This window comes from Oreochromis niloticus, linkage group LG15 (assembly GCF_001858045.2).
Source record: "Oreochromis niloticus isolate F11D_XX linkage group LG15, O_niloticus_UMD_NMBU, whole genome shotgun sequence".
Lineage (NCBI taxonomy): Eukaryota > Metazoa > Chordata > Actinopteri > Cichliformes > Cichlidae > Oreochromis > Oreochromis niloticus.
This window is the reverse complement of record NC_031980.2, coordinates 6,164,627-6,289,946: the sequence shown is the minus strand read 5'-3', so window position 1 is coordinate 6,289,946 and position 125,320 is coordinate 6,164,627. Positions and strand designations below refer to the sequence as shown.

Genomic DNA, 125,320 nt, shown 5'->3' with positions numbered 1-125,320 from the left:
TGCTGAATGATAAGTTTGAAATTCTTTGGAAATGACCTTATAACCCTTCCCAGATTGATGAACACTTGCTCTTGTAAGATCATTGCTGATGTCTATCATCCTTGGCATTGACTTAACACACGCCTGAATGCTTCAGTTCAGCAAACTGTCAAAACTTCTGCTTTAATCGACGTGCTCACACTTGCTGATGATCCATTTTTGAGCAGCACCTGGGTGCTCTTATCCTTTTCTAAAGCATTAAGGGGGTCAGTATTTGTTGAATAAATAATATGGTCTGATAAATAAAACCTTTAAGAGGGTTTGCTTTCTTTTTCACATACATTTTTCTAGAAACTTGAAAGGCTGATCTATGAAATGCATTCAAGGAATTCTATGAATGTACAAAAAGCATGTTTTTTAAGCCCCCAGCCAATGAAAAATAGGGTGGAAGAAACTGTACAGTATGGAAACTGTCTTTCTTTTCTCCAGGGGCTTGTTCTTATCTCAGATTCAGTTCAGGGAGGTTTTCCCTTCTATGTAACACTAAATTCTTAAAACATTTTTGTGCGGCACATGAGGGCTCATTTCCAGATTGCTTCGCGAGTGTATCTGACGTGGACCACAGCGTGAGACGAGCTCCAAGTGACAGGAAACCAAGCATGGGACCACAGACATTACTCTATTATCTAGAGACTTCCATATGTATGTATGTATGCGGTTTTATGTTTGACAGGAAGCCAAAACATCCCTCTGTATTATGACTTAAATTTCTCCTAAAAGATACCACACACACACACACACACACACACACACACACACACACACACACACACATGCACGCGCGCGCACACACGCATGCACATATACATATACCACATAAAGTGAAGATGCAGCTCTCTTTTCTTGCACACAGGAAGTTCTGTTTTTATCCCCCATTTCCTGTCTGTTGCACCTTGACCTCCATCACTCTCTCCCTCTCTTTCTCATGCACTCACACACACACACACACATGCACACACACACACGCACACACACACGTGGTTCCTTCACCGTAATATGTTTTCATATTAACATTATGTGTGTAGCTTAGTCTTGTAAGCGTTAACCTTTTACATTTTATCACCTTTAAGAACCCACAGGGATGTTACATGTTTAATAATGCAAATCAAACAGCATGTGCTCTTTTTAGTGAATATTTTTAGTGTGTGAGAAGCACCCCTAGATCATGAAAAACACGTAACATATGATAGGCAAAGATTTGAGATCAGAAACATAAATAACTCAAGTCCTCTATTTTTCTCTTTCCTGCAAATTGTGGACTACTACGACTGGCTGATGGATGTAAACCAGAAATAGACATAAACAGGCAGGAAGAAGTAATCCAGTATTCCAAGAATGGCAAAAACATGCTGAAATGTGTTTGTCTTTTTAGCAGGAAAGAACAGTGTATTCTCAGCTGGTTCCCCTGTTCTACTAAACATGGCGCATCTGTCAGCGGTGATGTATGAACATGTGCCTGTGTTTGAGTACAGTGGATGCGCGTGATTGATGCGTATTTTTGTCTGGTGGAGAAGCACGCACGAGGAAGCCGTACATCAGGATTCATTTCATCCACTCGAGGGAACTGGAAGAGCGCTGGGTGGGGGTGATGCTCTTTATCTCATATGTTACAGAGGGTGGTGATGTGAGAATTGCAGCCTTAATGTAATCTGTACTAACCAACATCTAATGGTCTTTAAAAGAATTTGACTCATGAAGACAAGAATAAAAAGTTATTCATCAATACTGAGGACTAAATGCATCATGTACAGTATGCACATACAGTCTGAATACAACCAAAGCATATCAAATAAATATAAAAATGATACAATATTAAATAAAGCAAAAGGAAAATATATTATAAACACAGTTATCAAGCAACCATATTTGCCCTTTATAAGCTTTTTGGTGAATTATGCTGACAGTCATGTATAATTAGATAAATTATATATATTTGCAAAATACCAAGTGAATGTTGGTAAAATGGGTAACATCCTGGCATACTCACTCACACACTCATGTTGTTACAACTTAGTACTTAGTATAGACAGACTGCTTCAAGCTGATAGAAAGGCAACATGTGTTACCACCAAGTATGCAGAAGAGCGTCTCATCTGCTTCAGCAGCAGAAGACTACACCAGGTGCCACTCCTGTCAGCTAAGAACAGGAAACTGATGCTACAGTGCGCATAGGCTCACCAAAACAGGGACAACATAAGTCAGGAAAATATACACTGCTGTGTATCAATGGTTCAGGCCATTGGTAGTGGTGTAATGGTGTTACGTAATGATATTTTCATGGCTCAATTTGGGCTCCTTAGTAACGACTGAGCGTTGTTAACACCACAGCCTAACGGCACTACAGGGTACCCGTCTTCTGATGGCTGCTTCCAGCAGGATAGCGCACCATGTCACAAAGATCACATCATCTCAAACTGGTTTCTTGAACATGACACCTTTGGGATGAAGTGGAACGGGAGATTTACATCATGGATGTGCAGCTGACAAATCTTTAGCAATTGTGTGATGCTATCAAGTCAGTATGTGAATAATTAAGACAGCTCTGAATGCAAAAGGAGGTCCAACCTAGTGCTGGTAAGGTGTACCTAATAAAATGGCCAGTGAGTGTTAGTTACTTGCATGTTTCCTGTGTTCTCCATGTTCATCTCTGAATGATCTTATTTTAAAACGCTACCTGCGACTCTTGAGGTCAGAGGCCAAGCGCTCATCGTTTCTGAAGGTTCGTATATCCTCTCACTCCTGATCTGAGCTGGCCTGGAAACAGCCATGTCCTGTCTGTATGACACATACTCATGGTAGCTGCTTCTTTTCATCTGCCAAGCGTGAGATTCACCATGAGGACGCAACTTGTGGAAAGTTCACACTGCTATATCCATCATCTCTTTGACCAGCCAATAGGAGTCACTATAGTGCTGTGACAGGGACATGATGTGTCACTGTTTCCACTGGCAAACAATGCTAATTTACAAACTAAAGTGTCTCAGGAAGCGTCGGTGCTGCTTAACAATGAGTCTCTGAGACTCTGTTGGAGGGAAGCGCTCTCTAACACATCGGTCATTGTTTCCCATATGGTCAGATGGAGGCCTTGGAAGAGACTTGTACCAAAACAGAAATCTTTTATCACCTTTCCCTGTAAGTGAACCAAACCAACAAATCACCAGATCCCTTCACTGTAGGGTTCAGGGCTTCGGGTTTTTCCTTCAATTCTTTGATAGGTCACCTTTCTATAAAAAGGACCCCACCAGGGATGTCCTACTGTACCTCTCTAACCCTTTTTAGTTGGCACATCTACTTGTGAGTCATGCAGTGTGAGTGTGGCAAGGGTGTAGCAGTCACCGGGTTGGCCGGGTGGTGACACCCGGCTGCTAATTGCCTTCAGTGTCCATGGACACAAAGTGTGAGAAGCAAAGGACGACAGCAAAACAGAACACAACCGTTCAACTTTGTTTTTGTTATTGCTGAGAGTATTTTATTTAAATTAATTTAATTAGTACAGGAAATCTTGTCTTTAAGCTGTGTGTCTGTCAGGTCCCAGCCAAATTCAGTCAATCTTAGTGAATCTAAAGTAGTGATCACAGAGTTAGACGTGTACTGCCTGCATTCAGTGCCTATCTCTAACATAAAGATAAGGATGCACCAAATTCTCTGAATGGCTTTAAGTGAAGTATCAAAAATACAGACAATGCTCAACACTTTAAATCAGCGGTCCCCAACCTTTTTTGCGCCACGGACCGGTTTATGCCCGACAATATTTTCACGGACCGGCCTTTAAAGTGTCGCGGATAAATACAACAAAATAAAACTAGTACTGGTACCGTAAAAAAGAAGATTTATTCATAACACACGTGAAAAGACCCAGGAAAACCGAGTTAATGATAAAAACGATAACAAAATAACGCTGAAAACCGATAAAAACCCTGAAAACCATACATTTCACACCTGAGCCTCAACTCTCGCAGCCCGGTACCAAACGACTCACGGACCGGTACCGGTCCGAGGCCCGGGGTTGGGGACCGCTGCTTTAAATGATTTGATGTCATGTTTGTCCGTCACATGACAGTTGGTGTGTGAGTGTCCACACTAATACATTTTCGTTTGAAAACGCATCTTTTTCTCTCCGTTTTGACGGCAGTTTTGGGTCAAGGAAAACGCAGCGTTTTGAAAACGCTCTCCAAAGCGGATACATTTAAAAACGCAGTTTTCGCGTCGTAGTGTGGACAGTGAACCCGGAGCCTTTTCGAAAACGATGACACATTTTAGTCATGTGATGCAGTCATGTGACCAATTAAACTAAGATAGCTGAGGGCATTACACAGCAGTTGTTTTGTTTGCTCTCAGTTTTGACAGCCCTATTAAAGATTAATATCAGTTTGTACATGCTTCAGATAGCTTTTCTTCAAGTTCTTTAATTCTCACTCGCTTTTGCAACTTTGTACTTTTGTGTTACTCACAGCAACAACTCCACCTCGTGGTTATTCCATTTAAAAACCTCGATGCTTTTCCTCGACATTTTGCCGCGGCGTTTCAAAGAGCCTGAAAGTAAATAAACGACAGACAGAAATGAGGCAGGTTGAATTGTCTTGCGTTTCACGCATGCGCAGGACTGGAACGCAAGCGTTTTCGGCCATTTCAATGTGGACGCGCAACTCTGTGAAAACGACTGAAAACGCTAGTGTGGACGCGAAGCGTTTTCAGACGAAAACGCAGTTTTCAAATTTATCTGGGGTAGTGTAGACCTAGCCTTAGTGTGTGTATGCATGCATGTATGCATATATGACTGTATGTGTGTGAGCATGTGTAGAGTATAATCCCAAATCCTGGTGACCATTCCTTGAACTCCCCCCTGGCTTAAAACTGAAGCCAAGGACAGGGTGGACATCCTGTAAAAACAACTACACGCATCCCTTTTTTTCAAAAAAATCTCTTCACGAACAAGTCTGACCTTTGACCTCAGAATCTTTTGGCCCTTGTGTTCCGGTGGACAAACAGCGGTTCAATGCCCGGCTCCTCTGGTCTGCGTGTTGAAGTGTCCTTGGGGACAGGTATCAGTTAATTATCAGTTTCACATTCTTTAACTTTCCCAGGATTTCCAGCTCCGAACAAATCACTTCCAGGAAGTTTCTCTGTGAGAATCTTAGATAGAAATGCCAAGGTGGGACTAGAGTCTTCTTGATCTGACGCGAAGCAGAACAAACCATTTTTAGCTTTGACATTAAAAATCATAATGCCTGTGGCAATCAAATATGAGATAAATATGATGGCAAGTATGTAATAAATTCACTGATGTGGCTAAATCTGTCTCTCCGTATGGAGATCTCGTTTCAGATGTGTGTCCACGTGTGAGGCGTACACACAAACTGTCTGTGGAAACAAAGGTTTGGTCAGAGTTACATAACAGATGTCAGAATGAGAAATCCTCTGATATGATATCAGGGAACGTTATGTTTTTAGAGACAGCAGGCACCAGACTGACTCAACTGCTGACAGCAGGTCTTATTTATTCAGGCTTGGACAGCAGCTAATCACCAGTATTGCAGTCACTTCTCACGTTCAGACAAGATTTAATGCATTGTGCCACAATAATGTTTCAGTATTCCCACAAACATACCATCTAAAGGCAGATATACACAGCTCCCTACAGATGTTTCTGATTCAGTTACTTTTACAGGCAGTTATTCTAATCATAATTTACTGTGTGAGAAGTCGTATTGGCCGACTTTTTTTACATGTTGAGTGATGCGACAAAAATACAATTCTTGCTGTCTTTAGACCCACAGAGGTGTCTCCTGGCACTGCTTAGGCCTAAATTTACCTCAGAGTCACTTCCCACCAGCCGTCCCCGCCGCTCCACTGTACTTCTGATTTATCCTTTGTCTCATGGTGGGTTTGATGTCTGAGTGTAAAGCAGTGTGGGATTTCATTTTCTTCCTGTGGGCAGACTCGTTGTCGTGGAGCACCACTACGCTGAGGGAACGCCGTATCCTTTGATGAATGAGCATCCGTTATCTGAAGCGGCCAAAGATCACCGTGACGAGAGGAGAGGATGTGCAGAGAGGAGAGGGTGTATGCTGATTGTTAAATGTTTTCTTCCTTAACAGAGAGACAGGATGTGCGCTGGGCAATCAGACAGTAGTTTGTAATAAAATTACAGCATTTATTTTGAATGGCTGAACTTTAAGTACTGACAGAAGCTCCATCGTACCTGTTAGATCTGCTTCTTCTAAATACAATAAAAATACAAAGTATTGCAATACTGTGCACACGTCTTGAGCCAGCCCTCATGAAATCCATCTAAGATTTTATCTTCTTGATTGGGCTCATGTGTGTCATTCTTTCTGTTTGTAAACATGATAGCTCACAAAAAAGCTTGAATTAATTCTTATAAAACTTTTGTAGAGGTGTAGAAGGAGGTCATGTTAACATCCATTAAAATATGGATTACATCCACTGAGGTCATTAAAGCCAGCCTATTGACTTATTGGTTGAAAATCAACAAAAATCCATATAACTTATATAGAAACTACGGCATAAAGATTTAAAATATCCTTGATATATTACTTTGCACCTCTGACCTCTTCTTCAGGGTCAAATAAGTTCTAATTATCATTAAATTTACATTATTTTATTTTTCAAACTTTTATTTGTATTACATTATTGTATTGCATTACAGTAACAGGTTATAACTGTTTATAGACATAACAATTTGAATAAATGTACAACTTTTCTGAATACATTTATTTTCTGTTTAAAAAAACACTTTTTTATTTTTAATTGTCATAGTTTGTTTTACTAAACACCTAATGAATTCTACAAATGTACTAGATCCACATAGAAAAAATATATTGTACTAAAAATAATAACATTATGTCAAATTATGACAAGTATATTAAAATGAGTTTCAATAATGTAAATAACAGAACTTTTTTTTTTACTGTACTAAACATTTCTTAAAATACCTTTTAAAAAAGAAAAGAAATGAAATTATACAAAATACCCTTAAAAGCAAATACGGTCTTGTATTTATTTTTAAGATAAATACCATTGTTAGTCAGTAGTGCTAGTTTCAGTCATTGTGCCTTTTATAAGGTTGGGGAAACCTGGAGTCAGCTAACAGTGAAGAAGTCGCGTGAGTGCCAAAATGTTTCTCCCACTGAAAACACGACATCCAGATGAACAAAATCAAATTCCTGGGATTTCCTTACCTGCCTGATAATTATTTATCAAGACTTGTTTCTTTATATTTTGCTATTACTAACAGATACAATGTAAAATTGGTTCTTTGATAAGTTATCTGTTATGTGCAGACACAACATCGGTTGATCCCTTCAGTTTGTTGCCGTTTTGATGTTTGAATGATTTACAGATCAGTCTTTAGTGGATTAACAAACAAAGAAAAAAAAATCTTCAGGTGGAAGGACTGGACTGGAAATGAGTGAAAAATTAGCCAATGTCCAAAGACAAACTTTGACAGGCCTTCAGAAAACCTGACGAACTGTTGGCCAAGAGCACTTGAGCAATAGAAAGTTTGGCTTCTTGGAAGGAAAGTATAAAGAAATGAGGGGTCGCTCTGGACTTTTGGACAGCACTGTAAACTGCGTAAAAATGTAAAAGAGCAAAGAAAAAACACCTCTCTACATATCCCCACAGCCACCTAATGGTCAGCATTACATCTTATTTTTAAGATAGGCGTTTATATATTTAATTCAATCCAGTTTTATTTATATAACGTTAAATCACAACAGCAGAAGCCAAGTTATTGTAAGGTAAAAGCCCTACAGTAATAAAGGGAAAACCCCAACAATGAAACTATACATACATCTGTTTTGGGTTTTTTTTGTTACTGTTCTTTAATACAGATCATTTTTTTAAGGAATCGCTTTCGTTTGGATAAAAAAATAAATTCTTGTTCCAGTTTGAATGAAGCCAAAGGAGTCCTGGATTGTTTTTAAGTCCTGGTGTGTCGCTGGTGTTTGACTGTGTTGGTGTATAATACAGCAATGTAGTGGTAAAGACTGGATTTGGTGTGTGTCGGTTGGTGGTTTGCTTCTCTGAAAATAATTTGTATCTCAGGCCAAATGAGAACCCACAGATATTCAGAGCAGGATGTTAGACAGCGCTGTCAAAATGCTGAAATATGGCGACTCAGCACCTTACTCATGTTGTGATTTCCTGCATCTGTCCCTGTGTTTGTCCTTTACTATATTCTTCTTTCTCAGCAGAAAACCACTGGCTTTGCTTCACTCTGCTTTTACCCATTTAGCATCTTTTTTCATGTCTGGGTTGTAATCAGTCATTCCTCTTCTTTTCCTATAAGTATCCACGCATTATTCTTTGTGACGCTTCCATTAAACCTCTTCTTTTCTTTGTTTATCCCCTAGAGAGTGGATTCATCTTGCAAGACTGACACCTTATTTTTCAGTTTTAAAATAAAAGCAATCTAGCACTCTATCAAAATTCATAAAATCTATTTTTTATACTGTACCATCCATCACGTTTCATGAAATATGGTAGTTTTTAGGTAATTTTGCTGAAATTTCAATGCTAGATACAGAAAAAAGGTGACTTTTACAAATGTCAGAATAAGACACAACCTGAGTTTTCCTTAAATTTGTCATACAGAACTTAAAAGATGCCTAACGAGGTAATAAGTTAATGACGCTACGTTACATCATGTCAGACACTTTAACTTTGAATCGGCTCCATCACTTAAATCTGTTCTCAGGTGAACTTTGAACAGGAAGACTTTTCCTGTCACCAAATCATAGGGGAAAACTCCGAGGTTAAGGTACAACCTGTGGTGTTCATTTTCTTACCTGTGGTGCTGGCAAGTCCCGCCTCTTCAGTCCAATCTGCAAGCGGGCTTTCCGCTTCAGACTTTCCGTTAAAACCTCGCTGGTCTCGAATGTCATGTCATGTCATATCTCGTGCATGTTTTCGGTTCTTTCCTGAGGCACAAAAGCCTTTCTGCACCGTCACCAAAAAGTAGAAACTAGACTTTGAACCGTTCCTGAGTCGTCAAAGACTGAAATTAAAAGTCTGAGATGTTTTTGACTGTACTTCGTCTACAACAGCATGACATCATCTAAAGCCGTTTTATATTTAAGTCTTATGTTTTTACTGGTCACAAGCTTTATATGTACATCTACAATAAACCCGCTTGAGGCCTTCTGACTTTGATCCAGTGACTATAGATTTATGTCAGTAAAATTTCCCCCGTGTTGGTTACAAATAAGTGAAATTCTACTGTCGAAGCAGATGTGTTACTCTACTGGTTTTGACACATGCACATGTATGCATTTATATTAAAATGCACTCCTGCCTGTTTCAAACCACAGGTTTCAGTTCGAGCTAGCGTAGGGTGCAATTCTGCTGAAGTCAGCCTCATGGGGGTTTTTCTTTTTCTTTTTTCTTTTTTTAAAATTTGTTTCCATACCCAACTCATTAAAATTAAACTAAATATATTCAGATTTTCCCTCTCAATATTTTATCTTTACCTATACATACTGAAAGAAACACAGTATCTAAACATATTGTACAAGTACTAACCCCAAACCACATTTTTATTGTGCAAACAGCTCAGACACACCGATAACATCAGCATGTGATCACCAAATACTGAGATAAAATCAGAGATAAAAATCAAACAATTAGTAATATGACTTGGCAGAGATTTGATATTGATATTAAAATTTCCTTCACACATTAAAACCACCTCCATTATGATCTTGTCTCATGTGTCATAGCAGCTGTTTGATATTGACCTACTTTGGAGTTTCGGTGGCTATTTATTGCCTAAACTGTGCTGCTATCTAAGTAGAGAGCAGTGGACTTCCTGTGGTTTACAGGTTAGTATAATGGGGACCAGGAACTACAACATATGTATCCCATTGTTTCCTGTTATCTCTGAAAAACCTTTAAAACACATCAACAACTTCTAAGAACAGGATACGAGTACAAAAACCTTTTAGAATCACAAACCCATTCTTGTGCGTTCCTTTCAATCCCACAGCACTCATCTCCACCCTAACAGTGTTTATATCAGGTGGCGCTTTATAATAATGTCAGGCTATTAAGTATTAGTAAGATATTAGTAAGGTGTTAGTAAGTGCTTAATTACTTCTCCTTAGTGCGCCAGTTATGAATACAGATATGTTTATCCATTTGTAAGGGTTACACCATGTACAGCTATCACTATTACTACATCACTGCTAGTAATAATCACAATCTTAGTCATAATCATAGTCATAATAATATATCTATATTTATAAATCGCATGCTAAAGTGGAGTAATGCTTTATAAATGATGAATTAACCACTTACTAATACTGTAGTGATGCTCAATAGTGTGGCATTATTATAAAGTGCTGCCGGTGTTTGGATTTCAAAGCAACACTTCGCATTAGCATCAGTTTAGTCATAAATGCTGTGAATGAAAATGGCTTTCTAATAGATGTAACTACGGTCAGAAAAGCTACAAAGCCGCCGGCAGACAGGTTGTGGTTGCAAAACCTGATTTTTTTTTTTAGTTTGAAAGAGAGCCACTCTTAAAAAATACACTATAAATTTGATCAGGCTGGGAAACAGCTTATTTAAGACATTTTTTCTGACACATTTATACCCAAATATGTGTAATTTTATCTTATTTTATCTTAACTCATCTTATCTTATCACATATTATCTTATCTTGTAACAATGAGACAAGCTTAAAACCGCAATGCATCTGCAGAATGCACAATTATGCATATGCTCAAGTACAGATACGCTCACACATACAGCAACATTAGGTGACTCAGGTAGAGAAGATGTGTTTTCAATTTCAGAGAAACGGGTTTCAACCGCAGCATCATTTGCCCTCCTCCCCCGATTCTTCTTTCCCCTGCTGACCACAGAACCGCACTTTGTTTGCATGTTGGGGAGTTGCAGCTCATATATTTTTGTAATGGAACTTGTTCTGCTACCTTGTACATGTTCTGCACAGAGACGCATGCACGTATGTGCACACGCGCACACATGCATATGATATCAGCTTAATAAAAGGGAGAGGAGCTGTGTGAAAGAAGACAGACACCCAGCTGTGCAGGCGAGCAAGCAGGCCGAAGAGACAAACAGAAACAAGCAGGACAACAACAACGAAGAAGAAGATGATGATGATGAAGAACCCCGTCATTCTGATGGCCTGCATCGTTCTTTTGTCGTCTCTCGTTACGTCTGACAGTAAGCTGACTGCATGCTACTTATTTTTCTCGGAAAGGGCAAATTGCTCCTCTTTTTCTGTCTTTCAAAAGTCAAAATTTGGTCATTTGAACTTTTTAATTAAGCGTGATCGTGTTTGCTGAAAGGCCAAAAAAGGAGGATGATTTAAAAAAGAAGTCTTAGATGAGCAAAAGCTAAAATGAAAGACATCATTATTCATCAAAATATGGACAAAATGAACTGAGGCCTTTTAACACAACATTACTGCAACAGTCAAAGTCCTGTGATTTATTTTGAAAAGTTCACAGACACAAAACAGCCAACTGTAAAAGACAATTTTACGGTGATATAGTGACGTAATTTTCCACTTGGATTTCTTTTAATAGTTCTTTATATCTCTATAATGTTTTCAGACACCTTCGGTCCAGACAAATGCTGCTTTCAGTTCCTCCACAAACGTCTGCCGGCCAACAGAGTGGCGAGCATTGAATACACAGACAAGCGGTGTGCAATGGAAGGCGTGCTGTAAGTAACTCCAGCGTTCAAAATAAGAAGACTAGTATATATCTAGTATGCTTACAGATATATTTAAAAATATACAAGTTGTCAGTATAATTAATTTTTGTCTCTGTTTTAGCTTAAAGACGGTGGCTGGTAGACAAGTCTGTGCTGATCCAACCATGCAGTGGGTAAAAAAGATCCTTGAATCATTCCAACCAAAGAATGCCACCACCCCTGGGCACGAAGGATCAGAATAACCCAGTGTGCAATGAACATTTTAATAACAGTATAACCAAGCAGATCTCTTGGTGTATGAATCTATTTTCAAACCGTCAAATCTTCAGATTGATTTTCTTTTCTTTGTCTGTGTATAAGCTATTGTAGAGCAAAACATATACTGAAAATGCAAAATAAAAAAAATAAAAAAATAAAATGAAAGTTATTTTTCAGCTTGTTTTTGTTTGCTTTTACTGTGCAATCCAAAGTTTGATCTAAAAGAATGAAATCCTGCATTCACTGGGTTAATACAGACTGCATTGCCTCCAGTAAAAGCGAAGCATCAAAGTGTGATGTGGTTTCTGGTTGATGAAGCCACAGGAAATTTTAAAAAGGAAAAGAAAAGAAAAAAGAACCACAAAGAATAAAACTAAATGCACACAGCAAAAAATAGTCAATCAGATTAGATTAGATTACTTCAGGATTATTATTGTCATTGTTATGTTTTAGAAACTTTCTTTTAACCCTGTGTAAATAAGATATTATTTCTGGCTGTGATGTATCTCTGTGGCCAGCAGATGTCGCTCTATTCACTATTTTATTTCTCTGGCAAGGCTAAAAACCTTTCATAACTCCCTCCGCTACTGAATTTCTCCTGCTCTAAATGAACTGTGGCAAACAAAGAGTTGTTTAATCTCTTCTGGGTTATGAGTACTGCGTCAGCTAAAAGCTTCTGCAGAGGTTCTTATCGTTAATCAACACTGAAATGAAAGACGATTCAATAAGTAGATATTTAAACAACAACAACAACAACAACACTGGGCAGCTAACTAACAAACTAAAGCAAAACGGTCTCACTTTTCTGTCAAATCTCTGTAATTTTTCAAAACAAGATGACCTGAAATTCTCCCTTTGCCCCAGAATGACGCCTCAGATCAGCGCAGTGACATCACCGGCCAGATTTTCCTTAAATAGTTTCAGACCCAGATTTTTATTTTCATGCCCTAATGTTTCTTCACATGAGTGCGCGCAGTCTTCGGAGCGTACAATCTGATTGCTCCATAAAAGCTCACGACGCGTGCCTTATTGACGCCACAGGTGACCCGTCAGGAGAGATGGCGTGATTAGATTTTGAAGGACCCTGCTGAATAATTTTACATATTAATAAGAGAAAAACAGAAGGGACGCGGGCCAGCTCGAGTGCCCCTTCTTTGCAATTGCGTTGATGGTTTTCAAAACACCAAACTAATGAATCGGCAGCACAAGAGCTCAGCGTATTAGGGGATAAATGGCTGAACAGCTTTGTTAATCAGTGCTATATTTAAACCACGCCTCACATGGCTTTTGTCATGGTAATAAAATCTTCATTCAAGGGGCCAAGGAGGGAGTTATGGAGATGCTCTATCAAATTTGCATGAAGCAGGTCTGTCAGCTTGACCTACCTGTAGAAAGTAGGGCAAGAAGCAGACAGCCTCAAGTTCTGCAATCACCAGTGGCGAATTTTACATAAGTGAAATTAGAGTTAAAGTACCAGACATTAGGAAAATGCAAAGTTACAGCAAAGAAAAATGTCTGATATTTATCTGTATGGCGCACTTGAATTATGTACCTGTTCGTTAGCCCAAACTGCAAATGTATAACCTCCAATTGCAAAAATTTGGAGGCTCTCTAAAGTTTAAATCAAAACCCTGAAAAGGATAAGCGGCAGAGAATGAATGGATGGATAATAATTATAATCATATTATTATAAACTGAGAAAGTGGTTCATTTTGTAGCTTGATGGCAACAACACATGTCAAAAAGTTGGGCCTGGATCATGTCTGTGAAGCATCCCCTTCTTTCCACAACAACCTGTAACATCAGTGGGACTGGCAGGTGGCTCCCCTTGTACTAATGAGAAGGGAATGCATTAAAAGGAGGAGGTGTGCCTGGGGGATGAAAATGAGAAGGATGGGTTGTAGTGCAGGAAGCATATATAGACAGAGAACTGGAAGAGGAGTGTACGAGGTGTGGTCTCGCTCCTGAAATTCAGATAAATAACCTCCACTTGTGGATGGCACAGTGAACTGTGTTCACAGACAGTGAGCCTATGCACTGATTTCCATGACAGAATCATGTCTGTGTTTAATGCAGCGCCACATGAAGTTCACGGCCATCCACTATTGATTTTTGATCTTGTCCTTTGCACACGGAGATTTCACCAGATCCTCCAAATCTTTGAAGATATTTATTCTTTGCAATTTTATCTTGAGAAAAATTTAAAAAGTTTAGACAGTTTTTTGAAGATTGGTGAATTTCATCCCATCTTTACTTCTCAGAAACTCTGCCTCTCTAAGATGCTCTTTTTATACCCAGTCGTGTTACTGACCTGTTTCCAGTTGCCCTACGTAGTTAAATAATGCTCCTCCCACTGTTTGTTTTTAATATGACTTAATATGACTAATATTATATTCTGTTTTCACTTGCATTTCAGTGTCCCAACTGTTCCAATTGGTTTTGCAATCAGCCAGTCACATGGCAGAATGTCAATGCATTTAGGCATGTAGACATGATCAAGGCAACTTGCTGAAATTCAGAATAGGGAAGAAAGGTGATTTAAGTAAACTTTGAATGCAACATTGCTGTTGCTCAGCTGGTGTATTTCAGAAGCTTCTGATCTACTGGGATTTCCCACACAACCATTTCTATGATTTATGGATAATAATCCAAAAACTAACCAGTGAGCAGCAGAGGAAAGTCGCCGGACTCCAGCTGATAGGAAAGCAGCAATAACTCAAACAACCAATCAATCATTACAACAGTGTATCTGTGAACACTAAAATAAAGTATTTAAAGTTATAACTTCAAGAAGGTTTGAGTTTGCGCTGAGTGAGACACTTGTGAAGTGTCTTAAACCTGCATTATTTCTGAAGGCCAGCAGGAGGCGACTCCTCAGTGTTCATGGTAAAATGAGCCTGCTGTTCACTTGATTTGTTACCCCAGTAAATGCTTTCCAGATGTGTTTACGGTCATAGCTGCTAGTTTCAAGTTCCTAAATAAAACACATGTTCGTTTGTAAATTATGGCTCCATTTAGTTTGAAATAAACCATGAATCAAGAAGGATATGTTTTACTGCAGGTCTACCTGAGTGCCCAGTGTCCCTGTGCTATCCCTCCCTCCCCCCGCCCAGTCACCAATGGGTGATGTCACTGATGTCCACATTTATATGTAATCTGTGTGTTTTTTGTTGAATGACATGTTGTTGAGGTCAAAGGTCACTTGCTATTTTGTCTCCAAGACTTCATCAGAATGTTTCCCGACCTTCTTTGCACAAAATAGTGCAGTCTAACTCGCACTGAGGTATGAGAGTCATAAAATGGTAACCTTGGGCTGAACACAGTGTGCCTATCTTTGCAGCACGTTCCTGCTGTTTTATCCAACAATAAAAAATGTTTGTTTATTAAAAGCTGAGTGAAAACTCAATCCACTGTGATACACTTGAATGGGGAATTCGTGCGGCGTTATGGGCGACTAAGAGGCGCAAACAGAAGGAAAACATGGAGACATAAAAGCCAGCGAGTCAGCCGAAGGATGGAGATGAAAGGTGGGAGAAAAGAGTGTGTGAATGGTACAGTCACCGTGGTGATCCGGTCCGAGGTGAGGAACACAATGGATACCATCAGCGGCAGCAGCACACACACATGCATGGAACACACATGAAGACAGAGGCGTGTATAAATAGCTGGTGTGTCATGTCAGCTTTTCCTGACAGATGGGATCAACATAAATTAAGCCCTGAGAGAACAAAACTCTGTGTGTGTGTGTGTGTGTGTGTGTGTGTGTGTGTGTGCAGCAAAAACAGACAGGATATACAAAGAAGTCAAGGTCCACACAGCTGAATGTGCAAGCAGTATTTGTTCATGACAAAGGTGTGACTGCATGTGGCAAGCCTATGCACCCCCCACCCCCACCCCACACACCCACCCACCCACCAGGGTGTGCTGCAGGTACATGAAAATGAAAAAAAAAAAGAGACCAGTGATAGCAAACAAAGAAACAACTGACATCCTCCAGAACAGATTTAATACACACACTGTTAAGTATTACTTGCAGACACCCTCAATTAGAAGGTTATTAACGTGCTCAGCAGGGAAATTAGACTGTAAATCACCCGTCTGAGGTTGGTCATTTATCACTTCTCAAACAGCTACATTTCTTTCTGAGCTCTTGGTGTAACTTTTAAAAGCACAATGGCATTTTAAGATGGCTACTGAACACCTACTTTAGCTATAAAATAAAGAGCACTTGTAAATAATGTCCTTTTGGTTGCGAGGAAAATGCTATTTACTGCAAACTACTTTACATTTTGAATGCAATATACTAATGGGAATGTAAATGTTCAAAAACAGTTTTTGTGTGGCTGATGCAGTGTTATGATTTAGCTAGCGACAGGCCAACATGACCACGAGTCCTGTAGCGATTAATGACCCGTGACCGGCTTTCACCATCTCCCTGTTTTGTTTTGTTTTTCCCCAATCTCAACTATGACAGGAGTCATGCAGCTGTGTGATGTAAAAAACAAGACAACTGTAAGGAGGCTAATTTATCGTTATAATTAAAGAAAGATAACAAACCAAACTACATCAGTAGTGTGTGTGTAAGTCACTGACTGCTTTATTAGATACCACAACTGCTTGTTAATGTAAATATCTAATCAGCCACTCACATACCAGCAATTCAATGCATTTAGGCACGCAGACATGGTCATGGTGACCTGCTAGAATTTAAACTGAACATAAGAATGGGGAAGAACGGTGATTTATTTGATGTGGCATTGTTGTTGGTGCCAGATGGACTGGTGAGTATTTGCTGGGATTTCCAACACAACCGTCTGGAGGGTTTACAGAGGATGGCCTCACAAAGAGACAATATCCAATGAGCAGCAGCTCTCTGGGTGAAAATGACTTGTTTATGTCAGATGTCAGAAGAATCACAATAGAAAACTGGAAAAACATTGTCTGGTTTGATGACTCATTATTCTTTCAGTGACATTTGGGTGGTAAGTGTCAGGATTTGGTTTAAACAACATAAAAGCACAAAGTTCAGGCTGGTGGTGGTTGAGGACATTTTCTTGGCAACCTTTGGGCCCTACTGCACTGCCCTAAGCCTACTTGGTTAGTATTGCTGACCACGTCCATCCTTTTATGACCACAGCGGACACAACTTCTGATGGCTGCCTCCAGCAGGATAACACATCATGTCGCAAATCTGAAATTATCCAACAGTGGTTTCTTTAACATGAGAATGAGTTTACTGCACTCAAATGCCCTCCCTGGTAATTGGATCTCAATCCAATAGAGCACCTTTGGGATGCGGTGGAACCAGAAATTCATATCATGGATGTGCAAACAAATCTGCATCAAACTATTTATGGAGACTGGAGTATAACTGCCAGAATAACATTATAACCTGAATCCAAACAGTAGAATTAAACTGTTGTAGCTCAAATGTACATTTTTTTTACAGTGGGAAACTGTTTTAGATTACAATTGGCTCACTGTAAATACATTGTGAAATGTGTTTTGTTTTTTTAAAACACTGTATTACTTTTCCTGTCATGTTGTCATGGTAATAAGCATACACCACATGCCTTTGGCTCAACAATCCAATGATGACTGAGTTCATCGGTCCAGATTTCTGAGAGTCCTGGACTGTCAGACACATAATAATGCCACTTTGCATAACCAAAACAAAAGAGAAGACTACAACCGAGTCGGCAGTTACAGCACCGCCCGTGATTCAGAGGAAATTAAAAGTAGGGATTGAACTGAAATTAGTGGGAGAGATGGGAAAAATAGGAGGGGGGTAGAGAGGGACCACAAAGAAGAGATCAATATCTTTTGTATAATTACCTTCAGCTTCCTGGGTTGCTAGGAAACCAAACAGAAATGAGAGAGAGAGATGTAGAGGGAGAGATGAACACTGAGACCGAGATTAATTTCAGGCTTTCACAGATTTGCAACTGTGTTTAAATAAAGCTTGCGCGAGCAGACTGGAGAAGTGGTGAAGAAGATGAGGAAGAGAAGTTGAAAAGTGCGATATGGGGGATTAAGTGGAAGTCAGGGGAGGAGTGGGGGGGTGGTATGTCAGTATTTCAGCTATTACATGAATAATGGCTGAAATACTGACAGTGATTGTCTCTTCGTCTGATCTCGCTCTCCACTGTTTCCTCTCACCTCAACCTCCCTGCCCTTGAGTTTTCTTCTTTTTTTCATCCCTCATCTGCTTTGTCTCAGCTTCCCGTCCTTCTCCTTTCTTCCTCGGTTTTGTAAACCTGCTGTAAACCTAGCTGTGTATTCACAGGAAAGAACAGCAGATAGCTTTGAAAATGAGCGCTGCAATTACACAATCATTACACAATCCATCAGTTGTAATTATCTATATTACAGACTGGGGACATTTGTAAATGTGTCTCTTCTCTCAACCATTATCTCACGCTCGGAAAAAGCGCTCGTGGAGATGTGTGAACACATTAAATAAATGTAAACAAAAAGCACTGGGCTGTAATCAGTTGGATTGGAATTACGCTGCAGGAAAATCGTGCAAAGGTCTTCTTTAGGGTCATCATGCATGCTAATTTAAGCAACAGTGAGTAATTTTTGCATTAGCTTTATGGATCGGCTTCATTCAGAGGCAGCAAATGATGGCACTGTTCCTTTAAATGGAGGGGGGCAGAGGGAGAGAAAACAGGGAGAGGGAGAGAGAGACGTAGTAGAAAAACGGGGGTCGGTGTGTGCGCTGTCTGCTCTCTGTCTCGGAGAGGTGTGTAGGATTAGCTGGATTTTACTGAAGAAAGAAAGAAAAAGAAAGAAAGAAAGAAAATAAGAACTTGCAGCACATAGTTTGAGGATTTTACTGAAGATGTTGAAAGTATTTTAAGGAGGCTTCCTTAAGGACATGCTGGACATGTATGGAAACAAACAGACGATGTCACTGACTGCTGATGGTGGACACAGTGCTTTTTAAGGACTCACAGTTACAGGATTTTGAAACTTCTGCTTTGTTTGAGACTTTTTTTCCCTGATTTAAAGTGACTTTTTCAGACGAATCTGTGCATCTCCCACATATGTTCCTGAAGACAATTGCTCTCCTGAGACGTGGATATGTGTGAACATTTGTTAAGCTGACTTTAAAAATATATCTCATCTCAAATAAAATTAAATATGCATTGCTTTTCTATAAAGAGTTTAACCGTTTTTGCCACAAATTCACATTTCTAGCTTGTTGATGCTCCTGTTTATTTGCCAGTGAATGTGTCATAACTGTGAGTGGAGAGCCAGCTGATGACATGAACTGATGAATATTTAGCTAATCCTCTGTGGATACAACTATTTTTCACATTTATTTTGCCCTCATCTAAATCATAATCCAGGGGAAACAAATCTCACCTGCTTACCTGAAGCTGCTTTTAATCAAAAGAGAAAAGAGAGATGGCACAGAAAGACGGAGGAACGGAGCAGGGGCGTGTCAAAACAGATGATAATCTGGGGGCTAAAGCCATGTCCGGGGGCCCTACAGCAGGTGGAGGAGTGGTGGTGGAGGTCAGGGAGAAGAAAGGCCCCCTGAGAGCTGCAATTCCCACAATGCCTTTCCCTTTGGCGGTCATCTGTCTCTTTCTGAATACCTTCATACCTGGACTTGGTAAGATAAAAATCACACTTTCTTCTTCTTTTCTTTTCTAATTCCCTCTAATTTCACCTGGTTTTTGGTTTGGTTTGGGGCTCAGGTGCAAACAGTCAGCAAACTCACAAGACGAGGTGTACAAATGTAAAGGCAAAAAAAAAAAGAAAAAAAAAGAGAAGAAGAAATACTATATGAATTAGATCAGAAAACTCAGAGGAGTGAAAAAAATAGTCTCCCTCCTTGTATTTTCCTGGGTTCTTTCATAAATGTGTGAGAAAAGTGTTAAGAATGAGACAACCAATCAGGAGCCTGGTGACGTGATGCTCTGACCTACTTCAAAGGGCAGGTCCAGCCAAAGCCATTTATTCTTCATTCAATATGGAGGAAAGGCTCATCAACACAGTAGCCAACCACCCGGAGCTTTATGACACTAGCTGCTTTCTCTACCAAGAATTTTAATATTATTTCAAATACATTTTTGCAATGACTAATGTCTCAGTTCTACTACACAGCAAATATTGGCACAACTTGAAATTTATTTCATTTTATACTAATGAAAAAATATACTACTATATAGGAACATAGTGAAGACCAATTATTTAAGAGAATAAAGAGAGGTTAGTTTATTTTGGAGGCAAGCACCATTTATTAAGAAAATTTAAAAAAGATAGAACGCTCTTTAGAGGTTTGTGGGTGGCTCTTACAAGAGCTGTTGTGGGGAAGTCACTGGGACTTCAAATGAGCATATATTAGCACAGGTATCAATAAAGGCCTACAGTATTCAACACTTTTACTAACCGCAGGCAGACAGACAGGCGCTCTGCAGGTGGGATTGAGCGCCTGTAGTTGGTGTCTAGGCAGGCGATGCTTGGACCAACGCGGGACAGCAGCTCCTCAAACTGGGCAAGGGAAAGACGGTGGTACCGCTGAAAGCGGCCGTCATCCAGGCACAGCTCCTGGAGCAAGTGGTGAAACTCACCAAACTGCTCACGCTTGTGGAGGACCTGATGGACCAAGGTATGGCGAGGACGTCCTTTACGCCGCTGCTCTGCTCTCCACAGCAAATAGAGAAGGGAGACTCTCCCTTCAAACGCTAGATCGACAGCTGCCATCTTGCAAACATACCGTCTGGCACTACTTCCTCCCACATTTCCGCTTCACGTGCGTGAAAATTGCATATTTTGAAGCGCGACCAATTCGCGTTAGTCGCACGTCGAGGTGCAAATGTTCACGCGACCAGCTAGGGGCGTCTGGCGCTTTTTGGTCGCACCTATCGCGTTCGGTGTGAACGCACCTTAAGGACATCTCCTGGCTTCATCTTCATGTTTCCCTCTCACCACATAAACTCCATGTCATGCTGTGGCTCCAGCAAACATCAGCTGCTATTAGAAAGTAATATAAAATAAATTCTAACAGCAGATGATCAAACTTAAAGGTGCTGTTGTTGTTCAACCACTAGTTTTCTCTTTCTGGCGCAATGTGGATATAAACAAACAAGAGAGACGGGACTTGCGACAGAAAAGCCAATCAGCTGATCATTGATCAGTTTCATGATTGAAGTAGCAACAGGAGAGGGGGGGAAGGCAGCTGCGCAGCGTAAAGACACAGAATAACTCCAGCTTTGCGTCTGAAGCTGACACTCCGGTGCCTATGTCAAAAAAAATCAACACACTGCTTCAGAAGCACTGTGTCGAGGCTTGATTCGGTTGGCCAGAGTCACGTGATCAGTGACCTCCGAAGCTTCATTTAGAACGTAACTGATTCAGCGGTTTATAAGGAAGTGAATAATTCGCGGGATTTGTGGAGTGTTTTGATGGTGAGAGATAGCAAACCACTGATCATTCTATTAAGAGATATGGAACCAGCGAGGAAGAGAGGAGGTTCTGTAGTGTGGGAGTATTTTGAGTTGATTTTGGTCAGTTTTGGTTGTTTGCCAGCTTTGTGTTCTTGTTGTTTGTTTTTGTTTTGTGCGTGTTTATTTTTTCTGAAAACGTGGAAAACTTAAAATGTCAAAAATCTGCTTTTCATAATATAAATATAATTAAATAACTTTAGAAAGACTTCCATTTGACTCTTTACATTTAATGTAATAAACAAATATGTTTTATTTTTAAAATAATCTTAATCTTATTCTACAAAATGTGCAGTCATTTAATTTGCTTATTCCTGCTTCTCCACCAGTTTCTGTGCACTCCAGCCTCTTCTGTTCCATGTGAGAGGATTTTCTTTAAAGCAGGGGAAACATCTCCAAGAAAACAAACAGACTCGGCCATTGCACAGAGGAACAAATTCTCTTTTTAAATAAAAATGAAAAAGCGTTACCTTAAATCCATCATGTTTTTAATTTACAAGTACATAAGCATTTTCCCTTTCCAGTTCACAATCAATTTTACCCCCAGGTCAAAAATATGTATAAGAAAATTGGCCTAATATAATATTATTTATAAACATAGCTGTTCAGCTGTCCAGTGATTAACTGCACAAGTACATGGAGGCAGGACCTCACAGCAGAAGGATACTCCATAATGTGTTGTACATTATTATATGTATATTATATGTATTTATAAATTATTGTATTTATCAGCATCAAGACGTCACAAGTAAAGAAAGACCACACCATGGTGCATGTTTAAACAAGGAAAGTTTATTTATCAAAATTATTTACTAAATAAATAAACAACAATTTTTTCACCCCAAAAAATACATGTTCAAAGCAACACAACGGTGGCCCAATATCAAACAGAATTCCACTCTGTAGAGTACGCAATCATAATGAAGCAGTTCGTTTTATTTTTTAGATTCAAGCTGCTCTTCATATTTTTAGCTACCAGATGTAACCACAGAGGACTGTATTAAATAAGCTTCGAGTAATGAACCGTTTTTCAATTCAAGCTTCAGTGCTCCAGAAAACTTCATTTGGCCATCACTACTGTAACAGTTATACAGAGTAAGTAATTGCCAGGGGAAATAAATCTGGTCTTCAATACTCAATACTTTGATCTTTGCCACCTTCAACAGGAATGAGTGCAAGTTGCCAAAGCTGAAGAGTCTTCTCCTGTCATTTTTAACGGCAGCTTTCATCCAAAGATGTTGCACTATTGCTATCTCCTGGCTTTTACTCTCACTTCACTTCCAAATCCTTAGATCCTCTTGATGAGACCAGTATTTCTCAAAAAACGAAAAACAACTCCTTTCCGTTCATCATAACTTAACTGATTAACCACCTTTTCAAACATAAGTTCCATTACACCACCCATTTCTACCCTCAACACTCTCCTTTGACTTACTTCCTGATACTAATAAGCACATGTTCAACCATCTCAATAGCATTACACCAATTACATAACCCAGTCGGATGTTTCCCAATCCTAAAAAAAGAGTACCATTCAGAAAACAATGACCTGTTCGTATTCTACTTATAATTATCTCCTCCTGCCTATTTAATCCACTATGGCTCTTAAATTCTATTGTGTTTTGTACCCTATATAAATGTCTCCCTTTACTTCATTATCCCATGCCATTTTCCAGAAATTCTTACATTCTATCCAAACTATGCTTTTCCCTTCAGATTTTGACAATGGTATCTGCACAGCAATATCTACTTTTTTAACAGCTTTAGCCAACCTATGTGCTCTTTCATTACCCACAATACCTATATGAGCCGGAGTCCACATTATTGCTATATTTTTATTTTTTTCAGACAATCTATGATGAGCAAGAAGAACGTCATACAAAACTTTCTGATGGTTACTTGTATTTCCTTTTTCAATGCTTAATAATGCTGACAATGAGTCACTACATATTATTACTTTTGAAATACTGCTGTCTTCCATTCATCCTAAAGTCAACAGTATGGCATATAACTCAACTACATATGTATTCACAAGATTTTATGTTCTTTTTGCAATCTTGATACTTAACTCTCGAATTACCACTGCCACACTAGTTGCTTCAGTTTTTGGATCTTTCGACCCATCTGTATACACCTGTAAATAGTCACTGTACTTGCTCTCTAATCCATTATAGAATTCTTGACAAATATCCGTTGTAAATTTCCTCTTCTTAGTATCCATTAATACTTTAATGTATTTCCATCTTCATGTGGGCCGTAAAGGCCACAACCGAAGGCTTTGTCATATACTTAAAATGCTCTCCCTCTATCATCCCCAACCCACCCAAAACTAATTTTAAAATCCTTTCCTCTTTCCCAACAATTCTCTAACACTTTCTTAACAGGACAGTTTTTATCATGACCTTTCAAATTTATCCAATAGTTGACCATCAGCTGTTGCCTTCTAATATATAGTAGCATTTCTCTTGATTCCACTAGTAGAGCACATATTGCCGTTGTTTTAACTGCCCCTAAGCAAAGTCTCATTGCTCGAGCTTGGATAACGTCCAGTTTCTTTAAGCAACTTTTAGCCGCTGACCCATATACCACACACCCATAATCTAACCTTGATCGAATTAACGTGACATAAATACTTTAAAGTGCATCAAACTTGGCACCCCATGTCAGCCCTGCTAAACACTTCATAATATTAAGAACCTTTTCACTTTTCCCCATAACGTGGTCTATGTGATTTTTCCAAGTTAATTTCTTATCAAAAACTACACCCAAAAAACGAAAACAATCAACCCTTTCTAGCTCTTTCCCATACAAGTATAACAGTTTGTTTCCCCCTATTTTTTATTTGTGAAAAACATTAATTTAGTTGTCTCAACAGAAAATTTAAAACCCGATGATACACCCCACTTTTCTACTTTATCTATTCCCCCTTGAAGTTTCTTAATGAGATGGTCAACATTCTTCCCCCTTACCCATAATGTTCCATCGTCAGCAAAAAGTGACTATCAGATATATCTTTAAAAATATCATTGATCATAACTGAAAAAAACGTTGGGCTTACTACACTTCCCTGAGGGGTTCTATGTTCTGTTTTACATGGCTCTGAAACATGCGATCCTATTTTAACTTGAATTTTCCTGTCACATAAAAAATCTAATATCCAATTAACCATACTTCCTCCTATCCCTGCTTCCCTACTTAATCATTAGACCCTCTCCCCAAAGCATATCATATGCCTTTTCTACATCAAAGAATACAGCAACTAGCACCTCTTTATTAACCTTTGAGCATTACTACCAATTGTACTACAGAAATCTCTCCAACATGTCCTCTTTGTTCTTCTTACTGTACTTCTGACTTTTGCCTGTACTTTTTTGTAGTCAATTACATGTTGAAAATTATGAAATTATGTTTGACCAAGTTAAATGCTCTATTTCTTTCTCTTACTACCAACTTACATTCATCATTCCACCATGGAACTGATCTCTTCCTAACCTTTCCTGATGTCTTTGGAATAGCCTCCTCTGCAGAGCTTAAAATACTTTGACTAATTTCTTGATTCATTCTTTCAATACTCAAATGATTTCAAACCTATAAAAGCTTCCTCTCACACAACCTATTAAATTCCCCCCCAATTTGCCTTTCCAAACACCCACTTCCCTCCTAACGTTTCAGGTACCTGTACTTGACCCATCCTTATTTTACTGACTACAAGATAATGATCACTACCAAATGACTTACCCCTTACTTGCCACTCACATAATGGGGCCAAAGAACGAGAAGCAAATGTTAAATCTAATACGGATTCCTTACCAGAACTAATGTCAATTCTTGTCTTCTTCTCATCATTCAAACATACAAGATTTTTATTGTCCAGAAATTCCTCTAACACTTTACTGTTATAGTCTACTTTCTCACTCCCCAAAAGCGAATGATGTGCATTAAAATCTCCACACCATATTATATTTCCTTTCATGCCTATTTCCTCCAGCTTATTGGGGTGGGGTGGCTGTAGCTCAGGTGGCACTAATCAGAAGGTCGGTGGTTTGATCCCAGGCTGCCTCCTTGGGCAAGATACTAACCCCATGTTTGCCCACTGGTGGTGGTCAGAGCCCCGGTGGCGCCAGTGTCTGGCAGCCTCGCCTCTGTCAGTGCGCCCCAGGGCAGCTGTGGCTATAATGTAACTTGCCATCACCAGTGTGTGAATGGGTGAATGACTGAATGTAGTGTAAAGCGCTTTGGGGTCCTTAGGAACTAAGTAAAGCGCTATACAAATGTAGGCCATTTACCATTTTTATTTAACTCAAGCTTTTTACAAGGATTGTAAAAGTTAATAACCATAATTAACTTCCCTCCTATCCAAACCTCAATTACTACATACTCCAGATCCCCTTCCCTTTAAATTATTTTATATGGAATACCTTCCTTAATCAATGTAAGACACCCACCCCAATTTTCTTTCTTTCCTATCATATCTAACAGCAATGTTTCCATACACTCTAAAATCCAGAGAAGGCTTCAACCATGTTTCCTGAATACAAATTGTGTCAGGTGTTTTGTCTGATTGTATATAAACTGCTTAAAATCTTGACCATTTGACAAAAGACTACTTGCATTCCACTGTAAGAGTAATATGGTTATAAGAATTACCGACCACATTATCCCTCTTGACTTGCCTGACTACCTAGTTCACCTCTTATATCCTCCCACCTGATATTCTTCATGTCTAAACTATGACATGCTGCCTTCACAATAATCTGAATCCTCTCCGTCTTGGACTTCACATCTGAGGTTGCATTTATTACTCCTGCAATGAATATCACCATCTTCTTCTTCTCTTCCTCTATTTTCCTTTCAAACATTTCCATAACCTTTTCCATTACTTTCCATTACTTCTCCTCTAACCTGGGTTTCCCAATCTGTCTCTCTTGCTCCACCATTTTACACACCTCTGCATAGGTCACTTTCTGCAGTACCCGTTTTTTGAACAACTGTCTGCTGCCTCAGCACTTCACATCCCCAAAAAGCAACACTGTGTTTTCCTCCACAATTACAACATTTTGGTTTTACTCCCACGCCACACTTCTCATAATCATGATCTCAAGAAAATCGAGCACATCTCCCCATTCTTTTACACACCTTGGTAATATGTCCAAATTCTTGGCAATTGAAACACCTCATTGGTTTGGGTACAACCTTCCTCATACTGAATCTTATTAAATCCAAAGAAGCCCTCCTTTGGTACCTCTTTTGTTTCAAATTCCACCACCACAGTTTCTGTTTTTACTTTCTCTGGACCTCTAGTCATTCTCCTTGCTCCTTTAATTTCTACATTCCTTAGTTTTAAATTCTCCACCAGTACTTTCATAGTTAAATTTAACGGTACTCCCACAATAACTCCTTTACTTCCATTAGTTCTCCTTTCCCCTACTCTTACAGTATTCTTCACTTTGACTTTGCACATCCCCACAAGTTTCCTTGCTTTTTCCACCTGCACTTCTGTGTTACAACCAACCAGTAAATTTCCATCTCTGAGTATCTTAGCATATTTGATTTCCCCAACTTGTGCTTTAAGTGCTCTTGTTAGCTTAAGTGGATCCATGTTCTTCACGTCCTCTTCCTCAAACCTTACAACAACATTCATACTTGGACTTGTTCCCTCTTCATTACCTTCACTATCAGTTCCTTCTGTGCTACCCTCACTTCTCTTTTTCTTCTTCCTTTCACTAGCCCTTCACCTCTTACCCCCCTTTCCAACTTATTCTCTTCACCCTGACCACCAATCTCTTCCTCTTCACTACCATCCATGTATTCCACTCACTCCTTCCGCCCTCCATCGGTGCCAACCTTGGTCTATGAGAAGAAGTCTGCAGAAGACCGTTACTGGACCTGTACAGGCCTTTGGCCAACTCTCCTACTTACCTCACTCACACACCAAAACCACCAACCAAGCACACCTTAAACCCAAACCCACACTAACCACAACAGCTATGCTGCACACTTTGAAACTGTCTGACCTCCCGTCACGCCACTCCTCTGTTCGTGTCTCTGAGTTTCTGTGTCCTCTCTCCACCAAACTTTCAAATTCCACCCACTCTCACCTTCACCGCCCCGCCCGACCAGAGCTCAAGAGTGGACCACAGCTGTTCCTCTGATTAACAGCTAAGGGAGGGGTGAATGTTCACACTGCATTCACAGACATCATGCATGAACCAACATCCACCAAATCTAAACAACAGCAATTGTTTTGTAAATTATGGCTCCATTTAGTTTTAAATAAATCATCCATCAGGAAGGGTATGTTTTACTGCAGATCTACCTAATGACAAGTTGCTTCCATATGAGTGCCCAGTGTCCCTCTGTTGTGTCACCCCTTTGGAGTCTTCACACATGCTAATTTAAGGGGCAGAGGGAGAGAAACCAGGGAGAGAAACCAGGGAGAGGGAGAGAGAGACGTAGTAGAAAAACAGGGGTCGGTGTGTGCGCTGTCTGCTCTCTGTGTTGGAGAGGTGTGTAAGCTTAGCAGGATTTTACTGAAAGAAAGAAAGAAAGAAAGAAAGAAAGAAAGAAATAAAGAAAGAAAGAAACAAATATGATGATTAATTGAGAAAGGCGAACAAAACTCCCATTATTTCTTCAACCTAGAAAAACATCACTCTACCATTAACAGTATTGTTAAGCTAAACATCAATGGGGTTATTACTGAAGACCATACCGAAATAGCTCATTTTTGTTCCAACTTCTATAAACAATTTTACAGATCCGATTTCTCACAGGCCTCAACAGACTCCTTCCTGAGCTCCATTTCTACTAAGACCTTAACTCAAAATGATATGGAGTTATGTGATTGACCTATCTTGCAGCAAGAGGTGTTGAGCGCTACAATCTTCTCAAATAGAAAAATTCACTAGGAACAGATGGTCTAACTGCAGATTTTTACAAGGTTTTTGCTACTGAGCTGGCTCTGTTTTTGCATAAAGTTTTCATGGAAAGTCTTAATGAGGGAAGTCTTCCACCCACTATGACTCAGGGACTAAACACACACTGATTCCCAAACCCAATAAAGACCGTTTACTTTAGATAATCGGCGCCTTATTTGACTGCTTAATAAGACTCTCGCTCCAATTCTAGCAAAGAGGCTCAAAATGGTCCTGAGTTCCCTCATAGATGAAACACAATCAGGTTTTATGGCTAAAAGACACATAACCAACAATATAAGACTAGTGCTTAGACATTCTAAATTACTTTGAACTTTTTAATGGCAATGTATTAATATTATTTTAAGATTTTTTTAAAGCCTTTGACACTGTGGAACACCAGTTCATTTTCAACCATTGAGACTCTATACAGAAATGGTAATAGCTCAGTGAAACTAATTGGTGGAACTTGTCCTAGATTTGATCTGTCAAGAGCAGTGTTGGGACTAACGCGTTATTAAGTAACGCGTTACAGTAACTACGTTATTATTGTGGTAACGAGCACGGTAACTAGTTATTATGCCAAAACCAGGAACGCGTTACTCGTTACTGGGATTTAGATAGGCTCGTTACTCGTTACTTCGTGTGGTGGATATCGCGGCGCTTCCACAGATTCAATAACATTAGCAAGTGGTGGAAGCCAGCAGGTGGATGAAGGAAAAGGGAGGCAAGAGGAGAGACCCGAAGCGGCCGCCGGTCCGCGTGTCAGGTGAACTGAACTTCAGGTAAGAAGTTATGACCTGCAGTCTATCTGGGTCAGATATAAACCAAGTTTAGGTGGAGTTTATTTTCGGTATGCTGACATTTTAGTACTGCGTGCTAGCTAGCATGACGGAGTTTCTATACAGCTGGGTGGGTGCTATGTTACTGATGTTGAACTTTATTTTGTTCATACGGTTAATTATTAGAGTTGCCAACCATCCCGTAAAAAACAGAATTGTCTGGTATTCAGAGAAAATATTTCGCGTTTCGTACTGAGGTGAAAAGGAACACAGTTTGTCCCGGACTTCAGCTACAATGAAAAAGACACAAAGCTGAAGCTGCACAGCTGCCTCTTCTTCTCTCATTCTCTCCCGTTTCTACTTCAGTCACGAAACTGATCAATGATCAGCTGATCGGCTTTTCTCTCTTGTTTATTTATCGCCCACTTTGCGCCAGAAAGAGGAAACCAGCGGATGTCGCGCTAAACAACAGCAGCACGTTTAAGCTTGATCAGCTGTTGTTAGAATTTATTTAATATTAATTTCTAGTATCAGCTGATGTTTGCTGGAGCCACAGCTGTAAAAGCTGCTGGTATGATGTCGGTTTGGTTATCTGGTGAGAGGGAAACATGCAGATGAAACCAGGAGATGTCCTTACTGAATCATCAGAGCTGAACAGGTGATGGACAAACAGGTTTACCTTTTAGGTGACATGGATGAGTTGAAGGGAAGTTATGAACTCTTTCTGAGAGACAAATAACACCAGGATCCTTTTCTACGTAGCTGACAGCTGGTAACTGTGCAGGGGCGGATCTAGCAAAGTGTTGCCAGGGGGTCAGGTAGGGCATTAACAGGGAAAGTGGGGCACAAGGAAATACTTTTCTTTATTATTCTCATTTAAAATGTCTCGCTTTTAAAAAAATAATTATCTGAGTCTTACAACAAACAATTGATAGATTGATACATATATACCATCAGAACAGTGTACATCACTGTCACAACAGTGTTTATTTTCATTCAAAGGCTTTATGATTTTTCCTATAATGGCGGGCCGGTCTCTAGTCAAAATGCCCGGGACAATTTTTTTGTCCCAGTCCAGCCCTGTATGCAGCTCATCTGCAGTCTGGTGTTGCCTACATCTTCCTATTCAGAAGGCAGAATTTCCAAGTTCTGAGTACAATCAAAAGCACCACGACTGCAGTTTTTGTGTTGGATGTAAAAAGCAGGCTAGAATCATGGCGGCGGTCAACGACGGTCCAGGCGTGGGATTTCTCTCGTGGAAATGTGCACATTATTTTTTCCTTTCTGTTGGTAGGTGGCACAGTGCACTTGTGGCAAGTAAGCAAGCTAGAAGACTGGCAGTCTGGCTGGTATCCAGTTACGGAAGCAACACATTAACAAGAGAATTCTGAGTAAAACCAAAGTTACTTTCCCTAGTAACTAGTTACTCTGAAAGTAACGAGTAACTTGAAGTAACTGAGTTACTTTTTTAGAGAAGTAACTAGTAATGTAACTAAGTTACTAATTTAAAGTAACTTACCCAACACTGGTCAAGAGGCATTAGACAAGGATGCCCTGCCTCTCTGTACCTCTTTTTACTAGCTGCCCAACTCTTAGCATTATGCATATGCTCAAGTACAGATACGCTCACACATACGGCAACATTAGGTGACTCAGGTAGAGAAGATGTGTTTTCAATTTCAGAGAAACGGGTTTCAACCGTAGCATCATTTGCCCTCCTCCTCCGATTCTTCTTTCCCCTGCTGACCACAGAACCGCACTTTGTTTGCATGTTGGGGAGTTGCAGCTCATATATTTTTGTAATGGAACTTGTTCTGCTACCTTGTACATGTTCTGCACAGAGACGCATGCACGTATGTGCACACGCGCACACATGCATATGATATCAGCTTAATAAAAGGGAGAGGAGCTGTGTGAAAGAAGACAGACACCCAGCTGTGCAGGCGAGCAAGCAGGCCGAAGAGACAAACAGAAACAAGCAGGACAACAACAACGAAGAAGAAGAAGATGATGATGAAGAACCGCGTCATTCTGATGGCCTGCATCGTTCTTTTGTCGTCTCTCATTACGTCTGACAGTAAGCTGACTGCATGCTACTTATTTTTCTCGTAAAGGGCAAATTGCTCCTCTTTTTCTGTCTTTCAAAAGTCAAAATTTGGTCGTCTGAACTTTTTAATTAAGCGTGATCGTGTTTGCTGAAAGGCCAAAAAAGGAGCACGATTTAAAAAAGAAGTCTTAGATGAGCAAAAGCTAAAATGAAAGACATCATTATTCATCAAAATACAGACAAACTGAACTGAGGCCTTTTAACACAACATTACTGCAACAGTCAAAGTCCTGTGATTTATTTTGAAAAGTTCACAGACACAAAACAGCCAACTGTAAAAGACAATTTTACGGTGATATAGTGACGTAATTTTCCACTTGGATTTCTTTTAATAGTTCTTTATATCTCTATAATGTTTTCAGACACCTTCGGTCCAGACAAATGCTGCTTTCAGTTCCTCCACAGACGTCTGCCGGCCAACAGAGTGGCGAGCATTGAATACACAGACAAGCGGTGTGCAATGGAAGGCGTGCTGTAAGTGACTCCAGCGTTCAAAATAAGAAGACTAGTATATATCTAGTATGCTTACAGATATATTTAAAAATATACAAGTTGTCAGTATAATTAATTTTTGTCTCTGTTTTAGCTTAAAGACGGTGACTGGTAGACAAGTCTGTGCTGATCCAACCATGCAGTGGGTAAAGAAGATCCTTGAATCATTCCAACCGAAGAATGCCACCACCCCTGGGCACGAAGGATCAGAATAACCGAGTGTGCAATGAACATTTTAATAACAGTATAACCAAGCAGATCTCTTGGTGTATGAATCTATTTTCAAACCGTCAAATCTTCAGATTGATTTTCTTTTCTTTGTCTGTGTATAAGCTATTGTAGAGCAAAACATATACTGAAAATGCAAAATAAAAAAATAAAATGAAAGTTATTTTTCAGCTTGTTTTTGTTTGCTTTTACTGTGCAATCCAAAGTTTGATCTAAAAGAATGAAATCCTGCATTCACTGGGTTAATACACACTGCATTACCTCCAGTAAAAGCGAAGCATCAAAGTGTGATGTGGTTTCTGGTTGATGAAGCCACAGGAAATTTTAAAAAGGAAAAGAAAAGAAAAAAGAACCACAAAGAATAAAACTAAATGCACACAGCAAAAAAATAGTCAATCAGATTAGATTAGATTACTTCAGGATTATTATTGTCATTGTTATGTTTTAGAAACTTTCTTTTAACCCTGTGTAAATAAGATATTATTTCTGGCTGTGATGTATCTCTGTGGCCAGCAGATGTCGCTCTATTCACTATTTTATTTCTCTGGCAAGGCTAAAAACCTTTCATAACTCCCTCCGCTACTGAATTTCTCCTGCTCTAAATGAACTGTGGCAAACAAAGAGTTGTTTAATCTCTTCTGGGTTATGAGTACTGCGTCAGCTAAAAGCTTCTGCAGAGGTTCTTATCGTTAATCAACACTGAAATGAAACACGATTCAATAAGTAGATATTTAAACAACAACAACAACAACAACACTGGGCAGCTAACTAACAAACTAAAGCAAAACGGTCTCACTTTTCTGTCAAATCTCTGTAATTTTTCAAAACAAGATGACCTGAAATTCTCCCTTTGCCCCAGAATGATGCCTCAGATGACATCAGCGCAGTGACATCACCGGCCAGATTTTCCTTAAATAGTTTCAGACCCAGATTGTTATTTTCATGCCCTAATGTTTCTTCACATGAGTGCGCGCAGTCTTCGGAGCGTACAATCTGATTGCTCCATAAAAGCTCACGACGCGTGCCTTATTGACGCCACAGGTGACCCGTCAGGAGAGATGGCGTGATTAGATTTTGAAGGACCCTGCTGAATAATTTTACATATTAATAAGAGAAAAACAGAAGGGACGCGGGCCAGCTCGAGTGCCCCTTCTTTGCAATTGCGTTGATGGTTTTCAAAACACCAAACTAATGAATCGGCAGCACAAGAGCTCAGCGTATTAGGGGATAAATGGCTGAACAGCTTTGTTAATCAGTGCTATATTTAAACCACGCCTCACATGGCTTTTGTCATGGTAATAAAATCTTCATTCAAGGGGCCAAGGAGGGAGTTATGGAGATGCTCTATCAAATTTGCATGAAGCAGGTCTGTCAGCTTGACCTACCTGTAGAAAGTAGGGCAAGAAGCAGACAGCCTCAAGTTCTGCAATCACCAGTGGCGAATTTTACATAAGTGAAATTAGAGTTAAAGTACCAGACATTAGGAAAATGCAAAGTTACAGCAAAGAAAAATGTCTGATATCTATCTGTATGGCGCACTTGAATTATGTACCTGTTCGTTAGCCCAAACTGCAAATGTATAACCTCCAATTGCAAAAAACTTTGGAGGCTCTCTAAAGTTTAAATCAAAACCCTGAAAAGGATAAGCGGCAGAGAATGAATGGATGGATAATAATTATAATCATATTATTATAAACTGAGAAAGTGGTTCATTTTGTAGCTTGATGGCAACAACACATGTCAAAAAGTTGGGCCTGGATCATGTCTGTGAAGCATCCCCTTCTTTCCACAACAACCTGTAACATCAGTGGGACTGGCAGGTGGCTCCCCTTGTACTAATGAGAAGGGAATGCATTAAAAGGAGGAGGTGTGCCTGGGGGATGAAAATGAGAAGGATGGGTTGTAGTGCAGGAAGCATATATAGACAGAGAACTGGAAGAGGAGTGTACGAGGTGTGGTCTCGCTCCTGAAATTCAGATAAATAACCTCCACTTGTGGATGGCACAGTGAACTGTGTTCACAGACAGTGAGCCTATGCACTGATTTCCATGACAGAATCATGTCTGTGTTTAATGCAGTGCCACATGAAGTTCACGGCCATCCACTATTGATTTTTGATCTTGTCCTTTGCACACGGAGATTTCACCAGATCCTCCAAATCTTTGAAGATATTTATTCTTTGCAATTTTATCTTGAGAAAAATTTAAAAAGTTTAGACAGTTTTTTGAAGATTGGTGAATTTCATCCCATCTTTACTTCTCAGAAACTCTGCCTCTCTAAGATGCTCTTTTTATACCCAGTCGTGTTACTGACCTGTTTCCAGTTGCCCTACGTAGTTAAATAATGCTCCTCCCACTGTTTGTTTTTAATATGACTTAATATGACTAATATTATATTCTGTTTTCACTTGCATTTCAGTGTCCCAACTGTTCCAATTGGTTTTGCAATCAGCCAGTCACATGGCAGAATGTCAATGCATTTAGGCATGTAGACATGATCAAGGCAACTTGCTGAAATTCAGAATAGGGAAGAAAGGTGATTTAAGTAAACTTTGAATGCAACATTGCTGTTGCTCAGCTGGTGTATTTCAGAAGCTTCTGATCTACTGGGATTTCCCACACAACCATTTCTATGATTTATGGATAATAATCCAAAAACTAACCAGTGAGCAGCAGAGGAAAGTCGCCGGACTCCAGCTGATAGGAAAGCAGCAATAACTCAAACAACCAATCAATCATTACAACAGTGTATCTGTGAACACTAAAATAAAGTATTTAAAGTTATAACTTCAAGAAGGTTTGAGTTTGCGCTGAGTGAGACACTTGTGAAGTGTCTTAAACCTGCATTATTTCTGAAGGCCAGCAGGAGGCGACTCCTCAGTGTTCATGGTAAAATGAGCCTGCTGTTCACTTGATTTGTTACCCCAGTAAATGCTTTCCAGATGTGTTTACGGTCATAGCTGCTAGTTTCAAGTTCCTAAATAAAACACATGTTCGTTTTGTAAATTATGGCTCCATTTAGTTTGAAATAAACCATGAATCAAGAAGGATATGTTTTACTGCAGGTCTACCTGAGTGCCCAGTGTCCCTGTGCTATCCCTCCCCTTCCCCCCGCCCAGTCACCAATGGGTGATGTCACTGATGTCCACATTTTATATGTAATCTGTGTGTTTTTTGTTGAATGACATGTTGTTTGAGGTCAAAGGTCACTTGCTATTTTGTCTCCAAGACTTCATCAGAATGTTTCCCGACCTTCTTTGCACAAAATAGTGCAGTCTAACTCGCACTGAGGTATGAGAGTCATAAAATGGTAACCTTGGGCTGAACACAGTGTGCCTATCTTTGCAGCACGTTCCTGCTGTTTTATCCAAACAATAAAAAAATGTTTGTTTATTAAAAGCTGAGTGAAAACTCAATCCACTGTGATACACTTGAATGGGGAATTCGTGCGGCGTTATGGGCGACTAAGAGGCGCAAACAGAAGGAAAACATGGAGACATAAAAGCCAGCGAGTCAGCCGAAGGATGGAGATGAAAGGTGGGAGAAAAGAGTGTGTGAATGGTACAGTCACCGTGGTGATCCGGTCCGAGGTGAGGAACACAATGGGATACCATCAGCGGCAGCAGCACACACACATGCATGGAACACACATGAAGACAGAGGCGTGCATAAATAGCTGGTGTGTCATGTCAGCTTTTCCTGACAGATGGGATCAACATAAATTAAGCCCTGAGAGAACAAAACTGTGTGTGTGTGTGTGTGTGTGTGTGTGTGTGTGTGTGTGTGTGTGCAGCAAAAACAGACAGGATATACAAAGAAGTCAAGGTCCACACAGCTGAATGTGCAAGCAGTATTTGTTCATGACAAAGGTGTGACTGCATGTGGCAAGCCTATGCACCCCCCACCCCCCACCCCACACACCCACCCACCCACCAGGGTGTGCTGCAGGTACATGAAAATGAAAAAAAAAAGAGACCAGTGATAGCAAACAAAGAAACAACTGACATCCTCCAGAACAGATTTAATACACACACTGTTAAGTATTACTTGCAGACACCCTCAATTAGAAGGTTATTAACGTGCTCAGCAGGGAAATTAGACTGTAAATCACCCGTCTGAGGTTGGTCATTTATCACTTCTCAAACAGCTACATTTCTTTCTGAGCTCTTGGTGTAACTTTTAAAAGCACAATGGCATTTTAAGATGGCTACTGAACACCTACTTTAGCTATAAAAATAAAGAGCACTTGTAAAATAATGTCCTTTTGGTTGCGAGGAAAATGCTATTTACTGCAAACTACTTTACATTTTGAATGCAATATACTAATGGGAATGTAAATGTTCAAAAACAGTTTTTGTGTGGCTGATGCAGTGTTATGATTTAGCTAGCGACAGGCCAACATGACCACGAGTCCTGTAGCGATTAATGACCCGTGACCGGCTTTCACCATCTCCCTGTTTTGTTTTGTTTTTCCCCAATCTCAACTATGACAGGAGTCATGCAGCTGTGTGATGTAAAAAACAAGACAACTGTAAGGAGGCTAATTTATCGTTATAATTAAAGAAAGATAACAAACCAAACTACATCAGTAGTGTGTGTGTAAGTCACTGACTGCTTTATTAGATACCACAACTGCTTGTTAATGTAAATATCTAATCAGCCACTCACATACCAGCAATTCAATGCATTTAGGCACGCAGACATGGTCATGGTGACCTGCTAGAATTTAAACTGAACATAAGAATGGGGAAGAACGGTGATTTATTTGATGTGGCATTGTTGTTGGTGCCAGATGGACTGGTGAGTATTTGCTGGGATTTCCAACACAACCGTCTGGAGGGTTTACAGAGGATGGCCTCACAAAGAGACAATATCCAATGAGCAGCAGCTCTCTGGGTGAAAATGACTTGTTTATGTCAGATGTCAGAAGAATCACAATAGAAAACTGGAAAAACATTGTCTGGTTTGATGACTCATTATTCTTTCAGTGACATTTGGGTGGTAAGTGTCAGGATTTGGTTTAAACAACATAAAAGCACAAAGTTCAGGCTGGTGGTGGTTGAGGACATTTTCTTGGCAACCTTTGGGCCCTACTGCACTGCCCTAAGCCTACTTGGTTAGTATTGCTGACCACGTCCATCCTTTTATGACCACAGCGGACACAACTTCTGATGGCTGCCTCCAGCAGGATAACACATCATGTCGCAAATCTGAAATTATCCAACAGTGGTTTCTTTAACATGAGAATGAGTTTACTGCACTCAAATGCCCTCCCTGGTAATTGGATCTCAATCCAATAGAGCACCTTTGGGATGCGGTGGAACCAGAAATTCATATCATGGATGTGCAAACAAATCTGCATCAAACTATTTATGGAGACTGGAGTATAACTGCCAGAATAACATTATAACCTGAATCCAAACAGTAGTATTAAACTGTTGTAGCTCAAATGTACATTTTTTTTTTTTACAGTGGGAAACTGTTTTAGATTACAATTGGCTCACTGTAAATAGATTGTGAAATGTGTTTTGTTTTTTTAAAACACTGTATTACTTTTCCTGTCATGTTGTCATGGTAATAAGCATACACCACATGCCTTTGGCTCAACAATCCAATGATGACTGAGTTCATCGGTCCAGATTTCTGAGAGTCCTGGACTGTCAGACACATAATAATGCCACTTTGCATAACCAAAACAAAAGAGAAGACTACAACCGAGTCGGCAGTTACAGCACCGCCTGTGATTCAGAGGAAATTAAAAGTAGGGATTGAACTGAAATTAGTGGGAGAGATGGGAAAAATAGGAGGGGGGTAGAGAGGGACCACAAAGAAGAGATCAATATCTTTTGTATAATTACCTTCAGCTTCCTGGGTTGCTAGGAAACCAAACAGAAATGAGAGAGAGAGACGTAGAGGGAGAGATGAACACTGAGACCGAGATTAATTTCAGGCTTTCACAGATTTGCAACTGTGTTTAAATAAAGCTCGCGCGAGCAGACTGGAGAAGTGGTGAAGAAGATGAGGAAGAGAAGTTGAAAAGTGCGATATGGGGGATTAAGTGGAAGTCAGGGGAGGAGTGGGGGGGTGGTATGTCAGTATTTCAGCTATTACATGAATAATGGCTGAAATACTGACAGTGATTGTCTCTTCGTCTGATCTCGCTCTCCACTGTTTCCTCTCACCTCAACCTCCCTGCCCTTGAGTTTTCTTCTTTTTTTCATCCCTCATCTGCTTTGTCTCAGCTTCCCGTCCTTCTCCTTTCTTCCTCGGTTTTGTAAACCTGCTGTAAACCTAGCTGTGTATTCACAGGAAAGAACAGCAGATAGCTTTGAAAATGAGCGCTGCAATTACACAATCATTACACAATCCATCAGTTGTAATTATCTATATTACAGACTGGGGACATTTGTAAATGTGTCTCTTCTCTCAACCATTATCTCACGCTCGGAAAAAGCGCTCGTGGAGATGTGTGAACACATTAAATAAATGTAAACAAAAAGCACTGGGCTGTAATCAGTTGGATTGGAATTACGCTGCAGGAAAATCGTGCAAAGGTCTTCTTTAGGGTCATCATGCATGCTAATTTAAGCAACAGTGAGTAATTTTTGCATTAGCTTTATGGATCGGCTTCATTCAGAGGCAGCAAATGATGGCACTGTTCCTTTAAATGGAGGGGGGCAGAGGGAGAGAAAACAGGGAGAGGGAGAGAGAGACGTAGTAGAAAAACGGGGGTCGGTGTGTGCGCTGTCTGCTCTCTGTCTCGGAGAGGTGTGTAGGATTAGCTGGATTTTACTGAAGAAAGAAAGAAAAAGAAAGAAAGAAAGAAAATAAGAACTTGCAGCACATAGTTTGAGGATTTTACTGAAGATGTTGAAAGTATTTTAAGGAGGCTTCCTTAAGGACATGCTGGACATGTATGGAAACAAACAGACGATGTCACTGACTGCTGATGGTGGACACAGTGCTTTTTAAGGACTCACAGTTACAGGATTTTGAAACTTCTGCTTTGTTTGAGACTTTTTTTCCCTGATTTAAAGTGACTTTTTCAGACGAATCTGTGCATCTCCCACATATGTTCCTGAAGACAATTGCTCTCCTGAGACGTGGATATGTGTGAACATTTGTTAAGCTGACTTTAAAAATATATCTCATCTCAAATAAAATTAAATATGCATTGCTTTTCTATAAAGAGTTTAACCGTTTTTGCCACAAATTCACATTTCTAGCTTGTTGATGCTCCTGTTTATTTGCCAGTGAATGTGTCATAACTGTGAGTGGAGAGCCAGCTGATGACATGAACTGATGAATATTTAGCTAATCCTCTGTGGATACAACTATTTTTCATATTTATTTTTGCCCTCATCTAAATCATAATCCAGGGGAAACAAATCTCACCTGCTTACCTGAAGCTGCTTTTAATCAAAAGAGAAAAGAGAGATGGCACAGAAAGACGGAGGAACGGAGCAGGGGCGTGTCAAAACAGATGATAATCTGGGGGCTAAAGCCATGTCCGGGGGCCCTACAGCAGGTGGAGGAGTGGTGGTGGAGGTCAGGGAGAAGAAAGGCCCCCTGAGAGCTGCAATTCCCACAATGCCTTTCCCTTTGGCGGTCATCTGTCTCTTTCTGAATACCTTCATACCTGGACTTGGTAAGATAAAAATCACACTTTCTTCTTCTTTTCTTTTCTAATTCCCTGTAATTTCACCTGGTTTTTGGTTTGGTTTGGGGCTCAGGTGCAAACAGTCAGCAAACTCACAAGACGAGGTGTACAAATGTAAAGGCAAAAAAAAAGAAAAAAAAGAGAAGAAGAAATACTATATGAATTAGATCAGAAAACTCAGAGGAGTGAAAAAAATAGTCTCCCTCCTTGTATTTTCTTGGGTTCTTTTATAAATGTGTGAGAAAAGTGTTAAGAATGAGACCCCACTCACACATTGTGTTACAGTAAGAAGCACACGGGCTCAGTCTGCCAGGTGTTAATGCACAAAGTCCATGTGGTGTCACTGCAGGTCATTCTGGGTACAAAGAAAACGCCATCATTTCTGTACATGCAGCTACATCATCACAGCAGGTAGACACATCATCACTGAGGACACACTCAACATGTGTCATTTTCATACAAAGCTCATGTGACTGGGAATCAGATGATGCACAAATCCACATCTAATCATCATATTTGTAAAGTGCACACACATTGCATTTTTCTCAATTTTCTTTTATCATTTTATTTAGAAATGTATTTTTTTTTCTTTACTAAAAAAGTGTATGCAAGAGCTGAATTAAGCTCCTGGAGCTGACAACATAGGCAGCCAAATGCTTGTAGATTTATCCAAATTGAAACTTTAAAAAATTATACATTTAAAGGCATTTCACATTTAGTTGAATCTGCAGCAAAAAAACAAAACAAAACCCCCCTAAAATATGAATTTAAATGACAACAAAGCAGCAGAGCTGAGTCTGACTCACTTTAAAGTGTGCACAATTCACCCACACATTCTCAGGTGTGTGATGAAGCCGGTGGTCTCGCTGTGTGTGTATTTCTAAGCAGACATCGACCCGGTTTGCAGCTCATTAGCTAATGGAAGGGTGTTTCTGCCTTCTGTTCTGCCTTCTCCATCTAATTCCTCCACTTTGTCACATTATGTAACATCTGGTAGCTAATGACACACAGATACGCTCATCGCCACTACATAACAAAGCCCACCACCACCGCCAGACTGATACACGCGCACACACAAACACAGATATAATGAGCGGCTTACTTTATCTGCTGTCAACAAATTAATACTGCTACATTATGCTTTGAAAGACACAGATTTAGTCACACGCATCCGCACCCCGGCATTCACACACAGCTGTTTACTCATCAGTTCAGTGGTTTGATTCAAACGCAGCAGAGCGTAAAGAATGACACCATGGAGCTGATTTCAAGGAAAAGTAGAATATGTAGAAAGCAATAAAGTGAAAGTCACTATGAGGAAAAGATTTGGTGACATGCAGAAAACACCAGTTATAAGGAACATACCTGAGCTCAATTCACCAAATAACCAAGGGAGAGGCTTCCCCCTCCCCACATTTCCTCCCCCTCTGATCTAGCAGGCATATCTCATGGGATTCATACTCCTCCCTACTCTCGCCGTGTTTATTTGTTATACTTCCATCTAAAAATAGCCTTCAAATCCCAACTATTTTCTCACATTTATTCCTATTTTCCTCCCTTTCGACTCACATTCAGGAGTCTGTTTGCTGCCACCTTTCTCTAAGTGTTGAATTGTTGACTCCTCGAGACTGCCACAAACATTACAACAGGGTCAGCAAACCCCCGCTGACCTGTTTTCCCTTTTCTTGACAGGAGCACAAAATTGATCCCTAATATGTGCGGAAAGCAGCACTTCATCGAAGAGCGTGTGTTTACAGTGTGTGTGTGCGTGCATGTGTGTCAGTTTGCCTGAATGCGTTGACATTTCATTGAATAGCTGCGGCTAGTTGCCATGACAACCCTGACTAAAACGAACACAATGCATGCATGGCAGTGTGTGTGTGCGTGTAGTTTGGCTCTAACTGACTGGGACTGAAAAGAGCGTCTCGATCTATTCAACCTGCCGACAAAATAAAATTTAGAAATGTGTAATTGAATTTGGACCATGAGCCAAAGCTGAGCCCCCCCCACCCCCACCCCGGACATTCATGCAAAGGTACAAGAGGTCAGGATAACAGGTGAAACAGCACCTGGCACAGTAGTAACTATTATTGGTATGACATCTCTGGCACTATTAAAGTGAAAGCAGAGAAAAAAAGTACTACAGAAACCTAAAGATCGGCTCCAGGTTTGTTCAAAGACAAAAGATTCTCCTTTGTGTCTGATTGTTGGGGCACACTTGAGTCTAAAGCATTGAGATAAAGCAGCCGGCCTGCCTTCAGTTTTTCAAATGTGACAAAATATGTCTAATAGTACTTCTTAAGCTGAATATTTAACATGCTACAAATAGATTAAGTGTAAAAACTTTGCACGGAGCTGTGTGACGGTGGTGTCAAAGTCAAACCATTTCATGTATAGTAGGTAGTTCATATATCATGTGGATATTGACTAGTAGGCTCAAATCTATCCAGACGTGTTTCCTCAGCCTCTAACATCAACGACTACACCTCTGTGCCGACTTTCAGGATTTAAACAGCCTCTGTCTCATAAGCCTACGTAATTAAACTTTGCATTAACCCCGCCTCTGCCTGCTGACATGTTAAGAACAAGAATCTTCTACTATCCCAGCAATGTAACAAAGACTGAGTTAAAACTACAGGCGAGTACCACACAAGCTGTTAGCAGCTTCAGTGTAAACTGATACAAGAGCTGTAAATAATTACGCACACTTACTGTGGAAGAAACTGCGGCTCACTGGTTGCATTATGATATTTGCCATAAGAGGAGAGGAAAGTGTGAAGCTTTAAAACACTTAAGTGAATATATGACTTAGTCCTCTGTGTGTGTGTTCCTGTGAGATTGACTGCATGTAATATTAGAGACACTGCAGTGTGTCGTTACTGAGTTCTGTTGATATCTCGTGTCTGAATTTTTATGTGTTTACTTGCACTAAAATTAGCAGTGTTCCTCTCTTACTCCACTCAGTCTCACTTGTCTACAGCACTGGGCAAAAGCAATTTGCATGATTAATGCTCATAGTGCACACATTTTCATTAAAAATACTAATTTAAAACATAATCCAGTAGTGTATGGGTCCCAATTCTGCAACTGCATTACATTTTCTGATACTAGAAAAAAACAACAACCCTCGATTAGCATTTTTTGGCAGGCATCTGGCAGCTTTTCCTCATTCTTTATTCTGTATTCAGTGGTCACTCAAACTAAATTCTGTCAGGTTACGTACGGGCGAAATTCATTGAATTTGACATGTAAAACCAACAGAAACAGAGAATATTGCATCATATTTGCAGGAAATGATGAAGACAAAAGAAATGGAGTTTGTGATGAATGGTTTTTTTAAAAAAACTGGTACATGTTAATAATCGCTGTTTCACTCAGGTTGGCGTTCATTCTTGGTCTAATTTGGATACTAGATGTTGTTAGCTTGCCAGCTTGGGTCATTCAATTGGAGAGGGACTAACTGAGAGCTACACGCTCTCTCCTCACCAGAGCCGAGAACGCTGCTTGTTGTCATTAGCTTTCTCTAAACTGAGGACTTTATATTTGCTAAGACAGAATGTGTCATCCTCCAACAAATTCAGACGATGTATGACAAGGAAGAGAGCAGGGCGACAAAGCACAGGCTGACCTGGATATTTAACTTAGTTTCATGTTAAATATGTGTTCACAGGGCAAGCCAATTCAGCCAAAGACATGCTGTTTTGCTAACACTTTACTGGCTGCAAACACAACAACATGTAAAGCTGCTTGAAGTTCTTTAGTAGTAGGTGGCTAGCTACTCTCCCAGGGAGGGAGTGTTATCCATAGTTTTGTTATAACTATGTGACTTTTGAGTTTAAAAGCAACACTGGCAAAGGTGCGCTGAGTAACAAAAGCAATATGTCCAGTGAGGTGATACTCCTTAAAAGTCAGGGGCAAGTTCAGCCTAAAAATGCTTTGCAAATGGCTGCAGGCTGAAAAACATTTCACTGAAACACTCTGCAACTGTCCATGAGGTATGTTTGTTTTTCCTTTGGTGGTTTTGTCAGAAGTGTTACCCAATCAGCAGCAACTATTTTAAAAATCGTGTGGTATCTAAAAGTCAGTGCACAAACTGAATCAGCTGTCACTGGTCTAACACGTGGGTGACATAACAGTGTGTTCAGTGCACAACTGCTCTTATTTACAAAATAAATAAATAAATGGTACTTTTAGTTAGGGATTAAGTCAGCCTAGTTCACCAATTTTTGAGGTTATTTGACAGAAAAAAAGAATATTGTACTCAGAAATATACATTGATTCGTGTCTAATTACATCTTCCAACAAACTGACACATTCTCACAAACTTAGAATTAATCAATTAAACCCACTGCTCGTTAGCTGCGTTACATTACTTCCTCGTTACTTTGTAAAAGATCTGAAGAGTACCTGCCCCATAATTAACAGACAACAATGGGCTACACCTAATCCTAATGAGGATACACATACAATCTTTCTTTTAGTTTTTAGATCTTATTGCTACTCCTGAACAGTTGTAGACTGGTCTACTATTTTTCTCCTCCCGCACATGAATTGAAAAAGCTGCATCGCAAGTGTGAAGAAAGAAAAAAAAAACATGTTTTTTTAATATGTTTTCTTTCTATCCACCCATAAACTAACATTACAAGAGCTAATGTTAAGCTTGAGTGTCATAAAAAGCACACTTGCTCTCTGATAAACAGTTTAATTACACTGAATGAAAGTTTGCTAACTCTTCAGGTCTAGCAATGTTTTATCTACTTTAGAGAACTGCAGGTAAAAGAACAGCAGGTAAAAGAAGATAAGAGCAGCTAACGGAGGCTAACAACAGAAAAAAGAGACTAAGAGCAGCTAACATAAGCTAATAACAATTAACAGAGGCTAACAACAGGTAAAAGAGTATAAGAGCAGCAAACAGAGGCAATGAGCACCTAACAGGGCCTAACAACAGGTAAAACAGGCTATGAGCAGCTAATAGAGGCTAACAAGAGATAAAAGAGCCTAAGAGCACCTAACAGAGGCTCACAGCAGGTAAAAGAGGATACGAGCAGCAAACAGAGGCTAACAGTAGCTAACAGTGGCAAAACCTGTAGCACTTACTGACAGAGAGGTTCAGTATATCCTCAGCAGGTCACCTCAATATCACTGTGATGTGAGTCATTGACTTGTATCAAACTCCTTTAACAAAGTTTTACAACCTCCTTCAGAGTAAAGAAATACGGACACCAGCTGAGGTAAACAGTAAACTCATAGCTTATACTCACAGATAAACAGTGGCAACCCCCGATTACTTTATCTAAGACTTCCAAACTACAGGTCAATGGAAGGAGGAGTTTCACATCTATATAAAGGGGGAGCTTTTCCCTTTCCACCTGTCAGCCTTAAGGTGGACTGGCCTTAAAGGTGGAGCACCTCGATACTTAGGTGATGCACCTGATTACTGGTTACTTTGAGTTGGTATGCAAATACCATTTCATCTAACCAATACAGCTTTACAGTTCACATCCTCCTTTGTTTTCTGGTCCTTTCTCTTCCTTCCTGTTTTCTCTCTCCCTTTATGTCTGCTTCTCTTGCTGTCTTGACACTCTTACACTCCATCATTAACCTCCCACACTACCAGTGGGTGCTTTGTAGAGTTCTCTGTGTAATTATAGTAATTAGTCTGGGTAATATCTACTCACACACATAGACACAAACACGCATGTACGTACTCACAATACCCCACATGCGACATACAAAGAAGCCAAGAGCTTTTCACACCTAGAGGATTGTTAGATTTCTCTAGCAGAGAACTGAAAGATTTATTCTGACTTTATTATTGCATCAGCTCAACGTATATTGTTAAGCAAAGTATATTGTTAAGCACATATATTTGTTCAGGTTTTACCTAGCTGGAATTATTTAGTGAAGTATTTTCGTTATAGTTAGCTTTGTGCTCTTTGATTACATGCTGACTAAAATGCTCTCCACTGATCAATTTACTGTTTTGATGGTTTTAATATGATCTAAGAATTAATCCAACATATAATACTTTTGGAAATATATTTAAAGTTATATCATTTTTTCCCTCTGCAAAATCATCTTATTAGACAGATTCATGGTAATATTCACTTGGCAAGTGATCATTAATGCCAAAATAATAATTTGGCTTAATAATTTGACTTAATTTAAACTTTGTTAATCAATGTTGTTTTATTTGACAAAGTGACACACGATTCGAAATTCGAAGCGCCCAACTCTGCAGCTCTCATATCATTTTACTATCTTTCAGTTGACTGTTTTGGTTTTACATTCAGTTATCCTTCATCACCTCTGCTTTCTCAGATTCAAATATTTCTTCATTTCCAAGAAAGAACTTGTAGGTTTTGGTGTGTTGAGCCAAACAAATACTCCAAATTGTTTTGTTTTTTCAAAAACGGATCTAATATTTAGTTGCATTGCTATTTGATGAATTATATTAGAACAGACAGCAAAAAACTTCATTGGGAACACCTGTTCAACTGCTTGTTAAGACAAATATTTAATCAGCCAATCACATGACCAAGACAACCTGCTAAAGTTCAAAGTGAGCATGTTTGTTGGTGCTAGATCGGCTGAGTATTTAAGAAACTGCTAGAGTTCTCTAGAGTTTACAGAAAATGGTCTGAAAAAGAAAAATTATCCAGTGAGCAGTACTACTCTGTTGGGAGGTGAGCAATGACTCAAAAATGCCTTATTGATGCCAGAGGTCAGAGGAGGAGACTGCTTCAAGCTAGGAAGTAAACAGTAACTCAGTAACTCTTGTTACAACCAAGGTATGCAGAAGAGCACATCTGAATGCACAACATGTCGAACCAGGAAACGGATGGCTACTGCAGCAGAAGACCACACTACTCCTGTCAGAAAAGAACAGGAAACTGAGGCTACAATTGAACAATAGAAGGCTGCTTGGTCTGATGAGCCTTGATTTGTGCTGTGATGGTAGGTTAGCCCTGTGACAGACTGACAGCCTGTCAAAACGCCACAGCCTACCTAAGAATTGAAGAATTGGGGGGTTCTGAAGGTAAAAGAGGGTCCAAACTAGTACTAGTAAGATCGACCTAATAATGCATCCAGTTTATTCCAGCACTTCAGTGAAAACGACACATGTGAACAGTACCTGACAGAGACTGCTGAAGTTGGAAGTCATACAGAAAAAGTAAAAGTAAACAGACCATAGAAATCCTTCTGTGCATGCCAAAACTCTGATGGAAGTGATGCGTAACCATTCAGCTACCAGCTGGCTGTCAATCACAGCTCATGTCTGGAGGTGGGCAGCTCCTAAGGCAGCCAGAGCATCTGCTGGTGGGTGTGGCCTCTGTGACCTGAAAATGTCTGTGCCTGATCAGACCACGTCGGTCCTGGGTGGACTCTCATTTTAGCCTGCTGTTGCTCTTTCTGCTCGAGGCTTTGGAATGAGCAAAGAAAAGATGAGGGTTCATCTCTTCCTTTCCACCAATGTATATACTTACTTATCTTACTTTTCAGTGACAGTCGAGTATAAGCCTTGTGAGAGTAAATATTACATTTTATGTCACTCAGATTCATCAGATGTCCTGGGACAATCTGGACTCATAATATCGCAGCGCTTCTGTTGAAAGATTCATCACGGCACAACTGTCTCCAAACGCATAGTTAATGAAAGAGACTGATACTGGATGGAAATTTTGAAGCAGAGAGAGAGAGAAAATAAAGAAAATGAAACAGACAAAAAAGTGAGAAACTAACTTATACATGAGCTGGCCTTTCCTTTCTACTTAGAAAAAAAGCACACACAGCCGGCAGCCTGGCAGAGCCTGCTCCTCCCTCCCCCCACCTGTTCTGCTTGCTGTGTTATTTGAATTTCACCAATGTGACAAGAAATGGAGCTGGCAGAAAGGAAGGGCCAAGCCCATGATGCACACAACGCCCACCAGGCATTTCTTATGTCGCATTCAATATTCACAGTATTTAGAATTTACAAAAGGCCTGCGGAGAGCAAGCCCGAGCGTCAGCTGATTGTCTGAACAATTTAGGCTTTTGTAGGTTTTAAAAAGGTTCTTTGATGTTGTGACTTTGAGAAAATACTACACTATCACACATTCAGACACATAAAAGCTATTTTAAGCTCAACAAGAATTTGTGAGTAAATATGACCTAATTCAAATATGACATCTGCAGCATCTTTAAGTACGGTCAAAGGATTTTAGGTTTAGGGTCATGGTTTAAAAGATGACGGTACACTGAGGGCAATCACGCCTTTGAACACTGTGGCTCTCGAATCCATTAAGTCTGCATAAAGATTGAATCTGATCATTTTTATTCTGTAAATGTCACAAGAATGGAATTTGTCTTCTGTTTATAGGTTTGTTTTTTGATTTTAGTTTTTTGCACTCATTGAAAAACTGGACCCAGAAGGTTTCCAGAGTTGTATACGTGGATGCTCAAACTCGTGCATACAGTTTCACACAGAGCATTTACTGTACAGGGGATGGTCTCCAGGCTTTCAGATAGCAGGATAAGGAGTGCAGCTGGACTTAATTCAGACAGATAAGAGTTGAACATTGAGATAATCCTGTTTCAGCTCTATTACAAACAGTCAGTGTATGTGCTTTTTCTCCAGGGCATAGACACATTGCTGCCATGGCCAGGTACTTGCCACCGGGAAAACCTTAAGTACTGACTCACTCTCTTAGACACAGAAAAAAAAACCCCAAAACAAAACATGTAGAACAGCTTCTGCAGTCTAGCTTCAGTTATTTCTCTGTGGCAGAGAGAAATATTTTGCTCTCCAGGTGTGACTGGTTGTATCACTTTATCCAGCTGCTGTTATTTCCATGCACATCTTTACTGTATACAGAGATCTGATGAAGTACTGAGAGTAAACAAGTGAATAAAGCTGTATTGAGAAGTGTTTTACTGCTTTTACCCCATTCTATTAAGACTATTACTGCTTCTGACAATTTAGAAATTGGGCAGCTCTCAACTGCTCCAATAATAATAATAAAAAAATGAAACTGAATGCATAAAATGAAGTGCTGGTTTTTCTTAGCCCAGAATGGGCCTCTGAGGGGGTGACTGCACATTTAAGCTCAATCCTTCTGCACACAGTAGCAGTGAGTCTAATTTCTTTTGTTATTTTTAACAGTAATCTAGCAATTTTCATTTCTGAAAGTTTGAATAAATATTAAAACAACGACTATTGTTGTACAAACTGGCTTCACAAAATCATTGTTTACGGTGATTTTACTTTCTTAATGAGGATGGGACATGGGTCCTAAAACTAAAAAAAAAGATAATTTCTCACATTTTAAGTGTTTCTTATGACACTGATTTAAGTTCAAGGCTTATAAGTTTCTTCTTTTGTTCGTATTGGACCTGATGCAGTACAATGGGGTGTAATGTCATGACTGACAGCTGACTGACAGCTGCAGTCACAGAAAATCTTTCTTATCTCTCTTCAGGGATTAAGTACAGACGCAGTGCTGAGAGGAAATGCAGTATTTACTGTCCATGACCATGACTGTGTGTTTCAAACTGATAAAGAGAGTTGTTCTGGTTAACTACTGTAGCAGACTGTAATTCTTTGATGGATTACCATAAGAATAGAATAGAATAGAATAGAATTCAACTTTATTGTCATTGCACATGTCACAGGTACAGGGCAACGAAATGCAGTTTGCATCCATCCAGAAGTGCTTTAGTGATATAGATATATTACAATATATATTAGCAATAATATAGATATGCAAGTATATTACAGAAATGGGTCTATTATGGTATGTTATAATGTACACGGTATGAAGTATGTTGTGAATATTCTATAACTATAGGTATGTACAGGCTGTAGTGAGTACAAGCTATGTACAGGCTATGAACAGGATATAAATATGAAAAACTATACAGAATATGAAATAAATAACTTTACAGAAATATGAGATATACAGTTATACAGAAATGGGAACTATGCAAGTTGTAAACAGTTGTAAGGTTAAAAATTATTGTATGTACAGAATGATTATTTACACAGAACTATACAGTAGTGCAGTTAAGATAAGTGAGGGTGTGGATAATTTCTACAGAGGCTGTATAAAGTGCTAGTGGTTGTGAGTGGTGGTTCAGTCCATGTTATTATTGTGTGTTTGAGGGTACGGTTGTCCATTGTGGGTGTATGTATGTTCAGTCCATGTGTTAACGTGGGTCAGATGTCAGGAGGCAGAGTTCAGGAGTCTGACAGCTGTGGGGAAGAAGCTGTTCCGGTACCTGGTGGTCTTAGTCCGGAGGCTCCTGTAGCGCCTCCCAGAGGGCAGGAGGGTGAAGAGTCCATGTGATGGGTGACTGGGGTCTCTGATGATTTTCCCAGCCCTTTTCAGACACCGCTTCCTGTAGATGTCTTTTATGGCAGGAAGTGGTGCTCCGGCGATGCGCTGGGCAGTTTTCACGACCCTCTGCAACGCCTTCCGGTCTGAGGCAGAGCAGTTCCCGTACCAGACTGTTATACAGTTGGTCAGGATGCTCTCAATGGTGCAGCGATAGAAGTTCACCAGGATGTCTGAGGACAGGTGGTTCTTCCTCAGAGTCCTCAAGAAGAAGAGGCGCTGGTGAACCTTCTTGACCAGCTTGGAGCAGTTGGTCGTCCAGGTGAGATCCTCGGAGATGTGGACTCCCAGGAACTTGAAGCTGCTCACACGCTACACAGCCGTCCCCTTAATGTGGATGGGTGGATGTGGGTCAGCATTCCTCCTGTAGTCCACGATGAGCTCCTTGGTCTTCTCGGTGTTAAGCAGCAGGTTGTTTGTGTCGCACCACTCAGCCAGACGATCCACCTCCTCCCTGTAGGCGGCCTCATCGTTGTCACTGATGAGGCCAATCACCGTGGTGTCATCTGCAAACTTAATGATGGTGTTGGAACCATCAGCAGGTCTGCAGTCGTAAATATTATTTACGACTTACAATTATTTTGTAAATACAGTACCGCGCAAAAGTCTTGTATCACCCCTTGTTTGTATAGATCTAATGAGCTTTAACACAACCTGAAGTCTCTTAGACAAGCTTTCTTGTAATTTCTTTAAGAAGTCTTCAGGAATAGTTCTCCAGGCTTCTTGAAGGAAATTCAAAGCTCTTTTCCTGGATGATCACACACTGCTTCACTAATGTTGAGGTCCAGATTCTGGGGAGGCCAGTCCATGACTGATACTTCCAGTTTTCCTTCTTTAGGTTAGCTTCTTGAGAGCTACCCTTCCACTGAGAAAATTTCTGATTCTTTGGGAAACAGCTTGTTGGTACAGAATTAACTATTTTATATCTGTCCAATTGTGTCATGTTTTGGCATTCTAGTATAGATTGTTCAGGACTTTCCTGAAAATGAGCGGAAAAGCAGCCATGTCCAAAGAAAACTTTTGAAAGACCTTCAGAAAGTCTGGAGAACTATTGCTCAAGACCGCTTAAAAAGTAACAAAAAATTCTGGCTCTTTGGAACCAAAAGGTTAAAAAATGAGGGGTGACTCAAGACTTTTGCACATTCATGTACATTTAAGGTCCCTGAAGTGTACTCATGCCCTGAATAGCTGTCTACAAATTACTCCACGATTTTGTTGAAGGCTTATTGTATTCAATATATTAGCATTTGTCTCAAAGCACTAAGTTGTGTAAGTGCAAATTACCTGTGTGATGTTTCTATTTGAAACAATAAAAAAACCTTTCTGGTTCATTTCATCCGGAGATTAACCAGAATGGAAAACTCCTCAAAGGTTTTCATCATGCTGGACTATAAACATCACAGAGATATTTGATAGCAAAGTACATCAGAACTGTTAAAACAATAACTCCTTGGATTGTTTTTGGTAACAGTATGACTTGTGGTGTTTTTCCCACAGGCACCTTCATCTCAGCGTTCACAGTGCTGTGCGGCGCTCGCAGTGAGCTGATCTCAGAGCGAGGTGTTTGCTGTGTATTCTGGCTCAACGTAGCAGCAGCCCTGATCCAGATCCTCACAGCTGTTATCATGGTCGGATGGATCATGAGCATCTTCTGGGGAATGGACATGGTCATCCTGGCAAGTCAGTAGCAGCTACTAGTGTCTGTGTTTATCTTCCCCTTTGCTTTCTTTTGTCCACCTGTGTCACATGCACTTTTAAAGTTAGTTTCAGCAAGCAAAACATAAGGTCCGGGGACCAGAATTGGCCCAGTAAAGAGTCCAATCTGGCCCGCTGAATGGTTCAAATAAAAATATGAAAGACAGCATAAATTTTTAGCTGTTTTAACTGTATCTTAATAAGTGTTTTTTCTGTGGATAATCTGTGGATTAACAGAAACTGTTCAAAATTACAGGACAATCTGGGCAATGAGCCACTGGAACTTTTTTCTGTAATTTTACATATTTTTTCTTACCATTTAAGCACAGATTTCTTTCATTTAATACAGAAACATTTCTTTATCATGTCGAAAAAACCCAAACATAATGTTGAAATTGCACTTCTTTTCCTAATATTGAGTTATTTCATGGTTTAAATGTGTAGTTAAACTTATTTACACTGACAGAAAGGGGAGTTTCACCGGTCTGGCCCAAACCAGCCATCACTGACGGCAACCAAAGCCCTCCCATGTTCTCCAAAAATGACTCTGTTTGCACTAAATGCCCTCCAGTAAATTATCTTCAGTTACACAAATCTGCGCTCCCTGACCTGCTGCTGTTAAAACAGAGCTTATTTTATTTCACTTAGAAAATATCAAAGCTAAATATTGCATCCTCCAGACGTGGCAGAGCCAAAAAATGAAACAACATAATTACAACCCATTTTTAAAGAATTGTATGATCAGCTGGAAACCAGGGCGCTCGGTGTTGGAGATTTGTTGCTGGTTTGGGTCTTTTCAGTGGTTTTATTGGTGAAAAAAACAAACAAAACAAAAAATAAAGCAGGATAATAGCAGCATTATCCTTCAAGGCCTGTGTTGCAAAGGGATGCAATCAGTGGCTCTGGATTACAAAGTTGTTCAAAGGATTTTACATTAATCGTGCAGAAACATGAAAGAAAGAAAGATGCAGAGAACAGACATGAAAAGGTTGGGTAATTTCACCACCCTCTCTGTCAGGAACTCAGCCTCTCCTTAGGCACTGATGCATAAACAAGTGCACACACACACACACACACACACACACACACACACACACACACACACACGCACAAGAGTCACCATTGTCTCAGTGCAGCCTTTGAATTATCCACAGCCCTGTAAGTGTCCTTATGTGAGGTAACCTAATTGCTGCCTGCCTGCGCCACCAGAGTGTCTTGATTCGCACACGCCTGCGAGAATGTGCGTGTTTGCTGTGCGCGAGGTACAGTAATTGTGTGTGTGGGAGTGAGCGGCCCCCCCGGTGTGTTTTTGTTCACTGCTCCCCGCTGTTTTTCAGGCCTCTGGGCACACATCTTCTGCAACTGTTGCTGCAAAAATCATTCTCCGGTAGCATGTTGAATATTCGGGTTTGCATAAGATGACTGTTTCCCAGTCGGACTGAAATAATGCCGGCTGTTTATTTAGAAGATCAGTTGTTATTCAGTTATTCATTACCACAATACGCAGCAGGTTTGAGAGTTTATGCTCATATGGGCTAATTCAGCTTTCTTCCTCTATGCCTCTGAAAATGTGGTCTGTGTGTGAGCTTCCTCCCTCTCTCCCTCTAATGAGCCTGTGCTGTATATGATCAGTGTTTTCTCTCTCTTCATAACTCCAGCTCCACAAACATGGCTGCCGCCCTCTTCTTTTTTTCCCATCTATCTAATGATCGTGGTGTTATCTCCCTCCCACTGATCGCCTTCCATCTGCCTTTTTTCTCCATCCAGTGATTGTTCCTGTTTGATCTTCTCATATCCTTGATTCCTCTCTTCCTCTCCTTCCTGCTCACTCTCACATAATTCCTCCCACTCGCTGCCCGCTCCCCAGTCTTCCTCGCTGCCTCAGTTTCTTCTTCAGTTTTTGGTTTTCACTGGTTCCGGTCTCCATCTCTCATCCCATCGATCCAGTGGATGAGGGTTGTGTTACTGTAAATGTGTTCATTTGATCATGTAATGTACCCTGCCACTCAGACGTTTGAAGTCAATTCCAAATGTCCTTGCTTTTAAAGAAAAATAAGTTTTAAAAAAACAGACAAACTTTAAATTGTCTTTGAATTAATTTGAAATGTTGCAAGTGACAAATGATTTTATGGTTATTACTGGAATATCTACTTAAGCATACAGATGATCATTGTCAGCCACCACTGCTCCAGTGTTTCACGGGCTCAGAGTGCTCTCGAAAACAACTTTTTCGTGTTAAGGACCAAGGTTAAAACTGAAAAGCAGTTTTTTTGTTTTCTTGTAAGATACTAGCACAGCAGAAAACTGTTGCTCGTCCCAACAGATGAAAGCTGCTCCAGATAACGACTGCTAACAAACGCTGACCAGCTACATCTCGCTCTGCCTTCAGAAATGTTTTAATTCTTCGTGGCAGATTCAACAACAGGCTGGAAACATCCCTCGGAGAGTTTGGTCCATGTTGAAATGATAGCATCACACAGTTGATGCAGATTTATGGTATTGAGATCTGAGAAATTTCATGCGCAATTCTGACCCAACCATCTGAAACTGAAACTCATCACACCGGGCAATGTTTTTCAAATCTTCCGTTGTCCAATTTTGGCGAACCAGTGTGAACCATAATCTCAGTTTTCTGTACCTGACAGAAGTGACAGCCGATGTGGTCTTCTGCTGCACATTTCTGCACATTTGGTTATAATAAGGAGTTATAAAGGACTATAAAGTCCCCACCAGCACCACCCCTTTGATAACACAATGACCCTCTGGAACACAGGAGTGATGGTTGCTGACAATGTACAAAAAAATACTGATTATAATATTTAATAAATATGAGATGATAAATAACTGATTATTCTGTTAAACAATAACTTTTAAACTAAGATAAAAACTCATTTTGTTTCATCAGTGAGGATGTTTATGTTACCCCCAAAACTGCTGCGTTTATTTGTAGCTCAAAAGGGTTTCATAGTTCATACTGAACTGTTTTTCTTTGAACTACATCAGTGCTGTCAGATTCACACATCACCTTAAAAACAGTGAAACGTGTTCTCACTAACCGTCTCTTGTCTCTTTTCTCCCCCTCTACGCTGCTCCTTCACGAAAGTTTCCGATGGTAGGTGTCTCTTTTTTCCCTTCTTTTACAACCAACAGTCCCCCACTGAGTTAATAAAACTGCGGAGGATGTAGAAGCAAGTCAAAGAAATAGCGAACAGCGAGCTTTTTTTTCTAAATTTAACACAGTTATTGTAAGCCAGAAACAAACAGTTACCCTTAAAGGACTTCAACACAAATCGGAACGTTCTCACGATCTTGGCAGCAAGAGTTTGGCAACTCGCTGCTTTCTATTTGTGTGACACTGTCCTGCTCATCAGTGGACTGAGCTGTCATGGAGCCTGGTCTGCTAAGCTCAGTAAATGTTCATACACATCCATCCATCTCCCCCTCTTAACAGAAAAGTCATGTTTAATCCAACATACATGATTCAAAACTATGGTATTGCACCATGTAATATGACTAAAAGGTTAGCGACAGCTTTACTAACTGAGCTGAGCTTACCCTTGGTGTGTGTGGTTAAATAAGAGCTCCACAAGAATGCTCAGTTCTCATTCCCAGAGTTAACCATCCATTTTCTTAACTGCTTGTCCGTCTTCAGGGTGAGGAGGGCTGAAAGGACCAGGAAAATCCCTGGATAACCATGCCTACCCATTTAGAAACACCATTTAAGTTTACATGCATGTCTTTGGACTGTGGCATGAAGCTATGTTAGACACATGGAGAACAAGCACACTCCAGCCGGCTGGTGGATTCTGAGTTATTTGTCATGGATAACAACATTAAACAAAGTCTGCATGCTTGTTCTGTCAGACAAACCCAAGTCTGCTGCTCCACTCACATGACTCCCTCCTCCCACTTTAACATATATCCAACACACCGCGTAATCACACTACTGCACCTAATCTGCCAGTGCTTATTCTAATGCAGGGGGTATGGACATACATAGACTCTTCCAGGAGTTAAGCTGCTGCCATCACTGCTGCTGCTGCTGACAGTATTTCAACATCTTCCCCCACGGCATCCTCCTGTAGGTTTTGGGGGAGATTTGGAGCTTTTTCCTATGGGGGAAATGAGCATTACTTTCCTCCCTCCCTGCAGAGATAATGCTTGGTTTATAGTTCTGGGTTAAATGTGCAGCATACCTAAAACACTGCAAACTACACTATGCACCTTGCCAACCTCTGTGACAAGTCTGTTTGGAAGTAATGTGCTGCATAAACACAGTATATTTGCTTTAACTCTATTAAACCTGCTTGTGCAGTATAGGCACATGCCATCATCTTGTTGCCAAAGCTCTGTTCTCGTTTCTAGTGACTCTTACTTGCGCTTTATTATCTCCAAGCCCAGCATGTTCAGCTCACCTCCACCTGTGATGGCAAAAAGATGCAGAAACAGCTGTGCAAAAGTGTCTCAAACAACAACAACAGGATTCAAAGCAGCCTAGTTTTGCCCCTCATGCCTCGTGGTAGGCCCCACCAGGCTCCTGCCAAGTTTCGCTTTCAATTTTGCCAAATTGAATGAAATGAAGAGTAAAATCATGATTACTGTCAACAGTTCAAAATGAATGATTTGTAATTGCATGCAGGCATTTAAATTTTAAAAAAAAAATGATAGCAGGGACACCAAATGATGGAGAGCCTTGTGTTCCCTCCCTCCTCAGGCTGCAGAGACCAGGGCATTCCTCAGGATGTGTGAGGGAAGCCGCTCTCATGCTCGCTGATGGGTCGCACGGACAGCTTGACCTCTTGACCTCCCCAAAGGTGACTTTTTCATTAGTAATGACCTTGAGCTGACACCGTGTAGAGGCCGAGACGTGATGAATGGATTAATTAATGAACAGTGAAGCGAGAGGCTGCTCTTCATGGAACTCTTTAATCGCTGGCTGCTGATTGGTCACATTTACGTTTCCCGAAAATTATACTTAGCATTTACAGCCACAAGAAATATAAGGGATAATAATGATAATAATAATAAATAAAAACTATATGTGTTGACTTTGTTGAGTAATTATAAAAGTGGTGTTGGATTTTTTTTTCATTTTTCTTTGATTTAATTGCCAAATATGGATAAAGGACAATTTGTGAGCTGCTTGATTGAGCTGCCACAGGACTTTTTATCACATTTTAAATGTTGTTTCAGAGACTACCTTTAGCCTTAGCCTTAGCTTCTAGTGTATTGTGGCCTTTCCCTACAGTTTTGTTATAATATTAAATTATAAATTATAAATTATAAGATTTTATTAAATTAAATCTTCTCCATGTAATGTCAGGATATACAGTAACAGCCACAGCACTGTATGTCCATCGAGCTTCATACAAAACAATCCCAAAACTCAACATCTGATAGTCACAGCACATGAGCCCGGGCTGTGAAACGCACATGTCTTCCTGTGGAGCATGTCATGGTTACGCAATATTCACTCAACTCTGAGTAAAAACTCATGACTATGGATAGAAAATCTGCAACCAGGCGATTATCTTATCCTTGCTAATAAAGCTAATATGTTTTTTTGCTGGTCACATGATGCGCGTGAGCCTAAAATAACCTGAGAAAAAATGAGTTAAAAATGACTCATTCTTCCTGATGAATATTTGATTTGAGTTTTCATACCTCTTAAATGTGTAAATCAGTGCCAAAGGGATATAGCACATTATTCCTGCACTGTATCTAATTAACAGTCTCAAAATATCAGCTCCCACTATTAATCACTCTGGAAGACACTCTGTCTGTCACATTATGATGAAGATAAAGTTACAGGCCCATGTTCGAACAGCTATTGTTTGTTTGTTGATGAGAGTTGGTGGAAGCGCCAGCTCCTCCCATTAGAAACTCTGAGCTCCCTTTTTGAAACATTAATCAGATCAGAAACATTTAAAGCTGATTAATTCACTGTTTCGTGTCACATGCAGCCAAACGTAAGTGGCGCGTTTGTGTGATGGATAGTGTGCAATATTCAAGAGGGAGACTGAAGAATGTGGTTCAGCTGTGTAAGTGGGGAGAAATGCGCATCACTCTGTAAGTTGCAGTGGAATTGTTGAGCCAAACAAAGCCTTTCCCATGATACCCCATCAGCTTTCTCATGCACCACATCATTGCCCTATTTCCCTTAAAAAATACCCAAGAGTATAACAAGTCAAAAAGGCTATAAAAATAAAGTAAATGGCAATGAAAAACAGTGTAATAGATCAAAATTATTAAGTGCGTTGGCAGGAAATAAGTGCTTAGCTCAGCTGCATTGTAATAAATCAGTCAATCAATAAATAAAATCAGGTTCATTTATACACTATTTTTTTCCCTGACTACTAAGACTTTAAATGCAGATACCTTTGGGGAAGAACATTAATGACCGGCTATTGTACATTTTTTAAGTTATAATAGAGTGCTGTTTTTTCTTTGGCAAGAGCCAGGACTTAAGGGATTGCAAATGCTTACGTTTAAATCACCATCAGCTATTTTATGCTTAGACCTGATTCTTGTGGATGTGAAGTTTGGTTTCTCGTGGATGTGTGACTGAGAGCAGTGGTAGGGTTTAGCTGGGAGCGGGCCACCACAATAAAGACTCTTAAAGCAATGAATCAGCCCGACATTTGTCTTCAGTGTAGCTGTTAAAAGTATTGACTGCAACAACAATCACTTAACTGAGTGGTGCAAGGTCAGTGTTGCTTCAGGATGTGTTTTACAATAATAGACTGCTTATAGAGATTACGATAGAAATGATAAAACGACCTTACAATAGCAAATAAACAGCTGCAGTGTTACACCGTAAAGCTTAATCACTCACTGGTCATTTCATTAGGTATACCTCACATGGCAGCAAGTCTGTCCATTTAGGCATGCAGACGTGATCAAGATGACCCACTGAAGATCAAACCAAACATCATAATGGGGAAGAAAGGTGATTTAAGTCACTTTGAATGTGATGTGGTTATTAATGGTCTGAAAAAGAGAAAATATCCAGTGAGCAGCAGTTTCTCTGGAAGCAAATGCCTTGTTCATGCCAGAGGTCAGAGGAGAATGACCAGATTTCAATGGCCAAAGTGATAGGAAGGCAACAGTAACTCAAATAACCATCTCTGAATGCACTACACCTTAAAGCACATGGGCCACAGCAGCAGAAGACCACTGGGTGCCACTCCTGTCTGCTATAAACAAGAAACGGAAACTAGAGTTCACACTGGCTCATCAAAATTAGACATTAGGAGATTGGAAAGATGTTGCCTTGTCTGATGAGTCTCAATTTCAGCTGCAAAATGCAGATGGTAGGGTCAGAATTTAGCGTAAACAACATGAAAGCATGAATCCATCCTGCCTTTTTTCAAAGATTTAGGCTGCTGAGCCCCTGAGTACCAACTGAGCATTGTTTAAACACCACAGCCTCCACAGTGGCCACAGTGTACCCATCTTCTGATGGCTACTTCCATCAGGATAACTCACAAAGCCGAGGTCATCGATTTTTGAACATGACAGTGAGTTCAAATGACCTCCACAGTCATCGGATCTCAATCCGATAGAATGCCTTTGGGATGTGATGGAACAGGAGATTCAGCCAACAAATCCGCAGCAACCGTGTGATGCTATCATGTCAACATGGACCAAAATCTCTGAGAAATGTTTCCAGCAACTTGTTGCATTTGTGCCACGAACAATTAAGGCAGTTCTGAAGGCAAAAGTGGATCCAACCCATTACTAGCAAAGTGTACCTAATGAAGTGGTTGTGACTACTGACTATAGTTTAAACAATAGCAAATCTCACCAACAGCACTTTATCATATTTTAACAGTGGAATTTGTTTGCTGCTGAAAAGAAACAGTAAAAGCGTTTTAAATACAGGCACGCAAATCATTTCTTATGACATATGAAGCTGAAAAGTGGACTCGTAATAATACAAATTCATTCATTCATGTGATTTTTACCCCATACTTTGTAATGCTGATATATCACTTTGAGTTTTTTTAATGATATTAGTTATTTTAGACAAATGCCTTTTAGGAAGATTTCTGTATTTTAGTTGAGAACACCAATATTTTTATGTTTTAAATGTGCACATGTTGTACAGTGTTAGTGTGTGAACATAGAGGTAATGATAATGATGATGATGATAATGATGTCTGTAATGGTGATGATATCTTATGCCTTACAATGGACTGATGTTCTCCCACATGTGTTTTTGTATGTGTGGTGCTGGAGTTTCTTTTCATAGATCTAAATAGGAAACAATTTTGTCACAATCCTTTTTTTTTGTTTCTTTAGTGTGTTTAAGGGGGAACATTAAATAGATGTAATGCTTTTTTTTTAAATTGTAGAACAGTATTTTTTTTCTGCATGAATCTTTGGTGTCAAATGACCACTTGCATAATTTATGATTGTGGCTTATTTTTGTGGCTTTGCTGCGTCGGTATTAAGCAGTTTGAGGCAAATGATACAAAAGTCTTGCAATTAAAAGTCATTTTAGTCCAAATATGGGAAACTTGTAACTGTATGGTGCGTGCTTTGTTGAATCAATATATGCCTCAGTCATTAACTACAATGATTTGTTGCACATTTATTAACTGCTTCCTACTAACCTAACATAAAGACTTCTTGGTTATTCACCCTCTAACTTAAAGGTGTTTCTTATTTAGCATATTGCTCAAGGAGTCCTCATAAGTTAAAAGGCCAGAGTGTCTCACCTGCATTCAAGCTGGCTTAATAGCTGCAGTCTCTGTTTTTCATCTGGAAACCATAAAGCAGGATTTATGCTTTACATTTTTATGTAAATAAATCATTTGTGGATGGACTTTCATTTGACTCGTATTATTGAACGTGTCTGCTGGTTGCAGACCGTGACATGTTTGACATTTTGCTCCAGTATAAACTTGATTGTTGAAAGTCTGTTTCATCCAGAAACTGTAGTAATGTGCAAAAGTCTTGAGCAACCCTGTATTACTTTGTATTTTGCCCTCAGACTATCTTGTCATTTTTAAGACCAGTTGCTCAAGAACTGCGGGTATTGAGCAATAGTTCTCCAGACTTTCTGGAGATCTTTCAAAGTTTTTCTTTAGACATTAGCTACTTTCCCACTTATTCTCACTCCAGCCTTGTACCATTTTCATCTTTATGTTTGATTGTTAAACCATTTACCATTGAAATATGAATCATTCAGGCATAAAACAGGCACCAAACCCAAGGGAAGAACCAATGCTGTGTCTACTTACAACAGACAGTTTTGCAAAGATCTCATTTTAAGTTGTACCTTTAGGCACTTTATTAGTAAAAGTCTGTTGCAAAAACAGTTAGACCCAATTTTTTTGTTGAATCTACAAAAAATGCCAAAGATAAAACAGTCTGACATAAAATTGTATTTTTGTTGTGATTCCCAAAGAGCAGCTGAAAACTGGATGTAACTCCCCATGCTGTGTAGTGTGTCCTTCAAAAAAAAACCCCAGAAAACTGGACAATTAGAGGAAAAAAGAAGTGCAACGCCTGAAAAACAAAAGCTATGTACAGCATAGTGTCTGGAAGTTGTGTGCTTAAAAAACACAGGGGAAAAAATACAGTAAATATGTGACACAGGAGCTGAGAGGTGCATTCAATTTGCTGTTCACCGAAGCCTAATAAGAAATGGTCTCAGTGCAAAGGTGAGCCTTCTTAAGGAAGGGAAAGAGGAAGAAAAAGGTTGAAGTACACCTAATTACACAAGAACTGGATTGAAAATTAGTGGCAACAGGTCGGATGGAGTGTAAAGTCCACATTTGAGAATTTTGGTTCAAATCATCATCAAACTGAGGTCAGGAGAGAAGTACAACAGTGAGTGCCTACAGCCGTCTGTAAAACAGGGTGTCATGGTTAGGGCCTGTATTTCATCCCGTGGTGTTGAAGACCTTGGAGCAACATGAACCACTGCAATACCATCTGGAAACCTTTATTTTTAGCATGCCAATGATCCCAACACACACATCATGACACATGACTATCGGTCGTGGATAGGCCTCCCCAGAGTCCGGACCTCAGTATTATTTAGGCAGTGTGGGAGCATTTTGACAGAGGATAGAACAAAAGGGGGGGTGCTCTAGCAATGTTACTAAAAATTAAATAATTAATTATTGTTGAAATTGTGCTTTTTAAAGGTATCTTTGGTTGGTCATCATCTGTTCAGGTTATTATAGTTATTTTTCCTGGTCCAGCCCACTTGAGATCACATTTGCTGTATGTGGGCCAGGAGTTAAAATGTGTTTACCAAATATGAGGTAATTTAGAGTTTATCTGATTTAGAGGCTGAGATGTGCAGGTCTTGATTACTTCATAAAAATTAGCTCCCATGATGCTAAAAAAAAAAAGAAAAAAGAAATAAATGTTTCATTGACCTTCTCCACATTTACGAGGACAAACCTGGTGCAAAAACACGCTGAAGAAACTTGATCAAGTCTGGGTACAGTAAGAGCAGTTTGGCTTTTTGACTGTACCCAGACTTGATTTCTGTCACCAAATAAGGATTTCTTACCCCTTCCTTTTTTCTGACCAGATGTCTCTTCCATGGCATCCTACTAACACGCCCACCATCCTCTGTGTCATGTAAACACAGCCACAGTTGAGACAACTCTTTTTCAGCTCAGCAAGTTGGAGTGTCAGTACAGACATCCAGGGCACTGGGATGAAGCGCAGCACCTACGTGGGCTAGAAAAATGTCTTAATCCAAACATGGATGCTGGATGCCCGTCTTAACCAACTGCCACACAGCCAGGGTTTATAAAGTAGTTCTAAAAAGTATTTTGAGTCCTAATTTGATAGACAGGATGTTTAGATAGATTTTCTAACATTATTATACATTATTGTGTGTAAGCCTTGAGGCAGTCCGAACTGCACTAACAAGGCAGTTCCCAGAGAGCTATTAGCTAAAAACTTGTATATCACGGCATGCCGTGCAGTGTGCCCTTGAGGAAGCTAGTATCTGGTACAGGGCCCGAGCGATGAACTGGACCATCAGTTGATCCATCTACTGTTCACTGAAGCCAAAATGGCCTCAGTGGAAAGGTGGCCATCAGAAAGCCACCGTCAAGGGAAACAGGGAGAAAGGCTGAGGTATTCCAGATTACACAAGAACTGGACTGAAAGTCAGTGGCAACAGGTCTTAGTTTTCATTATATCACTGTACCCACTTTCCTTCTTCTTAGCAAAATGTGCAGAAACAAAGGGTGGCTCAAGACTTTTGCACAGTACTGTTTATACAAGCAGACAGTATTTGACTAGATTTAATAAAATAAAATCCTGATCAAGCTTTCCATACCAACACTTAATTGTTGTATAATTAGTTTGGCTATTTTCTAACACACAATAAACACATGCTTCAGGGTCAGAGGTATAATTTATGACCTTTCATGTGTGCATTTATATGAATCTCTCATGCATACACACACACAGCATTCAGTGTCATAAGTACATGCACCTGATTTAATCACTGCTGCTGTGTGTAATCTCTCCCGCCTCTGCAAACCGGATATTTTTAATAAAGCAATATTGTACCTGCAGCCAGCTGAGTTCCATATAATTATCCGTCTGGCTTCAGGCTGCTTATGTTTTGTTCTCTCATCAGGATGTTGTCTCTACTCCGTACTAGAGGCTAACCTGTCAAGTCGCTATGGGAGAACACGGCAGCGCCACGTGCTGGATATTTAGTGAATTACATCAGGTTCTTCATGCACTTCACACTGAAAGATGAACGCACCGGTTAACTGAAATTACGTGTAACAGGTTTGGGTTTCTCCAAACAAAGACAAAAAGTATCACAAAGAGGGCAAATTCATAGAGGAAGAGTGTGTCTGCCTACGCCCACTTGCCCCAAAGCAACTCACCTCCCTGTGTGCGGGTAAGAGCATGATTTATTTGCTCGGATATTTTAAGTGTGCGGGTTCACATCGTCTGAATATTTCAGCGTGCCTTCTCATTTCCCAGGCTCTGTGCCAGTTCCTCCACTGCTGGCCAAGACGTAGCTAAATAAGGAAGATGACCTCTCTCCCTCTACTGTGTTTTCACTCGTTTTCTCTTTTAAAAACAGATTACAACCTAACCAAGGGGCCAGCACACTTCAAAATCTGGGTTATACACACATATGCTTGGGTAACAGTGATAACGTAAAGCTGTACAGTCATTTTAAATGGGTTTACAGGGACCACACACATGCATAAACCCACACAGAGACACCCCGACCAGAGTAGCTCAAACATTTACTCTTGTCATACGATATTTTATTACAACGTTCAGTTAAGAATGCATTTTGATTACAAAATTGAAACCCTCTGCTCAGTGATGCTTAATATGAAATATAAAGTAGAGATTTCTAGCTACAAACCATCTGCTAGAAACATCAGGCACTTTGTTTTTTTTTTCTTTTTTTCTCCCCCCCCCCATTTTCACACCAGAGATCATTATAACAGTATTCACACAGCAGATCACAGAGAACTTTCACAGTCACACACCAGTCAGGAGGAATTTTCACCCGAGGAGGCGTGGAGAGATTACCGACTTGCGGGAGCGAGCAGAGCCCACAAGCTGATCTTGTGCGTTATCAGGACGAGCGCTTCCCATCCAGGTAGTTTGTGAACATTCAGGTCCAGTGTTTGATGTGTGAGCTATGACCTGTTTCTTCTGGGAAACATTCATTTCTAAACAGAGAGCAACATGGATCCATGTGGTTTGTTAGTTTCTGACTGAAAATAAGGAAAATAACAATTCAGATTCAGGAAATCTGAATTATGTCTGACAGAATTTAAATTTTGAGCAACAATGCTGCTAACTTGGCTAGTTAGTCCATATGAACACTGTTTAAAACCCAGTAAGAGGACAGAACCTATTCAAATTTAGAGACTTTCATCCTCCTGTGAATTTAGCTTGACTTAATCTCATGCCCAAAACAATTTCCCTTAGAAGCTACAAGCTATAAACAACATCATTTAGTACTGTCTGGCTGCATTAATACACAAGATCCTGTATACTACATATACATATGCTAAAGTCACACATTCTTGTGTGTAAGTGCTGAGAAATATCACTTTGTCACCCCCTTTAAAAAACAAACAAACAAACAAAAAGTTTGAATAATTCTCATCATCTCTATTTTTATTTTATCAAAAAGACTGTAATTATCTGCAGTTTGCTTTTAGACCAATACCTAGTATTTATATCCATAATATCTAATTAATAAATGTGTTTAAAAAAAAAAATAGAAGCAGAAATACCTGCATTGTTATTCTGGCCTAAAATTAGAGCTTAGTTAACGCAATGCAATGTTGTGACATTTACGGTAAAGAGCAAACTTTACAGTTTATCCCAAAGCTCAACAAAACACAGCAACATCAGATGCAAGAATCATCGTGAAATCATCAAGAGATGCAAATTCAACCTTTTTACACTCAGTTTACACCTAAAACAAGGCTGCTTCTCTCCTTCACTCTTGTCTCTTACAGCTTTTTTTCTTCTGGCCTTAAACGCAACACGCACGCCGTGTTGCTGCTCCCTCTTTCAAACCAAAAATGATGGGCGTTGATATGTATGCGGGTCTTTTCATTGGATGCCCAACAGGCTGGCGCTCGACGACCGTTTCCTTCCTCCGTTTTGGTATCTATGGGCACTTTCCTGTTGGCCCCCCTCCCAACATCCAGTCCATCATAATTCCTAACACTGATTGGTTTTATGCCGAGTCAGATGGTGGCGTGCGGCCTTCCCAGTACTTCTTATACATCATTTCGAACATCTCCCTGCATTGCAGCTGAGCATTCAACCGGGAGCAGATGAGGAACGAGCCGCCCATCTTACGGTGGAGCGAGTACGTCTCCTCGGGGGGCGGGGTGAGCCGGTGTTTGAGCATCACGGGGATGAGGTTGTGGATCCTCTCGGTGGTGGACTGGGAACCGAAGTCGAAGGGCTCCGAGGAGGCAAAAGCCTCGCCGAGGATCATCACAGCATCCACGTGGGCATTCACCATTGCCTGGACAACACAAGTAAAAAAACCAAAAGAACAAAAAAATAAAATAAACCAAAACACATGCTTAACACATTATGTTTGCGCACTTTTACAACTCTTATTTACTTGTTTATGGCTACTCCACATTGACAGAGCCATCATTTGTAAAGCAGAGCAGGCAGAAAAAGCTCAAAGAGATCATTACCTTGGACTCGTAACCTGTCAGGAACTTCATCTCGATAGATTTCTTTAGTACTCCCTCCCTGTTGCCTTGGGCAGCTGAACGGATTATCTGTACACACAGACACAGGTCGCACATGTCACTCTCTTTTTCTTCATTCAAGATTAGATTTGAATCTCTTACGAGAATTTAGGCTGCCATGAATAATTAGGGTCCTTTAACACCTTCTGATTTGGCATTAAGATCGAGTTCACCAATCATCAGAGGCAAATGAGTACAAGCGTGAGTTACAAAATGTCAACATCAGCAAAAAAAAAAACTAAGATGTAAACCCTGAGGGGAGATGTACAATTTCTGGAGCTTTATGTCGTCTCGTCTCTGGATTACTGCTAGAAATATTACAGCTGCACCTGCACTGTACTGCCAAAAGTATTCGTTCATCTGTCTCCACATGCATATGAACTTGAGTGACATCCCATTCCTAATCCATAGGTTTTAATATGATGTTGGCTCCTTTGCAGCTATAACAGCTTCAACTCAGGTTTCAGTCTGGTTTTAAAGCTTTTCATAGCACTAAAACTGCACTTTTAAAAGTTCTTAACGATCTTTTACTAGCCACTGACTCAGGCGACTCAGCTGCGCTTTTGCTTTTGGATTTGACTGCTGCATTTGATACTGTTGACCACAGGATCTTGATCTCTTGGTTGGAGCACTGCGTTTCAAAGGCACTCCATTAGAGTGGTTCAGGTCATACCTCTCTGATAGGACTTTCTCAGTAAAGATTGGAGATTTTACTTCTTCCACAGCCTCCTTTACTTGTGGTGTTCCCCAGGGTTCTGTACTGGGGCCAATTCTATTCTCTATCTATATGTTGCCTCTAGGTCTTATTTTCAGGATATATAATATTAGTTTTCACTAACATGCTGACGATACTCAGATCTATCTTCAGCTAAAGAGAAACAGTTCTGCCTCGCTAGAACCTTTATTTCAGTGTCTAGGCAAAGTTAAGGCCTGGATGGCCTCTAATTTCCTCAATTTCAACAAAAATAAAACCGAAGTGATCGTTTTTGGACCAAGATGCAATTCTAGCACCTCACATTTTAATTTGCGCAGTTTAGAACCTTTTATCAAATCGCATGATAAAAATTTGGGGGTTACATTTGACAATAAGTTCACCTTTGAGAAACAGATTAGTTTAGTTGTACAGCGGTCTTCCTTTAAACTGAGGCTTTTATCCAAGGTGAGATCTTTTTTGTCTTTTAAAAACCTAGAAAGGGCAATTCATGCTTTCATCCTATCCCAACTGGACTATTGTAATTCTTTATATGCAGGCATTAGTCAGACTTGTCTTGCAAGGCTCCAGCTGGTTCAGAATGCCGCTGCTCGTCTTTTGACACGAACGAAGAGAAATGAACATATCTCCCCAGTGTTTGCCTCGCTTCACTGGCTCCCTGTATGTTTTTAGAATCAATTATAAAAATCTTATTGGTGACTTATCAAGCACTGAATGGACAGGCCCCAGGGTATCTGTCAGATCTACTGCAGCCTTATATGCCCCCTTGAGCTCTTAGATCGGGTGATCTTTTGCTCTTGGCCACACCAAGGTCGAGGCTGGTTCTTAGAGGTGATCGTGCATTTGCGGTTGTGGCGCCTAAATTGTGGAATGATTTGCCTCTCCACATTAGACAGGCTCCTATCCTCAACCTTTTTAAATCCTATCTTAAAACACATTTCTACTCACTGCCGTTTAATACTGCATGAAAGTTATTTACTTATTTATTTATAATTAGCTATTTGGCATTGATGTTAATTGATATTGCTATTTTATTGTGTGTTATTTTATTGTGTAATTTGTATTTTTCTACAGCACTCTGGTCAACACCACTGTTGTAATTAAAAGTGCTACATAAATAAATAAATAGAAATAGAAACGCTTCTGGGAAGGCTTTAAGAGTGTTTATGGGAATTTCTGACCATGTTTTTTTTTTTTTTTTTTAAGATTTGTGAGGTCAGACACTGATGTTGAATGAAAAGGCCTGGCTCACAGTCTCCACTCTAATTTATCCCAAAGGTTGTTTATCAGGTTGAGGTCAGGACTCTGTGCAGGCCAGTCAAGTTCTTCCACACCAAACTTGATCATCCATGTCTGTATGCACCTTTCTTTGGGCACTGGTGAGCAGTCATGTTGAAACAGAAGGAGCCAAACCCAAACTGAGCCCCCAAAGTTGAGAGAAACAAAGAAATTGTCCAAAATGTCTTGGTATGCAGAAGCATTAAGAGTTACTAAAGTCATTTAAGGCTTGATTATCTGAGATTAATGTCCCAAAGTCAGAAGCTCAACACAGGAAAAGTTAGTGAAGCCATATAAAGAGCATACATCATCACCATTCATGATGATTATATAGCAGCTGACATGAGGCTGACTAGTCTCACCTCTATGTAGACATCAGTGAAACATTGATCAAATCCTCTTGTGGCTCCAAAGTCCAACAGCGCCACCTAGAGGAACACACAGCAGTTACCCGTTCCCATTAGCTGCCAACTTCATATTACTTATATTTATAGCTGAACAAACTTCATGACAGCACTCTACGGGTTGTACTGAGACTCACCCTGTGCGTCTGCGGATCATAGAAGAAGTTGGACCAGTTTGGGTCGGTCTGCATGTACCGGAACTCGAACAGCTCTCTGACACACAGAGTCAAGATGTTGAGGCAGATCTGAAAGAAAAAAAAACAAAGGTATACATTCATTCTGCTGAAAAGAAACACATGCCAGATTGAACTCGCTTTTGCTTGTTTGTGGTGTTTAGTGTGTTGACTGAACTGGGATCAGCTAAGAAAGGAATGTCTGCAGTTGAGAAAGCCCCTTTGAACAAACTAACTTGTGTAATCATAACCATCTGTACCTCGTTCTTCAGCTCCTGAGAGAGGCTCTCGGCTTTGTCCAGGGGAAATCCAGGAACGAGTTCAGTAGTGAGAACATGGCGGCTGCTCAGCTCATCTATCACCTCTGGTACGTAGAAGAACGGATGGTCCTTTAAGAGCTCCCTGAGCCAGACATGGGCAGATACAAAAACACATGAAATACAACTTAAGAACACAACACTCCACATAGAGTGTTAAGTCTATATATAAAATTGGCTAGCAATCACAGTCAGCTTGACCTTGAACTCAAGCAACGAACATTTAAAAAGGGGGATGGAATAAGCTAATTATATCTGTGTAACCCGAGCGTTTCAGGGGTGACGGAGAGCAGACTGCACAGTGCGGAGAAAGACAGAAAGGAGAATCGAGCCATGATGTGAGCTCAAATACTCGATCAGTGCATCGGGGATTCAGTCGAGTACAATAGTGTGCTGTCACTGACATGACAGTTAGGTCTACAGTCCACTTTATCCCAGCATATAGATTAATGCAGCCTTCCTTTTAACTTGGAAGTCAGATCTTGGAGCTGGGAATGACTGTCACACACGAGGTGACTGTGTTCCAGAGAGTACGAATACAGGCTCTGTTTTGCTCTGAAGCCAGGTGGAGCCATCACTAACAATACCTGGAGCACAATGCAATGCTGCAGCATGGTTATGAACGCAGCCTGGTTGGTTCTGTGTGCCTCGCTGAATTAGACAGTCACAAATACAACTTCTGCAGCTTTACTGCCATTTATCCTGCTTGAATCATCCAGGATTTAAGTTTACGAAATATGGAAGCAAAGTGATAAGTTTGTCATTGGTTGGGTGTGCTGCTAAATTAGTAGAAATTAAAATCCACTCAGAACCTCAAATTTGACCACAATCTGGGTGAAGACCTATTAGACGATCACTAAAATCTGAGCAACACCCCAGGAAAAGCAATTCTTGTAAATTGCCATTGTATGAGCTCACGAGGCCTTTGGCCATATGAGTTAAAAATTATTTTCTTCATTATTTAATTTTCTTCATTTAATTTAATTTGGAAATACACTATTGAACTGCAGTTATTACATTCTGAGGAACTGCAACTGCAGGCTGGTGAACAAGAATTAAGAAAATTTTAAGGAAAAAATAAAAACATTTCTCAAGCTTGGCTTTCAGATTACGACAACATTTGCTGCATAATACCTGAACTTCCTTGCACACTGGGCTTCTCTAATATAGTCACACTCCAGGGCTAGCTCTTTTCGCATGACATCTATCAGGTGCTCTGGAAACAGACCTACAGACACAAACAAAACAGGACAAAAACATTGGGACTAGTCGTGGAAACAGTAACTCAGAAACAGGTAGAGAGAAGCAGACACGGGGAGATGAAGAGGATGCTGTGTGTGTGTGTGTGTGTGTGTGTGTGTGTGTGTGTGTGTGTGTGTGTGTGTGTGTGTGTGTGTGTGTGTGTTTGTACCTTCAGGCAGGGCATTGCTCATATTCAGCACCGCCATCAAATTGTTGACATCACTGTTGATACTCTGAGCCACACCAGGATACTGAAGACAACAGACAGAGAGAAAAACATTCAAACACTTGGTTTAATTTGATAACACAATTATATTTACTATAAACAGTTAGCACAGCAATAAAACTATGTTATTCAGTAAAAGCATGAGATAACTAGCTCACATGTTCCTCTGTAAGGAAACGCATCCATCTGATAATCAGATTATGCGTTTCCTGTATGCATGCAAGTTTAAGCGAGTGTTGACAGTGTTGATGTTAACAACACGAGGACGCAGTGTCACATGTTTTTATCCTAACCTGTATTTTCATGGCCACCTCCCTGCCATCCTTCATCCGTGCAAGGTGAACCTGCCCGATGGACGCTGCCGCAAAAGGGCGTTCCTCAAACATTTCCAGCTTGTCCCTCCAGTTTGGGCCCAAATCGTTATTCAGTGCTTTCTGCAGACAGACACGAGCAAGTAGGATTTTAGCATCACTGGAAAAAAAAGTCTTCCAAAACAGCAAGAGGCAGGAATCACAATGCAGTACTCCTTAAATCATTAAATAAAATATAAGTTGCTGAGGAAATGGCATAACTATCAGTCTTACTGTCATTTGTTTGATTGGCATGAAGTCAGCACTCTGTCTCACACGCTCAAAAATCTTGGCAAGATGAGGATTGATGAAAGCGTCATCTGAAACATAAAAACATCTTGAGATCTTTAATTAAAGATTAAGTTAAGTGGTTCTCAAACATTTTACCTGCCATTCCCCTCATAAAAGCTAAAAATAAACCAACGAAAAGAAAAAAAAAAAATCCAAACATGCTCCTACCCACAACTTTGAGCAATCATTGAGCATAAAGAATGATCCAAGTTAAACTCTTGTTAAATAAGGTCAGCGTGATAACATCAGCAAACCCATTTGCTTATTTTTTCACTGCCATATTGTGTTGCATAACACAACCTGAGTGGCACCATTACTTTAGAAACACCCCAAAAAAACATGAACGACACACAGGAGTGGGTGCTGAAACACGTACGAAACAGGCACCAGGGCCTAATCGTCAAAGATCAAAGTAACATTTAGACACTGCGTGATGCAAAAAAATTCTCTCTCTCTGAGCCAGTGTGTGAGAGGCAGCTCTCCCTCTCTCTCACAGGCCAGTGCACAAACACAGATCCTGCTCTTAGTGACCGTAGTGCAGAACTGAACGCGTGGATATGCCTCGCTACAGTCAGAGGACTCTCGTTGATTTAAGTGCAGCCGGTTGTGAGAAATCTGAGAGAAACGGTGCATCAAATACAGACTGAGAAATGCAGTTTTCAGCTGACTGGCTTGTGGGTCACCTGTTCTTATCAGACATGCTTTATTTATACTTGCAGCTTAGAGACAAAAAACTGAGTCAACTTAACTGTACAGACATGAGTTAATGATAAAAGACAACGGTTAGCTAGCTGATTGTGAAGCTGTGGGTCCGCTTATAAACACAAGCTGAGCTGTCCAACAGAAAAATCACAGTTTGAGTGTGAGAGGAGAATATAGAGTAACAGTACAAATGTAATCGTACAATTACTCAGCAATTTATCATAAACAATTAAGCCATACACATCGATATAATGTGTAGATTAAATGGCTGTGTGGTTTCCTACTAAAATGTGTACTTTGTTTAATGGGACTGAAAATTGTAGATACTGCATAAAGAGCACATACAGCAATCAAGCTTTAATACTCATAATAATTGCCTGATTTTACTGCTTGAGTACAATAAACCACATCATAATCATAATCAGCTAGTTAAATCAGACTCGACTGTGTAAACTGATAAATTGCCAGTGTCTGACGTTGGCTTTGGCCGGCGCTGTAGAAGATATATGTAACCAGGATTAAAGACTATTAACAGTTTCAGACCTCTCAAGGTTAACACCGTTTTGAGTGTTGTGCTAAAAGAGCACAATGGCTGAACAGACAATCATCTGCCCATCACTGCATTCCTGCCATGGGAGATAAATGTCAGCAGAGGACAAAGACTGCAGGGATTTCTATCCTCTGCATATAGTCAACTGCAGACTATTATTATTATCATTATTATTATTATTATATCCATTTCAGCTTTTTACATTTTCTGTGAAAAGAGCAGAGATTGTGTGTGTCCACCCACAGAATATTACATTAACCCCTGACCCAGCCACACTTCGAAATTGCAGTTTGTCACCACTTGAGAGTAGTGCTGGGCGATATGACGATATATATCGTGTGGACGATAGAAAAGTTTCTATCGTGCCATTTGTCTTCTATCGTTTCTATCGTTTCTAACCCGAATTTTACAAATTATTACATAAAATATATCATTAACCCTTTAAAACCGGTCGGAGCAGGCAAACTCCGTTTTCCCTAACTATTTTTAAATCCCTGTAGAACTGTAACCACGTAAGGTAGCGCAATAATGGTTTTTTTTGCATATGAAACGGTAGGAGTTGTACTTACATCTTATTCCATTAGCTTGCCCTAGGTCACGGTTTCCTTCCACACATAGCTTTGCAAAAATTGCATAAAAAGCACTTCCAGCAACAAAAACATAATATTCCAGACTTGCAGCAACAAAAACATAATATTCCAGAAACAGGTTTTGCCGATCCGATCAGCTGTTCATAACACTTCCTACGTTGGAATATAACTCAGCGCGAACTATCGCATGTCCGCCATTACATGTCCGAAACCGGAAGTGATGTCATTTTCGCGGAAAATGTAGTTTTTTAAGCTTCAAAGCCTATGTTGGTGTTTTTAAAAGTCATGTTTGACTTTATGTTCTTCTGTATCGTTTCTGGGATGCTTAGAAGTCAAATTACACTGCTGTAAATCGTTTATTTTGATGCACATGCTGTGTTTTTGCAAATTTGCATTTATTTATTTTCATTTTTCCTGTAGTATATAAAAATTTGTGTATCTCAAAAATAAAACTATGAAGACACTCAAAATAAATCAATTTTAAGATGAGCTCTGGCGGACTTGGTTCTATGGTAGGTCTTAAAGGGTTAAATAGCCTGTGGCAAATATATTAGTGTTGTCTTCTCACTTTACATACTCTTAACTTTATGCAAGAGAAAATAAAGTATAAAAAAATGACATTTTTCACAAAGAAACTCTGTCTTGTTGTTTTGCAACATGGTGCTGCTTTACATGCACCCGGATTTGCGACATGCTTTACAGTAACTCAAAACAAAGACTGCACCCTCTCCACTCGCTGTTTAAAGACTGCATACTTTCCAGATGACCACAGGTCAGGTGGTATATCGTGATATATATCGTTATCGTGATATAAAATAATTCATATCGTGATAAATATTTTTTCCATATCGCCCAGCACTACTTGAGAGAGACAGTAACACTGCTCAACGGGTCTCAGCACAGTGGACTGACCTGGTCTTTTTTGAAACCGCTGCCTTCCTCTCTCCTGCTACTGTCTTCATGGCTTATTATATTTACTGCACTGCACTGTTCAGATACCAAAGGAAAAGGTCACCAAATCAAGGTTGGGCAGAGGTAGCAACAGAGCTAAACAAAGCTGTGATGATGGGTTTACTGCTGTTACCCGACACGGCTTCATTAACTCACTGGTTGTTTTGTTTACTGCCGCTGGCCTCGCTCTCGTATTATCTGTTTGTGTACACGCACTGACCTAAAGGCAGGTTAGAGCCAACACAGAGCTACAGTATAAAGACGGCAAAAAACTAAACAAAAACAAATAAGCTCACCAAAAAGTCCTCTGTACCAACTCTTAGTCAGTTCACAAGTTCTCAGCTACTACAGCACACACTCAAGCTAACCTGCACCACAATAATCAGTCTGAAAACTGATTTTATATAGAGCATTTCCCTTCACAGAAGCCAGTGTAAGGAATGCTTTTTATTCACAAGCAGAAAACTTTTAAAAAAATCTAAATTTCAATGCGTCTGACTATGTCGTCCCTCACCTTGAATGCTGAGCATCTGTCCCAATTTTAATGCAGCTCCTCTGACTTTGCACAGAGTTCTGACAATGCGTTCTGCATTGGCCTCGGACAGGAAAGGGCTCGAGTCCAGAACTGCTTTCCTGTTTTCACCTGAAGACAAAAAAAAAGTATTACATTTGCATTTAGTGCAATTTGTGATTCATGTTAAGTGTTTTATCCAATCAGCAGGTAAACAGGTCAATAAACAATAACTGTCAAGAAAAATCATACTTACTTTTCTTAATTGTGATTACATAAAATGTTTCACAGATTTCATTAAGTATGTGTATGTATTTGCTTTTTTCCATACAGACAGGTTTTGCCAGGCCTGCAGTGCTTGGTTGGTCATGTGACACATATTGTGAATTTAAACTTTGTCTTCTTATCCCCACATAGTTGTCTGCTCTGCTCTGCTATTTTCTAGCCTTTGACCATTTTTATTGAGGCTTATTTTGTTAACTTGATTAATAATCTGCTCCAGAAAGATTTAAAAAATTGCACTGACCATTAAAAACACAGTGTAACAAATGTAGACCGTGCAGAAACTAAACATCAACAAACGTGGCCACCGTGATAGCAGTCGTAAGGTCGTCGTGCCCAATTAAACTGTCAATTCTACAAATATATATGATCGTGGGATTTGTATACGCCATACAGATGTTGGCACTGACATTTATATGGAGTAGGCAATGTTTCTGCAAAGTTTTGTCAAGATTGGTCTGTGCTTGTGTGCAGAGTCAGGTTCACAAGTTCTTGTGTCACATTTACTGTTTTTCTTCTATGCAGCAACACAATTAATTTAAAATAAGGCAACAAGGATTTGACTGAAGGACAAACGTTTTAATTTAAGGATTTAAGAGAAATATTTCGTGCAACATTTAGGAATTATGGACAATTTTTGGAGAGTCCAGTAACACTTCAAGTTGATGGCGTTCATGAGGTCAAAAAATAAAAAAAACAAAAACAGCAGCATGTTTGACACTTGTGGTGTAATCCATTTGAAGTCCAAAGTTGGAATGTCTAAGTTCCCAGATGGAATTTTCAAAAGCAACCTCTAGTTGGACTTCCGATTAGCAAAGTCAGAGCATCCTCACAAACCCTGACTTAATTATCCAGGATCGCTGGTAAGCAGTAGCAAAACCGCACTTGCAATGTGCAGTACTACTGTTGTGTATTTGTGACTTGCTATATAAGCTATATGCAGAACACTGGCAGTGCGTAAAAACAGAAAAAACAAGAGTTGAGCCGTCCTGCTAGTGATGCATGTGACTATCCTTATCAAGATAGTCATCCTTAGCATGAATGCCTATCTTGCTTTTCCAGCTTTACTGCTAGAACACGCATATCTTGGGAGTGACGTTACTCGCAGCTCCGGTATCCGACTTCTGAGGTAAATGGGACGCAGCGCTGTGGATCTGACTGTACCAATGTGTGAGGGGTGTGACTGTGTACGTGTGTCAGTAGGTCATCAGGTAGTACGCTCTAGTACATCTGAAGCTGCCTTCAGAGGCTTTAATGAAGATTTAGCGTGCACACACACACAAGTGTATTCAGTGTGTGTGTGTGTGTGTGTGTGTGTGTGTGTGTGTGTGTGTGCCTGTGCGCCTGGGATTAAAGTGCACACAAAAATAAATAGCAACAAACAGATGCACAAATGCCACAGATTTACGCCTGTACGCTCTGTTTCAGCTTAGCCTGTGTTTTAGGATTAGCAGGTTGACGAAGAAGAGCAGGGACGTCTGTTTAGGGGGCAGGCTGTAAGGGAGATGGCCTAATTGAAGTGTGCAACATGTAATAACATGCAAGAGGGATTGGTGCTGAGGGCAATTCATAGGAATGCAGCTGCAAAATCTCTGCATGTTGTTACTATAAACCAAAAACAATCGCACTGTGAGGAGTCCTCACCACAACATTACTAAGATTTTTTTCTGTGTATACTACTGTTAAGAACAAGCGTCACGTAAAAAATGAATAAATATACCAATGTTTTAAAAGCAAACAATGAGGTTTTCATCCATTTCTTAGCTGTAACATGTAAATCCCGCTCACTGCTCGAGCCACTTAGGCGTGTGCGTGCGTGCGCGCATTTCTGAGTGTTACCTTCTGCGCCGTTTTGTCTGATGCTCTTCTTGGCGAATTCTGCCAGAGCTCCAATACCCAAACCTACAGCCAGACCTGGTGCAAACACACAGAAAGACCAATGCATTTTCATCATTAACACACACAGAATATACAACACATTTTTAAGGACTGTATGCAATGTGAACCTTTATCTGATGATGTTGTGCTGTTTTTTAATTGATGAAAAGAACAAAACAAAGCTCAAATCTACACTGACAGTATAGCACAGAATCATGCAGCATATGTATAAAAAAAAAATATCCTTTTAGTAAATGAGGGTATGGACAGGCTGCTGCTTTAACGGGACCCTCACCTCTGCTCTGTGATGAGTGTAAATAACCTGACTAAACGAAGCCATCTGTTGCAACTGCTATCACTCCTATCAAAATAAAACATATGCAACAGAAAATATGACAAAAATAGAAAGCAAATAAAGCCTTTGATCGTGTCAGTATTTGGCAATGGCTGCAGTGGTAACAGCTGCATCCAACACAGCATGTGGAAATAATGTCAAAAAAACAAAGCTTTTGGAAAACTCAATCATGTTAAAAGTTAGAGGATTACAAGAAAAAGAAAGAGTTTGCGCAAGTGGGCGGCTGTTTGTGAAGTTCCTCTGAGCTTGCTTCTAACTTGCATAACTCAACGTTACATAATCAGTTAGTCAGCGGCCTCTCTGAAGCAGAGATGCAGCGGTGGATGGACAAATGGGGACGCGGTGTGCTTCAGTCTCATGTATACAAGTCAACTGAGCACTTATTCATCACTCAAAAACATGCAACAAGTGTCACCAATGCTGGAAACAAGCTGTTCATTGCTTCGTGTGTGTGTGTGTGTGTGTAACTTAACCTGTAACTTTTCCTTTCACAGTAATGTCATCTGCCTGTGTTTTGTTTCCTGGTTTAGAGAGGATTTGCAATGCACAGATTTAAACACTGAATATGAGGCAGCCGGTCACGTGACTGTACCTATATAACTGTATGATGTCAGCATGTGCAACTGTCAAGCCAAAGAGAGATCAGCATTTCCAGCAGCATCTCTGAGTGACACTTTTCCAGACCACGCACAAGTGTCTGTCCATCATTCGATCTTAAGAAAAGCAACGTGTTTGCAAAAATGACTGCGGTGCTTATTCTCGTCAGTTTATTTGGTATTCAGAACCAAACTGCACTGTCAGCAAAACCTTTGAAAATGGTGACTTGAAAGGCGACGGCGAGAGGAGGCCGATGCCACGCAGTGAAACGGTTTGGCGCTTTTTGCCTTGTCTGACTTTGTTGCCAAATGTTGTAGGGGAGTGAAGGACGGGGTCGAGGCCAGGCTCATGCATCGCCTCCTCTTTTCAACACCTTCTAAATGTTACCACTGTCAACATGCTGAATCATCTCAGCTCTCTACCTGTCGCGGCTCACTGCAATTCCAACTTGTTTGGAATGAGCTGTGGCTAAATTCTGCAGTGTCGACGGTCCACGCTGACTTATGTGAGGCTGTTCATGTTTCACTTCTGTCCGCTTTATATTCTCGTTCACATTTCTGGCTTCGGTTTGACTCTGTGCCTCCTGCTGACAGATCCATCATCTGTCTGAGGAGAAGTTCCTAACACAAAAGCAGCCGATCAGTTCTCTTAAACTACTTCTGAGGCTAGCTGCGAGCTCTTCGCTGTGCTTGTGTGAACATTAGAGCTTTGAGTAAGATTAGCACTGGAAAAACATCCTGTTGTGGCACAATTTGGAGGATTAGAAGAGACATTTGATATGTTTAAAGTTACTGACTGAAAAATGTGAAGTATTTTTTTTATGTATTAAATGTCTCTTACTATTAATGTGTGAACAGAATGTAACCCAACATATAAAAGCTGATCTCCCACAGCACTCTCTGTTGCCTCTGAAGTGTTTATGCTTGCTGCTGAGGTCTTTTTCAGGTCCTTGCCGCTGCTCTCAATGTTCAACACTAGCAACATTAGCTAATTTTAGCTTAGAAATTAGAAATCACCAACATCAACAAAAAGGGTAACCTCACACTGCAACACAAACTCGAAATAAAAAACAACAACAAAGAAACAAAATAAAACACAAATGTTGCTAGCAACAAGGTTAGCAAGAAAGTCATCCAACGTCAACAAGTAGCAGGCTGGTGACTGCAGTCATTTATTAAGGCTTTTCTGGAAGATACACACAGAACCTTTGGCTAATGGTCAACTCACCAGCCACTTTATTAGACGCGTTCAACTGATTACTAACACAAATGTCTAATCAGCCAATAAAGTCAACGACAGCAATCAAGATGACCTGCTTAAGCTCAAACCGAGTATCAGAATCGGGAAGAATGGTGAGTTAACACTGGGAAAACTGGGGTTTTCCCACACAAACATCTCTAGAGTTTACAGAGAATGGTGAGAAAAAAAAAGAAAGTATGCAGAGAGCTGAAGTTCTCTGGCTGAAAATGCCTTGTTGATGTCAGAGGTCAGAGAAGAGCCAGGCCGCTTTGAGCTGACAGGAAGGCAACAATAACTCAAATAAGCACTTGCTGCCACCAAGGTATGCAGAAAAGCATCTCTGAACGCAAACCACACTGAATCTTAAAGCAGCTAAGCTACAGCAGTCTTAGATCACACCAGGTGCCAGTCTTGCAGCTACAAACAGAAAACTGAGTTGCAATTTACGTGGGCTCACCAAAAATTGACCAGAAGAAGACTGGAAAAACGTTGTTTGGTCTGATGAGTCTCGATTTCTGCTGCAGCACTCTGATGGCAGGGTCAGAATTTAGCGTAAACAACATGAAAACACGGATCCATTCTTGGATCTGTGCTTCCATGCATCATTAAATACCACAACCCACTTTTGGAATGGGGTGGAAAGGGATCATTCGCATCATGGATGTGCAAACCTGGAGCAACTGTGCAATTCAATCGTCTAATTCTAACCAGAATGTCTAATAAATGTCTCCATCACCTTGTTGCATCTATGCCGCAAATAATTAAAACAGTTCTAAAAAATAAAAACAGGTCCAACCTCATACTGGTGTGCCTAAAAAAAGTGGCAAGTGAGTTTTTGGTTACATTTCTGCCAGTTTTATATTGTCTGTTTTTACCCTTTTATTATTTGTTATCTTATGTGCAGCACTTTGTGATTCTGTCTAGAAAGGTGCTATATAAATAAAATTTTATTTATTTATATTGTAAACCAGACGGAGAATGTTAAATTTTAAAAATCAATTTTAGATTTTTTTCTTTAATGTATATAACTGAACTGCATTAATGTATTCATTAAATGTGTCACAGACAATAAATGGAAAACTGTGAACGTGGTGAAATAGCAGATTAACAACAGCCTTGTGCACTACAAAGTCAAACACATTTCATTCCTTTTATGGCTGCACGATTGCAGAACTCCCTTTCAGGCTGCTGGTGTCTCGCTGTGCCAGCTTGTAGCTGCCTAACAGGGCATGTTTTTATCTCAACAGGAGCAGATTAGTTAAAGAAAAGGCTGCGGAAGCTTGACCTCATTTCTAGAGGTTTTTGTTTTGAGTGCGGCTCCAAGGTCTGACAAGCAGTTTACACACATTTCTCAATGTCTTGTTTCCTTCGGTTCCTTTAGGGGCTTTGTTTTTGTATTCGCTGCCATTTACATATGGCCTTATGTAGTCCACGTGAATTTATTAGTACTGTCTTAACACCAGCTGTCCTAAACCCAGTGACCTCATCTAAAAAGGTAAGTGGGAGGTTAAAAGATTACAAGATTAGGTGACTAGAATTTTACCAACTCAGTTTTTATATTAAGCACAAAGAAAGCTCAACAATTACACAACATTTCACCAACACAGCTAGATCTTTCAATTAATAGAGACTCACTTTGACTTCTGTGTAATCAGAAAGAACCCCCCCAAAAAATTCACTCTGTTTTCAAATATTAGTTTGAATGTATGATCCAATAAATGTCATCTGGATCATTAAAAGCTGAGGTCTATCCACACAAAGCTTTACTTTGCTGCTGATGTATATGCAGACTCGCAAGCCTACAGATACAGGCAGATATTAACATCCACTGAATCCTCCGTGACTCAGACACAGTGTAATGCTGTACCTCCAAAGTTGGCCAATCTGCTGATCCGGGTCACGGGCACTTTCCGCTCTCTGGCTCTCTCACTCAGCTGAAGAAGACACAATGCAATGTGACTTTCCATTAAAATTTGAAACCAATAACAGAAATTAAGCGTTTACACGAGTATCTTTGTGTTCAAGGAACAGGAAATGAGAAAGAGGAATTACCATCTGTTTATGTGGTTTTCCATCAGTACCCTTGCTCTCTCGGGCTTTCTCGATGTCTTCGGCTGTCAATCCCCCCACCGTGGATGGGTCCTGATGGTAGCTCCTGAACTGACTGACAGGATGCTGAAAGTAAAGCTGCCTCCACACATGTTTGTTCATTCTGTGGTTGTAGAGCTGACGTCCACTAAGAAGTCTGCCACAGAGAAAGCAAAGAGAATTACCTTAATCCCCCATAACTGGCAGCAGCGACTCGTTTATGGCACAACCATTCGTACCTCACATCTTGGTGGTAGGATCTGGTGTGCCCACTGAACTGTTTGCTGGGGTCTTTGTATCCTTCAAATACTGAGTGTTTCCCACTGGCATGCTTCGCCCCTGTTGCTGCGTCATCGCTGCTTCCTGAGTGATCCACTGTGAAGTCTGCACCTTCATCCCTGAACTCTGAAGTGTTGAATGCGCTTTCATCTGGAGGAAAGTCGAAGTCGGACTCTGAGGAGTAGCTTTGCTGCTGGCCGGACATTTCCTTTAGAGACAAATGCATACATTTAAAACAAAGTCAAAATACTCTTATGACATTTATATACACAGTATTATCTGCACAAACCTGAATTTTTGCCATGGCTGCAGAGATGCCTTGCTCCGCAGCTGATTGGACACTTTGGACAGCAGCACCTAATCCTGGGGCTGGTTATACAAATACAGGAAAGGTCAAGTTGTGTTCTGCTATTAATAAAGCAACTATTGTGTTAATATTTTATAAACTCCATTATGAACAATGTATCTTAGTGTTCTGGTTAAAAATAGTCAACTGAATATTGCAAAAGGCCCTTTGTTCCTGTGGCCATCCAGTTTCCTGGACCAATTCCTCCTTTTTCTTTATTAACTGTAAAACTTTCATTTCTTTCAAACTTAAGCAACAGTTACAAAACAGCTATAGGATGTCCTTTTACGCAAGGCTACTGTGCTGGAATAATTTTCTAAATAACAAAGTCTTCTATCTTAAAAACGAGCTGTGAACAATTTCTGTTTGCCCTCAGTGAACAGCTTAGTGCAGACACACCCCAGTGTGTCACAATCTGAGATCCACTGGTGGGAAGACTACAGCCCAGTCGATTTATCGGTGGGTTGATTTTATTGTATGATACTGGCTATTTGCTGATTTATCAGTGGCGGCATTTATATTACTAAATTGAAATAAAAGTAAAGAAGAAATGGAGCAACAGCCTTCAACCATGTAATGAGTGTTGACATTACATAGTTTGCCCACCAGAGGGCTCTCTGCAATGTCCTTCAACAGCCAAATAACAACCAACTAGTCTAAGCAGAGATGGGCGGAGCATAAATGTAGTAAATAACTACACGCTTAGGGAAATCTGTTAATGTTTCATGTGCTGTCTTCATATGGATCATTCGACGACTCTGACAGGGTCAAATACACTGCAATTTAAAAAAAACAAACAAACCAAAAAAACAGCAACAGCAAATAGAAAACAAGTACACAAAACAAAACAGAAGTGTTTGAGGACCTAATAATGTGACAGAACAGCTGAGGAAGTGACAGAAACCAAAACATATGAACACACTTAAAAGAAGAGTGCTGTGATCGAGAAAAAGATGCAGGTAATGTGCGTTTTCATGGCATGATTCATATAATACATACATACATGTTTGCTCTTAGCTTGTCACTTATCACTTCCACAGCTCTTCTGTCATGTTATTGTTTCCCCAAAAACGCTTTTTCTTGTTTTCTTAAGTTGCGGTGCGTTTGGTCTCTCAGGGCCACCGTAGGATTATCTTCACCCATCTCACCCGATCCCTAGCATCCTCCTCTGCCACACCAACCCTCTGTGTGTCCTCCTTCACTACATCCATGAATCTCCTCTGAGGTCTCCCTCTTTTCCTCCTGCCTTGCAGCTCCATATTAAACACCCTTGATCATCATCTGCACATGTCCAAGCCTTGCCTTTTTAACTTTGTGTCTAAACCGCTCATCTTGAGCTGTCCCTCTGATGTGCTCATTTCTAATCATGTCCATCCTGGTCACTCCCAATGAAAGTCTTAACATCATCACTTTGGGATTTTTATATCACCAAATAAGGATATCAGTCTTAAAAATCCTGTACAAGTTGGGCTCCAAAACAAACAAGTACTGAAACACTAACAAAAATTCTTCAGCTGGCTGAAAATTAGACATGCCATGTTAAAGAACACTTGCTATTTGTTATCAAGTTGTAGATAGAAGTCAGTTCAAGCACTTACAAACATTTACTCATAACTTTGTGAGCATTACACTACAGTACAAATGAACTTCCGGTCAACATGTTTTGGCTGTAAAACTAACACAATTTGAATATTTCATTTATCAGTGACAAAACGCTTGCTACATATGCAGGGATGTTGACTGTCAGGATCTCAGTGTTCTCATTCTGAACCCTACTGGTGTCCAACATCTGTGTCTACTTTTGCCTCCTCAAAGCCATTTTTTTCTCTTCCTTTAGCTCCTGATAAACACTGAGCTCTAGGCTCCTTATCCTATCAGCAGACTCGAGAAGGAGTCACCTTCACACAAAACAGAGTCAATACAAAGCAAATGAATTGGTTTTCCTCCCAGAGGGGAGGGGATTTAACTGGGTTCTGCCTCATATCATTTGAATGAAAGTCAGTTCAGGGTCGCTGCAAGTCCCACACTGAAATGTCTGGTTCGGTAAAGTGAGAACATGACTACCAGAGAAACAGAAAGATAAAAGCACAGAGAATATTGTTCAGAAACATACCTGTCCCACTGCGGAGGGTGTTGGTCTGAATCTCTACGACTGCCTGGCTCAGCTTAGCCAGGCCTCGCATTAGCAACATCATATCACCTGCCATGATGGACTACAAACAGAAGACAGAAAGACAACAAAACAGAGAAAAATGCGGGGTGAATGTCATCCTTCGATTCCCCTGGAAGCTCCGATACGAAGCAGTCGGAGATTTAAATGTGTCAGTTCACCTCTTCAGGGAAGATAAAAAGACCATAGAAACAAAGAAGGCAAATGGAAAGAAATAAAACCCGTTGTCGAGTCACTGCCAACAGAAACACTCACAAACATACACAGCTGTCACATCTTGAGAGGACTTTAATACTGGGTCTAAAAATACCCATGACCTCCGATCCCTGTTTGGGCACATGGAGGCACAAGAAAGGGAAAGCGAATGCTTGTAAGCTGTGAATATGCGTGCATGCGGTCCAGGACTGCATCTGAAAATGTCACTGGAAACAAAACGGGAGGAGAGCAAGGGATAAATCTTTCAGCTATTTCTGTGCACGAGTGAGCGTGGGAGCACGTGTTGAGTTCATGCTGGAGGCTCACCGTCATATTTTATGCCAAATGACGGGACGACGAGGCTGGTTTTCTATGAATCTAAAAATGTCGCGCCTTCTTTCAGGAAACAACCTGGTTATTTTTACAGGCTGTTACAGCTGTTGCTATTAAAATGCAATGGCAACGCTTGAGAGCAAATCTCAAGATTGAGTTAAGACACAAATAAAACTTGAGTTTGTTTCAGGCTTATCTAAACAGCAGGCTGCATTCCTGCCTCTTACAGCCTGCTGACTGTTTTTGTTACAATATTACAGGTGCTGCTTTGTGGGCGTGACAACAGGCTGCAAAACAGCTCAGCGAGGATTTGGGCCATTGGAGAAAGCTGCTGGGGCTGTGGCTGAAGGAAACTACGCAATATATGAATAAGCGTGTATGTGAAGCAGTGCACATACACCGCCCGAGTCAGAAGTGGGTCATCCATCCTCCTTCAGGGCTGCTCTGTTTTCAGATGGTGGATACTTTGTGACACAATAAACCAAGAGGAAGGGGAAAAAATGAAGAGTTTGTGGAAAGATGTGATCGGAAGCTTGTATCTTTTTTTTCTTTTTTCTTTAGAATTGCTCAAATTTGCACTGGAATAATCATGCTTGAGAAATATGGATGCACATTTTCCTTCACAATGCTTAAGATTAAGTTTTTTGTTTTGTTTTGTTTTTTTTGTTTGTTTTTTTTTTAAAAAGGCAAATAAATGGAAAGTTAAAAAAAACTTAAATGGTACAGCTAATTCATCTTGTTTTTAAGTCATTTCAGTCTTTGATTTTATAAAAATACAACACTCTCTTTCCAATTACAAAGCTGTGCCATCTTATACTGAACTTCCCACAATGTGCCTCTTCCAAGATCTCTTGTTTATTTAGACCTAAATCTGTAAAAGACAAAACTCCTACTGTACTTAGATTCCACGGCTATAAAATCAAGATTCAGAAACACTTCAGTTAGAATGTCCCCTGGTCCACATTCATTACAGTGCCGTTGATTTTTCTCGGGCTGTGACTAAGATTTCATTTTATTGCCAAATCTAATCGGCTGAGCAACTTCCCATTTGCCAGAGTCGGTGTGTGGCCTGTGTGTGTGGGCCCCAAGCCCTCTTCTCCAGAGGAGGGAAACTGAAAGGTATGATTTTGGTAACAGCGCTCTGACTGTGTGGCAAATATGCACACCTAAGCCGCAGCTGTTGTCTGCTGCTCAAGCTGTTGTCTCACCGCTATGGAAATAGCCCAAGCAGTGTTAGTCAGCGTCTGAATCCTGCTCAGTCCACCTCATGGCTTCCTGACAGTCTACCATCACTTGCCCTTGACAAGCGTTCCTGAGCCAAGAGTGGGAAATGTTTCCCGTTAACTTTGCAGTGGCGTCACCACCGTTTATGTAGGAAACGTGAATAAACTCACGTCGCCCTGCAAGACTCCTGGAAAAGGAGAGTCTCTCCCATTTTAATATACTCCACAATCACAGGCAGTTCCTGTAATAAAAATAATGCAATCACAGACAGCTGTTACACCGTTACCTGTTAGCACTTCATAGCGGCTTAGACTGACCTACCTCACTTTTATGTATACATAATCTGACATGGTAAAATGGAAAAGCATACTTCTCTATTTTATTAGATTTTTGGCCAGATTAATGCTATTACTTACATCACAACAGACCATGACACACATTATAATATATAACAGATAAAACTTTTAACAATAATATAACATCGAGGTGATGATGGGTACTGGGACTGACATTAAAAAAAGAAAAAAAGAAACTTCTCAAAAATTATAATCATCTATAGTAATAGATGTGTTATATGTTTTTAGAGTGTTTGATTCTTGAAATGATTGCTCTAAAATGTTGTGCAGATATGAAAGTGGTACAATTACTACAGGAAACTATTAACAATAGTTTCAGTTAAAGGTTAACTGAAAAGAAAACACGTACACGAGTGCCAACAATTGACTTCCGTTTATGCCAAATAAGCGAAATTTTATTTTTCCTGCAGTACCTGAAATAAACATATGCTAGTCACTAAGGTGCACGCTCTTCCAGAAACGTATAAATTTGGAATTAAGCTTTAACACACGTTTTAACAGCGTAACGAGACACTACGGCCTCTCTTCTTTCCATGCAAGGGCACAACAAACGACAGTTGTCCTTTTAAAACTCCTCCTAACTCACTTCCTCGTAGGTGACCGTGCACGAGACTTCATAACAATAAACTCGTGCCACGTTAAGGAGTTAAAACTAGCATTACGGCTGCTGCGAATAGCCTGAGCGGATTTCCAAATGTCCCGAATAAATTAGCGCTCGGTCTGCAGCTTGACAAAGTTTGTACAAGTACGGGGCAGCCATGGTCATGTCAGGCACGTCAGCACGCCGCTGCGCAGGATTTTTCACGTTCAGCTGGTTTGAGGCTGGCGACGAGAAGCGGACGAGACCAACCAAAAATATACTTGACTGCGTACATAATAATTAGCAGCTAATGCACGATAGGTACTCACCAGCAGCTGTCGTGTGGGCTTTCTGCTGGTTTCCCCAAGTCTTATCAGATAAGGTGGCCCGCCTGAGGAGAGTCAAAGCAGCCGATGTTTATTTGAGCTGCAGCAGCACTTTCCCGAGGATACTCTTTATCTGGGAAAACGGTATGCTAACAGCAGGAGCTAAAGGTTATTTACTAGCCGCCCTCCTCCTCCTGCTGCTGCTACTGCTGGTAGCGTTTAATCCAGTTTGTCTCCACTCTCGCTCTCTCTCCACCATGAGGTCAAACCATATTTACCAACTTCTCAACAGCAAGAACGGCGCGTTGACGTAACCTGCTCGTGTGTCGTGCAGCGATAACGAGGAACGCAAACACTAAGTCGAAATTTACCACATACAAGAAGGACGTACCAGAGTCCTTCTAGACTTTGGGGGCCTGGAGGGGCGGGGCATGTACAACCACCATGTTTGTTTTTCGGGGGTCCTCCTGCTTTATTATCAACAGCTATGTACTAAAGCTAAATTGACATAACTTAAGCTTTACAAGACTCTGGTATTTCTTCTCCCTCCCTCCGTCCCGCTCTCTGCTCCTATTGGTCCTCCGTCGTCTGTTGACAACACAAGCAACGATTTGCTTGAAGGGAGGCGGAGTTTAAACGCGAGTGCTGATTGGTTTGTCACGGAGAAAAACAAAGTGACGGTTAGACGTGACCACGGCCTGATTTGTAGCTGAGTTTACTGATAACAAGTTTAACTTTTACAAGGCAGGGTGGCGATAATTGACAACAATAAAATCGTAAACGGTGTGGATAAAAGACTAAGGTGTCAGCTATATAAACAAAAATACAGCCCTCGATGGTGAAATGGGGCTATGCTTCCCTCTACTGTTTGTAAGAGGACGGTACCTTACTGGAGCGGCCATGTTTAATTAAATTAAAAATGTTTTGATTGGACTATTACATTGAAATGTCTAGCAGAAGAAAATAACTTCGAAGCTGTCTTTACTCAAAACAACAAAAACCCAAACAAAAACATGTACACGCATGTTTCTTTTTCAATTACAGGGATGTTATTGTTTCTCCTGCATTTTCGATATTGGGACAGCAGAGGGCACCGCAGAGCTACACAGCTCGTGTGACATTGTGTAAAGGTTTTATAAGTTTTAACCGCTTTCCTAGACTCAATAAATTCACTTGTTCTCTATAGTGAACATATGATATATGAGACCAAGATGTAGACAAATTAAATTTTCCAGCTTGCATTCCAGTGCGGAATATGGGAAATAAGCTTGCTGTGAAACTCAAGCCAGATTTTATGACACAGATACACAAGAAATGCAAGGAAAGAATTTGATGTCCCAGAAGTTTTGAAAGAATTGAAAAAAGAAGACTCACAGAGGCTTACCCTTTTCACCCCTAACCTTAATAAAAGTGGGAGAGGGGACACCCCCACATCAACCTCCTCTCTCTATTCAGAAGGTCCCATGAATCATTGCCTTTCTTTCCCACCAGCTCCGGACGTGGCTGCTGTTGTGGACAGGTGTGATTTGAATGGCAAATTACCCTCATGCAAACACAACAATTAATGTGGTCAAAGAGAAGCAGCAGCTTGAGGTCGCTGTTGGCTTCCTCAGGTCTGGGCCACAGGAAAAACTATCCTTGTATCCTTGTGCTGTCAGCTTACATACCAACCCATAGCATACTTGCCATAGATAGATAGATAGAGTGTCTTTTGACCTGTCTTCCTCACCTCACCCCCAATCAGTCGCAGCAGATAGATAGATAGATAGATAGATAGATAGACTTACAAAGATTCATAGAAATCACACATAGACACATTTTTCTTTCACCAAAAATTCATTTTTTAAAGGAACAACCCAAATAAATACAGAAGCCGGCAAAGCCAGAACAATAGGATGCCTACTTACAAATGACTGTAGGTGCACATAGGGGAGCAAAAGCAATAGTTTAGATGGTCTTAAAGGAATAGTTGCTGGCCCTTTTGGCAGCTAGTTAGCTTAGCTTAGCAAAAGGAAAAAGAACAGCTCGTCTCATTCCTGTGCAAAAACGGCAACATCTAAAGCTCACAAACACACAAGTTATATCTTAATCTTGTTTGTTTAACCAATGAACATTTTCCCCTATTTCCAGTTTGTTTGCTAAGCTACACTAGCCAACTGCTGGTAGATATTTTCACATTTAGCACACAGACAGAGAGTGGTGTCCATCTCTTCCTCAACTACATAACAGCATTTCCCCACATGCCCAACTATTTCTTTAAGAAGGCACTGCATTAGGATTGTAGTCTCTTTCCTCATCTATGTTCACTGCAAACTTGAACCGAAAACCATGGCATTTTAAATTCATGGTACAGTAAAAACCCACAAACTGTTTAAGTTTTACTTTTCATCATGAATGTGTTACATTATGAGACATTTTTTCTCTTTTGTCCTTATCTGGTATGATGGTATTCCCCCTCAGGAGTACATGGTTCACTTAGTCAAATACTATAAACCTTTTCTCTAAAATATCCTCAGGTTGTCCACAATGTCAGCAGTCTGCCTAGATTGATTTTCACTCATAATGTAACACAAGCTTGAGGACAAAACCCCAAAACAGTCATAAAATTCAAAATGTCATAGTATCCAGTGATTTAAAACAAAGATTTAAATAGAAACAGAACAAGCTACAACTTAAGAACAAACCTTTCAAAGGGATAATAAACATGCACCCGTGAGAGACTAAAGCACAGAAGCCCACATTTAAGACTAAGAGCAAACCGACGCTTAAAAAGAAAGAACAGATTTTCACTCGTCTGACTTGGATTTGTAATGTTAAGGCACTGTTTAGCTTAAATAAGATTGTTCATGGCTGTTAAGTGTTCAACAGGAGTCAACTAAAATAATGTTACAATAAAAAAAAAATTGAAAAAAGTTAAAACTACATCAAACAAAATAAATCTTACTGTACAGAGTGAGAAGGGTGCTAAGTGTTTGGCCACTGAAGTAAAATGAACTAAAGTTATGTTACATATGAAACAATGTCCTCTGTCGCATTACTGTCTCTGCTGTGAGATGAATTGTTTAGCTCGACCTGATTGCCAGTTATTGCCGGATTATTGTGGATAATCCAGCAATAACTGGCAAGGCTGCCACTGAAACTAATGTGAGCATGATCTAAATCCTCTCTAAGGCTTTGTGTGTGATGGCTCATTCTGAAGAGTGAAGCAGCTAAAAGTACTACTTTTATTCTTTCCACACATCTTAAAACTGTGATCTGATGAGTAAAAACACTCTTAAATGTGTAATTCCTACTACTTGAAAGTGTAATCAAGGAAATATTTTGAAAGGAATGGCAATGTGATGAAGCTGTGGTCAAACGTGTAAAAAGAAAATCCTTTGAAACTGACCTTAACTGTGTTAAGAAGAAAAGCAATTTATCTTAAACTACAGCCAAATCAAGGCTTTAAAGGTGAAATGTGGGCATTTTTAAAGCCACTACAGTTATTATGTGATTACAGCATCTTTCAAACAACTGGGAAAAAAAATTAAAACCTTCACCAGGGGGCGCCAACGTCAGACATTTTTAAATTCCTCACATTCCTCACACAAAAGGAAAACCCTCTTTATCATATATTTATGTAAATTCTTGTAGCAATAACCACAATTTAAAGGAACAAAGCCAGAAAGATTTAGGGCATAAGAATTTTCTCTGTGCTCTTCTCCAGTCTGGAAGTACTGAAAGAGAAAGTAGCACGTAACTAATGCCGGCCTTTAAGGGGAATTCATTCAGAGCACAGAGATATGGAAAATCACCTTTAAAAAAATTAAATTGATAGACAGATCCTTAATTCTTTAAAAACTGAGAATTCATTTAGTTAAAAATGTTTTAGGGGCCTTTGTAGCTATAAAATTCGATCTTTTACATGGTAACGTTTAGCAGAAAACCTCAGGTGTAACAGAGAACGTTAATGATACTGTGTTTTCTGGTTTATGAGGAACTGAGACGTTTTTAATGTCATGAGTTCCACTTGTGCTTTTTCTGTCAAATGCACTATTAAGACCTCTTAAGAAGGTGAGGACAACAAAATAGAGGACTAAACTTTCGACGTTCCGAAGGTTATGTATGGATCCGGCCATGTTTTGGTTTTTTAATAATTGTGTTTCCAACATGAGAACAAGTGTCTGTGAAAGAGTTCTTGAGGAGGTCCCCAGAAGTGTTCCCCAGAGGACTGACGAATGAGTTGAAGCGGTTGTGTGTCCGATCTTGACTAAAGGAAATCTCCCAAGCTTTATGAGTTCACCATGGATGAAATGATATCCAGCAAACTATCGAGTCCAAAAAGGTAGCCGTCTTCTCTGTTCCCCTCCACCCAGGAAGCTCGGTGGGTCAGTTCCTTCCCCTCGGGGAGAGGTGTGGTTTTCCCAAAGTCAATCATCCAGACTTTGGCCCGTCCGTTACGGTCATGAACGAATAACAAGGAACTGCCGATCACCTGGCAAACACACAGAGAGGCACAGAGATGAATGAGATGAGAATACAGGAAATAAATAAATGTAAACAAGTTTCTTCTTTTCTTAACACCCTACGTGTTTGTTTACGTCTTTTAGAAATCTCACTTCCTGTTTTGTGACATCAGCGTCCTTCATGTCAGCTAGTATTTATATTTGAATTTGGGTGTGTATGTGTGTGAGAGAGTGAGCAGTCATGTTTCCTTAATAATTCAATTCAAGCTAAGATTGAACGTGAAATCAAATACAGGACTGGAGTAGCCAATCTGAAAGTATGAGCTACGTGACATCTGAACATGTCTGAACTTGGACATTTACACAAATTGAGTGTGACACACCCGACCTGCTTACAGCTTTATTATGTTAGTTAGTTAGTACATGTTAGTACATTTTGTTCTGAATTTCTTGCTTTTTGATCATAAAATTCCTTACAGAATTAACAAATACACGGTGCAGGCAATAGAAAACACCAGAAATAAATGTATATGCACTCAGAACTCACATATTTTTATGTGAAAAAGTGTGTAAAAATAAACAAACCAGTGTGCCCTTACCTCATGAGTTTTGAAGAATGGGGAGATCTCCAGAGTGGCTCTTATTTCCTGCAGCCGGGACAGATAAATATTCTGAAAAACAGAACAAAGAAAAAAAAACAAGCTTTAATGGCACGTTCCAACAAACCGTTTTTTATCTGGCAGATCTGAGCTGTGTTTGTATGTGTTCAGTTTATTTCAATGATGTAAACAATATACAAACAATATACATAAGTACATTTAGGAAAGAAAAGAAAAAAGAAGTGCAATACAAAATAAAGCAAAATACACTTCAATATCGCTTCAGCTATTCCGATTCAGTTACATATCGAAACAAAGTGGGAAGAAGTGCAGAATATGGAGCGATGTACAGTCTAATACCTGCTTTTCCTTGTTTAGTAAGCTGTTGTGTGTATTGTGCGCAAATTTCTATGTAACCTCTAGTCGTGAATTAAAAAATGCTCGGGCTGGTTATGTGTTTTACTGCTTGGTTTAAGGTTAGGTTTACATTGTGGTTATGGTTATGGTAAGATTCCAGGAAATGAATGTAAGTCAATGTTATGCCCTCTGCAGTGATGCGTGAGTGTGTGAGTATTACCCATGGGGTAATTAAACAGTAATTCAAGGCCACTGACGCACATTCAGTAAACCAGACACACTCACCAGTATATCCTTGTTTCCTTTTACAAAGTCGTGGAAGGCCGCGGTAACTTGTTCTCTCGTCTTTGTCTTCTTAAAATCTCTGTTCACCGTCCCGTCCTCCTTCTGCAGAGGAGAGAGTTAGCATGAAAGCTGGCTTAATGAGAAAGTTCGACATCAGTTTTATTAGCATTAATAGCATATGACAATAACTTTTTGGGAAAATACAGCATAAACTGTTTAAGCTGACTTTTCTATCCAATACTGAACTTCTACACGTACTGAAGGGAAGAAAGGCGCACAGGAGATGAAAGAAAGGGATGAAAGGGGGGGACAGAGGAAAGGATGGACAAGAAAAGCAGAGCAAACAATCTGTGGAGGAAAGGAAGCAGTGGGATATTTACAGAGGCTTAACCTTAAAGTAGCAAAATGTCTTTTGACTCTTTGGAGAAAAACCCTCTTAGCGTCATTTCTGGAGCTGTTTGACAAACAATACAGCAACAAATAATGTTTCAGTTAATTTAACAATTCTTCTAAATCCACACACTCTCATGAAGATGTGAAAAATGACCTGTAACAGTCATCCAGTTTGCTCTCATGAAACTAAAAGCAACAATTTTGAATAAAAGTCACAAAAATATATAAAATCAAAGTGTAAATTCAATGTATACCAATTAAGTAAAATTAATTTGATTTTAATTGATTTGATTTTACACTGTACCGATGTAACAAAGTTACATGGAAAATTTACATGTAATCTAGTTACTTAAAGTCAGCATTTTGTGTGTGAATATTTTTTGAGGGTAAGCTTCACTTTCAGTATGTACTTTTATGTCACTGCATATGAAACCTGATGGGTAAACCAACTACTTAGATAATTTGTGCTCTTTCCATTTAAGTTGCTTTTTAACTGCCAGTTGCGGGTTTTTGAAAGTTTTGAAAGTCATAGGCTAAAACACAAGCTTCTATTTAAAAATAGTCTTTTTTGGGGGCAGCAGCGCTGGGGGGAGTGGTAGGTGGCGATGTGGTTTGTTGCAAGCTAAAAAAAATGACATCTAAAAAACTGCCACGGACTAATTTTCTGTTGGTCGACCGATTAAATAATTGTGTCAGCTGTTACACCCTTTAGCTTTATGTAGTCACATACAAGCCGCAGTTCTGACTGCCAGTTTAAGAATTCTGCACATGAACCAAGAGCCGCAAAGGAGAAACGCACACATCAAACATTTTTGTTCAGATTTTGTTCCAAAGATGATGGTTTATACTGATATTTGCCCTTTTTGCATTTGTTTATAGACTAGGTCTCATTCTGCACTGCTGTATCACAGCATGATAAGAACTGTGTATGATTTAAATGTACACTAATATGTAATAAGGGCCACCCCTTTAAGGCTAGGATACAGCAGTGTTATAGTTTCAGCTCAGAACAAGTATGTAGGCTCAATGCACAAGGGGAAAATATTCAAAGTAGGAAAGCAAAGCATCCTGAATTTACTCTAATAACAGCAATGTGGACGCAGTCGTAGGTGTAACAGCACAAGTAAAATCGTGCCATATTTGGCAGTGATAGTAGATATAATTGCGTTGTAGGTGTAGTAGCAGCAGTACAGCTACTGCAGCAAGAGTAGTAAAGTCTGTAGAAGTAGATCAACCAGTTTGTTAAGTTAGGAATAAATTAGCTTTTTCTTATTTTGCTTGCTGCCAGGCAACAAGATACTATTTAGAGACAAAACTACTTTTCCCTTTACTGTTCAAGTTTGAGCACAGAACCCACACACACACACACACACACACACACACACACACATACACACACGCACACATACATTATACCTAATTATCCCATTTTCACATATTTAATAGAGACAAGTTGACATGGACACATTTCCATTTGCAAAGAGAGACTGTGAAGTGCAGTCACATGCAGTACTTCTAGCACACACACACACACACACACACACACACACACACACACACACACACACACACACATTTCTGTTTCTGGGGGATAACCCTTAGTCTCATGGTAACAGACCACCGGGAGGCTGTGAATGTCCTTATATAGCCACATCCCTCAAGGAGACAAAGATTTGTGTCGGGTGTGTGTGTGTGTTAGTGTGCGCGGGTGTGTGTGTCTGAGCTCATACAATGTCACTTCCAGATGCCGAGGCCTATACAGCTGTCACAGACAGGCCGTATGTGCAACAAAGGCATTCATGCACAAACATATACTTGAGAGGAAGTTTCTGGTCAAACAGGAAGTTAGATCATGACCCTGGGAGATAGACGCACACAAGATCCTAAAATAGAAACACACAGAGAACTGGAAGAAAAGAGGGAAGGAAGCCCCCCATCCAATCTCTCTCACACACACACACACACACACACACACACACACACACACACATATGCACACACAGTATTACCTTGACCCCTTCTATCCTAAATCCCAGGGTTGCTGTTGAGCTAATAGTCTCTCTCCACTGCATGTATCTGGGTTTGGTCACTGCCTTCTTGTCATTTTCCTCAATTGTAGGCGCAGCAGGATCGACTTCAATCATTTTCTGATACATGTCAGGTCTTGGAGAGGGTTTCTTGCGAGCTTTGGTCAGCTCTTCCTCAAGGTAGGTCCTGAAGCACAAAAAAAAAAACACCACACAGGTGATGAGTGGTGAAACGAAGAGGAGGAGATAGGTAGGTGAGAGATATGAGAGGTAGGCGGCAAAAAAAAGAGAGGAGGATGATGGTCTCTTTCCAAATAGCATGACACAGCTGTTTGGAAGGAGTTTTCCTCACAGATATTTGCTGCAAAATTTACAGCTGATGTCTTATTTTTCATCAGCCTTATCTCTAATTTCACTTTCCAAGAGTTATAAACACTTGAAATGTGCAAGAATCATTGACACGTTAGCCCTTTTTGTGAAGACGGAGGAGCTCTTTAATTGATCTCATTTATATAAAAAAACAGCCATGGTTAGCCAAATCTATTGGGAATAAAAAAGGAAGAGAAACAGTCAAATTAAAACAACTGATCAGGCTTTGTGTGCAAAAAGGGAGCATTACAGATATTTCTGATGGTTTTACAACCTAATACAGTTGTTATTTTGTAAGCATAAAGGTTATAATAACCTGCTACAACATTAACCATTTATAACTGTATCTCTAAACTGTTTCGGATGGATACATATATAAGGTTCAAACAACCCCCACAAACTGGCCACAGAGTTAAAGCCATCACAGTTACTTATGTACATGAAATATAATTCATCGCTTTATCCTCTCAGTCGCCGTGTTGTGTAAGGATGACTGTGTCACCATGCATTAATGTGTTCTCTCACCTTACTCCCATCTTACAGTCCATCACACATGGGTAGTCAAACTCCGCCAGCAGATCCTCCATCTGGTTGTATTTCTGGCCGTCTTTCTCTACGTCTCCATGGTAACCAGGGACGTAGGGGCGAAGCACGTCCTTCATCAGGAGGGACAAGCAGCGCTGCTCACATTCACAGTGTTTCTAAAAGATACCATTAAGAAATCAGCGTTTTATGCTCTCAACTGCAGATCATTCAGTATGAAGATTTTTAAAGTCAGAGTGGATTTTAAGCAGATTTCTGCGCAGTGACACAGAGCTGCTTAAGGGGCTGCTAAATGGTTGCTTACTTTTAATATGCGTCCATTTGCTCCCGCCTTGAAACTCCCTGTGAAAAGACAGAAATTCACTGTAAATGTGCAGAAAAGGTCCTGAGTAACTTGCTGTAGGTCATCGGGAGTAAGTAAGAGTAGAAGCTGTGACTCTTTTTACAAGTGAATGGGCAAGACAGCAGTTCAAAAAAGATGTTTACAGATGTTTCCAGTAGAAACAGAGTGCAATCAAGTCCCACTCACACTGGAGGAGAAAACAATTATTGGCTTTGTGAAGTTGCCTCTTCTGTCAAATAGCAAAGAAAAAAAAAGCTGCAGTTTACAGGGATGCAAGAGCAATAGGAAACCCAGACAACCCAGACCAAATTTTTATAAATTACCAAATCAAAATCTTTAACCTTTAATGAGAAAAAACTGAGATGGGAAAGCCTGAGAATGAGAATGCTGTTTCCTACTGTTGTGGTAATGATTTTGCCAAATGTCAGTTTTAGGCTGGCATATTTTTGTAACTCAATCAGCAAAAATATAGCCAGCTACATGTATTTTGTTACCATTTTACCCTTCAGATGTTTATTGCGTGCCCACGTTTTCCCCTCCACTAGCCTAGTTTTAGGAATGGCACGTTGTGCACGATCTCTATTCCCAAGTATTCCCACAGACTTGTCCCCTGAGGGCCCTGACCACAAAGAGCTGGCTCCAACAAAGACAGACCTGCCTGTCTACATATTTTCTAAGAAAAACTGCGTCTGAGCCCACCACAGAGACAAAAAATCCTCTGGCCAGCTGACCACCAACAACCCTGTACGTATGACAGCGTGTGAAAGAAAATCCCCAAAATTAAAACGATATGAAGCCAAATTTTATAAAAAAATTTCTACAGTACTCTGATTGCGGTTGTTACACTGCAATCTCCGAATAGAAACAAATAGTATGCCTGATGAAAGTTGTATTCTAGAAGTGCTGATTTCATACGCTTAAATGGACAAGCCCCTGATGAGTTTGCTGTTTTAGCTCTGTATTTATTCAGAGAAACCTCTGTGTGTGTGTGTGTGTGTGTGTGTGTGTGTGTGTGTGTGTGTCCTACCTGCGTGCCCTGCCAGTTGAATCCACGGATATTTCTTCTTGAAGGACATGACAAACGGCGACCAGTGGACCATGTTTTTAATCTTCTTCCAAGACTTGTGCTGCAAACACAAACATGTACATTGTTGGTTATTACTCACTTGGATGTGTTGCTGTCACATTCAGGAGGAATTCAGCCATAAGCTCTGCCACAAATGACTCGTGTACCATAAAGCTGCCTGCCTAAGTTCTTTATTTTAATTAAGCTATTCATGATCACTAGCTCAAGGCTCTCCGACCTCAACCCGTTTAAACCGAACTCCACTGTTTGTAAAATGAGTGAGTGCAATATTAATATTTACTCTTCTGCTTATGCAACTTTTGTAAAACATCAACTTCAGTCTACTTCAGTCTCGGAGGGACTGTACTGCAAGTTCTCATCTGAACCTTTCGGGTGATCCAGTGTTTAATGACCGTGAGAAAAACAAGACTTTAAATCACACATATGTGCACACATACCACACGCGCACACACACACACACAGGCGGGTATCCCCGACCCTGGGGAGCTGCTTGGTTCTCCCACACTCGCTGTCATTTTTTTTTTTTTTTTTTTTTTTTTTTTACTGCAGTGTTTTAGAACATTTTATCTAAACTCTGGAGGATCGGGCCGGGGTTTCCCCTAGTAACACACACACACACACACGCGCACACACACACACACACACACACACAGTGCTTCTCCAAAGGCTCTCCCTGTCCTTGGCAAGGACACATTGAACTGCGGGACTCCTGCCATACATAGAAACACACACACACACACACACACACTCATTCACAAAATGAGGCCTTCTGTCTCTGACACACACACACATGCACACCCACACACAAAGCTTTCTCAACATAAATGTTTTCTCTGATCTGATTCATATCCATCGTTCCTTTCTCTAGCTCTTGACCTTTGTGATTAAAAAATGCCTTCCTTTCAACAGCTATATTCATATTTCAACAGAAGTAGCCATGTAGAAACATGTCAAAGAGCAGCGTTTAGGCCAAACAAGGGAAATTACAAAAAATACTTTAAGAGTAAATGAACCACAGGTTATTGTCACTTTAAACGGCACTCTTAACTAAACCTCTCAAACCCATTTGAGCATGGATTCGACTAAAATACTCTTCATTTCTTGTCCTCTTATACTCAAGTAGATGTGCTAAACTTGCAGCCTGTTGCACCTCACTGAAATGACAAACTCTGGCTGAGTACAGTCTTTTATGCTTGCAGCATTACATCAGATGGAAAAATTCCACGTCTTGTTCTGTGGGTTTGAACAATGCTTGGCTGTACCACACTGAGAGGGTAACAGAGAGACGCGGCAAAAAAAATCCAAAGGTTTTTATGGCATCTTTTCAAACGCAGTAGAAACAGCCTATTCTCAAATAAATAACCTTCTCCGATAAGATGCTTAGTTTTAAGCAATAACACAAAAAAAATTGAAAACGTTCCACTGTTAAAGATGTGTCCTCTCTCACACAAGAGAGTTCACACTGGTCTGGGAAGGGGGGGAAATAATCTTGTGTCAACAAATAACTGGAGAGGAGAAGAAGAGAAAGGCGAGAGAAGTAGGGAGAAGGGTAAGATAAGAGAGAAGAAGACCATAGAAGGAGATATATAACCCCATGTCACATAATCTCGACCCGATGAAAATTCATCAGCTGATAGCATGACTATCTATGGTTAGATGCACGGACACACACAATTTCAAGCGCACACACTTTCTCCCTCTCTCCCGGCCTTACTGTCCGAGGTAGCGACGAGTCACATGAGGGGTTTTTGCTCTGCACCAGTGGAGGATCAAGAAAAAGAAATAACTTCACTCCCACTAAAAGTACAACTCTCACACATTCACATGTGTGTAGGTCAGCCGAAATGACTCTGAAGAGAGCAGCAAGGCTTGAGTCATCATCGGCACGATGAGACTTTTTGCAGCAGAAAGTTTAGTAGCGAGGTTTAGCCATTTTAGAAGCAAACCGAACCGGTTTACTGGTCGAAAAAAAACGAGTGTGTTGTGACTCAGTTTTCTGTGCAATTTAAAGAAAAATGGAAAAGCCTCAGTATGATTCAAAGCAGACTAAAGGTGACATCGAACAGAACTCTCCATGTGTCAGGATATGTAAGTATGACTAGACTGTCAACTTCAGAAAAATGGGTAAAAGAACATTAATAATCAGGAACAAACTTGGTGGCCTGCACTTTGTAGACCACCAGCAAACGCCAAACAGAATGATAGTCCCCATCTCCTTTTTTCCCACACCACTTTTAGCCAGTTAGCGAGGGAGCTGCGGTGTTGGGCTCCAGCTCAGTAAGTAGCAAAGATCTGCATTTTTCTCCGTGACATCTTTCCAACACGTTGCCCACTGACAGCTTTGTGCTGTAGAGGGCAAGAGAGAGCGAGCGAGAAGGAGAAAGTCTGGAGCAACTCAACTGTGAGTAATAACAGACATGGTTACTGTGTGCAGATTTACGAGCTACAGACATTTAAATTTCATCAGAGGAGAGGAGAGGGAGAAGGGAGGTCTGTAAGACTAAAAACGAACTTCAGCCTGCAGCTATCACAGTGATAGTGCAGGTATATTATTGCACAATAAAGTTTAAAAGTGGAGTAGAGCTGTCAAGCATCACAAAACATGGACTAAGTCCAGCTATGAGAGCATTCTGCAGAAAGCCTTGACTCAAAAAGAGGCTGTATAGGTGAGAGTACCTGCTGCCGTTTGTGGCGGCGGTGAATGATGGCAATAATACAGATGGCTCCAACTGACACAATAACACTCCATACCGAATACAGCCATGTAGACCACATCATGACCAATCATGTGCCACTCAGCTGGAAAAACCCTCGAGAACGATTATCCGTCCGGCTCTCCCGCAACACGCCCAAACCTGAGCTCTCTGTGCCGAAGAACCGAGCACCTCAGGCTTGCATACTCCTCGTTCTACTCGTGCCCCCACAAGATGTACACATATATGTCTGAGTCTGTGTGTGTGTGTGGGGATAAACACTTGTAGATCATTTGTTTGGCAAAACAGAGGACAAACATAATCTGGACATGCAAATACCCACAAAGGTTGCAAAGGCACAGACAGAGTGTGCGTGATTGGAAGAGAGTCCGAGGGCAAAGTCCTGGAAATGCGGAGAGGTTTCGTGGAAATACAAAATAAACCTGCGCGTTGGTGTTTCTCTGCTTTTAGTTGTTACATGTGTCTGAACGCGTCATTGCGTAAACCTCTACGCTTGTCTTGAGGATGACACAAAGAAAGATTGTGACAGAAGCTGCAACAAGGGCTAAAATAAACTAAAGGAAACATCCTAAACAGCAGCTCCCACACACTGTGCGCCGAGCTGCTGAAGCTACTGCAATGCACCTTCATCCTGTAACTCAGCACTATTGGGTGCAGCAGAGTATCACATTTGAATTTTACATGGCTAGTAAAAAGAAGACACAAGCATGTAAATAAATCAGGACGTTCGCTGTCTGTGATTATCTTCTGAAACAATAATTTACCAGCTGGCAGATGAATATCACTTTTTATAAGCTATAAAAAAAGAGTTACTTTACAAAACTATTATATTTTTAATTAATAAGTTAACTGTTTCCTGAAATAGTCAAACTGTCTCACTGACAGTAAAACAATAAAAATTACAACCAATTAAAACACAACAGATACAGATTAACCTCCCAAATGTTTGTCTTTTTCTTTATCATTTTTTCATTTACACCAGGGGTGTCAAACATAAGGCACAGAAGCCAGAATGGTATAGACTGTCAACCGTATTTTCATGAATTTTACAGCTTTCCTGCTAATAAAGACCTCCCCCACAGCCATTTATATCACACCAAAGTAATAAATTAACAATTAAATGGCAAAAAAGTTCCCGTTATCCACTATCTACTACAGAAATGTCTGTTTTTTAAAATGTGTCCACTGTAAAATAAATAAATAAACAAAAATAGAACAATTTTTGTGAATGAACTAGAACTTTCTGCTTTATAATTACAGGACAGTCTGGGCAATGAGCTACCTGAACCTTTTCTGTAAGTTTACACTTTTATCCAAAAGAATCAATTCTCTATCATGTTGTAAAACCATGCAGTTTAATTAAATTAATGAGTGAATTAAATTTAAATTTAATTAAATGTGCAGTTAAACTTCTGATAAGAAGGGAAGTTTCACTAGTTCGGCCCACTTAAGATGAAAGTGAGCTGTATGTGGCCCGTAAATGAGTTTGACATCCCTAACTTACACAGTTGATTAATTTGTATCTTCCTAATTGCTACAGCACTTATTTACACTGTCGTCCCTTTATAGCAAACCCGGCTTAGCCTGCAAACTGTCCTACCTACTTAACAGCTTCATTGTTTAAACACTATGACGACCACTTTTGACAGACTTTGAAACTCCTCTGATGACTGTATGTGATCTATTAATACATGAAGCATTCATCTGGTAGTGTCGGTGTCTCTGTTTTTTTGTTCTGTTTTGTATGTGTGTGGTTTTCCACACATTGTTTCATGCTTATATGCAAATTGCCAGTCACCAGATATCTACTGGAAGAAATGCATAATCCTCCAGGAAAGGCACTAACTGCAACCTGCGTTTGACATAATATATTTAGTATGGTTTAATTATCACTATTGGTTAATAAAATGGCTTTACTTAAGTATGCACTGGCACTTATATAGCTTTTTTCTACTCAAACAATCAAAGCACTTATACAGCATGTCTCACTCACACTCACGCTTTTATCTACGTCTAAGTGCTTTCTATGTAACATTCACACGTCGATGAATGCAAAGCGGAGCAACTCGGCCCAACGACACTTTAGCATGCAGATTGGAACAGCCAAAGATCAAACCACCAACCTCCATCCTGAACTGTCTTGAAGGTTCTGGCACCATGACTGCAGTCAGTAGATGTTGATGACCATCCCCGTGCAACATGTTACTGCATGTTGCTCCCCTTTGCTCTCCCTTCCTACATTTCAAATTCGCTGTCTAAACATAAGCATTCACAGGCATGTGTTTTCATGGGGAGGATCACCCATTACTGTTGTTTTCTTATTAATTATATTATTTTTAATTTTAAGATATTTTATATGTAATTTAAACTGTTTTCTCTCTGTTTTATATTTGTAGCACTTTGGTCAACATTGTTGGATGTAAAGTGCGTTATAAATAAAGATGCTATGCTATGCTACTGAGAACTGGATGCTTGTTGGGTAAGATAATTATCAAGTACTCTCTGTCTTCTTCAGCCTGATTGGATGAATGCCTTGCGTGAGCCGTCTGCTCTCCTATTTTATGAAAATACTTCAGCAAAATGAGTTTTAAACAGCTGCAGCTCTTTGCTTTAAATGAACATCAGCCAGTTCAAATGCTGCTCGGCAGTTTCCAGAGATCTTAACTTTGTGGGAATGGGGACTACAGCGATTGAACGCTTTGCCGCTTAACCAGGATGCATTGCACGGCTGGCTCGGCAAAGTAACTGTCGATGGGAAGGCTGGAAATGATGGATTCTGTGGACATACACGACCATAAAGGCAAAGCTCCTGCCCAAATTTAAATAAAACCAGGAGCTGTAAGGGGAAACTTGAGCTGATCTCTTGAGTCATCACAACAGCTTAATTGCGTTCTTAAAATGATTAAAGATTACCGGTACAAAGAAAACATCTCCTACTACATTCCACCCAAATCTCCACTCATGTTTTATAAGCTGTTTGTTGATGTTAAATAATGAATTTAGCTATAGATGCTAAATTTGGCTATGTATTACACCAAAGCATGAGGTGCAATAAACCACTGTCACACCCGTGTTATTAAACAGAACCTATGGGTTTGCTACAAGTTCCCAAGTGTTCCCATGCCTGCCTCTGGCTGTTTGAAAAAGTACTTATGTTTGCACTTAATTTGTTTTAAGTTTGCATTTTAAAAAAAATAAGGAAAATGAAGATGCGTGCTGCTTGCCAAATGCTGCCCTCTCTGCTCAAAAACCTCCCTGAGAGTCAACACTCTCGCTCACTCTCCTATCTCCTGTCACCAGACCAGCTGGATGACAAGGGGAGAGAGGGAGAACTAGTGAAGTTTCCATTGAGAGAGACAGAAAGAGAGAGACAGAGAGAGAGAGAGAGAGAGGGGAAATGGTAAGCGAAGGAACTTCTTGCAGACAGGAAGTGGGGGGGTTGCCGCTTGCCTCAGCGACAGTATTTTCCACATCCGCCGCTGACTACAAACAAAAAGAGACAGAAAAAAATGGCCTTGCCCTCTGTAAACACCAGAAAGAGCACGGACGTTTTATTGGCCTCTTGATTATCATGCCTACAAAATGTGCATCACGTTCTTCAGCACATGCGTGCAGATATGCTCTTGTGCAAAATTTGCATTAGGCGAGTGACTCCTGTAGATTCTACAGCTGGAAAATTATTACACACAGTATTAAAACGATTGTAGTCGCAAACCATACGCATAGATGACGTGGAAATTTGATATTTTTGTCTCGATCAGGAGGCCCAAGGTTATATAAGGCAACCAGATATCACTCATTTGCATGAAGGGACTACAGAAAGAAGGGTGGAGAATGATTTTAAAAAAAGCCTTGGGGGCAAAGGGTGACTCTGGGTTACAAATGTGTAACGTGAAGAAGCAGGGGAAACACTGATGCATGCTGATGTTTTCAACGGAGAGGCACTGAGGAAATAACAAGCCTGATATCGCTCACCACAAGGTCCCCTGCAGATACAAACACTCTAGCTGTCTGAGTCTGCAAACTTTAGAGGCACACACAGACACACACACACACCACAATCACACTCACAAAATTAAACTGCACAGAGTGTGATGCAGGCAAAACAACATGCTTGGAGAGAGCATGATAAATATCTTAGCAACTGAGGCTGGCCAGTGGAACAACAGCTTTGCAAAACTGACAGTGAGACAAAGGCGAGAAAAAGGGACACCTAAAAGAAAAAAGAAAGGCTTGATGGTGTTCAGCTGTGTTGTAACTGAATGCTGCAGTCAGATAAGGAGACTTATTTCCAAATTGAGGTCAGTATGGAACATTAAAAAGCATATCTGACTCTAGATCTAGGCTTCACTGCGATACACCTCAAAATGTTTTTTTTTCTTTTGGGAGGGGGGTTCTCAGTTTGCTTATGAAAACATGGTTTGTATGCAAGTATCCAGTCTACAAGTACTCCTTTATGAGGTGTGCTCTACATCCCTTTTCTAATCATGTGTCACAACCAGCAGGGGTTCCCCAGTGTGCTGGTATCCAAAGCTGACGATCACGCTCTGAGCCCAAATGTCAGCATCGGTAAGAGGAGTCTGACCTCTCCCCTACGCCTGAAGCAAATCAACTCTGCACATGCATGCTCTTTCACTCGCACAAAAAGCTCCAAATAAAGAATTGACCGGTGTTTCCCCTCTCAGACTTAACCAAGCAGGCATTCTGCAGCACACACCAAACTTACAGTCTCTGCCAAACACACACACACACACACACACACTGTACAGCTGTGAGAGGGAAACTCGGTTTGACGTCACAGGGTTGCTAGGAAACTTGCCGCCGTGGTAGTGAAGATTTTCCACTGCAGTACAAACACTGTGTGTGTGTGTGTGTGTGTGTGTGTGTGTGTGTGTGTGTGGCTTAGTATGTGTGCGTGCCAATCAAATTGAGTTACAGTTGTGGACACAGAAATGAATTTTCTTTCAGTGCAGTCCAACACATAAAAACAAAAGTTTAGGGTTTTTGTTTTTTGGTACTGGGAGTGAGTTTAGATTCAAGGTTGGATTAACCAGGCATGGGAAAAATGTATGTTTGGGTCAGAGTGTGACAGCACTTTAAAGCATCAAGTTAAAGTTAATTTAAGGTAGGCTTGTGAAGAAAAAAAAGAGTGCACAGTGTTGCATGAAAAGTATGTACAGCTAGTATGAGCCAGAAGAATTAGCAGAGCAGTGTGTACAGAGGGTGTGTCGATTATAGCATCAGTGCATGTAAATGTGTGTGTGTGTAGCTGTATCTGTGTGTGTGTTTAACAGTTTACAGATACAACAGCATGGGCGTAGTCTTCATTCAAAAAGACATGTTTATTTACATAATTGATCTGTTTATTTAATTGCTACTCCTTTTCAGCAATTGAGGACCGTGGTAAAAAAATATGATGCAGTCAGAGCTTTACAGAGAGTAAATACGCACCATGAGTGACAACACAGTGTCTGCATCATTTAAAGTGTGACTTTCATAAGTCCTGCCCCACTTCCGTTCCACTGTAGCTTCTGCTCCACTTAACTTTAGTGTCTTACATCAGGCTTTACAGAAGCTGAGGCTGGAGTGTTCTCTACAGCTTTAACAAAACTGAAGCTCATATTTTATTAAAAAATGGGGAAAAAAATGAAAACATTTGTGTGTGTCAAAGGTAATTTTGCACATTTAAATACAGCTGTGAAAAACAAAAAAAGGCCAAACTTTGAAACTTCACAGTAACAGTAAACACGGCAACATGCTCCATAGTTTATCTGCCATCTTACTCTCAGAATAACCGGCAATTTAAAGTTGTGGACTGGTAAATGTTTTTAGGCCTGCCACTAACAATGAAGCTGCTTTCCATTTAAGAAAAGAAAAACAAAAGAGTGAAATTACACTCCAAGCAACCAAACAGTATTTTTTTTTATTTTGTTTCGATATCAAAGATGGCTGAAAATGTTAACTTTTAGAAGCAGGAACATTCCAAATGTTTAATGATTAATAAACAATGTAAATATTTAACTTTTACCCTGACCAAAATAGCAGGGTTGTACTTTTCTATAGCTGTTGTAATATCAAGTTCATATTTTCATTAAATCGATCATTAGGATCATTTGAAACGGTGTCTAAATCGATGCCATGATTCTTACTGATGCACACAATTTCAGTTTAACGCTATTTAACCAAAGTAGTTAGTTTTCACTTACATGCAAGTCTATCAAGATCTGTTTAGGTTTAAACTACTCTAATGTGGATGTTTAAAGGGAAGCAAACGACTGACTGTCACCCGAAGTCACTGCTGGCTTAATTTTTTATTCCACAGAGCTCAACTGAAATCTTACAGAAAGAAAAAAGGTGCTGATGCCAATCTATGGCAGGTGTCCTTTTGTTAGAAGTTAAGTAAAGCTATGGCAACGCTGGCAGCGCCTGCAGTGTGTGTCTTCTAACCTTGGAGAGATGCCCACCAGTGAAAAGATCAGCCAAACAGTGTCTATATATGGCTCTGTTCAGATTCCAACCCCTACCAGTTAAGCATGAACTGACTTCATATAATCCTAAAGCTAACAGCAGAAGCACATATTAGTGAAAACAAAGGTGAATTCAGTGGTGAAACAATAAATGCTACATTTGAATATAGAGCATAAACTTTATCTGGGGTAAATCTATTAAAGGGGAGCACATTTGTGTCACACACAAACTTTCATTTTTAAAAAGCTCGCATGAAATTTTATCATTTAAAAAAATCTCTTTGTGTAGATATAGCAGTGCTGGTGCTACATTTAACTCTGAATCTATGAATTTCCTATTAGGGTTTCAAATCCTTTATTAATAATATCCCCAAACAATATCCGTGCAGTGTCGTTTCCTTTGGAAAATGCCACACAATGTGTATCCCTGCACCAAGCTGCCATTAGAAGAAGAAGGCTAAAAACTAATTTCCCTGTAAAGCCAGCTGAAAACAACATGGCTAATATGCAGTACACTTTGTACAACTTTTCCTCTCGTGCCCTTTTTTTCTGCTCTGTCTCTCTGCCAGTTTTACTGTCGAGCTCACTTTGTTTTTCGCTCTTTCTTATTCTCACAGTATCACTCCTCTTCTCTCTCTCCCTCTCCTCTCTCCTACATACCTCCCACACAAGCGAGCATGCTTTATGTGTTTCTGCACGTTTGCCTCTTGCACACACTCACCAGGTTTCCTTAAAACTGTACGGATCAGGAACTGTGACAAAAACATGAATAACCCACACGTTTGACATATCTGCGCCATGAAGAGCTCCTGTCTCTTTCTCTGTCTGGATAAAACCAAAAACAATGACCGGAAATATGCAAAGAGCAATACAAACAATATTCAAATCCATAAGCCAAGATCACTTAAACAAATCGTTTGTAATGCGAGTAGGCTGGTGAGAGCTAGGATATTGGTTTCGGGTGGGGTCATTCGTTAAATATGCAAGAAAAATGAAGGCATTTGCAAGTGAAAAATCTTTGGTCAATCTACCATCTCATCGATTTCATGTGGTTATATGGCTATACACTGAATATTTCAGTAGTTTTTCTGTTGCTGTTTCTTTCTTATTATAAGCACTTCTTTTTGAAAGCCAGAAACCGATTTTTTAGCACTTATTAAGTGCTAAACAAGAGCCAGCTCTGGGACTGGCACTGTGTAAGAAACATTAAAATCAGTTATACAATCCTTCGTTAAGTTGTGTTTCAAAGCAGAAGTGAGATGGCCTTGTGAACCTTTGCTGGCTACAAATAAAAACACATCCGCCCACCCACCTACACACACACTACATACCCAAACAGGCCTCAGCCTCCTCTCTGAACTGCATCCAAGAGCAGGAAAAGCCTAAGTGTGTGTGACTAGCAACTTCTCCTGCTTTCCCTCGTTCTAGCTATCACACTGTCTCACACAAACACACTCATACCCCCCCCCACACACACACACACACACACAGGTTGGGGCACAGAAGTAGCTTTGTTACCGTGAATGTCAAAAAATTACTCAGGCAGCGAGCACAGGCCAATTGATACAGGAGCACAGAGCAACATGCACAGGCACATTGAGGTGCACAAAATGAGCTATACAATAAGAGGCTTCTGGTTTAAGGTCGCACACGTGGGCCCCTTTGCTTTCATATAGGCATATTTTAATTGCACTGCAACACCCGAGTTATAAAGTTGCCTTTGTGTGAAGCCAAATGCACAGTCAGCAGTGATGAGGTTTCCTTCTTTTGATGACTAACACTGATCCAATGTGCCTTTTTTCTGTTACTGTATTGTGAATGTAGTGATTGCATCATTCGGTGGGAGCCAATGGTGATCGGTGTACACAGTGATTGTTTACTACAGGCTTGTAAAAAGATTTGGGGAAAAAGCACACTGATAAGCATCATTTTTCAGGACAGATGGTAGCAGAGTCTCGCAGAGACAAACTCCTTCCAGGAAAAGATAAGTTACAACATCACATCAGCAGGTTAAGTGTTTGGTAACCTGTTGGACTTCCAGTAAAAAAAAGGAAAAGGAAACTAATACTAAGCTAATATTAAAAAGTAGTATGCTTACAGTGTTTACTTTGACACATAAGCATCCCATTCATACAAAGGACTGTATTTATTTTACTAAGCAAAAAAATTCACAATAACCAGCTTGATGCTTGAAAAAAACAAAAACAAAAAAAGCAGACCAATAGATACACCCAGCATTACCACAATGCTACTCCTGGCATGGCTTAAAAATATTTTGAGATTTTCTTTGTTGATACAGTCTCATTATTTTATTAGTGCCAGTCATTTATCAAAAATGTTACAAAAACTTTAGCTTTTCCAATATTGTCTAATTTTTTTAATGAAATGTTCATGTTATTCACACAACTTAAAATTCAGTGCTTAACCTGATTAAAAAAAACCCTCTGCTCCCCTGCAAGAAGCCAAAAAGGGACAAAATAGTTATTTCTTTTATTTATAGTTATTTACCTAATTTGTTTGAACTTGTCAGCAAAGTACGAGTCTTTGTTCTCATTCTGCAATCCTTAATGTCTGTGCCAGTTTCTTTCATAGTTTCTCATCTATTACAGTGTGTGTGTGTCGTGTGTGTGTGAGGGGGCAAGCAGAAACAGGGTGAAGAGAAGAAAGCAACAATGGAGGTAATCAGAAATTGTCGACTCTGACCACAATAATTGTTGCTGAACAAGTTCTAATTAGCCCAAAGCCAAAGCGGCGCCAACCCCAAATGTCTGTAAGTCTGATGGGAGTGAAGCTGACCACACATGGCGCTTTAACAGCAACTTCATTTCAGAAGCAAAGTTCAAAGACAATCTGCGCTATGAGACCACACTTCTTTTAAAAGAAAGGTGTGCAGAGTTAGCGCCATTGCAAACCATTTACTCTCAACAAAAGTAAGAAACTGAGGGCGGGGGGATACTACATTTTTCCTACATTTTCGCAACAAAGTTTGGCATGCTACAACTACACCGCCAGCTGCTGTTTGTCAGTCCACAGTTCATAATCCTACACCCTACAGTATCCTTTCCTCCTCAACAGTCAGTTTTTCATTTTTTGTCATCATCACTTACTGATATAGCTATATATAGTTGCTTGAGAAAAGTGCAGACTTTCCAGCTTAGCTCATCCAACGGGAATGGTTGTGAGACCCTGACATGAAAGAATGCTGTGGTTATGAGCTAGTTAAGAACATACTCCACTGTGAAGTCAACAACATAACTTCCATAAACTTACAACACCATCTTACAACATGCCAGGCAAGTCTTTTGGTTTCCTTTTGCGCTTTATAATAACACAGCTTCTGTATGCAGCACTACATGAATGGACAATCTCTGTGGTCAGACCTTCAGTTCACAGATCACACTTCAATTTTAGCACTCAAGATGTTTGTTCCATTATGATGCATTAGCTAGGAAACTCAAGCTCTTTGAAGCATGCTTCAAATAACCAAAACCAGCGAGCTTCTGAATGGTTGGAAAGTCATTAAAATGATTGCTTGTATTAAGTGTGATATGGCTGTAAGTAAGTTGGTTCTTAAGAGGAAGAACATTATTATCCGTCCCCTAGCTTTCAAGGAGAACTCATCCCTGACATTTCCTGTGTGCATTTCATGCGACAATCTTATTGGAAGTTTCCAATTAAATCCACTGAATAGCCAGCAGGTTGTAGATAAAGTGACAAACAAGCTCAAATCTCAGATTTTGAATCAACTTACTGCTTTCTGTTGAGAACTGAGGAATGCAGGGTTGAGAAGCTGTTCTCCTTTCTCCGTATCACTGGAAATATCCTCCTCCGACTCCTCCCACGAAGAGGAGAAACCGGCTGAGGAGGCAGAGGACGATGACAGCTTCCTGAGAGAACGAGTGGAGTTTGGCACGGGGCTAGAACTGGGGCTAGGCGAGCAGCTTCGCCCCTGGTCTGAGCAGGAGCCTTCAGAAGTTTGAGGCTGGTTTTCCAAACCATGGTCAGTTACTATGACGGCAGGGATGGAAGAGTGGTTTGAGGTGTGCTCGATCATGTCGAGCAAACAAGGGGTGCTCTCGCTGCTTTGTGCCTGGGACATTTCAGGGTTAACCTCCAACGTGTGTCCTTCTGGCTGGAGCAGCATTTTAGTACACAACAGGTCCTCTTTCTGATCCATCAGATCTCTTCCATCTCCCAACATTTGCTTGCTCTCTGCTTCCATGTCCCTCAGTACTTCTCCCTCTTTTTTCTCTGTGTCTGTCATTCGATCTTTATCAAATGTCTCAAGAAAACCTTTATCAAACAGTCCGTCTAAAGAGGGAGTTTGCTTTGTTGTTTCTGAAAGGCAGTCATTTTGTTTAATCAGTGTCTTGTTGTCTGTATTTGATTTAGTGCCGCTGCTGTCCCTCTCACCATCACTCTTTCCTCCTTCTCTTCTTTCTCCTTCCTTTGTTTCTTCATCCCTTTCTCTCCCATTTTGGACAACAGAGGGGGCTTTAATTTCTTGTGGGTGGGTCATTAGGTGATCCAGAGCTGTGTTTCCTTTACCAGGATCAGAAGGAGTTTGTTGAGTCACTCGTCTGGGAGACCGAGGGCTGCGCTGGAGCTCACTATTAAGTACCTGGGCACGGATCCCGGAAATGTGGGCCTCGAAAATGCCAACTTTTCCCCTCACCTGCAAGACACAGAGAGAACATTGAAACTACGGTTTGATTTTCTTGGTCTTACTGCAGAGACGTATGCTTTGATGCATATTTGTGTTTTCAATATTTGGTTTAAATAGTTTAGGATTTTCACAGGTGTAGCAAAGCTTTAGACAATGTCAGAAAAATAAACAGAGAAGAAGTAATTGAAAAAAATACCATAACAAAAACCACCAATATTAAGAAAACACAGCAGGAATGACCCACGGCGCTAAAATTTTCCATTGCCTGGCATTAAACAGAGTACTTGAAAAATGGGCCGCTGGCACGCTACAACTTCAGTGTGTGACTGTCTGCAGTTTCACTGTCAGTTCTGAAGTATGTTGGCATTCCCCTCAGTAAGAATAAGGAGAAAGAGGGTAAGGGAGCATAAATGTCAAGATGAATTTAAACCAACAAAAGTACTTTTGTTAAATCTGTATTGAAATCGAACTGAAAGAAATCTAATTCTGGTCCCTCTTTTGTTTATTCAGTGCACAGCAACCTCTAAAGAAGCCAAGTTGAGTTAACTCACAAGCTTCATCATATTATAGAGTGCCTATTTTCTTTAATAGTTTATGCATGATGAAATCCAATAAAAGTCTTAAATGGAAGTGGATTATAGTACATTAAAAGCTGTATTTGTTTTAGTAAATCCCACTAAGTTTTGCAACTTCTGTTTTCAGGAAGACCTGATGAAAATCCTGTAACTGTTTTACTGAATGACATGCAGACAGCTTTTCTATATACATACAAACACAAGAAAGAAACAGCTGAAAATGCATGTGGTTTTCCTTTTACTTTTCACCGTCATCACCTACAGCTGTGTAAGAGTAGCTATGGTAGCATGGACATGACTGCCCCAGCAAATCAAATTAAACCAGGAAATCCTTCTATATTTTATTTCATTGCTTTGTCGCATAACTGCCTTTTTTGGATGCAGACAGAAATGGTGGTAGATGTAGCAAGTATAAAAAAAGCTGATAAAACATGCTGAGAGTGAGGATGGACACTTTTGAAAAGCACATGTCTGATCACCTCAACGTTCTGCAGCTCTCTGTGGATCTGCAGCAGCTGCGCTTGGCGTCTCCTCTCCTCTCGCTTCTCTCCTCCTCCCGTCTCTCCTCCCCTCTCCTCGTGGCCGTCTTCGTCCCCTCTATCTTCACCGCCAGGCGAGCTCAGGCGTCGGACTCGCTGGCCCACATTGACTCCTAGGAGCTCCGGGCTTCGCGGCGAGGGGGAGCGAGCGCGAGGTGTGGGGCTAGGTGAGCGCAAGGGTGAAGAAGGGAAGATAAAGGTTTGACCCAAGCCACGAGGGCTTGTCTAAAAGGAAAAAATACAAAATAAAACATAATGGGATTTACTAACAGGAGATGTAAAACAATATGAGCTGTACAATATATACAAATTAAATAATCTAAGCAGTTAACGTGTTTCGCTTTGCCATTTTTTTTCACATTTCTTTTAATATACCCCCATACTGAACTACAACAAGTGGAAATTGTAGCATCCAGGTAAAAGCTAGTGTAGTTTCAAATTAATCTCAGTTGGATACCAATATTATCTATCTTAACTGGCATTAGCTTTCAAGGTGTTTTACTATTGCTCTAGTGCTTTTGTGTAGACAATAATCTACTAGAAAAAGTTGGAAAATACATGAACAGTCTCTTCAGATTTTGGAGGATATGATGAACAGGCTACCTGTGGACTTGTTGGGCTGTAGAGACCTCCTCCCAGTAACTGGCAGTAGGTGCTCCGATCTGGAACTGGCAGCACAGGTCGGGCAGCTGGTGTGATTCGGGCTCGAGAGCTGGCACTAGAGGAGCCTGGCTGGGTGTGAAACTGATTACCACTGTGGAGATGTGATGTGGAGAGACAATAGGAGAGGGTTTATTTTTAGGTTAACGTGCTTCAATAGGTTGTAATTATATTAGTAACTAAATAGGAAGCATCAGCGAAACCTAGACTTGAAATAAAGAGCACATTCATTGACAACATGCCCATAAAGTATGTGTCCCTTAAAGTTTTTAATTGCTCTCTAATGTAGTACAAACAAAAAAAGAAATCCTGTTTGTCTGGTCTAACGGCTACATCAGCAGCCAAATATGTTTAAAGTATACAATTCCCATGCGAAAACTTTCCAGGAAATCTGTGTATTCTCTCAACAGTTAAAGGCAAATGAGACTTTTGAGAAATCCCATACCTGTTCATGACTCCGTTTAGGTTCAGGGCAGAGGCTGCCATCCCCGCGGCCAAGCCAGGGGCTTTGAGTGCTGGGTACACATCTGACAAGCTCCCCTGAAGCTGCAGGGAGGTCTGGAGATCAGCTTTCAGCGGTTCCTCTGCATATAGTCACAGAAAATCTGTACCCAGCGCTAAAAAAAAGTCAAGGGAAGTTTGTTTTAGTATGTCAAAGCCCTATTATGACTAAAAATCAAAATAACAAACAGTCTTTAACATAATCTTTTGTACATAAAAGTCCCTTTCCAAAAAGGACAAACACTGGGCCTCCGATTTTCCATCAGTAACTGTGTGATGGACAAAAAGGACTAATATTGTTAAACCAAAACTTAAAACATCACTGGAAAATAAAAACAGAGAGAAAGTGAAGCAGATAAATGAAGGATAAATGCTGCAACGTAAAACATTTCAGTCACTGGATAAAAGTTGCAATTTATTCCAGAGCCCACAGCTCATCTTTCAGGGAACTGATCTTTTTTACACCAGGTTTGCATGCTACCGTATACAACTTTGTTATAAAAGCACCGGCGCCACACCTGCCAAAATTCCTCCCAATCAATCTCTCACTATTGTTTTGCTCTTCTCGGTGCTGCGGCACTACACTGCTTATTTGAGAAATTAGCTGCAGTCTAAACATGACATGACATTCCTTCAGGGGAGAGGCCTGCAGAAAAATTGCTGAATTGAGGAGATATATATACGAGCCAAAGTGAGAGAGTGAGAAATTACAGTTAAAATGATGGTGTCAGTGTTACAATCCAAAACACTTGTGCATAGTCCCCTTATTACCTGACAGTAATTAATTAAAAGTGTTCCACAGAGTTCAGTTCCTCTTCTTTTTAAAATGATTTATAAAGAATCATATCATTTTAAACTAACTGGGTTTAAAACATGCTCATCTAAATAACACAATATTCTACTGCTGATTCTGCTCAGTCTATTTAAATCTCTGGAATCCCATTATCATGATGTGACACACAGAAATGTGCAGTCACCCATTAGTACTTCTCTTTTTGCAGACAACACACCCACTGACATGTGTTTTTGGTCCTGCACTCTGATTGGCCAAATTCGAAAAATAATAAAAACATCATAATATTGCAGAAACTGTGTATGTTCTTCTTTATTTTGATTTATTTTTTGCAGAAAAAATAAATGGAAGATTTGTATACAAATTCTTTATTTTATTTCTAATGTAAAAATCATCTGACAAAGCCAACTAAGTATACTGACTTGGTATATATTAACTCACTTGAACTCAAGAACAGAATAAGCTTTCTATTATATAATCTATTGTTTCATTCACATACAATGCATGCAGTTAAGCTGCATAACGGCTCGTAGTTCCATGTCCCGCAGTGAAAAAAGCCATGCAAATACTGTGCAACAGAAGTGTTTGATTTGGAGTGGTCAACTGCGCAGCGCTTTCAAAAACGTCTAATTTCTCAGTGGCTCCTACTTTGTTTCAATTTGATTCAACATTATACTTTAAATTTCAAATGCTCAGCTTCAAGCGAGACTGATGAATGAGTGTAGATATTAAGTGTTTTTCCTTCTGCAGCTGAGCAAGATATTTTAGCAACAGTGAAATGGAATGTGTGCAGCCCAGATAACATAGCTTTGCACTTGCTACATAACTTTGCACTTTTGCTGTAACAAAACAAATTTCCCACCTGTGGGACTAATAAAGGTCATCTTATCTCTTCTTATAGCTTAAAAGAGACAGAAACACACTGTATATTTTTCACACCAAACAACTAGTTTGCAGGTAAGAACACCCAGCTGAAGCCTGTATCTCTAACAATCTAGAGCTTTTCAAATCTTTTCAGTCAAGTTGGCTTCTCCCAAGCATAACAGGATTCCTGTTCTTGCCACCTTGCCAAAAACTGCCTTGGCATGAGTTTTGATTCCTGATAAGTTAGACAGCAGTTTATGACCCAGGGGGTAAAGATGGGATTTCCTCGTTGGGTTGTGACGCAGTTAGATAGAGGCTGAAAACAATCTGAATGTCTCGCCTCTCGAGTACTTCACAAAACCACCACTCCTACTTTTTTCACACTGTTTAATCACTTGTCTTTGTTCTAGTCTTAGTGGACGCAACACAAAGGCCCACAGGGGATGAGGGAAGTCTGAGAGGGAGACACGGAGACAGTGCAGGCATGGATAAAAAGAAGGAAGAGAAAGCGGGGAAAGGAGAGGTGCTCACAGGCTATTTTGGTTGCCTTTTCTGAACCTCTCATGCAGAAGTAGTGGATTTACTTTCCGTGAAACAGCTCGGAGTGAGTAATGAAAAGGCACTGGGCACCAGAAACCATTTTCACACTTGCAGATGTGTAGCTGACCCCCAAAAACCTATCTCCATCTCAGGACAGCTCAAAATGTTTTGAATATTTAGCTTCGTGGGGTTTGTTGCCCCGCGTGGACCATCTAAATTTAGACTGTTACTAAGAGAGAGCTTAAAAAGTCTTAAACAACTGACTGACCGCTTCATAAAGTGGATCAAGGTGCTTCAAATGAGATCAGTCGGATCACATATAAAGCAAAATTCATCTATTGTGCCACGATGGCCTAAATAAAGGGGCAGGGCATTTCCTGAAAGACAACATTCAACAGAAGAGAAATGAATTTGACAGCTATACTACAACATACTTTATTTCTTTAAACAAACTCTGTTGTCAATACACTCGCATTACTGCACTTAAAACACTTCAGAGTGTTGTCAGTGCTTTAGCACAGCCTAATGTCTCACACACACACTGAGTGGGACTGTGCGAGCATTCAAACTGTCCGCTTGCCTACACAAGTGGGCAATAAACCTACATGCAGTACACTAATAAAAAGGCAGATGATGGGGAAAAAAAGTGTGGAACATGATGATGATGATGACGATGAACGCTCCTTGGAATTTACAAGCAGATATTATAAGGATGGGGTTAACAAAGGTAAAAAGATGATATATTACAGTGACATCTGTTTCTTTGTGAGCTTTGCAGTGTTTACCCTTTTAAAACCTCTCTTTGTGTATTAGGATATTCTGGGCAATGTTACAGTTCTACAGTTTATAGTGACTCTGAATGTTTATGTGACTAGTTTAAAAGGATTAAGTAGTACATAAGCAGCTTCTCTTTACAATACATCAACAGATAGATGGGCTTTCTAAATAAAACTGCACATATAACGATAGATGAGCGTGTCCATACCACACACTCCTAGCAGATGGAACACGCAGAGCTCAGATTCTCATTTTCAAAGGGCTTGGGTCGGAAAAATTATAAATAAACAGAGCTCCAGTGATCAGCAATTATTCTAAAAATGATGTATTTCTTAAAATTTAAATTTTGCTGCCAGCTTCTCCAGTATGCTGATTTGCTATTTGACTGTTACACATCAAAGATAAGTGAATATGTGGGATTTTGGACTCTTGGGTGGGACAAAACAATCTGACATTATTTACACCAAGCAAATATTCAAGGGAAGGCAGACAGATTAATCAGTAATGAAATAAACTGTTTAATCTAATGCTATTATTTATCTCGTAATATCTACTATTATACAAGCTATTGGGTTATATTGCCGCTCAAATAATCGATCAGCGTACAAGTTGATAAAATTATTTATATCAGGGAAATACTTCGTAAAAAAAAAAAAATCTGCTCTAGATTTATTTTAGAAGCAAAACTTAATGAAATTTAAAGGTTGGCCTATGTAAGGCACAGAAATGTGTTTATAAAAACTGTAGAAATTTATCTATTAAAAAAAAATGACTTTAACCACTTTTAAAGTCAGTGGCTGTGTTTCAGTTTTCCATGAATGGTTACCTCTTGCAGTCATTGGAGGCTAGTCCAAAGCGATTAGATAAGGTATTTGCAATAATTCAGCTTTGAAAAGTGGGTTCATTTTTGGACTCAGCTCCTACAAAATGTTCTAAAACTCCAGGTTTGAAAACTCAACTTTAGCCTGCACGACGCTGCATAAAACTCAAAATAAGGGCAAAGAAAGAAGAAAGCTTCCCCACGTTGGCTTGGCCTCTCAGCCCACCAAAGAGGATGCTACCTCTCCATACCGAGGTGCTGTTATTAAACTGTAATAAAGCAACATCCAGTCACAGTGCTGTTGTGATGGAGGTCATGCCGGTGTTATCTTACCTCAGCCCCGTCCTCTCCAAAGCTGCTGCGGGACACTTTAATCAGTCTGTGATATTACGGTCATCACCAGCAGCAATATCTCGATGATGAGTCTTCGCTGTCTCTGAGTGTGACACTCGCAACAGCAAACGCACAAAGGCAACACTAGTCTCTACTCCTGTCTCGTGCGGTTTGACTTTTTTCCATGAACCAACTTCGACGCAAACGCCTTTTCACTAAAAAACCAATTAAAAAACCCTCTTCAACAGGAGAAAAAAACTTTAAATGTCCCTTTCTTCTGTGAGCATCTGGTTGTTGGTGAAGAAGACTTTAAAGCATTTCAGAGTCGGTCCAGTTGAATTCCCGTCACGGCTTTGCTCTCAGGATAAGCACTTTCTGGTGAGGTTTCTGTTGTCATGTGTTGCTCGACACCTCGCTGCTCGTAGTAAAGCGCTGTTTGTCTGAGTGCTTGAAGCCGGAAGCAACCACGGAGTATCTCTCTCTCCCTTCGCTCTCTGTCTTTCTCTCTCTCTCTCGGTTCACTGCAGGGCTAAAAACTGAGAAGCCGAGCGCGAGCCGTGTTCTCTCGCTTTGTGGACGCACGTGCACTACTGAGGGGAAACCCTCCTATAAACACGCACACGCGCGCGTGCTGAAAGTTAATTAAAAGTAGCAGTAGCGGTGGGTTCGAGTTAAAAGTGAGATACTGCTGACACCGCGGCTGTCGTCGTTATCTTGTAGGTTCTTCCATCTAATTCAAATTAGCTTTATTTGGCTTGACAGTGATTAAGGACATGCATGACTGCGCAAGCAAAGCAGGTAGCCTGCAGTATTTAGGAATCCAGTGTTTTGTGGTTATTAAAGCAGGCAGTATTGTTAGTGAAATGAGTAGGCTAGCTAATATTAGCTGCAATTCACAGACAGAATTACCCTGAGTGTACTATTATTTTAATATGGCCTTTAGTGTTACTACCCGTTTTCTACGAAACTATGGTAATGATACTTTTAAAGCTGGGCACTTTATTAGGTACACCGGGTTGTAATGCTTAGAACTGCCTTCAGAACTGCCTCATTTCTTCATAGCAAAGATGCAACAGTGTTCAGGCAGGCTGTGGTGTTTAAATGATGCTCAGTTGGTACTAAGTGTGTCAGGAAAATATCTCCCACACTGTTACACCACCAGCAGCACACTGAAGCGGTGATACAAGCCAGGATGGATCCATGCTTTAATGTTGTTTATGCCAAATTCTGACCCAACTATCTGATTGTTGCTGCAGATTTCAAGACTCATCGAACAGGAGAGGCACCCGGTGTGGTCTTCTGCTGCTGTTGTCCATCTGTTTCAAGGTTCAAAATGTTGTGTGTTCAGAGATGCTCTTCTGCATACTTTGATTGTAACCACTGGTTATTTGAAGCAGCCTGACCTTTCCGTTTTGATCTCTCTGGTATCAGTGAGGCATTTTCATCATGAAATACTCATACTAACTCATCCGACACAATCAAAGCCATTTAAATCATCTGTTATCCCCACTGTGATGTTCAGTTTGAACTTCAGCAGCTCGTCTGCCCCATGTCAACGTGCCTAAATGCATTGAGTCGCTGCTGTGGGATTGGCTGACTAAATATTTGCATTACCAAACAGTTTAACAGGTGTACCTAATAAGTAGTCAGTGAATGTATATGTATGTGATCAGGAAGGGCAATGTTAATCTTGTCTGTTAGATGCGCACTTGTATAGCAGTGGAGTATAAACTAAACTGAACATTATACTCTGATGAATCAGACTTGTTTCAAAATAACTCCCAGGTAATCAAGAGTAATTATTTGCGCCTTCCCCACAGGCTGTACACAATACAAATGAAACTGCCAAAGTACGTAATTGAATTACAAGCACGATCAAAGCCGGCACACAGAATGGGTGTAAATGAAAACTGTGTAGGGCGTGCTAACATTTTTGCAGCCTCTTTGAAATGTATTAATACAAATTTAAAAACAAAAGGCCCTGCACATCCACATGTGTGTTCTCAGTAATAATTGAATCATTAGTTACCTGGAACTGCCTGGAACTTAAAAAGCCTAGTTATGTGATGATATATAGCTATAGTTATGTAAATTGTCCCACCCAAACAGGTGAAAAATAGCCAGCAGGAGAAGCAGGAAACTGTCAATTGAGCACAAGTGGGAATACACCATGAGAAGAGGTGTAATCACGAAACGTAAGTGAGAAACACCTATGCAGCTCAAGCTGACCCTTCATCAGTCCGTCTCATCTAATGAACATTGTACTCGTTGTGCTCACATGCTACATTATTAGAAATGTAGCAAAAGTTAAAAACGGGATGATGAAGTTGTTTGGATGTACGGGGTTGTTTCTTTGCCTGTTGTGAATCTGTTTAACTCTCTGTTTGGATGCCAGGATAAAGAGTCGTGCTGGAAATTGTTGATTTGAATGTGGCCGGTGATGCAAGAGCAGTAAAATGAATTCTCCAACCACAGAGGACAATACAGCAGCGCTGTGAGTGACCGAAGTAGCACGAGAGTTTAGTTCACCAAGACATTAAAAAATCAGTTAATTAGGAAATATCTCATTATGTTTGATACCAAAGTTAATGTTGCCATGCCGTAGAAGGAGGATCAGCAGTATCTGTACTTTAAACAACAAGTCACATGTGGATGGGCCTTCAGCAGTAGATGTTGCTTTGTCCAGATTGTTTTATTGTTGTTGTTTTTAATCAGGGCTGCGTTGAGATCCTGATAACAAGCAGTTTGGCAGTTTAATCGGGAGTCCTGCTCTGATTGTGAATTTCATCAGTACTGACACACCTCTACAAAACTATGTACTGTAGATAGCTATCAGTATAAAGGCTCAGTAGCTGTAGTATTTCAATAGCTCATTAGTTTGTTGCCAGTTTTTCCAGTTACAGTTTAACGTTGCCTTAGTTGGAATATGCAGGGTGAGGTGGAAAAATGCTGTTCTGTGTTTTTATCTTTTTTGCAATAATTTGGCCTTGAGCTTGAACCAAGTGAAAACAAAGCTCCATATTAACTTCCTAAGATGTTCATCAACACATAGATTTCAATCAGTACAATCAGATGTCAGGTACAAGAATTTTAAACATTTTTTCTTATCACAGGGGTCAAAGGAGTTTGCAAAGAAAAGCGTCTGGACTTCTTTAAGTTGCTTGAAGACGTTTTCACCTCTCATCCGAGAAGCTTCTTCAGGCGTAGTATGAAAACATTAATGCCGGTCAGGGTGTCATATGGAGATAATTGGTTACAGTATCAAACTGTGGTTAGGCAGGCTTCTTGTCCTAGTCCTAGTCTTGTCCTGGTATGAAATGCTTGAAATATTTCACATTTTTTCCAGGAAGGCTTAAGTGGGACTTTGTGTAGAGTACAGAAGAATGAAAAACCCAAACAAGTCCAACGTGTTTCCATTTGAGGAAACAATGTGTCATCTTAGATAAATGCATTTATTTAAGGACAATAGTCATCTTTCCAAAACATGGCTATGTTTTTCAAGCTTTTAGGTCTGCTTTGTTTTCACACTTGGCTAGCAATAGTAAAAGAGCTTCTCTTGTCCCACATGAAGTCAGAGGTGACACTAGTCATAAAAGAGTAGGTGCTGCCCTCTTGTGGTGTGTAAGTAATCTGCAAAATGGGAGCAGACTTGAGGTGTAAAGAGTACATACACTGCTCAAAAAATAACAAATAAAAAATGAAAGGAACACTTTTTAATCAGAGTATAGCATCAGGTCAGTTAAACCTCTGAGATATTGATCTGGTCAGTTAAGTAACAAAGGGATTGTTAATCAGTTTCAGATGCTTTGGTATAAATGAAATTTACAACAGGTGCACTAGAGTGGCAACAATGAGACAAACCACTGACATTTTTTCCCTGACTGTTTTTTTTAATCACTAGTTTTGCATTTGGCTAGTGTCACTACTGGTGGCCAGTGTCACTACTGGTAGCATAAGTTGATACCTGAACCCTATAGAGCTTCCACAGTTAGTCTAATTCCTCCAGGATGCCAAATCAATACGTCAATACGTGCCATTTCCAGAAGGTTTGCTGTGTCCCCCAAGATATTCTTAAGCATGGAGGAGGTTCTAGGAGACAGGCAGTTACTCTAGGAGAGCTGAACAGGGCCAGGATGAGTCCAGATATTGTGTTTTCCGTGTTCTCTCGTGGATAAAATATGGGTTTATGAGATTTACAAATCAATGCATTCTGTATTTATTTACATTTTACACAGTGCCACAGCTTTTTAATGATTGGGGTTGTAACAACTTTAAAATTGCGATAAAGCAGGTGATATGACATGGAAAATAGACCCACGAGAAACATGGCACTTCACAAGAGTCTGACAATTGCTTTGTATAATTGTTCAGTCTTGTAAATTTCTTTCTTTGAAAAAGTTTAGGACATTTCAAAAATCAAGTAAAGCTGTCAGCAAAATGTGAAACAACCATTATGACTTTATGTTCAAAATGTCTATATTTTGTTGAAGAGATAACAGCTGAAGCATAACTAGGACTAGGCTGTACTTTTGTGTAATACCACTTTGTACCACAAGATGGCTTTAAATGTAAATTGTAAATGTAAACTTTATTAAATGTAAATTGTGTAAAATCTTGCCTTGCAGTAAACTCTTTCATTTATTTATTTTTTAACCTCTCACTTCTGTAGGACAAAAAACTTCACCGCTGTCCGTCTTCTGTTTACCTCAGCGAGTATCCATATCTTTCTGTTTAGGAGGCTTTAAAACTTTGTGAACTGAGTCCAGCACGAGTTGATGAGTCAAGTTCAAGTTCAAAGTTATTTATATAGCACTCAACAACAGGTGTTGACCAAATTACTGTACAATAAAATGGACAAGGCAAATGAAGTCAGTGAAGCTCACTTCTGTCTAATGAGCGCGATACTGAGGTGAGTAATTAAGGATATCCTGAACTTTTCTTTCGTTAAGCGCTGTTGCTAGCTGCCATTAGCTGGCGTTAGCTAAACTTTCCTAACATTGTTGGACTTGGTGTATTATCTCTTATACAATGTGAGGGAAAGTTTGAGTTTTAGGACACTTGAGCCTAACATTAGCTGACAAGATGTTAGCTTATAGCCAAGTATTGTTGTTTAGGTCGCATGTCTGATCTGCTGACAGTAAGTAAAGATGACAATAGGGGAAATAGTTATCATGTTTTCATGTTTTAGAGCCTTGACTTCACTTCAGGAAATTAGGCTTGAGGTGAGGAGGAAGAACGCATGAGTTTGTTGGGAGACATAAATACAAGCTGTATATTTGTTTGTTTGTATATTTATGAGTACAAACAAACAAATTTATGAGTACAATATTCTAGGTGATCGTGGCTCAAGCGTTGGGAGTTTGTCTTGTAATCGGAAGGTTGCCGGTTCGAGCCTGGCTCCGACAGTCTCGGTAGTTGTGTCCTTGGGCAAGACACTTCACCCGTTGCCTACTGGTGGTAGTCAGAGGGCCCGGTGGCGCCAGTGTCTGGCAGCCTCGCCTCTGTCAGTGCGCCCCAGGGCAGCTGTGGCTACAATGTAGCTTGCCATCACCAATGGGTGGATGACTAAATGTAGTGTAAAGTGTTGTGGGGTCCTATACAGGCCATTTACCATTTTCTATTAAATAAACTCAAAAAATGACTGTATCTTTCAGTCATTAAGAACACTTCATTATTTACAACAGTGACTTGAGAGTCACTTGAGAGTGGGGTTAAAAATAAATACCAAAATAGCAGCAGGCTTTTTAAAAAAATTCAGCACGTCCATTGATAACAAGCTGGTTAGCCCTCACCCGAAAAAGCAAAATATCACTTTAACGATCATTTGTAGATAATTTTAAGTAGCTGATATTCTTCTGGGTAGCTTTATATATAATACTAAATCATAATTTACTGATAGATCCATATTTTATATTACCATTTACTTATGCAAAATGATTAGTTGCTACAGCTTTAAGATAAATAAAGCAGAGTACAAAGTGCAAACATATATAATTCACTGCTGTGCTGTGGCACACCTGTGCCCAGATGTGAGGTATGTTACCTCTCTGTGATTAAAGTGCAAACACAGAGCTGAAAATACAGACTGTAGCTTGGTGACACTTGAAGAACAAGTTTCTAAATAAACAAGTGTTTTATTGCTGCTGATAAGCTAATGATGGGCGACTCTGCAGAGAAAGCTCTCTCCATATGTTTCATGCATACTACTTCCCATCAATATACATATATATTTTAACATAACTTTCTGTTTATGGCTTCCTGCTCTTTATTGATCTGTAGATGAAGTTGTTTGTCTTTTTGAAGGTTTTTTTTTCTCTCTCCTCCTTCCTCGACTGACACCTGATCCTGGAGTTTAGAGTTACCACACACAAACACAATAAGAGGCAGGGTGAGGGAGTGAGAGAGTTAAAGGCTGACTTCACATAACAGCAAATAGGTGTGAATGGATAAAGAAGTATTTGTTCAGTGTTAAGGTATTTGCTGAAGATAGAGCAAGAGAAGTAGACCTATTCAGGGAAGTCTGCAGTCCGCTCAATCCTCGCCTATCAGCTGCTTGTCAGGTAAAATCCACCTCAGTGTTTTTGCCTAATGTGGGTGTACTGTGCTGTCTTAGCATGTGTTTAGCATAGAAGCTGTACATCTCTTCAGCTTGTAGACTGCAGGCAACAGAGGTCCACAGACAGCATGCCATTTAGCTTAGAGAAGGTTCACTGACTGTAAAAGCGAGAAATGGTTTGCACTAAATCAGGGGTACTGTAGGGGGGTGTTTTAGTGTATTTCTGTTAAATGTGATTGTGTTTCCCCTTCTATGCTTGGTAATCTTCAGGACTAATACAGGTATTATATTCCCCTTGTGCATGTTTTATTTGTCATTTGTGTTGCCATGGATGAAACCTTTTAAAAATTCTAAAAATCACGCCTGAGAAGTTTTCATAGAACAAAAGACACATTCGACACCTTTTATAATATTTACATATCATAGTATCATAAACTAAGTGTTGTTCCTACTCTTCAACTGATGACTGAGAAGGATTTTGTAATGGTTAAAATATATGGCATCACATTCAGCAACAGTATCATGCAATAGTCTGGAGCCACCCCTCGTTTCTTTATATTTTGCTTCCAAGGAGCCGGTAATACTTCTCCAGGCTTTCTGATGGTCTTTCAAAGGTTTTCTTTAGTTGCTTTACTAAAACTTTGTTAAATTTTCTGTCCGGTCCTTGTACCTTACCATTATCAGAGGATTAATTTTTTTCTTTTCTTATTTTGTTTGTTAAGCCACTTAACTCTGGCCTGTGAATCATTCAAGCATAAAAAAAAAAAAAATCTAACTTAGGGGATCAAACAGTGTTGCAACATAACAAACAAGTCACTAATGAACCATTTATAAATTGTAACTTTAGGCGCTTTGTTACTTGCAGCCTGCCACAAAAACAAATGTCAAATATAACTCAGTGTGACAGGCTTAGAATAGTATTTTTGTATCAACAATGTGGTTTCCAAAGAGCCATTACTCAAATCTTGGTATATCTATGCATGGTGTGCATTGTGTCCTTAAAAAAATCAGAGGAAATTGGCAGGCCTAAAAACTATCTGAAAGTCCTTTCCTTAGGAAATAGGAAAGAAATAGAGCAAAGCCCTGACACAGAACCTGAGTGATGCAGCTGGCCCCTTAAATGATCCATCGACTGTTTACTGAAACCTGAAATGGTCCCAGTGGAAGGGTGGCTTTCGAGAACCCATTCCTACGGAAGGCAACAGAGAGAAAAAGCTGGTATGCCAAATTAAACAAGAACTGGTCTGAAAGTTCTGATAGAGTGATGAATCAAAATTTCACATTTTTAGTTCAAACTGTTTTTCATATGTAGAGGAGGTTAGGAGAGAGGTATAGCAATGAGTGTCCCTAGCCAACTGTAGAATCTGGTGGAGTCTATATTGTAGTTTGGACTGCATTTTAGTCAGTGGTGTTGGGGAGCTTGTCAAAATTGATGGAACTATAAACACAGAGAGGTACTTTTAGATTTTGATGTGCCATACAAACCCATCTGTACAACGTCTGTCCACAGCTTCATTTTTCAGCAGGACAGCTGGATCTCAAACACACTGCTAATG

At 40.1% G+C, this 125,320-nt stretch overlaps 5 protein-coding genes and 1 long non-coding RNA gene across 12 annotated transcripts; 4 read left to right on the top strand and 2 right to left on the bottom strand.

Annotated features, from left to right (window-relative positions):
• The first annotated feature begins 10,977 nt into the window (after positions 1–10,977).
• On the top strand, positions 10,978–12,182 carry LOC109194396 (C-C motif chemokine 3). Its single transcript, XM_019345582.2, has 3 exons — positions 10,978–11,253; positions 11,646–11,757; positions 11,870–12,182. Exons 1-3 carry the CDS (start codon positions 11,181–11,183, stop codon positions 11,988–11,990), a joined length of 306 nt encoding a protein of 101 aa, XP_019201127.1. The 5' UTR covers positions 10,978–11,180; the 3' UTR covers positions 11,991–12,182.
• A 6,310-nt stretch (positions 12,183–18,492) lies between these two features.
• On the top strand, positions 18,493–32,137 carry LOC106097905 (C-C motif chemokine 3). 2 transcript variants are annotated; one of them, XM_019345455.2, is made up of 3 exons: positions 18,689–19,630; positions 31,630–31,741; positions 31,854–32,137. In XM_019345455.2, the coding sequence occupies exons 1-3, from the start codon at positions 19,420–19,422 to the stop codon at positions 31,972–31,974; spliced, it is 444 nt and encodes a 147-aa protein (XP_019201000.1). In that variant the 5' UTR covers positions 18,689–19,419; the 3' UTR covers positions 31,975–32,137. The 2 variants fall into 2 exon arrangements, with proteins under 2 accessions (XP_025755039.1, XP_019201000.1); XM_025899254.1 differs by lacking the exons at positions 31,630–31,741; positions 31,854–32,137 and adding an exon at positions 20,416–20,982 and having other exon boundaries at positions 18,493–19,630.
• A 6,556-nt stretch (positions 32,138–38,693) lies between these two features.
• Positions 38,694–60,550, top strand: LOC100690633 (protein stum homolog). The gene is made up of 4 exons (XM_005449663.4): positions 38,694–39,634; positions 51,517–51,699; positions 54,818–54,826; positions 56,429–60,550. The coding sequence occupies exons 1-4, from the start codon at positions 39,424–39,426 to the stop codon at positions 56,461–56,463; spliced, it is 438 nt and encodes a 145-aa protein (XP_005449720.1). The 5' UTR covers positions 38,694–39,423; the 3' UTR covers positions 56,464–60,550.
• Positions 60,551–63,972: 3,422 nt separating this feature from the next.
• On the bottom strand, positions 63,973–87,050 carry coq8aa (coenzyme Q8A, genome duplicate a). 4 transcript variants are annotated; one of them, XM_013268807.3, is made up of 18 exons: positions 86,903–87,017; positions 86,515–86,576; positions 83,441–83,540; positions 81,271–81,350; positions 80,942–81,189; positions 80,667–80,859; positions 80,482–80,548; positions 76,385–76,459; positions 74,267–74,395; positions 70,903–70,988; positions 70,612–70,752; positions 70,262–70,343; positions 69,985–70,078; positions 68,794–68,935; positions 68,498–68,605; positions 68,319–68,384; positions 65,910–65,996; positions 63,973–65,728 (listed from the first exon to the last, which is right to left on the bottom strand). In XM_013268807.3, exons 3-18 carry the CDS (start codon positions 83,532–83,534, stop codon positions 65,432–65,434), a joined length of 1,989 nt encoding a protein of 662 aa, XP_013124261.1. In that variant the 5' UTR covers positions 83,535–83,540; positions 86,515–86,576; positions 86,903–87,017; the 3' UTR covers positions 63,973–65,431. The 4 variants fall into 4 exon arrangements, with proteins under 4 accessions (XP_013124261.1, XP_019201459.1, XP_005449721.1 ...); XM_019345914.2 differs by lacking the exons at positions 86,515–86,576; positions 86,903–87,017 and adding an exon at positions 87,029–87,050; XM_005449664.4 differs by lacking the exon at positions 86,515–86,576 and having other exon boundaries at positions 86,903–87,039.
• A 1,278-nt stretch (positions 87,051–88,328) lies between these two features.
• On the bottom strand, positions 88,329–117,655 carry itpkb (inositol-trisphosphate 3-kinase B). The gene is made up of 12 exons (XM_003440772.5): positions 117,209–117,655; positions 113,026–113,197; positions 112,524–112,674; positions 111,861–112,145; positions 109,892–110,815; positions 96,900–96,999; positions 95,834–95,871; positions 95,512–95,687; positions 94,600–94,804; positions 92,198–92,299; positions 91,556–91,627; positions 88,329–90,985 (listed from the first exon to the last, which is right to left on the bottom strand). The coding sequence occupies exons 2-12, from the start codon at positions 113,064–113,066 to the stop codon at positions 90,782–90,784; spliced, it is 2,298 nt and encodes a 765-aa protein (XP_003440820.1). The 5' UTR covers positions 113,067–113,197; positions 117,209–117,655; the 3' UTR covers positions 88,329–90,781.
• A 188-nt stretch (positions 117,656–117,843) lies between these two features.
• Positions 117,844–121,770, top strand: LOC109194871 (uncharacterized). 3 transcript variants are annotated; one of them, XR_003214193.1, is made up of 3 exons: positions 117,844–117,924; positions 118,465–120,323; positions 120,410–121,770. It is a non-coding gene; the product is annotated as an uncharacterized LOC109194871 (long non-coding RNA). The 3 variants fall into 3 exon arrangements; XR_003214194.1 differs by having other exon boundaries at positions 117,911–118,534; positions 119,318–120,323; XR_003214195.1 differs by having other exon boundaries at positions 117,911–119,403; positions 119,604–120,323.
• The last annotated feature ends 3,550 nt before the right edge of the window (positions 121,771–125,320 follow it).

Excerpts from the sequence above, each read along its gene's own strand:
- LOC106097905 (XM_025899254.1), top strand. The coding sequence starts at position 19,420 with ATGGCACAGAAAGACGGAGGAACGGAGCAGGGGCGTGTCAAAACAGAT. Across the intron at positions 19,631-20,415 it reads TACCTTCATACCTGGACTTG|GCAGACAGACAGGCGCTCTG; the intron begins GTAAGATAAAAA and ends TACTAACCGCAG.
- LOC109194396 (XM_019345582.2), top strand. The coding sequence starts at position 11,181 with ATGATGATGATGAAGAACCCCGTCATTCTGATGGCCTGCATCGTTCTT. Across the intron at positions 11,254-11,645 it reads GTCTCTCGTTACGTCTGACA|ACACCTTCGGTCCAGACAAA; the intron begins GTAAGCTGACTG and ends TAATGTTTTCAG. Across the intron at positions 11,758-11,869 it reads TGTGCAATGGAAGGCGTGCT|CTTAAAGACGGTGGCTGGTA; the intron begins GTAAGTAACTCC and ends TCTCTGTTTTAG.
- itpkb (XM_003440772.5), bottom strand. The coding sequence starts at position 113,066 with ATGGCAGCCTCTGCCCTGAACCTAAACGGAGTCATGAACAG. Across the intron at positions 94,805-95,511 it reads GACTGTAAGATGGGAGTAAG|GACCTACCTTGAGGAAGAGC; the intron begins GTGAGAGAACAC and ends TTTGTGCTTCAG. Across the intron at positions 92,300-94,599 it reads TTAGGATAGAAGGGGTCAAG|AAGGAGGACGGGACGGTGAA; the intron begins GTAATACTGTGT and ends TCTCCTCTGCAG.
- LOC100690633 (XM_005449663.4), top strand. The coding sequence starts at position 39,424 with ATGGCACAGAAAGACGGAGGAACGGAGCAGGGGCGTGTCAAAACAGAT. Across the intron at positions 39,635-51,516 it reads TACCTTCATACCTGGACTTG|GCACCTTCATCTCAGCGTTC; the intron begins GTAAGATAAAAA and ends TTTTTCCCACAG.
- coq8aa (XM_005449664.4), bottom strand. The coding sequence starts at position 86,944 with ATGCCCCGCCCCTCCAGGCCCCCAAAGTCTAGAAGGACTCTG. Across the intron at positions 70,344-70,611 it reads AGGTGGCCATGAAAATACAG|TATCCTGGTGTGGCTCAGAG; the intron begins GTTAGGATAAAA and ends TGTTGTCTTCAG. Across the intron at positions 65,997-68,318 it reads TCACTGATGTCTACATAGAG|ATAATCCGTTCAGCTGCCCA; the intron begins GTGAGACTAGTC and ends CTGTGTGTACAG.